We start from the raw sequence: 139,826 nt of genomic DNA, 5'->3' as shown, positions 1-139,826 counted from the left end.
GGCAATCACTTACAGCTGCTCCACTACCAGTTGGGTCAGGAGAGGCTGAGGCAGCCTCTGGGTCTAGTAACCCACTGACATCTCCCGAGCTGCAGAGAGTAAGGTCTGAGAGAAGGAGAGACCTGAGTACTCGCAGGAGGAGTGCTCGCCTTCAGGCGAGACAGGGAGGTGAGTCACCGGGGGATCAGGACCAGCAGTTACCCCGACAAAGATAAAAGGCTGTCGGACCTCGCCCCAGGTTGTGGGAGCAACATTGCTGTTTGCTAGAACCTGCATGACCTTGCCTGGTTTCCTACCTCGTGTCCTGCCTTGTCCCTGTCGGACTGACTCCTCGTGGAACCCTTGGATTTGGGACCAGACCTGGACCGTGTGGCTTGGACCCCTGGGCCCAGCACATCTCAGAAGAGGTCTGTGTGATCTTGCCAGAACCTGGAAGCCGCTTCTCTTTGTTTCTCTGGTGGTGGCAGTAGGAGGTGAGGTGGGCAGGGTGCCCCCTGCCACAGGAGAAGTGAAGAGAAGTGGCGGCAGCAAGATCTTGCACAAGCTCTGTGAGATCTCACGAGAGTTCCATGAATTCTCACCAGAAGCTACCATCGCTTCTCTGGGGGCAGCAGCACGCATGGGGAGCCATGGGATTCTGCCATCTGAGGCGGCTGCCTCAGTCCACCTCATGGATGAGGCAGTCCTCATGTTACCCCCTCTTTCAAACTCAATTCAGGAGCAGGGCAACTGTCAGCTGAGCTGACCCAAGCCTGGCAGAGGCTAAACAAACCATTAAAATAGAGTTTGATTTACACCATCATTTATTTATTTTTGGCCAATGTTAAGTTCTCCTGGGAACAGGTGTAAGTCTCTCGTTGCTCTGTTCTGGTTCCACTACATTCCCAGAATGCTTCTTTTGGGAGACCTAAATCAGTCGGTTTTTATTCCTCCTATTGCTTCCAAATGCACAATTTTAATAACCACAATAGAAACTGCTTTTCATATGGTTGTACTGGGTCGTTTGTGCTCTTCGTGCCCTCCATTTTATGCATGTATTCACACATGAGACTTAAAGCCTCAATCTGGTTTGTAACTCAAAGCCTACAAGGATTAGAATGCTCCTTCGCATTACAAGCCATCACTCCCCAGCTTTCTTTTCTGCAGTAAATAGTTTTAAGAGAGGGTCAAGGGCAATTTAAGCTTCACATTAAAATCTCTTAAGTTCTAAGATTCTTAAAAATGCCATGGAGGTGAAGTGTGTTTGCAAGAAATTAAGAGAATGTCATTAGTATAATGCTATTTCCCTGTAAGCACGAAAGAATACCGTATTTTTTGCTCTATAAGACTCACTTTTTCCCTACTAAAAAGTAAAGGGAAATGTGTGTGCGTCTTATGGAGTGAATGAAGGCTGCGCAGCTATCCCAGAAGCCAGAACAGCAAGAGGGATTGCTGCTTTCACTGCACAGCGATCCCTCTTGCTGTTCTGGCTTGAGATTCAGAATATTTTTTTTCTTGTTTTCCTCCTCCAAAAACTAGGTGCGTCTTGTGGTCTGGTGCGTCTTATAGAGCGAAAAATACGGTAATAAAAAATAAGTGAGCAGGAATAAAAACCATATGAAATACATATTCAGCTTTGCTAATGAAGGCGTTCCCCAGCCCCCTGAATATATGAGAATTCACTGTGAATTTGTCAATGGTACAGGGACAGTATATAACTAGAAGGAAAAAATATTCTCAGCCACTGATGATATCTGGAAATAGGACAAGAACAGAACGTTAAGCAGAGACGCTAGAGGGCATGGTGTTGCTGGTAAGCAGCTATTTAAATATCAGATGCAGTACGTTTTATGAATGGCAAGTAGAAGACAACTGTACAAAATAAACATTATATAAGATTCAGAGCAGCCTTTGTAAATGGGCTTGGTTTTGTTTTTGTTTTTAAAAAGGGCACAATCGCATTAAGGATCCAGCATCAGCATCATGTGTTTAAATAGCAGGGGGAAAAGGGGCCTAAAAAACTCTGTACTGCCCAAGACAAAGGTGGCTTATGTCCTACATGAAAATATATATATGGATCAGTTCACACTTGAGAATATAATAAGGTGGGTCAGAGAAAATACCTTGTTAGTAGAGCATCCAGTTCCTCTTAATGAATAACAAGATGCTTCTGGGAAGTCCAGAAGAAGAATATGAGTGTAGAAGCTCTCTCATGCTGCACGCTGCCTCTGGTGGTATTTATAGTAGTAGTAGTAGTATTTTAATGTAATGCTTACACTTTGCCATCAGATCCAGGACATGCAACAACAATATAAAAATACAAGATTAAAATCCATTAAAAGAACTGACAATCGGAAAAAGATGAGTCTTAAAAATACACATCTCAGGTGTTTAAGGTTAGGGTAAAGAATTGCATCTTCATCTTATAACAAAAGCTATGCAATGAAGGTACCAGACACACCTCTGTAGGGAAGGAATTCTATGACTTAGGGGCTGCCACAAAGATTGCCATCTTCTGGGCCCCCACAACCCCTTGGACCTCTGAAGGTAGTGGAGCTATCTCAGCTGAGGTCAGCCTGTAGGGAGGGTCGGTAGGGAAGGAGGCAGCCTTTCAGATATTTGGGACCCAAGTTATTTAGGGCTTTAAATGCTAACACGAGCACTTTGCACTGGGCCCAGAAATGAGATGGTAACCAGTTTGGCTGTTTTAAAATGAGGGATATGTGAGGGATATGAAGGATAAATGCATTTTGGTTAGTTGACATTTCAGAGTAGTCTTCAAGGGCAGATCTAAGTACAGCAGGTTGCAATGATTCAATCCGGAAGTTATCAGAGCAAGAAGCAGTGATCAATTTATCTGTATCCGAAAGTGGTGTGCATGACCTCCAAGATGTTTCTTTTAAATGGCTAATGTAGGCATACCTTGAATAGTGCAGTCTTATGCTTGCCTACAGAGAAGACAACCCTGTTGAACTCAATGGGATTTATTTCCAAGTATAGTGAGGATTATAGTCTATATACTGTAAATATGAATGTGAAGAATACAGTTTTTAAGCAACTGATTACATCATCTGATATGTAAATGCTGATGACCCAGCCAACCATCATATATCTGATGTAAGAATGCAGCAATAGGTAATCACTGTTACAATTTCAAAACATCAACCTATTTCCCACCTTTCATTACTAACTGATTTCTTTTAGAATGAAGTCATCACCTTACTGGATGCATCATAACATAATCCAGAAAGCTGTTTCATCAGGTCCTGTTGTCATACCATGCAACAGGACCAAACAGCTCTGATCCTAATGAATAAATAAACTTAGACTTGCGGACAAACACTGTCCTATTTATTCACATATATATCTTTTTGGCGACAGGGGTGGTAGTGGTGACCAGTTCGTTTCACAGCTTTCATATGTACCATTAGTGCCCTCTGCAGTATTTTACAAGAAAACACAAATCCAGAGCCATCATAAAGCTTTACTTCTCATTGCAACCCGATTCACATTATCTTAAATCCTTGCACATAAGCAGGTCTTTTGAAAGTTGTTGCTCTGTTGGCTTTCCTATGAAACACAGGTATGTTCTCTTTCATGCAGGCTATCTACGTGTGTGATCAGCTATGCCAATTGTACAGGATTTCTAATTGCATGGAGATACTGTATTACATACAGACAGACATATGAATATTGATTCCCCTTTTGGACATTGTACCAAATGCAAAGACATCAGGTGCGGTGCGGGACTACAGTCACAGTCCTTGGTTGGCTGCTGTTTACCATAGCAATGATGTACCTGAACAGGATGTGTGGCCAGTAGCCTGGGCCTTCTTTCCTGTCTTGACAAATGCAAGGTGGTTCTTTTAAAATTAGATTCAGGGGCAATACAAAACACAAGTGAGTGAGAGGATCAAAGATTTTATTCTAAACAGCAAGCAATATATACATACCATGCCAACACACTTCAACCTGCCACTTGGAAACTCTCAATAAGCGGTGAAGCGACTCCCCAGGTAGCCTCAGTTTGCATGGCCCTGCAGCCATCAGTCCATGCACGAGCTTCAAAAACTCTCCCAACACCATCTGATTTCTAGATAGCTAGCTGTTAGCCTGCATGACTTGCTCGACTGGCTACGTGCAGATTATTCATAAGCCACCCTCTCCCAATGCCGCACTTCCTCCATCATTGATGTCCAACATCAAAAGAAGGTCAGAAGGTACCCAGCACTATCACTTCCTTCCAACAGATTAGGACATTAAAGGCTGTTCTCAGCCATCAAAGAGCTTAACAAGAGATAGGGAGATGGATGGAAGAGGAGCAGGAAGGTTAACCATTTTAGATCACTAACTGCTCAAAATACAGTTATCTTCCAGATAGATTGCCCTGAGTTGTGATGCCTTATAGGCTCCTTTGCTGGGCTGGTAACATGGCTGCTGCAGCATGGCTTCTTTCAGGTTGGCATGAGCAGACTTTGACCACGTGGAGAAATCCCTACTGTAGGTCATCCCCACGCCTGCATGATCAGTTTCTAGGAGGGTGCAACATGGGCACAGGGAGGAGCTGCCACATAAATTCTTGCCATGTGGTCTGGGGCGTCTCACATTATGCCAAAAAGCACAGGAAGAAGCCATGCTGCTTCCACACTGGCAGAGTATGGGATCCCATGCATAGTCTCAAGACTGCTGCTCATGGACCACAATTTAATATAACATGGACAGGGTTTAAAATATGGTTATGAGAGATTCAACCCCTTTATTCACTTCCAGGCCAGTTCTGTTACAAGTCAGATTTTATTTTCCTCAAACAATGGGAAGGCAGCCATCACTTATTTATCCCAGAAGCCTAGGATTGTATTTCTTTACACCTCTAAATATGTGTAAATAAAATCATGCATCACAAAAATGTCCCTCCAGAACAAACCCCTCCCAAAGCTTACACCAGGATCATAGTGAACAATATATGCAAAAGCTCTCCCAAGGTGGCTTACATCAAAGGTGATATTTTGAGTCTTTACACGGAGTAGTAATTAATGAACATGATTAATATGGTTCCATTAATTTCAATAGTTTGTAAACCTTAGTTGAACACCACCCCAAATCTGTAGAGTACTCCAATATATAAATTAAACCCAAATATGAAAGTAGGGCATTATGACATTAACAGCATCATGCAGTATGCACAGGTCTTGTGGAAGAGAAAGTGCGCTTTGGTCAACATGGAGAGGAGCCTGGTTCTACGACTGCCCTGATGTGCAGCCTATGCATTACAGAAGTCAACCTGCATTGCCAAATTACAATGCGCTGGTGCCATGGGGTAAGTTTTACTCACTTATTTATTTATACAACCCTCCATCAGAGAATCATGGGGATGTTTACGGAAACACAAAAATACAAGGCCATAGTAACAAAGGAAAACAATACCCCTTCAGTTTAAAAGGTGATAGATTGTTTAATTAGCCGAAGGCCTAGGAGAAGAGAAAGTTTTGGCCACATGCCTGAAGCTCTGTTTCAAAATTTCGTGCTCTGTCACATATTGAAAGTAGCGAGCAGGTATAATATGAATTGTTGTCCTTGGGCAGGGGAAGCCCATATTCATATCCCGCGTAGCCATGAATGCCTGGCTTTTGGCAAACCTGACATACATCCAGGGCTGTCTTACCCAGAGGCACTAGGGGTGCGGGGAACCCAGGCATGGGGCTCTCAGGGGAGCCACCCCAAGAGTCCGGAGCCCGAGAGTTGAGTCCGAGGAAGAGCCCGCCCGTCGGTCAGAGCGCCATGGCAGGCTCTTCTGCTGCGGACGGCTCTGTGCCGCGAGTTCGGGGGCAACCAAGCCAGTGAGACGCTGAGGTGGCCGGCTGGCTCGGGCCTCCTGTGCGCCTGGGGCTGGGCAACCTGGGGGGAAGGTGCATGCAGATCTTTGCACCCCGGTGCTGCATATGCTTAAGACAGCCCTGCATATATCGCATTGTTCCTATAAGGAGAAAATGAGATAAGACCTAAACTCCAACTCCATGGTGGAAGGCTTGGTATGGAAGCAGAATGTATAAGCTGGGCTGGAGCTTTCACTTCCTGCTATTTGTTGTTTGGTTGCTAGGTGAGCTGATTGATGGTTGCTTAGTCTTACCCAAAACAATGAAGTCTCAGCTTACATCTTCTGGAAGGTCTATTCCTTTGGAGGATTCATGTCAGATCTAGGATCTTAATTTTCTGAATAAGACTTCCATAATTTTAACCCAGTGCAGAATTGTTGTTCTAAATTATGTATCATCATGAAATAGTGCATTAATATGGAGCTCAGAGTCTTATTTATGGCACCTCAGCAAGAATGCCATAATTCAGCATTAATTAGGCAACAAGGCATGGCAGGATGTGAACTGTGGTGTAATTATTCACGTTTACTGAAGCTCAGCCTCACGCCATCTTCTGCAACTAAGCATGAGTAATTAAACTATAAATCAAGTCTTATTTCAATAACATATTTTTAATGGAAACATGGAGAGGGAAATATGTGCTGGGTTGCTATGACCTCTGCAACGCTACCCAAATGCAAATTTTTGATGTTTGAGTGTCTGTGGTATCTGACCCTCAGATCTAGAACAGAAGCAGAGACTTTGAATGAAAAATGTGCACATCCTAGATTTCATTCAGACTTGAATATGGAACAGCATTACTTGAAACAAGGGTTGCCAATATTTGATGATGATGATGATGTTGGTGGTGATGATAATTGTTGTGTATTGAGTCAAAGGATTTTATATCTGTATTATTATTGTCTGTATTTGCATTAGGGTAAAGTAACTGCCTTTTGGTTCCAGAGGGTACAGCTACTATTGGTTCATTTAAGCTGCTGTATTTGGATCCTCTGTCTTATTGGTTTCCTCCAAAAGGCAGGACTGTGATTGCCTGATATTGTTCCCTCCAAAATGTATCCTTTCTAGCTAGTTCCCTGTCCCTATAAATGTAGCTCTCCCCTCCTCAGGTCTTAGTCTTGTTGCTTTAATAAAGAAGTGTTACTAGAGAACTGTCTCCAGCATATTATGTCAAGAGAGCTGAAATCACAAACCCCACATCACAACAATAATTTTCTAATTTATAAACCCGCCGCCCCATCTAGCTGGGTTTCCCTAGCCGCTCTGGGCAGCTTACATCATATATCAAACATAATAAAGCATCAAACATTAAAAACTTTTGGAGCCTAGGAACTTCAAGAGATTAATTTTTGTCCTAAAGTTTTTGCGCTCTCACTTAAGCATTCATATGAATCAACCTGGAACCTGCAGTAATCATGTGCTTCCTCTGTGAGAGGTCAGGAAGGTGGCAACATGAGAACGGGCCTTTTCTGTGGTGGCTCCCCCTTTGTGGAATGCTCTCCCTAGGAAGGCTCACCTGGCACTGTTGTCACATATTTTTAGGTGCTGGGAAAAAACATTCCTTTTCTCCCAGGCCTTTGGCTAATTAAATAACCTATGGTCTTTTAAACTTGTGTGTGTGTGTGTGTGTGTGTGTGTGTGTGTGTGTGTGTTATTTATGGCATCTTGCTTGTTTCTGAGCTTTGTCATACTCTTGCTGCCTAGTCATATAATAATAATAATAATAATAATAATAATAATAATAATAATAGTAGTAGTAGTAGAAGATTATTTGTACCACACCCATCTGGCTGGGTTTCCCCAGCTACTCTGAGTGGCTTCAACAAAGATTAAAAATACATAAAAATGTCACACATTAAAAACTTCCCTGAACAGGGCTGCCTTCAGATGTCTTCTAAATGTCAGATAGTTGTTTATCTCTTTGATATCTGATGGGAGGGTGTTCCACAGGGTGGGCGCCACTACTGAGAAGGCCCTCTGTCTGGTTCCCTGTAGCTTTGCTTCTCACAGTGAGGGAACTGCCAGAAGGCCCTCTGTGCTGGACCTCAGCGTCCGGGCAGAATGATGGGGGTGGAGACGCTTCTTCAGGTATAGTGGGCTGCCTGTCTTCGTAGTATAATATCCTGAAGTCCAAAAAGGTGGGATAAATTTACTGCCATTTTATGATCTATTCGATTTCACGATTTCCATCTTTGCCCTTTTCATCCCGCCCCCCCCCCCCCGCTAAGTCAGTACAAGAACTTTTGTACATTTGCACCTGTAGTACATTCCTGAACTGGGGTGGGGTGGGGAGATGACATGTCTCCCATAAGCAATTCTAAAGCAGCCTAGGTGATTAGCTAGTGCAGCATTGTTAGTATTGAGCACTAGTGAAGATACTGCTTTTATTGGGATTTCTTACCTGCCCCTAACCATAAGGTCCCAAGGAAAGTTGCAACAATATTAAAACACAACACTGACATCAGTTAAAACTCAGCATGAGGGAGGGTGTATGCAGTGACAGACCTTGGGGTCTCAAATTTCAGTGGTGTCCTTTGTGACGCCAAATTTCTGCACCCCAGCCTCTGGTGCTCCAGTCTAAATAATTGTTGTGGCGCCCCTGAGGCTCTGCACTCTGGGCAACCGAACCAGTCCTACTCCTCTAAATCAGCCTGTGGTGTATGGGTATGTGCTGAAACATGTGTACAGCAGAGCAGTAAACTCTATACAGTCATACCTCATGTTATGTCCGCTTCAAGTTCTTTCAGGATACGTTCCATGGCGACCCGGAAGTACCAGAAAGGGTTACTTCCGGGTTTCGCTGCTTGCACATGTGCAGACACGCAAAATGATTTCACGCGCATGCATGCGCAGAAGCAGCAAATCTCAACCCACACATGCGCAGACGCGCCACTGCGGGTTGTGCTCTTTTCATGTTGCGAACGGGCCTCCGGAACGGATCCCGTTCGCAACCAGAGGTACCACTGTATTTCCTGTTCTGTGCAGTTTTGCTCCCAGCCTCACCTGACACTCTAACATGGCCCTTGGGAGGTTGCAAAATAGCGAATGTGGCCTCTGGACTGAAAGAAGTTCCCCACTGCTCATGTAACTTGTGAAGCTGAATACTGAAATATTCAAGACCGATAAAAGAAACTACTTCTTCTTGCAGCACATAGTTAAACTATGGAACTTCTCCTCACAGATGGCAGTGATGGCTGCCAACCTAAATGGCTTTAAAAAAGAATTAAGACAAATTGATGGAGTGGGCTATCAAGGGCTTCCAGCCATGATGGCTTTGCTTTGTCTTCACAGATGGAGACAGTAATGTTTCTGAATGCCAGTTACGGGAAGCCTCAGGACGAGAGAATGCTCTTGTGCTCAGGTCCTGCTTGCAGGTTTTCCACAGGCATTTGGCCTGCCAGGATGCTGAACTAGATGGGCCATTGGTTTGATCCATCTGGCTCTTCTCATATTCTTAATACTGAACATTGTGGACCAGTGGTCTCACATAGTGACATTATCCTAGGCCTAATACCCTAACTTTTAGGCTGGTGGAGTGGTTTTTGAGTGTTATGGTTCAAGACAAAGTTTGTCGTTGAGGAAGAAGCCTTTCAGAAATATTTGTTTTATCAATTGCCCTGTTTATCAAATAATTTACCTGAAGGTAGACAACCCATAGGGATGCGGGTGGCGCTGTGGGTTAAACCACAGAGTCTAGGTCTTGCCGATCAGAAGGTCAGTGGTTTGAACCCCTGCGACGGGGTGAGCTCCCGTTGCTTGGTCCCTGCTCCTGCCAACCTAGCAGTTCGAAAGCACATCAAAGTGCAAGTAGATAAATAGGTACCACTCTGGCGGGAAGGTAAACGGCATTTCTGTGCACTGCTCTGGTTCGCCAGATGCTGGCCACATGACCTGGAAGCTGTATGCTGGCTTCCTTGGCCAATAAAGTGAGATGAGCGCCGCAACCCCAGAGTCGGCCACGACTGGACCTAATGGTCAGGGTCCCTTTACCTTTACCTTTAGACAACCCATACATTTATTTACCAACATAGTAATATTAGGATTGAGCTATATATAGTGTATATTTTCTCCTCTACATTTTTATTTTCCTCTAGATATCTTTCATAAATAGATAGTGCCACTATTTCCTCCTCCCTTGCATGTCTTGGTGCAAAACAATGGAATTATTTCGTGGAATGTTCATGTTTTGAGGGGTGTTAATTTCACTCCATTTCAGCCCACAGGTCCACAACTTCTGAGTGTGATGCAGCATACATACACAAGAGGACAGTATTTCACAGGGAAAACAGGGCCTGCTTGATTTATATAAAGCATCAATGGAGGATGCTGGCACAAGCTTTCCCAGAGAATGTTGTACTGATTACATCAGCCCAAATATTCTAAATCCAGCCATTCGGTCAATTTAATGAGTCTAGGGAACTGAGCAAATTAAAAACAAGTTTTGCTGGGTTTCCAGCCTTCTTTGTGTTCTGCAACTTTTGTAGTCAGCACTGCAGGCTAAAAGCAAAGAGTGAATTCTGCCAGCGATGACAATAGTCTTAACACTGCTCCAAGCAGCAGCCAATATTTGATAATGGCAACAATTGACTCAGCAGCATGCAGTGGCTTTTCTACTTGAAGGTCACCTTCAGGCATCAGTAGCAGAATTTCCAGCTACACTCAAAGGAGTGGAACAGGGCTTCTTTCCCTGTACGATGCAAACAAGATATGCTAGTCAAAGAAATGGTACCCAAGCCATGAAATATGATTCTGAAACTTTACTGATGGTGAAATATTTTCATAGTGTTTGACAACACAGCTTCTACTGTGTGATTAGCCCAACTTGCAGACAAAACTCTATAATTGCAATCACATTGCCAATGTGGCACAGTATTTGAAAATATTGTCTTACTTTGTCTATAGGAAATGAAATGTTTATTTAAAAGACAGACAGGTAATGTTGGATGAGGACTTTGTGTGGAGGAGAGATGGTAACGAGGTTCATTGTTTTACCCTCAAAAGCCAAGTTCTAATATTTTATTAGATCATAATTTAAAAGGAGTGTAGATTACAGAGGAATGTAAAAGCTTGGCAAACCCTCACAGTGATCAACTCCCACCCGGAAACCTATGTCCCCACAATGGAATGATGTGTGGATCAAAATTGGCCTCCACAGTCACTTACAGACCCACTGTTAAGATCGTGTTCATGGAAGGCAATCTTTCTCGGCTCCAAGTGATTGCTAAAGAAGAAGACTGTCACCCATCACAAGAGCCCAGGCCCACATGACCAAACACTCTGGAACTGGCCAAATAATGTGATCAGGGCCTACTGTTGCACATGCATCTCAGTTGTCATTGAAAGTTATACATATAGCTGTGAGTGGTGTGCAGAATCTATATGCCCATACTACGGCTGCCATACGCCTGGAATTTCCTGGACATAGCATCCAGGATGAATTTTCAGAAATTGGTTGAAGTATCCAGGAAAATCCCGGCGTATGGAAGCTCATATTGGAAGTGTTGATATTTTGGTCAATTTTCCCCAAAATAGCTCATCAACTTTGGCCAAATATAGCTTATAGCTCAACAACTTTTGTGTCCAGATTTTCACTTTTTGAAATATGGCAACCCTTGCCCATAACCTCCGTGTCCCTATTTTTAAGGACAGTCCCAGAATTGAATATTTTAATATATAACTTGTATTTCAATTGCTATTAATTTTAAATTTTTTGTAAACCGCTTTGTGGTTTGTTTGTTTGTTTGTTTGTTTGTTTGTTTGTTTTTTACAATCTAGCGGTGCATAAAATTTATGAAATAAAAAAAAATAGATTTCTCTTTTGTATTTTATTTTCTTCTGTGCAGTGCATTGCCTTGTTTGTCTTTTTCCTTCTGTGGCCGAAAGAAAGATAACTTTAAACATATGCAACTACTTTTATTTATCTTTCCCCCCTGCTTTACCTTACTTAATAATGGCCCACAGGGTCCTTGCCAAAATGTATTAAGTCAGATTTCAAAATGTACCCTGAAAGAATATGAAAGCTATGCAGAAAGGCTCTCTGGATAATTCAAGAGATTCTGCAGGTAGGGACTATGCAATATATCTGCAAAGTGAAATAATGAACTACAGTCAAGACTCAATCTCCTAGAATTTGGAACTGCTGTTTAGTTCTCAGTGTGATGAATATCAAAATTGCCTGTGAATACTACAAAATGATCAATACGTGGCAGGTCATGTTTGCCCCACGATGATCTTGGCAGCTTTTAAGAAAAACTGATTGCTTTGAAACCACATAAATGATGTGCGCCAGAAACTTGTGACTGCTTATTATCAATGAAGTGCCCTCTAGTTAGCACGGGTTTATTTGGAAGGAACAATATCACACAGTGAAAGCAGCCACAGTGAAAGCAGAGAGGATATATGCCACGTGTCCTGCAAGAAGATCATTATTCCACTCCACAGCTGTGTCCACAGCTGGCTTTTTCTCCCAGCTTCCACTTCAGCAACTTTCTCCTTCAAATCACCAGGCCGCTCTTTAACTTCAACACACATTCAGAGTGTAAAAGGTAGTTTGGCAGGAGGAACTCCAATGAGCAGAGCTATCTTTCCTATTGGGCTTAGTGGTGCATTGCGCCAGGGCGCTGCCCTCTCAGGGGCGCCCCAGTGAGTGGGGGAGCTGCGCGCCTTTGCCGGCTGCCTCTCCTTTTGCTGCACACCCGCCAGCTGTGCCCCGTCAACCATATGGCTGGCGGACATGCAGCTTGCCTCCCAAGCCTTCGCGGGAGGAGAGCGATCCCTGTAGAGGCTTAGGATAGAAGCTGCGCCCTGCCAACTATATGGCTGGTGGGCATGCAGCTTCCTTCCCAAGCCTTCACGGGAGGAGAGTGATCTCCACAGAGGCTTTGGAAAAGGTCGACAACTCTGGGAAAGGGGGGGCATCAGAGGGATGTTTGCACCACAGTGCCGGATATGCTTAAGACGGCCCTGCCAGTGAGAAAGACATTGATGGCCACGGAGGCATTAAACTTTGAGGCTGAGCTGTAGCTAATGGGGTTGGGGACTCATAATAGCTCATAATATGCTACAGGAGAAGCCACAGCTTGACATGCTCTACATGTAGAAGGCCTTTCCTCTTTCAATAGGTCCTCAACAAGAGGAGATTTTCATCCCAGTTCGTATCTGTATTGGATTTGGAATGTTTTTTTAATAATAATAATAATAATAATAATAATAATAATAATAATAATACAGATTCATAGAACTGTAGAGTTGGAAGGGAGCCAAAGGGTCGTCTAGTTCTGCCGCCTTCATTGCAGGAATCACAGCTAAGGATATATATGTGTAATTTGTCTTTAACTGCTTTAATATACGTAATGTTTTTACATTGTTTTTATGTGAGTCCTGAAAGACCTGCTCCCTGCCTTGCAGGCCATTTCGGCCTTTTCCCACCTGGCCTGGGAAGGCAGGACTGACTCCAGCTACAAAAGCTGAGGTGGCTGAGCAGAATCTTGGGTTGGTGTATTGTTTGGGGTTTTTGTCAGGGGAGGAGTTGTTGCTGTAATTTTTTTGCATCTTTATTTTGTATCTTATTATTTATGTGGAAATTGTACATTGGTTATGTACTTTTTGATGTTTTGTTTATTACTCCCTTTGTCATGCTCATAGTTATGTAATTTTTTATATGTTGTATGCCACCTTGAGCATGGCTTTAACTTTGGAAAAGCGGCACACAAATGACAATGTTTTTTACATCGTTTTTATATGCGCAATTGTGTTAACTGTATCATCGTCATGATAAATAGCTTTTTACATAGGTCTCAAGGAATTTTACAAAAACCAGTTCAAATAGGTTTTTTTTCACAGCACAGCCCCCATCCCAAATATGTGTTTTAAAAACAGTACAAAATGGACACCAAAGACGGATAAATTTTCCTCTAGCTGAGAAAGCTGGTTGAAACAAAAATGTCTTCAATTGCTTCTGCAAACTACAGATTGTGGGCACCTGTCATATCTCAACAGAGATGCTGTTCCACATAACTGGGGCACCCCACTGAAATCCCCACTCTGCTGTTGTGGAATGGGCTTCTGATATATCCAATTATTTTAGGCATATTTTTATTGTATTGCGAAATCACTTTGAGATTCTTCATAGGAAGTGATTCATAAATGAAAATAACAAGAACAATACAGTGGTACCTCAGCTTAAGTACTTAATTCGTTCTGGAAATCTGTTCTTAACCTGAAATTGTTCTTAACCTGAAGCACCACCTTAGCTAATGGAAGCAAAGTTCTTAACCTGAAGCACTATTTCTGGGTTAGAGGAGTGTGTAACCTGAAGCGTATGTAACCTGAAGTGTATCGAGGTACTACTGTAGTATTCAGTTCAATGGATTGGGTTGAAGAACACAGCCTCGTACGGAGTCAGACCATTGGGTCCATATAGCTCAGTATTGTCTTCACTGACTGGCAGTTGCCCTCCAGAGTTTCAGACAGGGAATCTTTTGCAGCCCCACCTGAAGCTGCTAGGAGTCAAACCTGAGACCTTCTGCATTCAAAACAGATGCTCTGCCACTAAGCTATGTCCCTTCCCCACAAAGGTGATGGGGAAGCCCAGCTGCTGTCAGTCAGAAACGGCAATATGGAGCTAGGCAGATCTGAAATTCATGTTCCATGCCTTAGCTGTTTTTCTAGTTGGAACTCCACACTTCTGTCTGCAAACTGCATGCCATTATAGGTCAAGCATTGGGATGCCATTCATTTTAATTTTAACTCTGCCCTCCATGAACACTGAAGATGCTGCCAATTTGAAAGGGATTTCAGAATTCGCTCCTCAGGCCATCTCATTTCTTCCGTGTTAAATTCAGCTCACGGTGCAGGGGCACAGGAGCAAGACTTTGGAGGCAATCCCACATGATTAAATGGCCTAGCCGTTGACCTCTAAGGCAGAAGATTGGCCCTTTCTGGGTGGATGCACACAAAGTTTGCCAAGAGAAAGACTACTTTTTTTTAATGCTGTGAACAGCATCTTGAATTTGCTTGTGGGCTTTTCCTCCAAGTTTCCAGCGTTCCAGACTTTTTTCTGGATTCCGTAATATTTTTCGATTGGTGACCGAGAAATACAATGTTGTCCTGTGATCTTTCCATAGCCTAACCTGCTTCTGCTGGTTGCACATCCTCATGTCAACAGAAAGGGACAAATTATGGGAAAGAGTAAAGCAAACTCCCTGTGAACAATAGAGAAAAAGACGGGAAGAGGAAGGAAAATCTTGTACTTGTCCACCAAAGTTACTTTAACATAGGCATGGGGTAGCTCAGGCCTGTCACTGTATAGGGCATGGCCAGCACACTTGGCCCCCTCTCAATGTGTTTGGGGGGATGGGACTGTACACCTCCCCCCCCAAAAAAAATCTCATAAAAATATGCCCCCCTCCCTGTTCCAATTCAGGTTACGCAAGGGCTGTGACTCAGTGCTAGATCAACTGCCTTGCTCTTTGAAGAAGGCAGTGGGTTCAAGTGCTGGCATCTCCAGTAACCCATCTGACAAAAACCTTTGTCTGGAACCCTAGAGAGCCAGTTGTTATGTATTCAGTGGTCTGTGTTTGCCTGAGCTTGAGTCTGAAGTAAGGATTTTGAGCCCCTGTGTTCTGATTCGATACATGATGTCCAATCACAGAACATTTCAGGATTTGGGCCTCTGCCATTGGCCCTTGAACTCTGAGTCGTGATTTGCAGCTTGGGAGTTTAGACAGCCAATCACGTTGGGAGTGGGAGTGGCCCAGGCTTTCAGGAATGTTTATAAGCAGTTGCTTTGCCCCTGTTTCACAGTCATGTAGTTCAATAAAGGATCTTGGTGTTATCACTGTGTCTTGCCTCGCGCCATTCAGTGTAGACAATACTGCATTAGATGGACCAGTGGGTCTGACTCGTTATAAGGCAGCTTCCCCATATTGCCTGCGATTGACAACAGGAAATGGAACTAGTTTGCAAAGGGCAGCCTTAAAGAAACAGACAGCCTCTGCTAACAGAGGGGGGAGCTGGCAGATGTTTTATGCATGGACTTAGCTTCAGCAAGAGGCACAGACAATGCGTAGGAGGAGAAAACAAAGGAAGTAGGAAGCACATTGAATGCACCCATTCTTGTTTGTTCCTAACCTTGGGTTAGGAAGAGAGGAAACTACAATGGAATCTTCTGAATCCACTTTTGCAGGAAACAAAATAAAAAGTCAGGGCGGAGGGTGGCTCATGAATTTCAAAGAGGAGCTCATGAATGTGCAAATGTGCCTGTCAAGCTCAGATAGCAGATATGCCTCCTCAGCCACCAGTCTGTATAATGCACTTCGACATGGTAGCTCGAGAAGTAGTAAATAAACTGCAGTCCTTGTCTGGAATGTTTGATGGTAAAAAAACAGGCATGGCCGTGCCAAGTTTAATTCATAAAAAAAAGGTCTTGAGGAAATTAGGGAAAGTGCATCTGCTCTCTGATAGGATTTTCTGAATCACAGCAAAAGCACAATCCTTTGCAGGGTAAATAAGCCAAAGAGAAACCCAATTTAGGGGCAGCGGGGGAATAACCAGGAGAATATGTATTGTTTCAAAAACTTGACTGTTATTTACAATGTTTTGCACAGAGCACTCCACACACACCCCAGACACAGAAATAGCTTGTGCTTATGACCTCTTTTAATAGAAGCACAGTAATTGAAAGCATTATTCATCTTGCAGATTGCTGTTTTCAGGAAATCTACTGTATGTCTTAAAGAAGCATGAAAAAATAGTTTTGCTATTAACACCCAGAGGTGGAAACAGCAAGAAATTCCAACAGTGGAAGAGTGGGGATCCAAATTGTCGGAATATGCAGAGCTTGATAAATTAACGGGGAAAATTAGATATAGGAAAGACCAAGTGTTTATCAAAGATTGGGGAAAGTATGTAGATTATCTGGAATGTATTAGTGAAGGTCAAATAACGCTAAAGGGCTTCAAAGATGCACTGTGAAAGAATATGGGTTATTGTTTAAAGTAAATAGAAAACAAAATTAGAAACAATGACAATATAAATGACGGAACGTGTAACCTTTTTTTTATTGCCTCGAATGATTTGCGGCCAAGCTGAAGGAAGTCCTGAAAGAAATGGCTATGTTATAGAAGTATTGTAAGAACAGTGGTTTTGTGTACTTTGTTTTTTGTGTGTTGGCGTTGGGTGTAGGTTTTCTTTGTCTATGTTTTGTTTGTGCTTTTCATCCTTTTTGTCTGTCAATAAAATAAAAATAATAATGAAAAAAAAAAAAAAGAAAAAATAGTTTTGCATGGTATTCCTCTGCAGTATGTTAACTTTAATGTGGAGACATCAGCTGCTATGCTCTTGAATGGGAAATGCGAAGGGATGATTAAAAGCTCTGTTTTTTAAAGATGGATTTAACACTGAGCTTCCTTTAAGTGAAATGTTACCTGTAATCTATATCGCAGTGTGCTGGATGATTTTTGAGTGAGTGGTGGTGGTTAAATTTCTGACACTGATTGGTGTAGCTGCCTGCCCATCACAGAGGGCCAGGTAGTCAGATTGCTATTGGCGGATATACTCTGATTCTTAGGGTTTCTGAAAGCCATTATTAGAGCTATTCAGCCCAAGAGCATCTGAAGAGAGGAGGAAAGAAGGGAGGGAAGTAAACTAGAAATGAGAAGGGGCAGAGAGAAGATGCACACACAATCTAGAGCCACAGAGGAGACAGAGGCTGAAGTGTCAATATTTATTTGAAATAGCTATTAACCAACCACACCTTTGGCTGTATAGCTGTAGTAAAATAAAATAAAAAGCCCAATTAAGCCCCAGATTCTCCTTCTGTAGCTACAGTTATGTGCTTCAAACTGTGTCCTGCAAATGGGAACACACTGCCTAAAATCAAATTGAAGTATTTGGATTTAAATTGCTTTGTGTTACTTACTTCAATGAGATTAGATCACCTTAAATCCAGATACTTTGCTTGTCAGAGTTGTAACCTGGTTGATGGTGGTTGATGCTGCAACTTAAAGCCAGACTCAAGCTTCCATCTTACACAGAATTTAACTTATTTAAGGCCATTGATTTCTGTGGCATTTAATCTTATTTAATTCAATTTTGAACTGGCTAATGAAATGACTGGCTTTGGGTTTCCAGTGTATACCAAAGTTAAATTATTCCAATCTCCAGAACGAAATGCCTCAGAAATAGGTTTCTGTGGATTTGCTTGAAATGCAAGTGTTTAAGATGGGGGTGTTCTTCCCTATGAAAGGAAAACCTGTGATAAATGCCCACAGAATGTGATAGTTACATGCTTGTTGGATTCAGGATGCTTGTAAGCCTTTGGTCTGGCCCAGCAGGACTCTTCCTATGTTCTTACAGAAATAAGTTCAAGTAAATCCATAGTTCTGAACAGCTTTACCAACTCAGTGAAAACAACACCATTAATTAGGCAGCATCTAGTTTCAAAATGGAAGCCCTATCCTTTGTGATTACCTGTGGGCTGCAGAGCGGAGAGATTCAGAGCACAGCAGAGGTTTTTGAGCAATATTGTCATTTGCAATAATAAACCAAAGTTAATTTAGCAGAAGACACTGCCTGGTTAGACGCAAGGAGGGAGATGGAGTAAGCTTGGGGTGGGGTGGGGGTACAGGCACAGCAGCAAAAGGATAATTAGTGCTAAATTTTGACAGAATTGGCCCAGGCCATGCTCCTAGAACCACAATGACCCACATTTTCAAATTAATTTCAAGGCAATTTGACGTGCATTTGCGCTTAGCAGAAGCAGAGCAGAGGTCAACTCCATCACTTCAATTCTTCCCTGCCAAGCACAAATATATACCATGGTTTCTTTCACTAAGTAGGTCACCATTGGGTTGCTGTGAAAATTAAATACTGTATGTATGTATATATATCTCACATAAGTAATATAGATAATACAAAATGGAACAGGTGATTGTCAGTGACAATTCTGAAATAAAGCAACTGCAATAACAAAATGAACTCAAAAACAGAACCCAAAAGTTGCCATTCTTCAACAAAAGGAGGAGACTCCAGCATGAAATTAACTCAGCATGCTGAATTAGAATTTATTAAGAAGTTGTTTCTGTTGTTTAGTTTTAATCAAGAAAACGTTTTCCATTTCTGCTGCAAGTCTGTGGTGAAAGCATATGTCTGTTGTTGGCATCCGCCTTGTCTCGGGAGACAATGAAGGAGTGTGCCTTCGAGGGTGAAGTCAAACTCTTGGAGTGTCACGGCATCTGCTGTGGCTGTAGAGACCATTAGGGGAGGGGAGAGACATGTTTTGTTGCAGTTGGTGCAGACGAAGGTGTCCAGTTGTGTTGATGCAGAGGCACAAGAAAACAGAAGGCTCAATTTGTGCCTATAGTTATCTATTTCCCTTGGCAAATAAAGACTACACGCACGCACGCGCACACACACACACACACACACACACACAAGCTTTAAAATTACTGGTGTTTTTTAAAATCTTTACTAGCCTGCCTTCACTGATGCTTTCAAATTGTACCTTTATTGTTTGCATTGAAAGTCACTCAGAAAATGTTCTTTTTTACTGAAAGGAGGTACATAAATCTTTTAAATAAATTTTAAAATACAATACACTAGGCAAAGAACAACCCAAATTTTTGATCCAATGCACAACATTTTAATCTGCAGTGCAGCTTATTTGCTTTATTATTTATACTTCTATCCCCATATCCTTCCTTCAAAAACCTCAGGACAGCATTTAGGAAGCAGGAAAGGCTGTAGGTTGAAGCACATTCAGTCACCAGGGACATATTATTTGAGCCAAGGAAATTAACAGGTCATGTGCAGCATAAAGATGTATGCAAAAGGTGAGTCTTCCATTGAAATGAATGACAAGAAAGTTCATGTCCATTCATTTATTCATTTCCTTGATAAAAATAATGTGCTTTGATGTGCTTCAAAGATGTAGACTGTACAACTTTATATTGGTTTTAAATCAGTCCTTTCTCCAAACTCAGATATGATTTTTTAAAATTAAAACCCAGATTTATCCATGGAAACAGATGAGCATAAGATGGCTGTTTTGTGGGGCATTATTGCAGTCAAGTGAACAATTCAGGCTTTGCCAGATGGGCACATGAAGTGGCTGAGGCTCAGAGAGCTTCCCTGTAAAATTTCCTAGAGAGAACTCTGTGAGATCGCTTCCTTTGTCTGCCTTGGCAGGAAGCTGTAACACTGCATATTTCTTTCCCGTCTGGGCATCTCTTTCTTTCTTTCTTTCTTTCTTTCTTTCTTTCTTTCTTTCTTTCTTTGTCATGATTTCAACACATGCATGTCTGAGCTCTGCTTTTGTAATTTAGATAGTAGTTATAAATCTGCCTTCATTTTGCTACTGTAATTGCCGCTTCGAGACCTGAGCTGGATCTATACTGACCTATTTAACGTTATTAGAACAATATTAGATATATTGTTCTAAAACATTTCTTACCTGTTTTCTTTGTTTTTGTACCGCTGGCTCCTGGTTTCTCTACAGCACCCTCTGGTGTCACATTTTAATAATACATTATGAACATTAAAAGTAGAACATCATGTGTCCATGGGTAGGCAAACTAAGGCCCGAGGGCCGGATGTGGCCCAGTCGCCTTCTCAGTCCGGCCTGTGGACGGTCCGGGAATCAGAGTGTTTTTACATGAGTAGAATGTGTGCTTTTATTTAAAATGCATCTTTGGGTTATTTGTGGGGCATAGGAATATATATATATATATATATATATATATATGCTTTCGTAGATTTTCACGGGTACAGGAATGCAGGTTTTGGTGTCCTCGGGTGTCTTCCCGTGTAAAAGTTGGGGTGTCTAGGCGACGTTTCGACGAGGTCTCACTCGTCATCTTCAGGCTGGTGCTTTTGGCTTCTTGTTACTGGAACAGAGCAGGATCTCAGTGTTTGAGTTCCTATAAATACTGTAGAGGGGGTGTGGTGTATAGCCTCCAATGTTCTGGGCAGAGAGGAAGTTCCCAGGCTAGTGTGCCTTTTCTTCTTTTGTTCCTTAATTACTTGAGAGATATCTTGAGTGATTTCTTGAGTGATATCCTGAGTACCACTTAGGTGGGTCATTAGGTGTGGATTAGTTGTTAAAGTCTTTGTGTCTTGACCTCTTGAACTTTGTGAAGAGTTTTCCTGAGAAGATGGCTGTACTGTACTTAGTTGTGCTCTGGCTTGGCTTCGTGTATAGGGGCGAGCTGTGGTTTTGTGGCTTGTGTCAGCCAGATCTGTGTAGGGATTGCAGGGGGGTGCAGCATCCGGAGGTGCCACCATGGAAATTAGCCCTCCCCACAAAAACTGACACCAGATCCAGAGGCACACAGAACGCCAACACCAATCAACCACACCAGACCCAAACCCAGACCCTCTCCACAGATGAATTACAGACACCATCCAGTAGCCAATCCATGGTGGCACCTCCGGATGCTGCACCCCCCTGCAATCCCTACACAGATCTGGCTGACACAAGCCACAAAACCACAGCTCGCCCCTATACACGAAGCCAAGCCAGAGCACAACTAAGTACAGTACAGCCATCTTCTCAGGAAAACTCTTCACAAAGTTCAAGAGGTCAAGACACAAAGACTTTAACAACTAATCCACACCTAATGACCCACCTAAGTGGTACTCAGGATATCACTCAAGAAATCACTCAAGATATCTCTCAAGTAATTAAGGAACAAAAGAAGAAAAGGCACACTAGCCTGGGAACTTCCTCTCTGCCCAGAACATTGGAGGCTATACACCACACCCCCTCTACAGTATTTATAGGAACTCAAACACTGAGATCCTGCTCTGTTCCAGTAACAAGAAGCCGAAAGCACCAGCCTGAAGATGACGAGTGAGACCTCGTCGAAACGTCGCCTAGACACCCCAACTTTTACACGGGAAGACACCCGAGGACACCAAAACCTGCATATATATATATATATATATATATATATATATATATGTATGTATATCTACGAAAGCAAATATATATATATATATATATATATATATATATATATATATATATATGTAGTCCGACCCCCCACAAGGTCTGAGGGACAGTGGACTGGCCCCCTGCTGAAAAAGTTTGCTGACCCCTTACATTATGAAAACCATTCCTTAACTCAACCCTTTCTTAACATTATAAACCATGAGTGTAGGTTCACTCCTAGACTGTGTAAGCAAATACTACTTTTACATCTTTACCAAACAGTGTGCGTGTGATAGTTGTTTTTAAGGGGGAGAAATGGGTTAAAAATAGAAGAAATAAGAAATGGGTTGTCTTAGAAGAAGAAGAAGAGAAGAGTTTGGATTTGATATCCCGCCTTTCACTCCCTTTCAGGAGTCTCAAAGCGGCTAACATTCTCCTTTCCCTTCCTCCCCCACAACAAACACTCTGTGAGGTGAGTGGGGCTGAGAGACTTCAAATAAGTGTGACTAGCCCAAGGTCACCCAGCAGCTGCATGTGGAGGAGCGGAGACGCGAACCCGGTTCCCCAGATTACGAGACTACCGCTCTTAACCACTACACCACACTTAGCTTCCAAGTTTAAGCTGCAAAGGATAACACTCTGCTGATCTCACTAATATGAGCAAGGACGGATAATAACTAAACAATATATCCATTCCTACATGTTTTGGTAAGGATTTGGCAAGAACCAATTACAATTCCCTCCATGTTTTCCAGAAAACCAGCTTGCGGTTCATAAACCTCAGCTGAACACTACAGCCCGAATGCGGATGATTTTTCCATGCCAGAAACTTCTCTTGCTTTTCATTGCTAGCAGCAAAACAGAAAACAGACAACCTCACCAGCTACTAGGTTATCTTTCCTTGCCAGGGAATCTGCAGTCATGCAAGCATTTTTCTTGGCTCAAGAAGATATCATTGCAACCATTTCTCTGCTTCTGAGCATTAACCTCGGAGTGTTCACCAAATTGCTACACTTTTTTTGTGTGTGCTGACACAGAAAAATAACACTTCCCAGCAGCACAACACCAGATGGTAATTGCATTCTAATAATAGAACAAAACCATGAGATTGCCTGCTATTTTGTTGTGCTTTTAACTGACGTGACACCAGAAAGTCAGCCACCTGGTAAATACAGTAAGAGAGCTGGGTTTTTTTTGGGGGGGGGCATCTAGGCCTGCCAGTTTCGAAACAAGCAAGCAAGAGGCAGGGTGGAATTAAACACAGGAGCTGAAAGTGCTATTATCAGGGATATCGGGTCCGCCCTTAAAGAGGGCACGTATTGCAGTGAGATCTGGAAAACCAACACCCTGTGTTGTGGGTTGGTACGATTGGTCAGCCACAACACCCGATTGGCGGGTCCCTCGTAGCTGGGTGCAATCTGGCCAATGGGACGCAGTCCAAATGGTTTGCGGGACCTATTTATGCCCATGCACGTGACCCAGAGCTTCCTCTTTTGGCGTGTGCATTCGGAACACCCGCCCACCTCTCCCTACTTTTAGGGCTTTGCGCTTGACCTTGCTATGCCGTCGTGTGTCATATGTCGTTGGGACAGGGGCACGGCAGTTTTCCCCACCTGGCTGATTGGCTGTTGCTATTTGGGTTTCGCCTGCCGCGTAGCAAATCGCCATAATTTGTAAGGTTGTGGATAGGCACTGGTTCAGGTGATAGGGATGGGAGAACGCTCTTGCCACCCCTATGTGAAGGGTATTCCGTTAAAGGAATCCAGGGACTCGATGGTTTGGTCAACCCCTGAGAGGGGTTGTGCCCGTGCCTGAGTCCAGGGGGACATTTGGGTGGCGGAGATAGCCTGTTCCCGGCTTTCCGCTTATCCAGGTGATCACCCTTGGCTGACCTATGCTGGTGCCCTGGGTCAGCGCTATCTGCATGGCAGGGAGCTAGTTGAACCAAAGCCAATGCAACCAGTCACTTTCTATAATCAATAAAATTGTGGCCTAAATTCTGCCAAAAACCGAAACCAAAATTTGAGTCAATTGTGAATTTATTTAGGGGGGAGGTTTCTGGGTCTGAACACACAAATTGAGGAGCTCTGGAAGATGCATGCATGCCCATTCCTTGTTCACGATGCATGTGTCAGGTGGCCATGAGTTCTGCTTTAGAGGGTACAATCCTCTATGCGAAAGGCTTTTGGACTGAATCTTGTTTTCATAGACTCATAGAGCTGGAAGGGACCCTGAGGATCATCTTGTCCAACCCCCTGCAATGCAGGAATGTGCAAATGTCCCATACGGGGATCAAACCCGCAACCATGGCATTACCAGCACCATGCTCTAACCAACTGAGCTACCCAGGTAAGGGAGTTCAGGAGCTCTGAGCTTGCCCACTAGCTCCTTAACACCCAGACAGCAGACTGAGCAAGCACACAGACCATCTGGTCATAGGAACACAAGGAGTTGCCTTGTATGGTGTCAGTCCTTTGGTCCATCTAGCCAAAATATTGTTCACACAGATTCGCTGCTGCTCTCCAGGATTTTAGGCTAGGGTGGCTCTTTGCTCTACCTGGAGATGCTGGGGATTGAACCCAGACCCTTCTGTGTATGCAAACCTCCACTACTGAGCTTTGGTGATGAGGCTTCCTCACTATGTATGATATTTCAATTCACATTATGGTAATTATTTCTAAATTTGCACCTATATATATAACTTAGCACTTTCAAATTCCATGCAAAGTTGTCTCCTCTGCATCCTCCCATTTGATGATTCACCCCTTCACATATTTTGGGTGATGCAGAGTGGCAGTTGTGCATTGCTGGTGGGGTGGGGGTGTCAAAACGGGTCCTGTAGGGGGAGGCTGAAGCACTGCATGATTCTAAGCCAGCCGTCCTCCACACACCCAGAATGGTTCTTAAACTACAACAGCCCTGGAGCTGGCATAGTTAAGTCCCTCCCCACTGTGATCAGTGGTAGGGGGGAAAAGTGATAGGATAACTCATTCCCACCTCCTGCCTTAGCCACAGCTTAGGAAGTGGTAGCAGAATCCTGTACGAATGCTCAACTTGGCTACAATCCTGCACATACTTACTCAAGAGTATATCTCAATTTAATTCAACTGGACTTCCTTCTAAGTTAACAAGCACTGCTATACTTGTTACAGGTATACCTGCAGACAGTGCTATTTTTCTAGAAAAATAGGTACCAGAACTCACCACGAATGTCTCCCTTGTTTTCTTAGAATGGCAATGGCGTCCACCTGAGCGATATCGGAACTGAGGTCCACCGAGTTCTGGCTAGAAAAAAAGGCTTGCCTGTATTTTTTTAAAAAATGCCATGAAGATGGTATATGCCATGGGATGTTTATTCAATCTTGTTCATCTGTTTTAGTTTTCCTCTCCCTGTGTTTTCATAGCAGTGGCTCATCTGGGCTTTTTGGACATTACAGGGAAGTGTCGGCCAACGATTCTGAGTTCTAGTGTAGCAAAATAATGATGTGTGGTGGGAATCTTCAGAGCATAAGGAAAAGGGAAATGTGTATGAGGGGGAGATTGATCTACTCTGCCTAGTGCACATCAAAAACAGCTGCTGCAATTAAAAAGTAATTAAGAGTGTGCTAAAATAAATGGAAAGGCTTCCACTTTTTTTTTTTGAGAAAACATATGGGGTCCACTGAATGACACAGAGCAGCAGGGATCTTGAGTTACCCCATTTTTGAAAGTGCATCTGTACATTTGTAAGACAAACAAGCTCCATTCATAATGTGCAGTCCTGCGTTAACTGCTGCTAATTTAAACATGAATCCTTGTCTGTGTGCATTACCACGACACCAAAGATAAACCCAACGTTGTACCATATTTTATTCCCGAGGCCTGTCTGTAACTGAGAAGCCTAGTTTGCACAATAAGATTGGTCCATGAAGAAAGTGGATTTTAACCAGATATGAGGCGTCATTTCTCTGGCACTGACAGATTGGAGCTTACATGTTCTTCTCAGTGAATTGGGGGGACAGGGGGAGATGATCTTAAGAGTTTTGATGGCCTCAGTCAAGATGGGAGTAAGCAAGGTGAGGTGTAGTTAAATCAGGAAGCTATAATGTTAAAAGGGCCTAGAGTTTGCTCAGGAAAATGAAGAAGCCTGATTGGGAAGCCTTACTAGAAACCCAGGAATATTGCATGCCTCACTCTAGTCTGCTTGCTGCACTTTGGCCAGCTCTGGCTCCAAGAGTTTGAGAATCCTCAGGCATAGAACGGTGGGTGGGCCCACCAAAACTGGAAGGTGCAGGAACTGCAAGCTGAGAATTATCTCTGGCTGCATCTGATCTTCATGCCAAGTGGGGATGGTAGCACCATTAGGGCAGTGGTTTAGGGCTTTGGCAAATGCCCAGTCATGTCAGGCTCTGGATCTGTCCCTGGATCTGGTTGAGCTCCCTGCGGTTTGTTCCTTTGAACAGACCTGAACGGTGGTGCTCAGGCTGAATCACCTGGCCAGTTCATCATTTCAGTTGTCTAGACGTTGTCTTGAAGAGGAATCAGGAGGAAATGGGTTCTGGAGAGAATGTAGGAAGAGGAAAGTAGGCAGAAACAGAGAAATAAGGGATGGTCGGAGTTACTTCTTAACAAAGTCTATAGAACTACACCAGCTCTCTTGTAATTGTAAGGACAACAAGACTGTGTACACACTATACGTTTCATGCACATTCCCTCCCCATCCCCAAATAATAATATAGTGGTACCTTGGTTGTCGAACGTAATCCGTTCTGGAAGACCTTTCGACTTCCGAAACGTTTGACAACCAAGGCGCAAAGGGCAGTCAGCAAAGTCAATTGAGAAAATTGAAAGAAATGCAGCGGAAGCCATTTGACTTCTGAAAAGTGTTTGAAAATGAAATCAATTACCGTACTTCTGGGTTTTTGGTGTTCAAAAACTGAAACGTTCTGCTTCCGAGACGCTTGAAAACCGAGGTACCACTGTAATTGGAACTATAATTTGTTAAGCATGCTGGGAATTCTAGTTCTGTGAGTGGTAAGCTGCAGTTCCCAGGATTCTTCGGGGTCTGCTCTTTAAATTGTGGTGTACATGCTTGCTCAGGACTCCAGTTCACAAGGACATTTCAGCATACATACCCTCCAAGTGTCCCTATTTTCCAGGGATGTTCCTGATTTAGATAAGTCGTCCCAGTTTCTGATTTGATCCCTGAATGTCCCACTTTTCCTTAGGATATCCCTATTTTCATTGGAGAAATGTTGGAGGGTATGGAGTTATCTGACCCCCAAGCCGTCTGAAGGCAATTCTGCTTAGGGAAGTTTTTAAAAGATGTTTAATGTTTTATTATGTTTTAATATATGTTGGAAGCTGCCCAGAGTGGCTGGGGCAACCCAGTAAGATGTTTGGGGTATAAATAGTAAAATTATCATTATGGAATGGGTCATCCTTATTTTCATTGGAGAAATGTTGGAGAGTATGAGCCTTACATGCATTAAGCAGCCTGGAAATAAATTAAACAAAGGAACATTCCTGATCACAGTTTCCTTTCATATTTACATATTTGTGTCAGTTGAAATAGCCCATGTCCCACAGAGCTTTTTGTAAACACTCTGTCTCATAAGGTTGTGTATAACAGATGTATTAGAGTTAAATCTTTCTTTGTATTTTGACATTTTGTATTTCATTTTTTAAAAAACACATATGTATATTCTGGGACGTGGGTGGTGCTGTGGGTTAAACCACGGAGCCTAGGACTTGCCGATCAGAAGGTCAGCGGTTCACATCCCCACGACGGGGTGAGCTCCCATTGCTCAGTCCTTGCTCCTGCCAACCTAGCAGTTCAAAAGCACGTCAAAGTGCAAGTAGATAAATAGGTACCACTCCCGTGGGAAGGTAAACGGCGTTTCCGTGCACTTCTCTGGTTCGCCAGAAGTGGCTTAGTCATGCTGGCCACATAACCCGGAAGCTGTACGCTGGCTCCCTCAGCCAATAAAGCGAGATGAGCGCCGCAACCCCAGAGTCGGCCACGACTGGACCTAATGGTCAGAGGTCCCTTTACCTTTACCTATGTATATTCTACTCCTGTTCACAGAACTCCAGTTACCAGGGTTTTCTGCGGAAAGGAAATAATAGTAATAATTTATTTATACATACATACATACATACCCTGCCCATCTGGTTGGGTTTCCCCAGCCACTCTGGGTGGCTCCCAACAGAATTAAATGCACAATAAAACATCAAACATTAAAAACTTCCCTAGGGCGGATGCCACTACCGAGAAGGCCCTCTGCCTGGTTCCCTGTAACTTCACTTCACACAGTGAGAGAACTGCCAGAAGGCCCTCAGAGCCAGATCTCAGTGTCCGGGCTGAATGATGGGGATGAAGACATTCCTTCAGGTATACTGGGTCGAGGCTGTTTAGGGCTTTAAAGGTCAGCACCAACACTTTGAATTGTGCTTGGAAATGTACTGGGAGCCAAACAGCGGTCAAACCAATTTAAGCCAGCAGTGCAGAAACAACAAAAGTATGTCTACTATTTTTGTTTTGTTTTGTTATGTTACCCAACAAAATGTTGGTAGGAGGAAAAATCCCTTTCAGATTTATTGGCTTATGAACTTATTGTGTCCCTAATAGAGTGTTTTGCTGGCGAACAGATGGTTTGTTAGAGCCATTTTAGAGCAAGTGACTCTCAGGAGGCCAGGCAATTAGTCAGCAGATCATTAATTTTTTTGGCTCCTAAACTGCAGGAGGGAGCTGAAATCAAAGTAGCCATAACCAGAAACAAGAGCCAGTTAGTCTCTTGGTGTCAATAAAATAGCTTAAAGGGCAGGCATTTGCTCAGGAGAGCATCTTAAAAAGTGAAGAGAGGAATTGTTTAGATATATTCTGGAAGCAATGGGGAGAGAGAGAGAGAACCATTGGAAGGGAAATTGCTTTGCCTTAAGTTCTCTCTCAAGTTTTTTTTTTTAGAAGGGAAATAGTCTTGCACAGTGGACTGCCTTCTCAATCTTCTCCATGTCAGGATCTTTAACTAAGTCAGATGAAGAACCTGACTTAGTTAACGTTTTATTCCAGTCTGAGGAATAAACTCATTTCCTCAACAGTCCAATACAAATGTAGAAGATTTTTCTGACTTTCAAATTAGCTTTATTTATTCTTCTTCCACAATTGTAAATGTAACCTTTTGTTCTTTTAAACATTGTGGATAAACCTATAAAGCCTTAGTGGGTGGTCGTTTATCAACTGTAGGTATATTAGATTTAAAAAATGGAAGTCATCTGGTTGATGTTGAAATTTCCATTTATCCAAGCGGGAACATTTTGTTTCTAGAGATAAACATTAACATCTTTTCAGCCACTTGATTTCTTTGTTAGGTTTTCCTTCTGTAAAGGATTTGAGATAATACAGTTTCAGTGAGGTGCACTGATTCTCATCTTGTGACCATGCTTGCTGACAGACATCTCCAGAGGATACAAACGTTTGGCGTACTCTGACTATCTGAGTAAGACCAAATTGTGTTTCTATGGCACAGGACGAGAAAAGCTGGTGAGAGCAGGCACTCATGACATGTTTAAAAGCTTAAAGCTAATTAAGAAGGCTTAGGATCTGTTTTGATGGCATTAAAAATTATATCCAGGAAAATCCTCACTCTGTGTCTCTTGGAAAACATGAACTTTACATTACTTAAGCAGGTTAGTGCCTGATGAAAGGCTTAACAGCACACAAGGAGCTTATTTCAGGGTGGGAGGGGGGCATTGGAAAGACATGGGAAGGCTCCATGGAAAACAGATCAATATGGAAGTATATTCTCAGATAAGTGGAGCTCACTGGAGTAAAAAAATAAAAAATCTTGTAAGACTACTACATTCCTCAAGAGTTTGGATGAGTTTGTTGAACTGAGCATTAAGGCTGGCTTGCCTCCCTTGACGGAGAGGCACCCTAGCAATTTAACATCATTATTGCATTGCACTGCTCTGAAGACCTTCTAAGAAGTGTAAGGAGTGTGTTGAGGGACTGGACATACGGGGCACAACTGCTTTCTTTTAAAGGTTAATAACAACACTTAGAAAGACTGTACACCTCGAAGATAGGAGGCATTCCCACCTCTTCCCTCTCAGAGAGGGGCGAACTCCCACCTCCACCCCTTCACTTGCTTAAGGCCTGTTTGGGGTTATACCTGCAGCCACCTCCATCTCTAATGTTGCCACAGGTCCAACCATGTTCCTCCATACAACACCCATAGGAGAGTAGCTGGGTGTGGCTGTATGGGAGAACGCTTACCAGGTCAGTTTGAAAGCCCCCTGTCTCCACTGGATTATAAAACCAGAAGTGAACCTGGATAGGTGGGAGGGAATTGCCTCAGGTATGTTTGGGTGGGGTGGGGGGAGGCCGAAGTGGTAGGAGCAGGAGGGATGAAAGTACCCTTCAGTTCTGCCAGACTTCATGTTATCATGGCAATATGTGGTGGGTGTTAGGGAGTGCATTTGCTTAGATGACATGCATCATCCCTGAACAACTCCCTCATCCCTGAACAATGGTCCTGCTAGCTAGGGATGATGGGATTTGCAGTCCAAAACAGTTGGGACCCAGGTTTGAGAAACTCTATCATAGATGTTTGAGGGGGAGGGGGCTTTAGCCTTTTCTCCACTTTGGAAAATGAGAATATCTTTCACTTATTTTGTTCTTATGCAAACTTTTGCCCCTATACACAATGGGTGGTATTGAGCTACATTTTTCTCACAGTTGACCCATTAAAATGATTGGATGTAACTTAAGACATATTCATTAATTTCAATGGGCCTACTCTTGCGTAGGGACACGGGTGGCTCTGTGGGTTAGGACTTGCCGATCAGAAGGTCGGCGGTTCGAATCCCCGCGATGGGGTGGGCTCCCGTTGCTCGGTCCCTGCTCCTGCCAACCTAGCAGTTTGAAAGCACGTCAAAGTGCAAGTAGATAATTAGGTACTGCTCCGGCGGGAAGGTAAATAGTGTTTCCATGCGCTGCTCTGGTTTGCCAGAAGTGGCTTAGTCATGCTGACCACATGACCTGGAAGCTGTACGCCGGCTCCCTCGGCCAATAAAGCGAGATGAGCGTCGCAACCCCAGAGTCGGTCACGACTGGACCTAATGGTCGGGGTCCCTTTACCTTTACTCTTGCGTAAAATGGAATACCACCCAATATGTCTGAGAAAAGAAACTATTGGCTTAACTATGGGTCATTGAAAAGAACATCTCTACAAAGCTGAATGGGCTAAAAAAAGATGCTCTTTAGATCATCCTCTAGAGAATGACATTTTATTCCTAGAAGCATCCGTCAACAGCAAATTTTGCATGCCTGGTAATCAGGATCCCACCCACACTGTGAAACATGAAGGGCTCAGAGGGTTGGGCATCTTGGAAGGACAAGAGTCTGGACACCGGGAGAAGCTTTAAACCATCTCAGCCAATTGCACTGCCTTGTCAAGAAGGGACAACAAAAAGCTCAAAGAGAGGAATTAATTTGACATGCAAAAGTAAAACCAAACATGTTCCCAGCTGTAGCTGTCTGTCCATCCCTCCTCCTCATCCAGCATTTATGGACTCTGCAGATGCCTAACCTAGGAAGATGGAACGTTGATGAATCCTTGCTAATGCTACGTGGTAATTAGTGAGGTTGAATATTTCTGCAACACTTTCCTCCTGCAGGGAAGGGCTTGGAGTGATGAAGGTGCCGTTGGCAGATAAATTGTACCTGCCTGAGCCATCTGTCTTACAAATGATCCTGTATGTACAGCTATTATTTCAGTCAGACACCGACAGCTCCACAATTGTTCACAGCCTCAGTGAAGAATAGTAGCTGTCAAGAGGGTTGAGAGTGCTGCGGCTTTTAACAGACCTGTTTGCAGCTCGTCTCAGAGGCTGAGGGATGGCATGTGGGAAACAAATCAGATCTGCACGCAAGGCTGCAGACGGCGTATTTATTATGTTCTGCTTTGCTATGCAACAGTGTCACAGGAAAGGTTGCTGCGTCCTTTGGAATGAAAATGTTATGGAATGCAGCGGGGGAAAGTAATTTGCCCCCTCAAGGGTGTAGATGCTCACCGTTCCCAGACCCAGATCGTGCTAGGAAAAAAAAGAACCCAGGGATCCCAAACCATTAATCTTGTATTGGTTGATGTTCAGTGGAAATATTTGGTACTAAAACCCTGTCAAACGGTGATGGGGAACCTGTGACCCTCATAATGTTGTTGGACTCCAATTCCCATCAGCTTCCATCAGCATGGCCAATGTTCAGGAATGATGGGAGTTGGATGCCAACAGTGATGGCTAGAGGCAGCTCATCCAGGCAGTAGTTGGGAGTGTTCATTTCACCAGACAGACAGACCGACCAAATGGACCAATCATGTTCTTAGGAGGAATTCAACGGTGACTCTGTCTTAATGAAGTGTGTTTCCACTTGCACAAATGGGAGACCCTTTTTTTTGCTGATCCCCTCTGCCCACAAAGACCTCCCTTACCCAAAAAGCTGCTCCCAAGAGTTGTTGTTGAATTAATTAAATTTGTATACCACCCTATACCTGGAGTTGGGGGACCCTCTGGGACATGATGCTTTTGCCGATGGAACAATAATAGGAGTGTGACATTGAATTCCTCCCTGTGTCTTTAATTCTCAAATTTAGCAGTACAATAGAAATGTGAGAATAATCGCAAGCTATTTGGGGAAGATGAAATGTAAATACTTGGGAGTAACACAATGTTTAGAAAAGGGGTACAAAAATTCAAAGCATGGAGGGGGGAATTTGCCACATGCTTTTTGATAAATCTCTCACACCAGACAAAATTATTTCATACATATACCATTTTGGGAGTTCTTAAAGGCACCCCGCTAGCCAATTGGGGGGGGTGCAGGGGGAGGTGGTAGTTGCCCTGGCGGGACGCATTTTACTGGCTCCCACTAGCTCAACTGTTTTGTTGAATCTGGCCCAAATGATTAATAATGTGGAGAAAAGACTGGAGTTGCTATTGATACTTCCTTAATACACACAGGAACAAGGAAATGTTGGATAAAGTGAACAGTTACTGAACCTAATGTTAAGAGGAAGCATTTTTCATGCACAATTAGCTTGTACAATTCATTGTCACGAATTTTGCAAGAGCTAAAGATAGAAGAGCCCTAAAAGCTTAGCTATGTTCGTAAGAACAGACCCATGAAAACTGCAGGAATAGTGCAAAATATCTTCTGGTTGACAGAAACTGGAAATACATTTGCTTTGCATAGGGCCCAGCTTTGTAGATTTCACATGTGATGGGCAACAGCAGGTGTGGAATACCTTTGGCTCTCTTTGTGTTGCTGAACTACAATTCCTGTCATCTTTGTAGATTCAGGTAGGTAGGCCGTGTTGGTCTGATGCAGTCAAAATAAATAAAAAAATTAAAAAATTGTCCAGTAGCACCTTAGAGGCCGACTAAGTTTGTTTTGGGTATAAGCTTTCGTGTCCACATGAAAGCTTATACTCAGAACAAACTTAGTTGGTCTCTAAGGTGCTACTGGACAATTTTTTAACCCTGTCATCTTTGGTTATTGGCCACACTTGCTGGGGCTAATGGGAGCTGTAGTTAAGCAATATCTGGAAGGCCAAAGCTCCTCCACACCTGGACTAAAAGAGAAAACATTGGTTGTCAAAGAGAACCACAAGCCAATCCCTGTATAAGCCATACTGAGTATGTGCCACATGTCTAAAGGGCATTCTTAGCCCACTCTATGAAACAAGGGATGAACTAATTCCACCTACTAAAAAGTTGGCAACTTTGTTTCTGTGATATACTGTAAGTGAGGTAAAATCGTTTCTGGGGGCAAGAACTGGAATGGCCTCCATTTTGTGTTCCTCAGAAAGCCCTCTTCCGAGACACTTCTTGGATTTGTGGGTGGGGACTGGCTGCAACCATAAAAATTGACTGCCTTCTTTTTCACCATTACAGCTGACAGCAGTTGGATGTCCACAAAGAAACACACACTTCTAGACAATGGCTGGATCGATCCTTCAGTAACTGCCATTATTTGACAGGTGCAGTGTTCAATGTACACAATACTCCTCACCAACAGAAGGTAGTGACTGAAACAGCCTTGCTTAAAGTTGCTTAAAATAAGGTTAGTGGGTTGCATGCAATGCTATTTTTAATCCCGTACTACTAGGAAACACATTTTTTAACACAATGGATTTTTTTGAAGTACAATGTCTTCTAAAAAATCCCAAAGGTGCCCCATTTGGGGGGGGGGGAGAGGCAAGGGCAGGAATCATGAGATTAACACTGATGTCCTGTGTGTGTCAAATTTATGACTGCTGATGTAAATTTGACTTGGGTCAAATATTTGCACCAGCTCTAGGCTGGAACAGCAATCTTCCTCCCTCCAGTTCACTTCAACCAACATGCTAAGCAGGACTGAAGATGCACAGGGAGGCACACTGCTTTGTAAAACCATGCTGGGAAGCAGCTGTTAGGATTGCACCCTTAGCAAGCTAACTTTAGCACCTATTTTATACATCGACACAACCATCCTGGGTCTAGTGTTACTGTACTTATGCTTCTCTTTTCTAGTTAGGACTGTATTACTGACTAGAACCCAAATCATCTCTCTGGAACAAGGCAACAATAGCAAGAAAAATGCTCAACATAGCGCACCATAGATCACCACCTTAGGGAGAAAGAAGACCAAGCACAGGAGAGTTAGTTTCTTAGCACACTCAGCTCTGTACGTTCCTCAGAGCAGCTTGAGGGGCTCTTTCTGCAATCCAATTAAAAGCAGCTCACATCTAGACGGTGAAGAAACACGTACAGCACACACACCTGATAGATATTTATAAGACACAACAGTATTCAATTAGTTCAGGATCAGTTTCATTGGTCCCCTTCCATCTTGCCATATGGCCCACGATCAATAGGTGTCTGAATTAGCAAGCAAGATCACAAAGCAGCCAACGATATGGTTGGGAGTCAGCAAAAAGCAAGCTTGCTCTGTGTATCTCTAGAGACCACAAAAGCACAGCAATATTGAATAGTCTCTGCCTCTCTGCCCATTGAGTTTCTATCATGGAAGTTTGCAGCAATGCTAAAAATAGAGTGTTTCTGTGCGTGGAGCTGTTCCCCTCGATACATATATTTCAGTCTAATAAAAAGTGCTGGCCGTTTCATTGCTCCTTTTCCTCAGAATGAGATACTCTGATAACAGCCATTAAAATCAACCCTTGCAAATGAGCAGGTACAGGGGGTTCTTTTAAATGCAGCCTCCATTCTAGCAGGTGGCCAGAACCACTCTGAACCAAGTGATTACCTGTGAATAGAAGAGGTAATGCTGACAACTGCTCGCTGCAGGCAGTTATTCAAAAAGGAGAAACAGAAGCGAATGGAATGGAAATGCAGCATTTAAAGTGCTTCGTAATAAATACCTTAGGAGCCCCGCTGCTGGCCTATTCTCCAAAAGCCTTCCTTTGAGCTTTGGGGTGGGCTCGGTCACAATGAATGCTAATGGGCAATCAGTGAAGCCCATCCTCCTTCACATTCCATGGTGAAAGGTGGCCTTGAAGCTGCTTTTCCAGGTCTGCAAGGCACAAGAGCAAGAAAGCCTGGGAAAAGTTTGTACGAAGCCAGTGGAAGAGTTACGAGCTGCTGCTGCTGTAGAACTTACGTTCCTATGAATCTAGCACTACCTGCCTGCTCAGGTCTGGTTACCTGTGCACCTACATAAAAACCTGCTTGTTTGGGCCAATGGCTCATCCAGTCCAGCATGCTGTTCTCACAACAGCCAACTGGATGCCTGTGGGAAGCCTGGAAGCAGCGCCCAAACCTTCTCCACCTCCAGAAGTTTCCCACCACTGTGGCCATTTCCAGCAATTCCTCCCCTGGCCCGAGCTCCCCATGCACCCAAAATCTGTTCAAGAGGGTCCCCCAATTCTCTAGAGATTTTGAGAAGCGGTAGGGTGGAGGATGTGGGAGAGGAATAGCCAAAAACTGCTCCCATTTCTCCATTCAGCTGATGGCTGCTTTCCGGCAGACAAACATCAGCTGGATTCTACCCTCTATTCCTAGGCATACAGCAAAAGCCAGCATTTTCACAATACTTTTGTAATAGCTGGGGCGTCCCAAAATATAAAAGCAGAAAGTCATGTTCATATACTTATTAAAACTTTTATTATGAAAACAAAATTGTCATTTTACAGTTATGTGAATCACACACAGAACAATACATACAATGAATTCTATTTTGCCAGATTATAGTTTTGTACAAGGCCAACATCTCATTCCAAGGGCCTAGACATTCCTATGCCCTGACGAAGAGAGAAGTCGCTATTTATTGAAGGGACAAACTGCAACTTGCATTCACAACATTCAGCAATGTAGTTGAGCACCGTAACCATTTAGAGCCATGGTGCTTTTTATTCTTCAAGAGGATGGATCGGTCCAGTAGCACTTCGTAATGTGCATGTAGCACATTGGTAAATATACCTTTTAGTAATGTGAATATTTACAGTACAGGTGTGACAAGAAGCCAAAACAATTCTGAATGATGTGATGCAAAAGATGACGGTCTTCAGAGATCAGCTTCTGCACACATTTCAGGCCACAAAACAAGTGTCACATTCTTTGCAGGCAATCTTATCTTTCTGGAATACATATGAAAATCAGTGGCCAACTTTGTGTAAATCATTTAGTTAAGGCATATATACAACAAGTATGCGCCATGAAATCTTTATTTTGAATGGCTGATTCCTTATGGATCTCTAGTATGCAGTATTTTATTAGGCACTTCTGCCAGCAACAAAAGAAGGAAATAAGGGGTGGGGGGAGAACATGGCTAAGTGTTCCAGTAACCACCATAAAGTAGTTGTGTAAATAAGCCCTTGCTGGTGTGGCCGAGGGGTGGAGGGAGGCGCCGCTGAGCTCCCAGTTCAAAATGTGCTTCCCACAGAGCTTTTAAGACTTTGGGCACCTTGAGACAGTCACTATTTTGGGGTGATAGTCGTCCACATACCAGCAAATTCCAGTTGCGCAATTAAAGTTGATTTAGAGATATTGCACATCAAACCTGCTTCCCAAAAGATAATTTTCTTCTTTTTTTTAGCAAAAAGGAAAAAGTAGCAGAAAGTGTGGGATGCTACATCATCTAGCCTCCTTATAAACAAAAGCAAATGCTCAGTAAAACAGCTAACCAAGTCGAATCTGCCTGCAAATAAATCAGGATGAATGCTCAAAATGCAGGTCTACTGGAAGCGCCCTTAAGTGTCACCTAAAAGGATTAAGAGCAAAAGAGGAGGTATGGAATAATAACAAAAATCCTTCTACAAGGCTAAATTTACAGCCATGCCTTCTCTCACCAAATAATCTAGGAGAACAGCATATTTTATTGAATGACAAAAACCAGGATTAGAAAAGAACCCATTTATTGCAGAATGGTGTGGTGTCTTTTTCCCTATATCCCTAGGACTTTTGAGAAAGAATATCATATCAACAAGAATTTACAATTTTGGCATGTTAAAGCACAACAAACTTAAGATCACTTATTTAGTGAGCAAGTTCTGTTAACATTTTCACATTAATGCACATTTTGCTAGCCACAAAAATAGGCTGTTAAGACTGATCTCACTGATATAACAGTTTGAAGTTCAGTAACACATGGTTTTTATTCTTCGCAGACCTTTTAAAAAGTTGATAAAGAAACTATGGTTCTTGTTACTTTTTACAAATACATTCTTGAATATGAAACATTAACCTGAATTACGGTATACTTTGTGTACTCAAATATCTAATACTAGAATCGTATACTACCACTATTCTCAGGAGGACGTTTTTAACACTATAATGTTTATTACCTTCAGTATTAGATGTCAGCACATTTGCTTCTAGTTCTCAAAAAAAAAAAAAAAAAAAAAAAAGGCACCATGAAATTTAACTTTACTCAATAGCAAAAGTACAAATTAAGATCTAATTTTTGATACATCAAAGTGATAAAATCACCAGGGGTTGCTTGGCAGTTTGAAAATTTGACAAGAAGCCAAAAGTATCATTGAGCTGAAATGCAAAAAATGTGCAAAATAAATATAACATACAGAATAATGGTTCACAGTACAAGCAATGGAAAATCTGGAATTTAGCAGTAGTCCTCCGATCAGATATGGCCAACTGCAAGTAGTATCCTCATTCACACTGTGTTACCTAACACTTCATTCATGTTCATTGTAAATTAATCTAATCTGCAACTGAAGTCCTTTTCAGCTATGGCCACATATTGGTGCTGGCTTTGCATGATGCAGTTTAGAGAGCTGGAACTGCCTATGAATGATGTGACTACTTGTCCGGGGCACTCGGTGGTATGTGGGAAAGATCCCTACGATGAGTCCTGCCTACATAGCTGCACTATTCACACATAGCCCATTGCATGGGGCAGCATTACAGAAAGGTGGTACCCACATTGCTGTGTGTGAAGGGTGCCACAGGCTGCCTTTGTGACGATCTCCAGTTTCATCCACTAACTTCAGCAAAACTGACATTGCAGCTGTATTTTAGCTTGTATTTCTCATTACTTATTATTATTATTTTAATCCTGACACCCCTGCCTCGCCCAAGCCTATTAAAAACAGTAATGAAAAACTGGTAACAAAATTGCTTTGGAAAATGCTGTATACTTTAGTCTAATTCAAAAGGGCAAAGTTCTACTGGATATTTCGCTGGCCCATTTAATTCCTGAGCAGTAGGTGCGTCAGGTGGAGCCAAGGGTTCAAAATGCACCTTGGACGAACAGTGATGGCATTACATTTAACCACCTTATTCTGATTTGGAACATGTCTAACTGGCAGGCTTGTAACTCCTAAGGGGTGCGGGGTCCACAAAGCCACTTTTCTCTTACAATTTCAAACAAATCTAATGGGCAGTTAAGTCTAATTAAATGAATGTTATCTCTGTGTTGATTTAAAGGTTCATCTGCATTAAAAGCTGCTTGTTTTGTTTTGCTGGTGTCTGTGCAAACAAAAATAAAAATGCAGAAATTTCGCTCTCCTATATCTACAAACCTTTTTTCTCATCTCTTGGGCTGCCTTATTTGAAAACTATTAGGTGTGTTCCAATCAGCATCAATAATGTGATAGCAGTGAAATAACATGAAATTCTGCTCACATATCACTTTGGATCTAAAAATTCAAAGCAGGGAGGAAAATCAGAGAAGAAAATGCAAAATATATCAGAAATCCTGAAACATTTGCTGTAACTTATGGAGGAGGCGGGGTTGTTCTGGAGAGTCATGGAAAGACCCTCACATTTTCTGCGCACTTATCTTCCTATGCCTAGCAAATATTCAGTGCTATCAGAGGAAAGGGTGTGGTTGGATCCATACGACTCAATCATCTCTTGAAGGGAAGTTAGGTAAGAATGGTCTGGTACTGATGCTGACAAAGCAGACAGAACTGACTTCATGTGCAATGGATGTGCTTATAGAGCAAGTGTTGCAAGCTAACTGAGCAAACCCTAAGTACTGGATGCTGAGCTCTAGAGCCAAGAACTCCATGCACAGCTCAACCAAGAGGCTTTTGTGCATGTTGTTAGGTCTAACGGCAAAAGCTTCAAAACCAACAAAATTTGTATGTGTGCAAGTGAGTATTCTACAAAATGCAAGGTTAATTTTAGTTACTCAAAAATTATGAGTCTCCTTGGGAACCACTCAAGGCAAGGGCAGTTCAACCTTAGCTTCTCCTAGCCAAGGATGGCGAGGCTGCAGTGTTGGGAATAAATGTACCAAAGTTACTCAAAGCACTAAAATTGACGCATGCTTAACATTAAGCAGAACTGCAGCTTCAGCAAGTGTAGTAAGTGTTCGTGGACACATTAAAATGCTGGAATGATTCCTGTATAATGTGGATTCGGAATGTTCTCTCTCTCTTTTTAAAAAATCTCATTTACAAAGGGAAAATTCTATTTTATAATTTGACTGCTAAATTCCAGACTAAATGCAGAGACATTTAGAAATTTAATCATCAGTTTCCTTAGCCTTAACATCTCAAGTGTGAATTCTCGGTGGTATTATACAGTCCAAAGAATAAATCAGAAGAGTAAAAAAGAAGAAGTTATTTTGAAAATGTAGTGTTGACCACAAGTTGACCTCTCGAATCCAGATTTGCACTGTGGTGCTGGTGATGGCACATGCAAAATATGAGTATTAATACTGGCAGAAATGAGAAGGCTGCTTTTTCATAGCAAATAATTCATTTCGTTTTGCTCAGTGATCGAAGGCATAAACTATGTAGCTCTAAAAATTGTTCAAAGAGATCATTGTAAACCAAATTCCTTGGATTTTATTTTCATTTGGTAATCTTCCCCGTAGGCAGTTTTATTTCTTCTTTCTTAATACTGGGAAAAGTGTGATGTTGAAGATCAATGCAGTTCAGTATGTCCTTTGGTCCAATTTCCAGGTTAACACCATCTTTTATTTTAAATAATAAAAAATATATATGGTAAAAGTGCAGAATGGCTTAGCAATACAAAAAGATAGGAATACAACTTATTTCCTACATAGTAACTGGAATAACTGGGCTTCAATGAACTGTAGAAAAAAGCAGACATGTGGTTGTATCTCCAGTAAAAAAATGATGAATCTAGCTTTTCAGTTCCTCTTGGAAAGATCTTTACAGTAGGCATTTTCAGCACTTGTGCTTCATGGCAAGCTGGAGGGAAAATGTGTGAGAGAGTGAGAGATGCATTAAGACTTATTTACAATTATGGCTGGACATTTATGAACTAGGCTTAGTTCCTGTGCTGCAGACAAAAAGGAAGCATGTATATATTGGCTGCAAATCCCAATAAAACTTTCTCCTGTTGAGTTTATATTGCTTGCTGCATTCACAGACCATATAATCAATACAGAAGGAAGATACTTAGCTGTTTTCGCTCACTTCAAGGTGAAGATGCTGAAACCCAACCAAGATAAAAAGAAATACCTTAAAATTACTTTATTTAGAGTAAATTACAAATATCACATGCAATGTTAATGAGATTATCTAACTTCTAAAGAAAGCTTTGAAAGGAAATATAAGCATATTAAACCCTTCCCCTCATCATTGCAAATACAGAACTAACGGTAGCTTGAGTGATCCCTCCAAAGCAGAATCAAACCATGGTTTACAATCTTAGTTTGGAGGGATAGCTCAAACCACTGTTCAGGGGACCTGATGTCACAACAAAGTGCGGCTTGATTTATACAAAAATGTAAGGAACTAAGACCCATCTACAAGGGAGGTGGAAACACACAGAGACTCTTGATTATGATCCTCTATATAGAGCATATAGTTTGCATAAGCTAGGGGGGTGTTCTTAAATATGAACACCTTAAGTTGACAAAAAAATAAAAATCAGCCAAAACCCTCCCCCAATGAAAAACCCTAACCAGTACCCCAGCCCAAGAATCTGTTCAGCAGCCTCACCTTTTGTAGCTGGAGTCGGTTGGGACTAAATCAGATTAAAATCACCTTAACTTTCAAAGCATCTGGGTAGGCTTGTCTAAAGAAAATGTTTTTAGCAGATGCCAAAAAAGAGGTCAGTGAATTCACCTGCTCAATCTCAGTAGACAGGGAGTTCCAAAGTGTAGGCTCTGCCACACAAAACAATCAAGTTCTTACAAATTAGGTACAGGTCTTATATGGCACCTGTAATAGTGCCAATTCCACCGACTGAAGCGGTCGAGTGGATGCATGTCAGGTAAGGCTGGTCCCAAGTTGTTAAGGGCTTTATATGCTGATAGTAATACCTTGAACTTGGCCCAGTAGCAAATTGGTAACCAGTGCAGACCTCTTGAGTTATCCTTATGAATACTGAACAAACCTGTGTCATAGGAAGCTAACAGAGCACCAGTCCATCTAGTTTATTGTTGGCAACAGTGACTGGCAACAAATCTCTTGGGTTTCAATAAATGATTCCCCCCCCCCCACCAAATACTCAAGACATTTTAAAGTAGGTAACAAGAACACAGCTGCATCTTTCAATATCAGCTCTCATACTGGCACTTATATCTGGTTATTTTGGGATACACACAGAAAAGCCTTTTCATGTGATGTGCTAGCAAGCATCTCTCCCCACATCTTACCACTTAATACTGAAATTAACTTGACATGTAGTCACTTCCTGGACACCACCTCAGCCATCTAATGACAACATTTTAATAGTGATATCAGGAGCTGACGAAATGTCACAGCATTGTGCTACATCTTTTAAGTGAGATCCTTGACTTGATTCTAAAATGTTCCTTAAAAATGAAGATGCTGAAAGGCACACAGATATTTACTTAAATCTTCTTTCTTTCTTTCTTTCTTTCTTTCTTTCTTTCTTTCTTTCTTTCTTTCTTTACATTAATAGACGTCATCATTAGGATTTTTGCCAGTGCAGGATTATTTTACATTTCAGGCACGGCACAGATTAGTATTGGGAACAAAGCACATAAACCAGCCACTTGTATAAATAATTGACTTTGCAACAATGACTCTGTGAAGTCACTTCAAAGAGTTTAAAAGTAAACACAAACCAGATTAATTAGTTTGTTTCACTACAAAGTGGGAGAAAGCAACACAGGAATTCAGTATTGCTCATTAGTATTCAGTTCCGAATGTTGCAGAAAAACATAAATGCAGGATAAATAAATGAGGATTAAAGGAATAAGTTTCAAGATTTTCCTGTAGTTTCTAGGGGTGTGATACGATGCTTGAAATATTCATATATATCTTTTTAAAGAAAAGGAAGAAGAGTCATATTCCAGGTTGTCTAGAGTTCTTGAATGTTGCATCACACACACGTCCTACAATTCCATATTTATTATGAAACTAAAAGGTGATGGTCAGTCCTTGTAGCATATAATAATAGAGGAGTGTGAGAGAAAGGCTGTGAATACAGGAGATACCAAGTCTTGAGAACATTATGAAGTGCGTTTAAGGGAAAGCAGAAGGCTTAGCAAAGAAGCCAATTATGTGAGGAAAGACAGAGGTTGCTAGTCTAGATCACAGGCAAGGTTAACAGATCAGGCTTGTTTGAAAAGAGATTTGCCCCAAGGACAGGAGGTGCTTGGGCTGAATGGATGCAGTGCAACAAAAGTCTGGGAAGACAAGCTGTTGGGGTAGTCAGGGATGGTCTATATTTGCTTCCAACTCCATTTACAGAAGCATGTATGTATAGTCCAGATAGTCCTTGTTAGTGGAAGTTGCCGAGTGATAGCCAGACTGATAAAGATTCAAAGACCAAGATAGCCACTTTAAGAGAAGGCTTTCAGCCTTCACAGACGTGGTGTCTGGGGGCAATGGGAGCAGTTCAAAATTAACTTAAACATAAAAACATGCAGTGAAGTGAGCACCCATCTTCTACGGGTAAAAAGTAAGAGTATTTGTCGGCACAGTTAGAAATATAAGCTCCTTTTTATGATGGGAGATGTAAGGAATAGCCACAGTAATACCAAGGGCAGCACAAGACTTAAGTGTAAATGTATAATAGGGAAAATGCTACAATGCAATCCAAAGGATGTATTTTGCACTGCTGGTGGAAACATTCCTCTCCTGGTCCTGACTGTATCACAAAGCAAAATGGGAGATGGAAAATGCAAATCCTCATATCCTTTTTGTCAGGTCTTGCTGCATAGTTTGATGCAACACTTTGCTTGCAATCTGTGGGACTTTTTTCCCCTTGTTAGATATGTGTTACTCTGCTCAGCTTTTCAAACCATGCCAACAGAATATTTAACCAGTACATTCTTTAAAAGGCCAACAAAAGACCATTTTTGTGTAAGTGGATGAGGTCAGACGGAGATACTGTGTACTATGTTCTTTATTGCCCTTCATAGGAGCAGATCCTTCTATTCATTCCAGAATTTTTTAGAAGGTCAAACAGGTGATTTCAAAATTAGATGGTTGATAAAGATAAGTTTGTTATTTATGAGGTTGCTTTGTATGTGCTAGCAGTGAGAAGCTTGTCAGATGAAAACTGTTGGCTGTCATGGCTATTTTTAAATCTAAAATATTTGGGGAACTTTGTAAGTGTATGATTTGTTAATTTGCAGCTCTGAAAACTAGTATTTTTTAACTTACACTTGGATTGTTTGTGTTTGTTATTTATAATGAAAAATCTCACTGGCATTGACTTCTCTGGGTCTATTCAGAGTATGACATGGTAACCCCACTTACCCGGGAGTAAACCATATTGAATTAAATAGTCATGGTTAGGACTGCAGCCTTAGTTGGATACCACCCATAGGGTGGGTGCCACTACTGAGAAGGCCCTACCTCAGATTTAGTTAATGCACATAGTAGAACATTAGCCTTCACACCATATTCTCAGTTTCCTCAGAATCTTCCAAGAGAATGTAAAAACTTTTTTGTATTCCAGCAAACATGTGTTTTATTGGGGCATATAATTTTTTATCTGATATTTTTGTATCTGTTGAACCCATCTCTGTTGTATTACATCATTTTATGGAATGTTGTGCTTTATTTGATTTACTTAATTGCTGTAAAACACCCCTGCCCCACCTCAATATGCAGGCACTAGAAGTGTGCACTGCATATTTTTCAAACAAACAAATGCCAGCGCTAACTTACCAGGTCAGAATGTGCCCCTTTGCCAGCATTTATCAACAAGGGTTTGGTACCTTTTGATGAGATTAAACAGTTGACAGCAATATGTGAAAACAATCTTGCATATTAATATTAGGGGTTTCCTAGCAACCTGCTTCTCATAGAAGTTATTACCATATTAAGGATTTCTTGTCCTTTTCCTTAAGCTGTATTTTATTAATTTCATACCTTGTGTGCAGTTTCTGCAAACTGCTGAGCACTGTTCTTCATATCCTCTGTCTTTTCCTCTGCTCGACCTAACCTTTCACCACGCTCATTCAAAGCTTGACTTGCCTTCTGTACTGCACTGGTTACACTGTCTGCAGCCGAATGTAATATGCTATTTCCTAAAATAAAAATAAAAATAATAAATTGTTAGAAACAAAAATGGAAAACTTACGTGAGGACTGCGAATGACATGATCAAATGTATCACAACATTTTCTAATATCAGAACTCTGATATAAAACTAACAAGGTTGGATCATAGGAAGACAGGAATTTATCTTCTATTAGGCCATTGCTCCAATTGGCTCAATATTGCCTGCATTAGGAGACCCATACTTGTTGGGCCCATGGACACATTTGGAAATGATAGGCACCACAGAATACCCAGCTGATGATGCTCAAAATCCTCTCCAAAATGGGCAAAACACTTACACCTACACCAACACAAAATAAAAGACACACATGTACACAAATGAAAGCAAGCCACCCCCCCCCAAAACAGGTAAATTGTCCCAAACCAAAACACACACTTTCTCCTTTTCTCCCTGCCCACACAACATGTTAGGAGGGTTGTCTAATGTCAGGGACTACAGGTCTACAATGACTAGCAATGACTCTCCTGTGCTTCATCCAGCACCATTTTTTAGCTCTACCTGGAAATGCCATGGATTGAAACAGAGACTTTCTGCATTAACCACCACTGAGTTAATGTTCTTCAACCTATGAGACTCATGAGTGGAGTTCTACTCACAGAACAGAGCTTTGCCATCTTTTCCTGGAATAAATAGAGAAATCCTATACATGTCTGGATGAGAAGTCCAACTGAGTTGGATGGGACTTACTCCCAGGTACTTGGTATAGGATTCTAGCCTAAGTCTCAAAAGAAAAAAATAAAACAAATGCTCATGTTCCCAAATACCTTTTTGATTTTTTTTAAAGCTGAAACAAACCTGATGAAAAATATCACTTTATGAAGCTGAGAACGGTACATGTTCTTTTTCTTCTCAGCTTACATCTTCCCCAAACCTGATGCCCTCCAAGTTTGTTTGGACTTCAACTTCCACAGCCTCTGCCCATTATATCCCATGGTGGAGAATGATTGGGGGTTGTGGCCTAAAATGTCTGGAGGTGTGATTGTTGCATGTGTGGTTTTCTGCCAGTGTTTGAGCTGTAGATTAGATACAGTGGTACCTCGGGTTACATACGCTTCAGGTTACATACGCCTCAGGTTACAGACTCCGCTAACCCAGAAATATTACCTCGGGTTAAGAACTTTGCTTCAGGATGAGAACAGAAATCGTGCAGCGGCGGCACAGCGGCAGCAGGAGGCCCCATTATCTAAAGTGGTGCTTCAGGTTAAGAACAGTTTCAGGTTAAGAACAGACCTCCAGAATGAATTAAGTTCTTAACCCGAGGTACCACTGTACTTGACTTTCTGCTCTCAGGTCTGATATACATTTGATGTGGATATTGACTGCTTTGCTTCAGCTGACAACTGGATAACTAAGTCAATTTTCAAAATGTGAGAGCTCTATATATACTTTGGTAAACAATTGAATTTCTGATGTAATTTTGAATGCACCAGTGGCATAAAATATAGAATTCATACATAGGAATCAATGGCTGGATGTTCATACATTCCATACCTGTAGTGTTATAAAGTATTTGGTATTGAAAATATATTATTAAGTGTTTGCATTGCTTGTGGTCTAACAATGCAATGAATTTAGAAATTGTCCACACTTTTCTGAGAAAGGTCATGGTCTTGCAATGGAATTGATCAGCAAATCTCTCTCTCTCTCTCTTTGTAGTTTTAAAAGAAGAATCAACTGATTTTGTCAGCAGGAAACAATCATTATTATTATTATTTGCCCCCATCCCACTGCTTGTGTATGACTGTCTCAGCAAGTTGGTTCTGGATGACTGTTTCATTTGTAAATCAAACGCGTATGATCAGGAGTTTGGCACTACTATAAAAACAGGTTTGAGAACTGGTGTCTCATTTCAAAATGAGTACAATCTGCTATTAAACCAAAAGTCCACTCATTAGCAAATCTGTTTATTGCCTTGCAACTGATTCTTGAACATTTCAGCTCACACCCTATCAATTTATTTCCAAAGAGTAGGGAGGAAGTGTCCATTTCTTTGCTCCTACAGTGTCCCAGATTGGAATTCTTATGGTTGTATTGTGAATAAAGTGGGCTATCAATCATTAAATTTATGTAGCAGAAATGGTATTTCAAAATGAAGTGTGGGAAGGGATGTTTCTTAGGGACTTTGAATTTTATAAGCATTTTTAGAGTTGCAAAAAATATGGTCTCGGCAATGATTTCAGCAACCAAGAACTCCAAGTTTTTCAGTGCACAAAGCAGGAACAGAGTTTACCTGTGTAAAGACAGAACTGACCTGTCTCTTTGATTTCTGTGTTTTTAACAGCTGCATAGCAAGCAAAAATTCAAGAGATAGAGCTTTCTACCAAACAGCAAAGTGATGATGGATGATGGTCTCTCTCCTGATTAAGCGGTTTAATCAATATTTGAAATCTTAGCTTACAGCTCTAATAAATACCTAATTAACTGTAAGAGGGCTCACATATTCAGCTGGTCTCAAAATTCTGCCCATCTTTTATCAACTGATTGCATAACATGAATGATAGAATAAGCTTCACTTAAGGAAGTATAAGCCAGAGTAAAAGCCTGAGTTTCTGGTTTTATACTTCCTAAATACAACACACTGGCAACTAAACGTAACAGACCACCACCACCACCTAATTAAAAGGAAAGGAAAGTATTACAGTTATGAGGAGATACACATGGCTCTCCTGTGAGTTGTGTTGCTGGGGAGATAAGAGTTAGAGAAATTTTTAATATTTCTGGACTGAAAATGCAACTATTCAGGAAAGCAATCATAACATGAGCATAAAAAAATAGGATTAAATGCTGCAGCTCTTGTTGTACTATTATTATGAATGGAAGTAGAGATGCCATATGCTCCACCATATAAATAGTACAAGTAGGTCAAATAAGGGTTTGTTCTAGCTATAGGGGCTTAAATTATTTTCAATAGTCTTGCATAGCTCAAATCACAATATTAAGACATTGCAGTTACTCTCCTAATGGCTTAAGGCAGATAAGCAATCACATTTTAGGGGAAATGGTGTCAAATTCATAGGCAGTGTAGCATGTACTGATATGACATAGCTTACTTTGATGTAATGAAGTTTCGATCCAGCACAGATGATCAGGACAGATAGAGACATTTACATATAATCGAATTCAAATTTAGTCCTAAAAACATGGTGTTAGATTAAGAATGTACATTATATTGCTATGCATTTGGTAAAGCAGAAGGGGTGGAAAGAGACCCACAGAGTTGTACAAATCAATCTTCTGTGCTGTGGTTATACTTAATGATGGGCCAAACTGTAACTTCAAACCATAGTTCTTAACTAAGAAGAAGATAAGTAGTTTTTTAAACAAAGATAAGCACTATAGATAAGAAAAAGCTGATCTGCATGAATCTACACAAGCATAATTAAAACTTCCTGTATTTGGCAAAGTCATTTTAATGTTTATGCATCATCAGATGTAACAGTCTATCACAGTAGGTTATTTGCTTTAAAATGCAAATTGGATTAATCATTTCCTTGTGTACATATTTTTAAGTTCTTATACATGAATTTTAAAACTCTCACATTCTACTAGTACTAGGATATTACGAAACCTTCTGTTTTGTTTAATAAACAGCAATGCTGACCATGTTCACACATTACAATAAGCTACAGCTTATAAGCCATGGTTTATTTAACTAAAGTTAAAGTTGATCATCTAACATTAAGCCACGGTTTATAAACTTTTCTTAACATTAACCATGGCTTAGTATTATGTGTGAACTTGGACCTCTATCCTTAACTATGGTTAAGGATCTGTCACTGCTCCAAAGCTACTAGTGTAGAACAGGTTAAAATTCAACAGTGGAGGAGAAAGAATCTGTTCTGTGATGTACAAACCATGCTTTGAGTGACTGTGTGTGAGATACCTTGGTTTTAATGATGGTTTATTAACTATAACTTAGCATTAACTATTGCTTAATGTTACATGCAAACGAGAACAATAAGGCACACAATCCATCAAGAGAATAGTTAAGCTCAGAAAGAGATATAAGACTTGGTGAAACAAGTGTACACTCTTCTGAAATGTGTTTTTTCAGGAAAATAAAGTGCTTGCTATATGCTATGGGCTCTTTTGCACATATGGTAAGCCTTAACAGCTTAATATTATAAAGGTGAAAGCGGCAACCCAGTGTACAGTTAGGCTGATTGATTCCCATTGACTTAAGAGGGATTTAAGCAGTATAGCTGTGTACAGGAGAGCAGCCAATGAGACATACACGAATTGAGAGATAAATGCTAACTGAGCTAAGTGGAACGGGGGAATTGTATGGCGTATTACATGAAATGTGAAATTAGCTTGACAGACACAAACCATACACTGCTTTTTAGCTGTTACATAGAATCATAGAATCATAGAGTTGGAAGAGACCACAAGGGCCATCGAGTCCAACCCCCTGCCAAGCAGGAAACACCATCAGAGCACTCCTGACATATGGTTGTCAAGCCTCTGCTTAAAGACCTCCAAAGAAGGAGACTCCACCACACTCCTTGGCAGCAAATTCCACTGTCGAACAGCTCTTACTGTCAGGAAGTTCTTCCTAATGTTTAGGTGGAATCTTCTTTCTTGTAGTTTGGAACCATTGCTCCGTGTCCGCTTCTCTGGAGCAGCAGAAAACAACCTTTCTCCCTCCTCTATGTGACATCCTTTGATATATTTGAACATGGCTATCATATCACCCCTTAACCTCCTCTTCTCCAGGCTAAACATGCCCAGCTCCCTTAGCCGTTCCTCATAAGGCATCGTTTCCAGGCCTTTGACCATTTTGGTTGCCCTCCTCTGGACATGTTCCAGTTTGTCAGTGTCCTTCTTGAACTGTGGTGCCCAGAACTGGACACAGTACTCCAGGTGAGGTCTGACCAGAGCAGAATACAGTGGCACTATTACTTCCCTTGTTCTAGATGCTATACTCCTATTGATGCAGCCCAGAATTGCATTGGCTTTTTTAGCTGCCGCGTCACACTCTTGGCTGTGGTCAACCAAGACTCCAAGAGTCTTGGTTGACCACCAAGTTTGTGGTCAACCAAGACTCCTAGATCCTTTTCACATGTACTGCTCTCAAGCCAGGTGTCACCCATCTTGTATTTGTGCCTCTCATTTTTTTTTGCCCAAGTGCAATACTTTACATTTCTCCCTGTTAAAATTCATCTTGTTTGTTTTGGCCAAGTTCTCTAATCTGTCAAGGTCGTTTTGAAGTGTGATCCTGTCCTCTGGGGTGTTAGCCATCCCTCCCAGTTTGGTGTCATCTGCAAATTTGATCAGGATGCCCTTGAGTCCATCATCCAAATTTGATCCAGGATGCCCTTGAGTCCATCATCCATAAAGATGTTGAATAAGACCGGGCCCAGGACAGAACCCTGTGGCACCCCACTAGTCACTCTTCTCCAGGATGAAGAGGAACCATTGATGAGCACCCTTTGGGTTCGGTCAGTCAGCCAGTTACAAATCCACTGAGTGGTAGCATAGTCAAGACCGCATTTTACCAGCTTCTTTACAAGAATATCATGGGGCACCTTGTCAAATGCCTTGCTGAAATCAAGGTAGGCTACATCCACTGTGTTCCCTTCATCTACCAGGCTTGTAATTCTGTCAAAAAACGAGATCAGGTTAGTCTGACATGACTTATTTTTCAGAAATCCATGCTGACTATTGGTGATCACAGTATTCCTTTCTAGGTGCTCACAGACTGTTTGCTTAATGATCTGCTCCAGAATCTTCCCTGGTATTGATGTCAGACTGACTGGGCGGTAATTATTTGGGTCCTCTCTTTTCCCCTTTTTGAAAATAGGGACAACATTTGCCCTCCTCCAGTCTGCCGGGACTTCACCTGTTCTCCAAGAATTCTCAAAGATGACTGCCAGTGGTTCTGAGATCACATCTGCCAGTTCTTTTAATACTCCTGGATGCAGTTCATCTGGCCCTGGAGACTTGAATACATCTAGACTAGCCAAGTATTCTTGTACTATCTCCTTAGTTATTCTGGGCTGTGTTTCCTCTGCTGAATCATTTGCTCCAAATTCTTCAGGTCGGGCATTGTTTTCTTTATCGGAGAAGACTGAGGCAAAGAAGGCATTGAGGAGTTCAGCCCTTTCTGTGTCCCCTGTTTGCATTTCACCATCTTCTCCTCTGAGTGACAATTAACTAAACTTAAATGCTCGCTATAGATTTTATTTTCATCCTAGCTATTCATTTATATATCTGGTAACATGCATCTAATAGTCGCTAACAGTCAGATAATGTCCTTAACAGACAGAACTGTGAGTACAGACTGAAAGACAGCAAGGAGAAACATGAAAGGGTGTCATTAAATCTTAACTTATTTAATCAATGCGCCAAGTGTGTTTATGGTTTTTAAAGAAAAGTTTTTTGTTATTTACCCGATGCTGATTTTACCACATGCCTGTACCTTGTGTGTGGATCATATAAGACTAAGCTATCCTGAAGTAGTTTGGTTATCCCGAGGCTCCTATACAGGACATCATTCCACAAAATCACATCCGTTAATATGGCAGGTGTAGAATTAGAACTGTTGACCAACTAGTGGTGATAAAACCAGACAGACTTAATCTATGTATACTGAAATGCATTATCTGGCAAGATAGGAAGGGCTAAGGTCTAACTAACAGCCAGGGTATATCCAGAAAAATGCCAAGCCATGTACCCACACTATGCCAAGCCATGTACCCACACGCAAAACGGTCACTGCGTCTATTAATTTTGTTAAATAAAGGTTACATAAATTTTGTTAAATAAGTAAGCAAATAATTTATGCATTTATAGGGACATATAATATGGCCTAATATGCAGCCCTATTATTTGATTAGTGATGCTCAAGTAGAGCCATTTAAACACACATTGGCTGTATTCCTAATTCATTCTCCCTCCATAATGTGGAATCAACTGACAGGTCTTCCACAGTGCCGCCATTCTCTCATTAATTCTGCACTAGGTATCAAATAGCCCAAGCCAAGTAGTACAAACAAGAAAGGCTACAGGGAGGTTTCTCTTTTTCTCCACTGCACACATTTCAGAGACGATTTAAGAGCAGAGGTGCTTCAGTATTGCCTGCACTGAACAGTCATGTAGCACAGCAGCAATTCCCACAAAATTATGCACAACTGAAACCACACTGTAGCTGTCTCACCTTTCTGTCTTTGTTGCAGTGGAACTCAGGAGGGACTATGTCGCAGGCAGTAACTCTTGGAAAGAGCTGCTACAATGCTGCGTCACGACATTTAGAGTATTAAACCATTAATTTAATTAACATTACCCCTCAATAATGCAAAGAGAACATAGGACTTTCATTTATAAGCTTGTTTACCTTTGCAACAAACTTGTAAGGAAGGTAGATCATGGAAGGCAGGTTAATTCCCATTTTTTAGATTGGAGGTAGAAGCTGAATGACAAGTGATAGTGGCCACTTAACAGATCTGTACTTGAGCAGGCATTTAAACTCAGGTCTGAGTCCTACATGAGTCAACCAGACAACAAAGGCTCACTCATCTGATCAGGCAGTTTAGAGAGGACCTGCAAAAAGTGCACACCTGCCTCTCACAATGAGCCTAAGCCTTGGAGACTGGGCTGGAGAGGATGAGAGCAACACACCCAACACATATGCCCAAGATGGCATTTCACTAGCTATGCCATGTTTCTCTCATCAACAGGGACTGAAATAATGAAACAGATTTACAAACCATGTTTTCATAGTAATAATAATCACTAAAGGTTTCTTACGTTTATAAGTGGACATCTCAGTGGTGTCCATTTCCAGAAAGTAATTACTAATATTCTAAGCACCAAAGGTATTGCCTGGGCATTTTCGTGATGTGGTTAACAATTCAAATATTAGAATTCTGACTCCTAGATTATTTATTGTCAAAATAAAGACCTGGTCAACAAATAATCAGAATAAACTAATAGAAACCAATTATTCAGGACAGCTTTATCAGTAATAGCTCTGAAAAATTTGCAGTGTATGTGTCTTTCCCCCCTTTCTCTTTCGTATGCTATGCATTTTTGTGTTTTTATATTGTAAACAGTCCTATGGTCTTCAAAAGGACACAGCAAGAATGGTTCTGAGTTCAGGCTATTGCCAATAGCTATCTAAACTACAGTGAAAAAGATACTAAAGAGGACTGAATCAATGAAGGACAGAGACAATAATAATAAGAGCTTTAAAACCTTTACTGAAGAAATCTGAATAAGGTTAAAGAAAGATGCAGCAATAGCATTGAAGGAACAAAATATGATAAAACACAAGGTTGAATGTATTCCTCACAGATGAAAGTTTTACAAGACTAGGTTGAATAAAAATTGAATGAAGTCCATATGAATAAATCCTAACAGATAGCTCCTTAATCAGAGAAATGGGTGTTTGTACCCACTTATGAAGGCAAACAAAGGACTGCACTCTGCATAGACCTGTGGCCATTAGATAAATGAAGACATTACTTCAACATTTCAATATTTTCTAAGTTTGTCTCCTCACCTTCCTGGAGAAAGAACATGTAACTTTTCTTATGAATAAAAACACACAAATTCCCCATATCCAAAACCAATTCGGCAAAATAAACAAAGGAGGCCAACAAGTTGAAATGACAGACTGAACAGATGGGCCAACAACAACAACCACCATATCATGAACCCAAATAATACCATCATCCAACCAAGACCTGCACTCTCATTTCATGCCAGTGCTTTAATATTTGCCCCGGTGATAAACTTCACAGAGCATTCCTGGTCAAAAATTCACGAGAGGTTGAAACACTATTTATTTTCTAACCTCTCACTTCGTGCTCGTAGCATTTACACAGTAGAAACATTCATTCCAATATCCCTATTCAGACATCTACTGATGGGATGGATACTGATGGAGCCCACCTGGGAGGTGTGGGGAACTAAGTTCTGTTTAGTTCCGGCTTAAAAAAAGGTCCTGCTCAGAATTCTGGAAAATCAGAGTTCATGGAAAATCACATGAGAAATCTCCATGAGTACAAAAGGCTTTCCCCATTGCAGACAGACGTCTTTGAAAACATGGAGGGCAACAGAGCCAGGACTAAGCCAGCATGCTTCTATCTGCTCTCCTGCCCACAGGTATTTGTTTAACCAGGAAAGGCAATGCCTGAATTGAGATAATGAAGGCACAGGTTACCAGATTAGCATGTACCGTATGTGCAGTCCTAAGCCCCATATTGTTTCTGAGATTTGGGGGTGTGGCCCTGCTCCTGTCTCCACCTGTTTTGGTTTCCAACGACTCCACACAAACATGTCCACAATATGGCAACTGATAGCACTTCTTAGCTCTAACAATGAGGCAACAGCTATATTTAGATTATTTGTTTTGGTTAAGTTAGTACGTGGAAGAAAACCAAAAACATGGTAAACTGCCTAACCACTTTCTAACAAGGTGCTTTTCTGTGCTACTGAGAAGAGCAATGAAGCTTATGAACTCTGACATGCAAAAATTTCAACTTCTGACAAGGAAACTTCAGTGGGATGCGTTGCTTAGCATCTGCCAGAGCAAGCTAAGTTGAAAATAACATACCCATTCCTTTGGGGAAATCGCCTTGACCCTCATCAGCTAAGCTTATTAAATGTCTGAATTAAAGTAGCAGTGCTATATGAACACTTTAACCTCCTTGAATATCAGAGGATAGGGTAGTTTTACAATGAACATGAAAGCAAATTGTGCTGAGAAACTGTTTCTGTATAGACAGCTCTCCTGTGAGATATTTTGCCCCTTTTGGCCAACAGTGGGGGATGACTCAGAACTTACAAAAACAAGGGATGTTAACACGGACATGAATATCTATATCTATATGTTTTAATGTATTTGTAGCCCTGCAGTGAAGCAGTGCAAAACAGGCTGTTTCAGGCAATACTTTGTAAAGGTCAGCAGATAATGAATTCGTCAGTTTGGGGAATGCCTCTTCTACAAGTGATGTGGCAATTCAAGCAAGTGTCCAAAGCAGGAGATGTTTCCTCTAAAGACGGTATCCACTGTGACACATGCAGGCATTTATCATGCTGCACCAATATTGCACTGCCTTATTGGTACAGCAAGCTAGTGTAGATGAATACCAGCCAGGAAAACTGCCAATAATAATAATAATAATAATAATAATAATAATAATAATAATAAATTTTATTTATATCCTGCCCTCCCCAGCCAAAGCCGGGCTCAGGGCGGCTAACAACAATAAAACAGTACAAAAGTACAGCACAAACAACACTCTAAAATCATTCATTATAAAATTAATAATGCTGAATGCATAGGCAAAAATCCCTTTAAATAAGATGCCAGGCTACATTGAATCCTAGATGGCATTATATGCCTACTGAAACATTCAACCTCCTCATTTTTAACATGGTAGTTATCACTATCAAACACAAACATACTGTATTAGGTTACTTACAGTGGAAACAGCATGTTCCAGTGGAAGTAAACGTTAGGGAAGATTTTACGGGTCTTTATACCACTTCTCACCCAGTAAACCAATCCTAAGAGAGTGAATTCCCATGGCTTCATGTCACATTAAACTAGAACAAATTGGGAGGAGCTGTAGTAAGTCTCACTCTGCTTCTATCACATGAATGGAATGAGAACTTCAAGATCTGCTTTCAGTTTCTTTGCATGTTGGTCTGCCTGGATCAGAACACACCAAGACTCATGTAAGATTAGCAGAATAAAATTTCTGCTCTTTTTTAAAAATTAAAAAAACAAACAAACGTGTGTGTATGCACTTTTGAAAGTTCGAATGAATCTAAAATCCAAATGGAAAATTAGATAACAAGAATGGAACTAAGGTGATAATTTGCTGGTTAGATATTTATAAACTAGGAACGCAGGAGCGGGAGATGCGAGGGAGTCCAAAGAAGTTAAGAAAATATGTTATGATATGTGTTATTTTGTTTCTTTATTTGTATTGTAATTAAAAAAAAAACTTTCAATAAATATTTATAAAATAAATAAATAAATAAATAAATAAAATCCAAATGTATTTTTTTAAAAATGTGTTTTATGAAACTATCAGCATCACCCTGTGGGCTATTTATAGGATGCTTTGCTAATCTATGCCAATACTTGGCTGGTGAAAAGCAAATGACTCATTAACTATCACAGTGGCAAAATATCCTCCAAGGAAATAGAATTGGATAATCCATTAGTAACTCCAGCCAGCTGTCCAGGATAAAAAGGTTAGAGGAAGCAAAGGTAGGTGTGCTTTTTCAATTCTCAGAGTCTGAGCCAGTGAGTTCTTGCAATTTAGTAGGAAAACTGATGTTCTCCTGGGAGCAGGAAGCAGAGTGAGCAGCCCACTGCTGAATCCCAATTACCACCTCCCAGTTCTTTGCTCTCTTACTTTTCTACACGCCTTCCATTAAAAAACTTTGCAGTCCTAGTCTTTGCCTGCAGATGTCAGCAACTGTGTTCTTCAGGAGCTCACATGCTAGCTACCTTTACTGAAACAATCCAAGTGTAAATAGGAAATTGGGTCAAACTCCATGCAACTTCTGATTGGGATTTCTCTCTCTTTTTAATGAACAGCAGTCACAGGGTCCCTGATCTGAATCAAGGTCATGAAGCTGGAAGGTGGGTGTTAATCCACATTCTGTTTTCCACCCCCAAAACCACCTGTATTCAACAAGCAATTTGTTGCAACGTATGCTGAAGGAGAGAAAAAAAGAACCAGTTCAGGGAAATAAATTTGCACTCCAGAACTGCCCAATGTGATTTACGTTGATCTGGCAACAGCTGTAAGTTATTCTGGAAAGGGACCTTCACTTATATCAAACGTTAGCTATTCTCAGAGTAGACCTACTGAAATTAATAGACATGGATAAGGTGCATTGATTTCAATGGGTCTACTTTGAGTAGAGCTTTGTGGGATACAACACCCTGGGAATAAGCTTCATTGAACTAAATGGGATTTACATCTGCCTATAAACACTTAGGATTGTTGCTTTGGGTGCTTTCTAGGGAAATGTACATTTTGGAAACATCGGGGGATTTGTTATGTTCAGAAACTGGGGGCCCAAAGTAATAATTAAAAGTAGATATTTTACTGCAGAACAAGGACATCAGTTCAGAAAGAATTAAAGGCTCTTGACTTTCATTACAGACTGTAACAGTGGCATTTCCAAATTTGAGGGATTCATCGCAGAATATGCTGATAGTGTATTTTGGATATAAAACCCTCTTCTACGAGAGGAAAATTACTAGCGATGCTGTGCCAGTTTTAATATCAGCTACAGTTCTTGGACCTTAGGGAAAGCTATGCAAAATAATGCTGAAATAGCAGCGCATAAAACTTTAAGTTACTGGCGAAAATATTGTTGAATGAGAACCTTTCTTACCATCTACGATTTAATGGCAGTCTCCTCAAATGAGCTATAACATCCTTCCACAATAAATCAGCTTCTAAGAATATAGCACAGATATCAGCTTTCTTAGAACAGAAGTAATGTAAAATGATTGATTACACCATTTGACCTAAAGTTAGCCAGAACGTTACAAAAATAACAATCAAGTAATCAACACTAGTGTCATGCTTTTAGCTTAAATAACCATGACTATAATAGTCCATAACTGCATTTTTTTCTTCAAAGACATGAAAAAGCTTAATGATTTGCTCATTTCTGAGTTAAAAATGATGGCAGGAATGTACTCAGATAGGAATAAGTAACCTGAAACTACTATGGGATGAAATACTGCAAATAATGAAAAAGCAGTACAGTGGTGCCTCGCGGGACGAAATTAATTCGTTCCACGAGTCTCTTCGTCTTGCGGTATTTTCGTCTTGCGAAGCACGGCTATTAGCGGCTTAGCGGATTAGCGCTATTAGCGGCTTAGCGACTATTAGCAGCTTAGAAAAAGGGGGGGGAGGGGAAAAAACTCGCAAGAACTCGGAAGACGTTTTGTCTTGCGAAGCAAGCCCATAGGGAAATTCGTCTTGCGAAGCACCTCAAAAGACGGAAAACTCTTTCGTCTAGTGAGTTTTTCGTCTTGCGAGGCACCACTGTACTTCAGTTTAGAGTCTGGTGTGATATATGTGGGCCTTGCTGCTAACTTTCCTGTCTTGCTGTATTCTCACCAACTACTTATATGGTAGATGTGCCAAGAGAAAAATATCTTGAACAGCAACCAGCAAAGGTATTGCTTTAACAGCAATCCATATCCACCTTGGGAATAATCACCAATGTTATCCAGTTTCACAGTGCCCTAAAATGTAAGCAGCAAGAGGGAAGCCACAATGTTGGTGTCAGAAATCCATGATGAGAGATATCCAACTACATCGTACTCAGGCTAGACCCACTGGAATCAATACTTAAGTGGATCTACTGGATAGCACCATTATTTGACATACTTCAAATAAGTTTTAATTTCTATTTTGCAGCAACTCCCTTAGCACAATTTCCAACATTTTATGCAAAGTTCAAAACTAGGATGATTTTTTTTTCTTGACAGCTAAGCAACCATCTACAACAATATGGGCAGATAACAATTTTGCTCTTTTATTTAATAATCAATGCTCCGTTGCAGAGGAAAAGTCACATTTTTAAAGGCTACTGCATTTCAAGCAGATATGCACCTTCTTCAACACCAAGCCTCAAGTCAAAAGGAGGAAGAAAATAGCTGCTTTACTACAGAAATTTCCTAAACCAGAAAATGTTGCTATTGAGCACCAAACAATTGTAAGCAAAGTCTGTGAAATCTTATCTTGTTGGTGCCATGAGAGATGCCTTGGCAGGGCCTCCTGAGCCTGCAATACTCACAACTTAATGGTCTATCTATTTAGGGATTTATATAGCACTTCAATTTGTCAAGTACTTTATATCATAAGTCATAACATCCCTATTGCAGATAGTGAGTAGAGGCTGACAAACTGTGGCTTTGCCAGGGCCACTCAGTAAATCAATATGTGCACTGGGATGGTTTCCAAAGGTCTACACACCAGGTAATGGCTGATTAAATAAGAAGACTGCCTTCTCATTTCCTAATTTAAAAACAATCTAACTGCACATGCATACCATTTCTAGGCAAAATATGTGCAATCATACAATAAGGGACACTAAAAAAGCATTTGAGGAGCACATTGCTAAAATCAAGAAGGCTAACTGTGGCAAGCTCCCTTAGTAAAGGAGGGAACGAGGTTACATTACTGGATGGTTTAAATTTAAGACAATCCCTATCAGAAACAAATCTAAATTAAGAGATTCTGTGCCTGTGGAACTGTTTACTACAATTCAGCAACAAGGACTCTTATTGTTGTGGGTGTCCTATGACCATTTATTTCCTGAACTGGGGTAAAAATAAAGATGAGGGCATGATGGGAACAAAACTGTAAAGTACTCACTCTATGAGGGATAAAGCTTAGTGGTTTCGCTAGTACAGTACTTAGTTATACAGATGCAATTAAGAACTTTACTTATTTCCAATAAATCAAATCCTTTCTAAAAAACCCTATCTCTAGCCCCATTCAAGGATCTCTTCCTTTCCCAAGTTAAATCTAACAAACCTCTAACCTCCCAGCTGCTTCTCTAGCCAGGCACCATTGGCCCTTTAAACTGTCAAATTCTACCTTTTTACTCTCTACCCATTCCTGATTTGTTGTTTTACCACTCTGCCATGATTGGCTACAGGGTCTCCAGGAGGATGACCCCCAGGTCTGTCCATCACATCACCTACTGGCTAGGGAAGCAGCTGGAACTCTGGATGATAAGGGACTCAGCTATGTGCTAGAGGAGGATACTAGAGAGAGCAGAAAAACTGAATGAATTCTGTCTTCTCAGTACAAGTTAAAGGGCAAATCCCTGTGCCTCAGCTTTCAACATAATTTCTGAAATCAAAATACAAAAATAAAGTCAAAACCTCCCTACACATTCTACCACCCCTTTTATCACCCATTTATTACCATTCCCTCCCATTTCTTTATCAACTTTCCACTTAATCTAATGTAGTATTATGGAAAAGAACAAAAGACCATGTTTAAGAAGTATGCATCGCAGTTCTGGAACTGATATTGCCCATATTATGCTACATGCCAAAAGCATTGTTAAGAGGAAATGAGGAGGCACAAAAGATCCTGCTCCAGAATGATGTCACTAAAGGCTAATTTCTCAACGTAGATGCCAATGCTACTTCCACGTGTTTGAAGCTCCAGCGTGTATTTGTGCCCATGGCCTTTCACTTGAGCAAGGAAGAAGGCATGAAGGGCACTAGACCTCTGGTGGATCTAGTACTTGCTCTGGATAGTTGGCCTCAAGTGAAACCCAGGAAGCCAATTATTTAGTATTATTCAATCCAATCATCCTTTCCCTTTGCTTCCCACAATTCTAGAGATAAGCATTAAGAAGTTCTTTAACAGAGAACTTGAGTACAAAAATGACCATGAATAATAGGCTAACCATAGCAGTACCACCAAATATTCCTAATTTTTCTGGTCACATGGATTTAAAGAAGCATTTCCTATTGATAATACAGTGGTACCTCGGTTCTTGAATGTAATCCGTTCAAGTACTGAAACGTTCGAAAACTGAACACTGAAAGTGGAAGCCTCAAAACGGAAGCCACGTTTCCTGTTCGACTTTGGAGGCACGTTCAAAAGCCGAGACATTTACTTCCGGGTTTTCGTTGTTCAAGTTCCAAAATGTTCGGCTATGGAGGCATTTGAAAACCAAGGTACCACTGTACCTTTCCCCCCCATTTTTTTTAATTAGTTTTCCAATTTATAACAAACAAAAAACATCAAAAGCAAGCAAACAAACATTTACCCTTGCTATAATGATTCCACTTTTGTTAACATTGTTAAATGACTTCCTCGAATCCCCCTAGCTGAGTTTCCATATACTCCATTATAGCAGTTTTCCAAAACTATTTTCACATAAAATTTACTTAGTCAATTTACATCTTTCTTTACCACCATACCTTTAACAAGAAAAATTAAACTATATAATGCATTACCAAAGTACAGTGGTACCTCTGGATGCGAACGGGATCTGTTCCGGAGCCCCATTTGCATCTTGAGCAGAACGCAACCCGCGTCTGTGCGTCTGCGCATGTCGCCGCTTCTGCGCATGCACGTGACATCATTTTGAGCGTCTGCGCATGCGGTGAAACCCCGAAGTAACCCGTTCTGTTACTTCCAGGTTGCCGGAACGCAACCTGAAAACGCTCAACCTGAAGCTACTTCAACCCGAGGTATGACTGTATGTCATTTTGGATCTCTGAAGTTCAGTTGATCTTAAATGACAAGCAGCTCTGGAGCAGTTTTCAATTGTGCTGCCAGATTCTCTTTGGTGACCAGGATATAGCAAATAAAAAGTAAACTTGGTGCAGAAGTTTATGGGTGGCATGTTTTTCTCCAGCTGCTTTAAAGACTTCAATGGCCAATTCAATCAGTTAACAGCTAGCAAATCTGACTACAAGGGATTTCATTGGAAACAACCAGAAGATATTGGAACACATCTATCACAAACCCTGGGAGAGTAACACACAGATTTCTGTTATCTGAAGCAACAACATGCACGGCTGCACTTGCGTGCTCTGCTGACATCAATAAGGCTGGTACATAAACGAAGATGTTTTGGCATAATAAAGCAGTGCATAAATGAAAGTGGCTATTGTTCGACAACACGTATTCTAATTTAGCTCTTTAAGAAACACTGGCAAAATCAATGTTTGCTAAATGGGAAAGAACAAAATCAGCAGAGAAAGGAATTAAATTTTCAGCCTTTTAAATCAATACCTGGAAGAAGTAAGACACGAACTGGAGGCAGTATCCTCATGCACTAAAGCACCACAGATTAAAGCCAGGAAAGAAATAATTATATAGGAAATATTTCTTCCAAGGTAAATTGCAGTTTTGAAACAAGAGGTACTACATGCAAGTAGCTAGAAATCTGGGAAATCTAGGCTTAAGACCCATCAGATCAATTTATAAAAGCTTTTATTTGGTTCAGATTTTGATAATTTCATGTAAACGGCTATATTTACAACTATCACTGAAACCCAGATGGATTGCCTCAGCCACTGCAGATTTTTAGGCATAACACATTAGAAGAATTCATTAGTATAATGATCTGAAATGAGCTGAGCCACCCATTCAAATCAAAACACAAAGACTTACCTCCAATAATTTTAGACTGGCAATTAATAAATTCTGGCTTTTTGTCTGTAAGGTACCGCTGACAGGTATGATGGAGAATTTGAAAGAATGTACATTTTTCAGAGGCTGTGCTTGCTACCCATTGGTCAAAAGCATTTTCAAATAGTAAATCAAATTCTGGGGAATCCTAGAAGGAATAATATTAGAATTACAGGAGAAATGATATTTTTTAAAAAAAACAAAACCCAAAGCAAATGTTAAAGAAAATGATGTACGCTAATTTTATATAGCCCAACTTCTTGCAACTTTTGAAAATGTATGTCATGTATGCAATTCCATATTACAGTATAATGTAGAATATCATGACTAGAACTACTACAAAAGTCATCAAAATTGCTAAAGGAAATTCAGCAACAGATGTCATGAGGTTGTTTAACCTGGCTAACTCCACTCCCATTTAATACGAAGAGTCAAACACCAGTTCACACCTACAGTTAAGCCATTTTTTGGAAAAACAAACAAACCCCTGATTAAACCACAGTTTAACAATAAAATGGTATATAAATCGTATGGAATAAAAATAATGCTCACAAGTGCTTTGCTCTTTCCCTACTCCTGATTGTGATGTACAGTGGAACCTTGGGTTGCAAACGTTATCCATGCGGGAGGCACGTTCTCAACTCGCAGTGTCACGTCTGCGCATACGCGGGTCACGATTTGGCGCTCCTGCGCATGCACCGAAACCCAGAAGTAACCCGTTCCGGTACTTCCGGGTTCGGCGCGGTGCGCAACCCGAAAACACGTAACCTGAAGTGTCTGTAACCCGAAGTACCACTGTACAGGGGATGAAATGAGCCAGAGTCTGATTTAGAGTGTAAACCTGACTTGTCGTTTGTTTTCTCCAAACAAGTCATGAATGCTAAAGCCAAGAACGAACCTTAGCCAGAAGCAAACCAGGATTCCAGGATCACACATCAAGGCAAATAAAACTGTTGTTTCTTTCCTCCTTCCCTCACATGGCACTGTCAGCCATGGAGGAAAGAAAAACAATTAATTCTAAATCAGAGGTACCCAATGTGGTGCCTTCTAGATGTTATTAGAGTACAATTCCTATCAGCCCCAGTGAGTATGGCCAATGGCAAGGGATGATGGGGACTGAAATCCGACAACACCTGGAGGGTACAACATTGACTATTCCTGTTTTGAACTGTGGTTGAATGCTGCATGCAATCTAGGTCACTGAATCAATCTGGTTCTGAGATGGCCATTTGTCAAGCTACAGTAGCGTGATCCATCATCAGGTGACACATTGGGCCAGTGCTGCTTTGAAGCAGCATGTAGATGGTCCTATCTGTGCCTCTAGCATGCTATCAGCAGGATCATCACTCTCTAGTACGCATGGAGTCAGACATCATTTTGTCTCCCATGTACAGTGGTACCTTGGTTTGCATACGTCTTGGTTTTCATACGTTTTGGATTACAAACACGTCAAACCCGGAAGTGCGTGTCCCGGTTTTAATAATAATAATAATAATAATAATAATAATAATAATAATAAAATATCTTTATGGTCATTGCCCCCTCTTGGGGACAACGAAATTACCTTTTTTGGGATTACAAACAAAAAAATTTTGGAGGCCCCATTGGCGAAAGTGCACCTTGGGTTACAACCTTTTTTGGTTTACAAAAGGACCTCTGGAACGGATTATGGTTGTAAACCAAGGTACTACTGTACAAAGAAAAGAGACAGCAGGAAGAATGAGGGTTAAAAATGGTACACCTTGCTGAAATCTATAGTTTTTAATTATTTTGGACTGCTTCTAGCATTATTTACCATAAAGATATATGTTTAGTTAAGAGGACAAGTTTTCTTGCCTGGATATATGAATTAAATTTCCAATGCAACACTGGGGCAAAATAGTGATTCAGATTATTACAAGAGGAAGTTAGCAGCAGCAGAGAACATGAAAGCCTACAAGGTAAGGATAAGTTCATTCACACACACTGGGATTCCAAACACTTCTTTTTCCTAAAATAGCAGAGGTGAACAAACAGAAAAGTGATGAAATCTAGAAAGGTTTACGAAGGAAATCAAAGCATTTGGAATCGATACCTAAGGTCCTAAACGGCTGCACTTAAAAAACATCCAGGACAAGACTTGGTTTTCTTTTTTTAAAAAAATATCAAATGGGTGAATTTTTCTTTTGGAAAACAGGAAGAATAAAAGATATGAAGCATCACACAAACAGAATATCACTAAATGGGAACAAGTCACTACTCACCTTATGAGGGTCTATTCCGTTAACCTGGCGAAGTTGTTCAAGCGTCCACTGCGACCTTCGGACAAAAGATGTGGAACCTCCAAACTGTTTGACTTTTGTAATAGATGCCTGTGCAGGTTTCTTGTTCGTCACTGTACACATAACACAAAGAAATCCATGTTTAAGCATACAGAAGGGTTTCTATCACTGCAAACAGGCTTGTTTACAGACCTGACAGTTTCCAATAAATCATGACAAGCGTGCCTCAACATATTTAAACCTAGATTCCTGTTCCTCACACCCCTGTTGCAAGAATGACCTCAACCTATTTTAGGCAACTTCAAAATAAAGTAACCAGAGTCCTGGCCGCTGAACAGCAAGCAGTGTGGTTATTCTCCTACAAAAAACCTAATCCTACTTCCAGCAGAGACTTCTTCAACCTGGTGCCCTCCTGATGTTTGGACTATAATTCCCATCAAAGGCTCACAATTTTAATGACAATGAATATACTGCTGCAGTTTCTTCAAAATAATTTTGAATGTTCTTGTCCCATGTGATGTTTTATTTTGCAATTGCTGGCTAATTCAATTCATCTTTGACCTTGAGATATACATGGGCCTGAGGTTCCCACATCCCTCCTTTAGAGGTTGGATTTATTGCATGTCTCCCTAGCTATGTAGTCTGATTTTTAATTCTGATTTATGGTGCAGTTTTTTTAAAAAGAAAAAAATAAAACATTTGTGGCTGGCTTTTATTGGTTGGTTTCCAATGAGTAATTCTGTTATTGCAAGGATTTCCATTTGTGTAAAGGAGTTTGCATTCTCTCTCCTCTCCCCATGGGTCTCCCAGGCCTTCTCTAAATCTGCTCCAGAGGGTTGGCGGGAACCCCAGAATGCATTTAGGGGACATGCAGGGAGAGGAAAGAGGGGATTGTTCTGTTGCACAGCTAGAAATCCTTTTGCTAATGGAACTACTTTGATGGATACTGCCCATTGCTTGACCTTTTCTGCATGAAGCTGTAGTTTTTTTAAGCTGCCTTGTATAAATGAGGAAAGGCAGTGCAGAAAACTGAGTCTACTTCATTATGACTCAATGATCATCATGATCTGTTTTCTTCAGGAAAATCATGTATATTTTGAAGAACCCTTTACAAGCCATTTGCTTAATAAACATAAAACAAAACAATATGATAGTGACCTGGTCTATCAACATATTATGCTCCAGAAGAGTACTTGGGTGTAATTTGATTTACATACACTTTCCTCACTGAATCTAAAATATTATGCACCAATTTAATTTGTCTGTAGGGTGGATTAGTACTTGATTAAATCCTTTATTATCTATCCTACTAAATGCCATTAAATTGCTGGACTGTTTGAATGGCTATGCTTTTAGTACTGATATGAAACAGCTTGATTATTTAATGTTGCTGGACTTTCACTATACTCGTTTTCTCGATATACAAGGTACTCGTTTTCTTGATATACAAATATTTCCCCCGTGCATGTAATAGCAACAGAAATATTGCAATTGACTTACTGTGCTTTTTGTTTTCATATGTTATGTTTCAAAGCAGCACATGAACATCTTTGCATGCAAATCGATTTTAATTATTATTTTTAGAACAACCCTGTAAGAATACCAGTAGCATACTAAAATAATAGTCATACTTTAAAGTATGCTAGTTTTTAAATACACTCAAAATCCCAAGTCTCTATTCTTTGATCAAAGTATGCTTATCAAAGCAATTTAAATGCAGGTCAGTAATAAGGCACTGAGTAATCACCATTTTACTGCTCCAACATCAATCAGATAAGAGGGATTAGGTCTATATTAATTATTTGGTAGAACAAAAAAGTTTATGCACATTAGAAGCAGGCTTCAGATTGGTATCAGGTTATTAAAAAAAATGTCTTTGCTTGTGCAGCTGAGTAGGAACTGAAGATTGCAATCTCACTAGACATTTTGTCCTTCTGATATGGTTATCAGATTACTTTGTTCCATTTAACAGATAGCTATCTTTGTCAGTTGTATTGCTTTCTATTTATCAAGAATAATTTATACAAAACTATATTGCTGGATATCTATTTCTGGAAGTAGATAGCCAGCAGTGAACAGCCAAGCGTAACTCCATATTTGGGATTATCTTCTAAATGAATTAATAAAGAAAAATGAAAACATGCTCAAGATTGAAATCAATCAGTAGGGGTGATCATATTCATTATTCAGTGGGTAGGACATGCCTGCAAGAAATCAGGGTCCTACATGTTTGCATGTATTAAGAGAGAATATAATCTGCTTGAAGTGTACAATTCTGAAAGTTTCTTCCCAGAATACATCATCAGCGGTTTAAACACAAGGTTAGGTTTTACTAACACACAAGTAATTGGATCTTCATATTGAGCAGAAGAAATATATTTTAGACTGATTTAACACTGCCTGATTTGGGCAAGAAATGAGAAAAGACGCTTTCCCAAAGGCACTGGAGGAGCTTTTCACCGTTCTTAAGAAGTTCAATATATTGTCATGTTCAGAAACCATATCCCTAAAATCAGGATGAAAGAAAGTGTGCTTTGGGAATGACTTGGATTATCTTCTCTGATGCTTAGTTGCTGCCCCAATGTATCTCAGGTGCGTAGCAAGCCTTGCTCAACTTATGAATCTGTCATGAGATGGGCAGAAACTACACAGATGGGATTCAACTAATAATACCCATCAGCAAAAGCCCTGTGCAAGGACTTCTGCTTGTGCAACAGAGATTTCCCTCCCTCTTCTCTGCCCTGCACCTCCCACAAATTGGCTCAGGTGACGGGGACAGGTTCAGGAGAAGCCTTCCAGAATAGCAAGATTGGGGGGGGGGGGGAGTAAGAGGAGAGATCATTCGACCTGGCAAATCAAAAAGCTTGCGCTGACAGAACAATCGCCTGACAGACTTTATTCCCACAGTGAAGCGAATTAAAATAAACACACCTGGAAGTGCTTCATATTTTTATTTTTATCTATAGGTTTCTTAATATATTTATAAAGCTTTAGCAATGTATCATATACCAAATTTGACATTCTCACTTTTAAAATGAAGCAGAAATTGTGGCTGATATCCAAATATACTTTCATTAAATTTATATAATTTTAATAAAATTAATACTAAATCTTACCTTGACAAAAGGTAAAGCGCTACTTTTGATGCCATCCAACAACTTGAATTTTTGACTTTTATTAGCAGCCTCCCTGTTACATATCACAAACTATTTTTCAGTTTGCGGAGTAGCTTGGGGCCTGCTCTCTGAGGCACACAAGTCAAAAGGCTTCATTGCGAGTGGCAAACTAGCCCATGTGTTCTTTGGATTCAAGCCAATGCCGAGAAGTTCAAATACAAAGATGGTTGAAAATTAAACAGCCAGCAAAGTCGAACTGTAAAATTCTTTTGGTAATCAGAAATCTTTTGACAAACAGCTTGATTGCTTCTCTGGAAAAGCCATCTATATATTTATAAACTGCTGAAGGCATCAAAATGTGAACTGATGCATAGAATTAAGTGTTTGATGTCTCAGAACTCTTATAAGAAGGAAATAATTACTACACAATTGTTTACATTTTAGCTGCCAAAGGACTTTTCGGCTGAACTGTGAAATGAGGGAAACTTCCCCACTGCGAGTGAAACATCAAGACTGCAGTTATGTCTGTATTCCATTTTCCATTTTACAAAGAAATCAGCCCACTACTTGGTTGCTTAAAGATAAAAGAAAGCTTTTACATCAGTTCATGCAAGTCATACACAGAAAGATTTAAAGTAGATTGTGCAACTTCTAAATTGTATTATAATGCATTACTGTGACTAGGCCACCTGTATCTTGGAATGTCAGTAGCTGTAGTAAGAAATAGACACAGCAACTCCCTGTTGTCAGTTTCAGATTCATTTTCTAGACAATGCAATCATAAGGATGGAGTCATGTGGTGAAGTAAGGCCTCTGATTAATGACTTCATTTATAAGCAAGTTCAAACAGAATATCCCCAAATATCTGTTAGATTAAAAAAAGCACGAAACCTTCTTTTTCATAGTTTATGTAAAAGGCACTGCTTGCAAATGCGATATTCACTGATCACTAGAGGGGGCACTTTCTGTAGTTCTACATCAGTTTCAGAAAAATACCATGCTATACAGTGGTACCTCGCTTTACAAACTTAATCTTTTCTTAAACCGAAACCATTCTTAAACCAAAGCACGCTTTCCCTAATGAGGCCTCCCACCGCTGGTGCCCATCTACCATTCGGCTTCTGTTCTGAGACTGAGGTAAAGTTCACAAACCAGGACACTACTTCCGGTTTTGCAAACTGAATCGTTCGTAAACAGGGCTGTTCTTAAACCGAGGTACCACTGTAATAGGGAATCCTTTCTCTGAGCCTTTGATCTTGATGTGGCCAAACAGCACTATTCACAGACAAGGCAGGTACTGGCAGGTACGCCTGCATTTGCAGAAGCAACAAACAAACAAAAACTAATGGGGGGGGGAACCTAACTCCAGAAACAGTCAAACGAGGACTGCGCATGCTTAGTGGCCATGGCCACCACTGGAGTGTGCGTGAGAGTACGAAACCATTGGGCAGGGGGAATAGAATGGAGCCTGGGACCAGAGTACTGCATGCTGCAACATTTTGCTGCAGGTTCCACTTGTTCTGTCTGACAAAACTTGGAGCCAAATTAATCTTGATATTAGAATTTAATGATTCATGTCCCCAAATGTAGTGGGGCACAGATTATGAAGAGGCCATCTTATTTGGGATGGGGTGGGAAGAAACTGAACTTTATCCATATGCCAAGTCCCCAAAGCAATTTGGCTTAGGAAACTGAATTGCACAGGGTGGAAGGATTAACTTCCTTCCATCAGTCCAAATTAGCATCCTTCACTGGTGTTTTTTGGACATTACTAGCTTGGCCCTTTAAATGTATTACTATAAGTTCATGGAATAGGTATCATATCTGTACATGAATGTTGCTTTGCCTCTGAAGACACCTCCCTGTGGTACTCATGAACAACCCAACCTGCTTTTGTCATCTGACCACATTACTTGCATACTATGATGTGCAGCATAAATATGACTCTTTGCTTTCCCCTTGCACACTTTGTTTTTGCCACAGAAACTCAGAGGAGGATCAGTGGCAACTGCAACCACCTGTTAGTTTAACAAACTAGTCAAAATTTGTTAATCGATGTCTGTGCCTGTTAGCAAATTTCAGAAACCATATGACAAATCTGTCATGCAGGGATGACAGAGGAGGATATTCAGCTAAGTTTTACTCAAGAGTAGATCAACTGAAATTAATGAACATGGCAAAGTTAGAAACATTAATTTAAATAAGTCTGTTCTTACCCCAACAGTGGTACCTCGGGTTAAGAACTTAATTTGTTCTGTTCTCATCCTGAAGCAAAGTTCTTAACCTGAGGTACTATTTCTGGGTTAGCAGAGTCTGGAACCTGAAGCGTCTGTAACCTGAAGTGTCTGTAACCCGAGGTACCACTGTACCACCCAGAGACTTGACTTCTCTCTCTCTCTCTCTCTCTCTCTCTCTCTCTCTCTCTCTTTCTCTCTCTCAGTGTTGGTAATTTTAAAACTTCAATTTTCTAAATGATAGTTACAATACTCCATTTTGCACCAGTACTTAAAAGCAACATAATTCCTCTTTGTTTGTTGTGCTGAGAAAAGAGGTTTACTTGTTTTTAACTAACTTCAGTCAGTTTCAAAACAAGCCAACTTCAAATCACGTCATAACATGATCCCTGGCCCAGAGAAGACGATGTTTCTGAGAAAGCAAAATGAGAAGTTGTTGAAGTTCTCCACCCAGAGAGGGGAAGAGCACACAAGTCCAGGGCGCACTGCCAGTCCTTGCTGTTTGTGCATGTTCTGCTAACCCATGGTTTAAACATGATGCCAAAAATTGAGCCAATATGCAACAGAAATCTTTAAAACAAAAATATGAGAACTAGCATGCCTTATGTATAGGTGAAACTCCCTGCAACAAAATGGGGCGACATTTTGAAATCTCAAAATTCTATTAGCTGTTTGATGCCAGTATTGACTATATCTGCTGAATTCAGATAATCTACCAACCTCAAAGAAGCGCTTCTGTTATATTGTTGCTGACAGCAGTATCAAGGGATGATAAATCATGTGAATGGATGAGGAAGAGACAAATGCAATTGACCATTCAGATTTACCCGCAGAGATTAGGAATATATTTTTGCTAGACAGTAGTTGAAAAGTAGATGAGTGGGGTTCTTCTGCTCCAGTGGAGGAGAGACACAACTTTCCGAATATTCTGAATTGTTCCCTCCCTGACAGATATATGATTGGAAAATCGGGGTATATTGCCCTATTTGCAGTGTAAAATTGGGAGGCTCCACAATCTAAAGACTACAGAGTGAGCAATACCACAGCCTGGGTTCACCTCAAGCAAGAATCCTATAATGTATCTCAATTTCATTTATGTGTGCTTTGAAAGGGCCTACATCTAAGGGACCCGGGACCCGGGTGGCGCTGTGGGTAAAACCTCAGCGCCTAGGACTTGCCGATCGCATGGTCGGCGGTTCGAATCCCCGCGGCGGGGTGCGCTCCCGTTGTTCGGTCCCAGCGCCTGCCAACCTAGCAGTTCGAAAGCACCCCCGGGTGCAAGTAGATAAATAGGGACCGCTTACCAGCGGGAAGGTAAACGGTGTTCCGTGTGCTGCGCTGGCTCGCCAGATGCAGCTTGTCACGCTGGCCATGTCACCCGGAAGTGTCTGCGGACAGTGCTGGCTCCCGGCCTCTAGAGTGAGATGAGCGCACAACCCTAGAGTCTGTCAAGACTGGCCCGTACGGGCAGGGGTAACTTTACCTTTACCTCTACCTTTACATCTAAGAAAACAGGTTGTGCTAATAATATCAGCCACATAATTAATAGCTGAACTGCCCCAATTCCATTTCCCCCCCGGGCCAACTGAAGTTTAAGGTTTGAATATCAGTTCCTAAATCTATATTAATTTTCTGTGTGATGATATTTATTAGAAACTGTCAAACCTATAAACTCAGTATCTTTCTTTTACAGATTTTGAACAGCCAGTAAAATTGTGAAGGGTTGGCGGGGGGGGGGGGCTGTCTCTTCGCCCACCCTGGTTTTCTGAGGTCTTAATAATGTGGAAAAACCATAATTTGCACGGACTTGAGGTAGAAGAGAAATGTTTGTGAACAATGCTGAAGATTTTCTTGCTGTAGCTGATTGGAGTAGGCAAAAAAAAAAACTTTTTTAAATGGGGAGGGAGTGCTTCACTAGTGTAATATCTTCAAATAAGAGATGGAAAGTCAGGGGAAGGAATTGAAATATCATAGGGAGGTGGGCTCTGGCTCTTTCAGACTCCCTACTTTAAAGGTTATTTACCTAGCATCTTGGTAGGTGTGGTTTAAGATCAGGATGCCATTCTGTTGCAGAGGTAGGACTAGACATCATGAAAAATGTCAAACAGAAGATGTGGCAAATATTTTTACTCATCATGCTTCATGAGGAGAAAATGCTGTTTTACGCTGTGCTAATGAGGGTGGAAATGACAGCCAAGTGCTTGCATAAGGAAGAAATAAATAATGAAGCCACCTTGTAACCAGTAACTTCCGAGTCCCACCCCAAAATTCCACACATTCCTAAAGTTCAACTCAGGCAAAACATTTCAGCCATGCAAAAGAAGCAATGGATTTAAAATCCAACACATCCTCAGTCCCACAGCGAATGATAAAACCTACCCAAACTCTAGCACATACTGCAAAATGACTGAATTTAGCATCCACAAACGCCAGCCATGCCACACACAGAGCAGTGGCTGATATTTATTTAGGAGCAGAGTGAGAAGTGGTAAAGAAGAAAGAATGCAATGCAGTTCCATGGAGTAGGTTGGAGAATAGAGAAAATTCCAGTCACAGATGTGACAACATATATAGAGAGCATTTGCCAAAACACCTTAGTATTTTTCTTTCCACATCCCTTCTCTACGGTACAGCTGAAAACAAACATCCCTGTTAATCTTTCTATGCCCTGACACTGCACATGTAGCTTTTCTGGTATCTATGTGTCACATTTTAATTCCCACATTCACAGCCTTCCAGATAAACGACATTAGAACAAATCTGTAATCTCCAAGACATGTTTCCATGCTGCATTCTCTGCAGCTGTTGCTCTGTTTTGGTGTCTGCGCCAGAGCTCTTTGCTTGTTTCAGTGTTAGAAACTGAGAAACTAAAGCTAGGAGCTAAATGGCACCATACACCTAGGTTGTGGGCGCAACAACGGAATGTCTAGGCGCACCTTTTTTATAACAAGAATACAAAGCTGAAAATGAATGAGCTGCAGCTAAAATATTATGTTCATTTAGTCCTTCCCTTGCCCACCCCCCCCTAATATTCTTAAGAGGGTCTCTTTTCCAGTCTTCAGAGAGTAGCTGGAAGTGGGGAGGCAGAAATAGGTTGTCCTTTCCTTCCACTCTGCAGCTTTAATCAGAAATCTTAGGTGCACTATTGCGCCCAGAAACTGCTTGCACCAATGAAATTCCCTGTCACAAAATGCGTCTAAAACAATGGGAGTTTTGAACACTGGCTTGTTTCCATCAACTAAACACATGGCATTTGGGTGTTTTCAAATGTAAAGGGCAAAACCAACATTCTCTCTAGTACCATAGTGGGGAACCAATAGTCCTTAAGAAGTCTCTTACCACTGGCCATACTGGGCTGGGATGGATAGTACTTGGAATCCAATAACATTTGGAGGACCACAAGTTCCTCACCCCTGTTGTGCTGTGTTTGTGAATTTAAACATAACCACGTTCCCTAAAAGGAATATATATATATATATATATATAATGCAATGCAGCCACCAATGCAAGACATGTCAGCACTGGCCAAACACTTTAGTCACGTTCTCCAAATTATAATCAGAACTTCTCATTACAAGAACAGGAGTAATGAATTGGGAGATGTCACTGCACACAGATTAAAACAATTTAAAAGCCCTGCTGGATCAGACTACCTAACCCAGAAACCTACTTCCCACAGAAGCCAATCAGATGCCTCAGGGAAGCCAAGGAGGAGGGTTGAAACATGTTTTGTGGTAAACTGGTATTTTGTGGTATGCTGCTTCTTTATATGGAGATTTCACATAACCATCATGATCAATAGCCAATTAGATACCCATCTCTCCATGATTCCCCTTCCCCCCTTAAAGCTTTTTAAAGCTATCATCATTCAGATTAGTGACTTCCATAAGTTAATTATGTACTGAGTGAGGTATTACTTTCTCTCTCTCTCCCTCTCTCTCTTTCTTATCCAAAGTCTACAGAATTTGCCATTCTGAGAAATGTCAGCTTTTTAAAAAAAAAAAAAAAAAAGAAGAAGAAGACAAAACATTTCCTCTCACAGCTGTGGAAAAGTTTGAGCAATGGTGGGCTGTACTATAGCACAGGTGTGGGAAGACCTAAGAGCTGGAAATTAATTTATTATATCTGGATCTACCAGTAGATTTCTGGGCAATCTGGAACAAGATGACAAACACACGTGCCCAGGAATGGGCTTTTGTGTGGAAGGACTGTGAGCTCAGTTGGTACTCAAAACAAACCCATGAATTCATAATTCTTCCTTCTAATTGAATGTTTTTTTCCATGAGGCTCTGGTTCCCTCAGGATCATGGGGCAGGAGTCTCTTTCACAAGCCTGGGATATGCCCACCCCTGGTGTAGCAGACAGTGTCTCTTGAGCTGGACGAGGGAAACAATTGTTGACATGTCCTCCCACACACCCTTCAATAATAAAGCTCACTCCTGTGACTTGGCCTAATCACTCTCTTTCAGGGTGGATGGAGAGAGTAAAATAACCCACAGAACACAGGTAGTTGTCTTGTACCAATACAGATCATTGGTCCATCTAGCTCAATTTTGTCAATAATGATTGGCAGCAGTTCTCTGGGGGTTTTGGGGAGGTCTTTCCCAGCCCTACTTGGAGACAGCAATGATTTAATCTGAGACTTCTTGCTTGCAAAGCTCAACCCTCTCCTCCCCCCCCCCCCCGTACTTTGCCACCATCCGTTTGGAGAAAGGACGAAACTGAATGTATAACAAAGTGAAGATCAGAAATCAGAAAGTAACCTTCATATAGTCAGGAAGTGAGCATTCTGTCTCCTTCCCTTCATCCATGCCACAGCTCTCCTATTCACCTTCCTATATTACTTCAATCCAAGCTACTGAAATAGGTTTCTGCATCTGTGTGTTTTCAGATTCTGGGATCGTTTTTATTTTACACAAAGAATCCTCAGCTGTGCTTACACTCATTAGACAACATGAGGTGATACCATATCATAATTATATTTAAATGCAACAACTCCTGGGCAATATATTCAGCTCAATTTTAGAGTTTTTGTTGTTGTTGTTCAATCCTGAGATAAGCATGCTCAGGTTTGAGATATAAGGCTAGCCTGAGGTTATAAACACTAGGGGAGCTGGGAGGTATAAGGGAGTTTTGCTTCCAAACCAGCAATTAAACCAGATTCAAAAGTGTCATTAAATTTAAAAGAGCAAAAAACAGATGAAACAGCTGGAGCCTGGAGGGATTCTTCTTTCTTGGCAAACCAATGTTCTCTTCCTGAAGCACACAAAATGTCAGAGTAGGTATTTATCGCAGCAAATTATAAAATGGTAGTTACTTGTGGCACAGAGATACAATTCTCCAACAAGGTTAGCTCTTAGCTGCTATACAACAGTGGCAGCTCCTAATTTAAATTCAAGCTTTTACAATCCCTGGTCACGATTGTTACTGTATGTCTCCAAGTTTCACCAATCCCAGTAAGTATAGCCAAAGATCAGGGTAAATGGGAGCTATAGTCCAAAAACATCTGGACAACCACAGATTAGCCACACTTGCTATAATTAATAATTGCACATGTTTTGCACTACGAATTATTGTGGTGTACTACAAATCAAGTGTACTACAAATCAAATCCAAGTATGAGACAGCATTATTCTAAAGTTGTACACATGCAGACCTTCATGCCTTAATATGGTGCCCTAGTGAGTTAGAGGACAGAACTGTTGGTATTCAGATGTGCCACAAAGACCTGTGACAAAGGTTGAACACCAGTAATGTTGGCAATTGTAGTGTCATACAATATGCACCATAAAGTCACTGTCTTTTGATCATTTCCTCAATAATAGTTCTTCCCTACTTGTAAGGTTACAGACATGCTACTTTAATTCTTAGTGCCTGATGTCTCCATCAACAGCACAAATTTGCTTCCTTACTATTTTTCCCCTGCTGCTCCAATTGTACGAAGTAATATTATTTAATTGCTTGTCAAAATGTTTGGCATTATGTGCTGTTCAATCTTTTCCGCTACTAATTTACCACAGTTCCAAGACAATGACCTTGTTTTACCTTTCAGGCATAGCTGTCAGCTTACAGATTTGAAAATAAGGGACCAGCAGCCAAAATAAGGGACCTGCAGCCTCACCTGTTCCAGGCACTCCAGTCTTCCTGTCCTCCTGCAGTCTGGTCAAACTCATGCTGGTAGCTTCGAGAACACTGTCCAACCAACTTTGTAACCAGAGGTTCAACTGAATAGAATCTGAATCACATGCACCACAAGGCCTATGCAGCCTCAACTTAAGATGGCTCCCCAGCCTAGCTTTGCACTGCAAAGTTTGCAGCAGCACGTGCAAGAAAATGGCGTCCAGCATTCAAAAAACCCATCAGCTTGCATTAACTAGCCACACACAAGGCATGCAAGCTCCACCCCCCAGTCATTCTAAGAATGACTTCTTATTGGGTGAGCAACACAGCCAAGCAACACAGTTGGAGCCTCCCTCATCCCTGGCCGGCAGGGAGTGAGGGAGAGGAGCAGCTTCCTTTGAAATTTAAGGACCATCATTTAAGGGACATCCATCAATAAGGGACAGCAGCGGGACATGGCGCTGGAATGAGGGACTGTCCCTTCAAATAAGGGACACTTGACAGCTATGCCTTTTAGGAAAAGAAGCTCATAAATTAGAGAGAGCAACTAGAAAGTCGTCTTCTACTCGATAACATATGAAAATATACTAGGAGTGTAGCCCCCTCCATTACATGTTATTTGTGTGAAGAAGAACACTGCTAGCAGAGGGACTCAGAAGCGGTGGCAGTTTCACCAATGATATACTGCTGAGTGAAACAGACATCGCGGTCTGCTCCTCATACTGGTCTTAGGCGATATACTGATATATCGCCCAGGCATACTCTACATTTGCCCTGCATCACAGAATCCAATTCCATAATAGTCTCATACTTAGGTATCAGCTAGTCCATGGGTAGGCAAACTAAGGCCTGGGGGCCAGATCCGGCCCAATCGCCTTCTAAATCTGGCCTGCAGACAGTCCGGGAATCAGCATGTTTTTACATGAGTAGAATGTGTGCTTTTATTTAAAATGCATCTCTGGGTTATTTGTGGGGCCTGCCTGGTGTTTTTACATGAGTAGAATATGTCCTTTTATTTAAAATGCATCTCTGGGTTATTTGTGGGGCCTGCCTGGTGTTTTTACATGAGTAGAATGTGTCCTTTTATTTAAAATGCATCTCTGGGCTATTTGTGGTGCATAGGAATTCGTTCATTCCCCCCCCCAAAAAAAATATAGTCCAGCCCCCAACAAGGTATGAGGGACAGTGGACCAACCACCTGCTGAAAAATTGTGCTGACCCCTGGTGGTCCCTCTTTCTAATACTTGAGTTAATGAAGAAAAATGTGGAGCTTTGTGCTTTTTCTTTTACTGGACATGGTGTGTATGCTCAAGAAGTGTTACTTCAGGTCAGTGCTTTTTTCCTAGAAAAACAGGTGCCGGTACTCACCATGAAGTTGTTACAGTAAGTGCCACACTTTTTAACAACAATAAAAAAAGAGGTGCCAGTACTGTGTACCCATGAGTACCCCCTGGAAAAAAGCACTTATTAGGGTGAAATTTGTTTTTTTAATGTCACAAATAGGATAGGTAAAGCTTAGTTATATTAACGCAGAAGCAAGAGATGGGCAATATGAAGCTGAAACTCAACATTTAAAATTCTGGTTTTGTTTTTTTAAATGAAATGCTTTAGAGCTGCATGGTATACATTTTACACAACAATAAAAACAAAATATAGCAATAAAAACCCCAAATATACTACTAAAGAATGCTATCAGCACCTTGACCATAAGGACACCTCAACCAGATTGAGCACAAAAAACATAGCCTACAACTGCAGAATAAAGTCAAACAACACTTGAGACCTAATGTATCAGTAATAATTTAAGAGCTTCCTTTCAAAAAGGGAGAAGATTCATCTTTAACCAAAACTGAACCATACCCTACTATTCACTGTAGTTTTAGCATGCAGTTGCTTGAAATGTTAGATTTTCAAGCTATTAAGTTTTTTTGTCCCCTGTTCTGCAACACACAGTTATTATACCTTTGCTTTAGGCTGTTTACATGAAAATGGATAATCATAAAAAATTGCTGATGCGGAAACATTTCCTTAAGGAAATGGTTTTAAATTTGCTTCTTTTTTAATGACCGGGGAGGGGGGGAGTATTAACGATACGGATAAAATCTAAATTAAAAGAAAAAGGTTTCTGGCAAATCAAAACCCTGTGGGTCATGGTTAAACACTAAAATCATGTGCATTGGTGCTAAGCCATTGTTTGGTTTAGCATTACATTAATGGTTCAAGATGTAGGAAATATTTTAAAGGTGAGACTGAATGCTATGCTGTAGAAACGCTGGTTAGGATTTATAGCTGAGGGTTTTTGCTAACTTGCATACGACAGATTTGTTAGAAAGCTGCCAAGAGCCCAAGATACTGTAGTTTTATTGTCAGCAAAATCTTATGGACAGATATCTATCTTTTGTTAAAGGGAAGTTGCCAGGAAAACATCACCAGCTGAGGGGTGGGGAGTCATTCAAGATGTTCCCACACTGACACACACTTCAGAGACAGTGAGGCTGATATGTTAACTAATCTGCCCAAGGCACCACAGAACTTGATAATATCACTTTTTATGGCAATGCATGCATCACAGGCATAGTTTGCAAAGAGAAGGCAAGAAAACAGCTACATGTATGCACCAAGTTAGGTATTGTGGGTTAGTACAAAAGAAAGCCTTCAGCCCTACTTGCTGCCTGCTTAATATTAATCTGCTCAACACACTGCCTAAAATCCTGGTGAGCTACTGCCAGCCACTGTGTAGACAATACTGAATTAGATGGACTGTCAGTTGAATTCTGTATAAGGCAGCTTCCTAAGTGCCTATGACAGTGAGGGAGGTAGCAGAAAGAGAGAAGGAAAAAGAAGGCATCTGGGTATCAGGCCTGTATGTTAAATGACAAATAAAATCAAGTCTCCCATACAAAACTATCACTAGAGGTTATTAACAGGCACTAAAAATTTACAAAAGGAAAAATGAGATAGTGAAGATAGATAGACATCAATAATTCATTTCACAGGCTATATTATTATTATTTTTTCCACGATACATGCCGGAATAATAACAAGGTGCTTGTTTAAAATGAAATGTTTTGACATTACGCAACACTGATTGCAGAAGACACCAATTCAGTGAAAAGGTATGAAGAGTTCAGTGGTATAACAGGATTGAAAAGAATGTAGGCAAGGCAAAGAGTGTTGAATATATTCATGCCAGTATACAAGCTATGGGATAACTTTATGGCAGAGCGCATTGCATTACTGGGAATGTCTAGGAGCACTATATCGCATGTAGCCTGTTACAAGCAGGGTAAGGGAGATTGCAGGGAAAGGTCTCAGAAGAAACTTATGTAACTTCCTTTTGTGTGCGTGTACACACACACACACACACACACACACACACACACACGGAGGGGGGGAGGGAAACAGCAGCAGCAGCATCTCTATAGAAAGTTGGGCCACTTGCCTGTCTAGCACAGTGTAATGGCGTTATATTATAAATTCAGATTGCATCACATATTTTGACACACATCTTTTTTAGAGAGAGAATTTATTTAGATATGAAATCTCCAAGGATGTAAATGAGACAGGTAAACAACTGCATTCCTTGAGCAACATAAGAAATCTCATGGGAGGCCCTTCTCCTTGACATCTTGCTTCTCATTTTGTTAACTTCCAAATGTGTTGGAATTTCAACACATATACGTCTGGAAAGATTTATCATGAAGAGGTTCCAAAACTTAAAATTTCACCATAACGAAGCATATGTAACCTGAGGTACCACTGCACTAAGACACCACAGTAGTTAAAAACTCTATGCAAGAGTAACCACAACCAGTGATTCCTAACACCACCTCCACATTTATTCAGCAGAGGATTCTGTGTATTGTGGCAGTAAGAAGAATTAAATAGAAAGGAAAATATTAGTAAGTATGTGCTCCAGGTGGAAGCAGTTACTGCAGCTGGAAAAAAGCAAAATGGGGGGAGGGAGAGAATGATTTGGACAAACTAATAATTAACAACCATGAATAGTCAAAAATTGAGTAATTCCAGTTAGGCACTATCTCCAATGAACATTGTCTTATGCAACTGAAGTTGTGTTGCTTGGGTAGAGACAAGTTTTAAAGAGGGGTTAAAAATGTCTGTATAATACGGACATAATTTTTGTACATTGCCATTTCATTTCAGTGTTAGGCATTATTCTCTTTTAGTTTTTGTGGGAATGTTCAGGGGTGCAGGAGAGGATATATTGTGAGATTATATCCTAATCCAACTTGTGCTAACAAGTTCCCAAAATATCAGCAGAGTTTATGACATTCCCCTTTTGGTTCGCAACGGTAACGTCTGCACAGGTTCGCTAGAACCACTATAATAATTACTCTGGTAATTTCCCCTTTGTTCCCTCAAAATACAAGACACGACACAGTCTTTATAAAAGTATAAAAGAGTTTACTTACGTTCTGTTCACAATATGATCCCAGAAGGCAGACAGCTTAAAAAGGTTACATACATTCAGAATCTATCTTGTAGCAAGATAGTCCTTATCTCCTCTCTTGGCTGGGAGCCAAGAGAGCATCCTTAGATGTTTCCTCATCGAAGGAAGATGGCAGAGAGAGAGGCAAGAGAGAGAATGGCTGCCTGCCCTGTGCTTTTATCATTACCTGCACAGGTGAGGCCACACCCACCTCTGGTCACATGTGGAGGAAGTCTGTCTCCAGGAAGTTTACCTGCTTGCTGGACAGACATCCCTCCCCATGTTCTAACATGTACACTCTAGGAATGTTGTCATTGACTGCTCCTGTGTTTTACATCCCACAGTTTTAAGCCGTTGAAATAGGTTAGTTTACTCTACATGCAATGTTAATCTATATCTATTGCTGCATGGATCCAGTTTCTCTATTTACTGACGTCATGATTATTTTAAACTGTTCTTAATGTGGCTTTGATTAGTCATGTTTATTGTTCATTTGATAATTCTATGGAAAAGAGGCATGCAAATAAGAAGATAATGATTACTGTTGGCAGCACATGCTTTCATTTTATAATCTCTGACAAAATATATTTTGCAGGTTTTTGATGCACTATGGAAGTATTATGACCAGATGCAACCATGTGATGAATGGTGCCTGTTAGGCAAGAATGGTTCTCCCTGTCACCTTTAATTCTCTGAAAGGGCTATCTTTTCCTCTATCGCCTCTGCACTTTAGCTGTTTCTGTAAAATGGAAGACACCATAACGTTACCATAAAAAACCCATACACATACAAAGCTAATTTGGGAGCAGTGGGGAGGCAGTATAAATGAAAAAGAAAGTGAAATAAATGATGATTAAATGTCTTAGATAGTTACTGTTTTAGCTATGGCTTTATTGTCATTGATTTGCAACAAAAGCTCTAAAAACGTTTGTTTGCATCAAACATCCAGTTACCTAAATCCTTTAAACTTATTATCTTTTGCTAAACATTTGTTTCCCATAACCAACCTTTTGGTCCATTTGGAGAGAAACAAACCATGTAACTCTGTTAACACTATGTTGGACTGTCAGGGAACTGCCATCAGAGCCAGAGGAGGAGGGAGGGCTCCAGAGGGATTCCGGAGAGCGTCCCAGGAGGGAGAGAGGCAGCCCATCTTCTGGGGAAGGAAATCAGCATAGCACCAGTGGAGAAGGGGGGCAAATGGGGGAATCGGCGAGGAGGCTCCATGACTCCTCGCCGGAGACCAGCAGGGAGAGCACGGGTCCTCCGCTGCCCACACCCTCCCTGCGCAGAAGGCTTCCGCGCAGGGAGAATAGGCGGAGACTAGGCGTCAAAGAGCTTCTTTGCTGGAAGAAGTTCAAGAAACGCCCACTGACGGATTCTGCCAGCGATTGAGACAGCCACGGATGAGTGGCTGTCCGGACAGAAAGGGTTCACCCAGGTAACCCAGCCAAGCGTGGCGCCGATTTACGCACAAGCAACCCCTAGAACCATTACATGGACAATGGCTTGTTTTCTGGCAGTGCAACAGCATCAGGAGCACAGGAAGAGAAAAGTGCCCATGATTAGTGATACCGATTTCAAAAACATGTCGTGTGTCAACTTAAGCCTAACACGTTTTATTATGGCATAAGCTTTCATGGACTGGAGCCCAATTCCTGGCATGGCAACCCCTCTGAAAGCTGACTTCAGTGTGAAGAACAGCACAATCCATATCCATTATGCACTTGGTGTTTGTTGGTTTGATTCCAATAGCCCCAATGACACAATTTTAATTACAGGAGACTAATCCACATAAACTTAGCTGAACCGCTGTGTGCATTGGCTCAAAGCAACCATAGCCAATGCTTGAGAACTTCATTTGGGAATGAGGAAGCATGGGTGGTTTTCAACAAAGTTTTACTCATAAAACTGCCACTGAAATTAATGAGCTTAGATCCATTGATTTAAATGGGTCTACACCGAGTAAAACTTTGCTGGATTCTCTCCCTTTGTGGCTAATCTACACCAGGCACTAGCTGTGCGACTGAATATGAACGTCTACTTTGTGTAACTACCGTATTTTTCCTTCTATAACACGCAGATTTTTTCTTCTAAAAAGGAAGGGGAAATGTCTGTGCGTGTTATAGAGCGAATGTGTGGTCCCTGGAGCCGAAAAATCATGCAAAAATCAAATCGCGGCGCTGCACGCTGCACGGAGAAGCGAAACCTGAAAAGAGGAAGCGGCTGCTTTCCTGCATTCTGCCTCAGGGTCTTACTGCCCACCCCCTCTGTTTCGTTGCTGTGTTTGCTGAAACGGAACAAAGAGCAGGGAAAGCCCCTTCCCTCCAGGCAAGCTCCGGTGCTGCTGGGGGAGAGGGAGAGAGAGGGGGGAAGGGAGAGAGAGGGGGGAGGGGGAGGGAGAGAGGGGGGGAGGGCGAGAGAGGGGGAGGGAGGGAGGGGAGAGAGAGAGAGAGAGAGAGAGAGAGAGAGAGAGAGAGAGAGAGATGGATGGCTGGCTTGGGTGGGGGGAAACTTTTGCCTTTCTTTCCTCCCTCCCGTTAAATCCCTCTCCTGCATTCTTAGCCAGCTGCTTCTCTGCACACCCCTCTAATGTCCCTTCTTTGTTTTTCCTTCGCTCCCCACTTAAAATGTGGTTACAAAGCATGGATCCACAGGGATCCTCGGGATCTTTGCATTGGGTCACCCCAAATTCACCATCAGATCACATAGCATGTCCATGGCTACAGCCTGCACCAAAAAAATCAGGCACCCACTGTTGCTTGGGGCTGCAGTGGTGCAAAAATGTGGTTTAAAAGCATGGATCCACAGGGATTCTCAGGATCCTTGCATTGGGTCACCCCAAATTCACCATCAGATCACATAGCATGTCCATGGCTACAGCCTGCACCAAAAAAATCACGCACCCACTGTTGCCTGGGGCTGCAATGGTGCAAAAATGTGGTTACAAAGCATGGATCCCCAGGGATTCTCAGGATCCTTGCATTGGGTCACCCCAAATTCACCATCAGATCACATAGCATGTCCATGGCTACAGCCTGCCCCCCCAAAATCACGCACCCACTGTTGCCTGGGGCTGCAATGGTGCAAAAATGTGGTTAAAAAGCATGGATCCACAGGAATTCTCAGGATTTTGGCATTGGGTCACCCCAAATTCACCATCAGATCACATAGCATGTCCATGGCTACAGCCTGCCCCCCCCAAATCACATACCCACTGTTGCCTGGGGCTGCAATGGTGCAAAAACGTGGTTACAAACCATGGATCCACATGGATCCTCAGGATCTTTGCATTGGGTCAGCCCAAATTCACCATCAGAGCACATAGCATGTCCATGGCTACAGCCTGCCCCCAAAAAATCACGCACCCACTGTTGCCTGGGGCTGCAATGGTGCAAAAACGTGGTTACAAACCATGGATGCACAGGGATTCTCAGGATTTTTGCATTGGGTCAGCCCAAATTCACCATCAGATCACATGTCTGTGGCCACAGCATGAAGCACAAAAATGATACATCCACTGTTTCATTCAGAATGTTTTTTCCCTTGTTTTCCTCCTCTAAAAACGATGTGCGTGTTATGGTCAGGTGCGTGTTATAGAGTGAAAAATACGGTAAATACCAGGTTGGCCCTCAGACTTACCCTTCTGTGAACAGAAGGGCTCCTTGTGCTTAGAGAGAACTTGGATCCAGCAGAGGGCAGAGGGCCAATTTTCACTTCCTCCTGCAGCTTCCCACACTGTTCTGGAGGGTTCCCCAATCTTCCTGAGCAACTTTTCAGGGGGCACAGTGGAATGGAAAGAGGAAGCAGCAGAAAACTGCAGCCCAACCTGTTGCATTTATTTATTACCCTTCTGGCTTGATGATACGCCAGGCATGATCATATTCAATCAAGAGAGCAAACCCCAAGACATATGTTCTTTTTAGAATCTGTAATAAAAAAGACACCACAAGACAAATGTAGTCATGTTTATTTTCCCTTCCAACTACCAGGGGTTTCAATTTTGCTCATGCAAAAAATACACCAATTTGCTTAATTACTTTGATTAACAAGGGATTCTTTTGTAGTGTGGATCCTTGATTAAGGTAAGCAGTCGTGAACATTTTAATTGAATAAATTCCCAAACACATGCGGCCTAGCAAACCATGCACGGTGATTTAATTATCAGGTAAGGAAAATCATTTCCCAACCTTATGGAAATTTGAAAGAGAGTTTATCCAAATGAGAAAATGCTTCAGTTTTTATAGGCAAGGACTCCTGGCCATAACAAAAGTACAGACATATTATGTAATACAGACATATTAGGCTGTCAGTGAGGAGTGGGGAACCTTTGGCTCTCCAGATGTTGCTGAACTACAACGCCCATCATCCTTGGCCATTGTCCATGCTTCCTGAGGTAGAATGAGTTGTAGTTCAGCGGCATCTAGAGCAGTCTTTCTCAACCTTGGGTCACCAGATGTTGTTGGACTACAAACTCCCATTATCCTTAACTAGCAGGACCAGTGGTTGGGGATGATGCGAGTTGTAGTCCAACAACATCTGCGGAGTAAAGGTTGAGAAACGCTGATCGAGATGGATAAAATTTCCCCACCACTGCTGTAAGTAATGAATGAGTATCTCAGAATATCACATCAATGGGAATGAATTCTTCCATTAGCAGGAACCAAGTAATACTAAACCATAACAAAAAGTCGCTTAAGAATTTCTTGTATATTTCAAGTGTTCAAAGAACTTTACTTTTGTGCCGATTAGGCACAAATGATACAAAGGGGCTGCAGGGCTGTGCGTTTAGCTCTGCCCCCAATGTGCACTGTATCTCCTTTCACATCAAGGATATTCAGGGGGAAATGTCTGAAGTGGGGAACCTTTTCTGTCCTGGGTTTCTCCCCCCACCCCACCCCACCCCACGTAGTATATTCCTAGAGCAGTATTTTAAATCATATAGAAAGCCCATATCACTGGCTCTTCATAAGTTATCCCTCAACTTTTGAGGTGGAGAGATGATGTGGGGTACTCAAGGGCACAGCTAAACATTAGTGGTCCCACAGCCACTTAGTACAGCTGTTGCTCCTTTAGACTGAGGAACACCTGGATAGCATTGCAAATACTCTACGTTATCACTACTGCTGCTACTAAAACTTATATACTACTCTGCAGAAAAACTGCTGAAAGCAGTCGTTAAAGTAAACCCAATGTATGGTTCAAAGGCACCTGAAGCCACCATTTTGCTGAAGCGAATCAAGTCTGGGAAACACATGTATGTTGCCTTCCTCACAGAAGAAAGGTAGGAGACTGATGTAAGAAAACAATGAAAACTAGTCCCCTACTCCCTCACACAGTAAACAATTTTGTGACAGAGTGAGCAGGGCTTTGCAGTCCCTTCACTGCCATTAATCACGTGAGTGGAGGAAAGCCTGAGGAGTACTACAGTACTATGAAGCGTTAATTGATCTCAAAAGAAACAAATGGTCCCAAACACCACAGGCCAGGAAACTCCAACAGCAATCCAGTAAAATGCAGGACTAAAAACACAGCAATAAGGCTTAAAATTCAGTCAAGGTATATGCCCTCTGGAAAAGAGAAGCTTTTGCCTGCCTGCAAAAAAGCAGAAAGTGAGAGAAGAGAGTGGAAAAAATATCCTTTCATACAGCAGGTGGAAGGGGGGGGGCTGAGGAATCAGCAGGACCATCTATAAAGATTTGAACCAAGAACTTCCTCGGTCACAGCTCAATATTCTTTGCCACTTAAGCTATGTAACCTCTTGACTTGTGGAACATACCGTATTTTTCGTTCTATAAAATGCACCAGACCACAAGACGCACCTGGTTTTTGGAGGAGTAAAACAAGAAAAAAAAAATATTCTGAATCTCAGAAGCCAGAACAGCAAGACGGATTGCTGCGCAGTGAAAGTAGCAATCCCTCTTGCTGTTCTGGCTTCTGGGATAGCCGCACAGCCTGCATTCGTTCCATAAGACGCACACGCATTTTCCCTTACTTTGGAGGAGGGAAAAAGTGAGTCTTATAGAGCAAAAAATTCGGTAATTCTTTAATTCAAGCTTGTTTGTTTGTTTGTTCTGCTAATTTTAGCAAAGTGACAGTCATAGTTTAAAAGGGGTGGGATTTATCCCTTTCGTACCTTATGTGCTGCATATTTTCTAACATGCATTTCAGCACATTTTCTAAGATGGTGTCAAACAGCATTTTTATTTCCTTTGAAGCAGGAGGGTGGGAGTAGCTCCAATTCTTCTAGAGGACATTGCCCACTGAGTGAAGCATCCGTCTCCTCTGCCTCAGCTTTCTCTATTAGTAGCCTTCCTTATTTATCACCTAACTGGGGCTAGGAGAGGCCAATCTGAGCAGGTGGGGAAGGGAAGCGCAGGATTAGAGCAATTTATCACTGTTTGTCAGGGTTTGGCTGAACTGCACATTTGTATTACATGCCACGACTGTCTGCAGGGGTCAGACTCGGAACTCTTTCCTTTCCTATCTGAGCCCTGCAGCAATGGCATGACAATCTTCCAAGTCAAGATAAGAAGAATACAAGACAAGGAGCTTTGGCACAATTCCTTCCCCCCTCTAAATAGCCTCTCCCCCACCCACTGCACTATTTCAAAAGCCAGGCAACATCAATAACTAGTTGATACCCGAATGTTACAGTTTTCAGAACGCACTGTTTAAAAGGATAAGTACGATTTCAAGAGGTGCTATTAAATTCCTGTCCTAAAAACATTTGCCCCCAGGAGTTAAGACACTGCAGTACTGATGTAATGCCAGGTTTAAGGGAATAATAGAGAGTGCTGCATCCCATTCTAAGCACTTAAATGCTGGCGCAGCAAATAAGTTTCCAGGGGCTTCGAAACCTTTTAAGAACTCAACCCACTGTCAATATACAAAAGACGCTAAGTAGAAGGGTCTCTGTGTTGGGACAATGCATGGCATGCTTAGGCTCCCAGCAAAAGTGGCCATGAAGCCAGGGATCCATCTTGTCTGAATAACTGAATGACTGGGGGGAGGGGAAGGAATCACTGGCAGCACTTCAACACACCAAAAAGGATGTGGGTTTAAGGTGGGTGATCACATGGGGTGGGGATCACTGCCAGCTGGCGGGCCAGATGCCCTGCAAGCCATTTTGACAGGCCACACCCCTCCCTGTCAATCACAGTTTTGCTAGTACAGTACTGTACCTACAATCAGGCACTGGTGATCAGCTGCATCTTTAACTGCCCAGCACAGATGAGATATAAAAGTCCACAAAATCAGTTCCAAAATTAGGATGGCTGACATGAAAGCCAGGACTCCACATATTTGCAGCCACCCAAGCCAAAGAAAAATACAGTGCCATGTCATTCCCTTTGTGCTCAGAAATGGAAACTGCTTTTGCTCCTGAACTGAGAAAACAGTCACAGCTGCCCTGAACCAGGAAGAGTAAAAAGCCAGGGCATTTCTTCACCATTTTTTATTTATTTATATTCTGCTTTCCCTCCAAGGAGCACAAGGCGGCATGTATGGGGCTTCCTCTTTTATCTTCACAACAACTGTGAGGTAGGCTAGGCTAAGACACAGTGGTTTGAATCATTTGGCATCACTGAGTTTTCCCTGTAGCTGAACTTTCCCTGTATTATTGCTGAAGTGACTAACCTGTGGCCCTCCAGATATTGCTGAACTACAATCCTATCAGCCCCAACTAGCATGACCAGATGGCCAGGGATTGTGGGAATTGTAGTTCTGCAACATCTGGATGGTACTGGTTGGCTATTTCAGGCAGGGCTCAATCACACACTCCCTGAGCAATGGCAAGATAGTTAACACAAACACATTTTTCATTAAATAGAATCAGATCAGTCAAGCTCTCCTTATTTCTCTCGTCCCACTACCACGGGTTATTAAGAGAACTATGGTTTTAAAACTACATTGTCAGACGTAGCCTTTTTGGGCCTTATAATTTGTCAAGTTTTGTCTAGATTTAAGACATTTGAATGGTTTTTTTGTTTTTAAGGAACAGTCTTCCACCAACCCCCAACCCCCAGTGGTGGTTTTAGCATCCTCCGAGAGATAATGATCACCTTCAAGCTTTGGTGCTATTATTAACATTCACATAGCAGGACACACATTAGGAAGAAAGGGAAGTCATTTGAGTTGACACTTTCACCCAGAGATGCAATAAATCTCTCTTAAATACTGTTGGGGATTTTACAAGAATGCCATAAAAAACCCCAGCAGCAGCAATTTCCAAACAATTCTGTTCTCTCCTGCTGTCCAATTCTAAAACATAATTTAAAGGCTTTTTTTTCCAGCAAGAGGTGCGGATATGCTTTCTTTCCTTTCCTTTTTCCAAGCAAATTATCAGGCAGAGCTATTTTTTAAAGTTTAAATAATGAATAATTATACGGCACTGGTTTTCACAGGATTTCAAACAGAAATAATGGCAATAATTGTTATGGTTTAACTAATGGGCACTTTAAATTTCCACTACATGAATTATAAACAGAAGTTTTTTATATTTATAATTCATTCCATTTAGAAAATGGGCAGATAAGCTGCAGGTCCTCAGGTGTTCAAAATCCTTTCCCCAGCCATAACATCAGCCATTAAACAAGCATGTCAGTGCTATGATTCAAACATGTTTGCCTGGATTTTCCTGGTGCCTGGTTATTCCACATTTGAGTAAATTATGCAACTTCTCATCTTCCCATTGTAGTCAATGCTTTCCATTTCACATGCATGGTACAACTCACTAGTACCACCACTTAGCACTTTTTCTTGCACTCTGTTCTATCATGCAATTAAACTAATGGTGAGAAGATACAAACAGACAGAAGGAAGTACTACTTTTCACAGCATATAATTTATTGTACACACAGGTCTTGTTATCCAAACAGAATGCTTTCTCAGGAAATTGTTTGTTAGGCGAGTGTTCACATAATGACTTTATGATTTACACTGATTCCTATGGTGAAATTTCTAATGTGGTCCTGACCATAGAATTTTGACCCCAAAATTACAGAAAACCCTGGGAAACCCTCTGAAACCTTGCAAAAGGCATGATTTCTGGTGAAATACATGCCATGGATCTGTGAAGCACAAAAAATTAAGGGTTGTTTAAGGCTGCTTAATTGTTTACAGTCCTACATGCTGGTACAGCTGTTTGGATATCTGAATCTGTGGTGTGTGTAGTGAGGTTTGAGTACTAGTTCCTCATGTTTCAATAAGCAAATTTTTGTATGAGCATTTGGATAGCAGGACCTGCATGCATTTGCTACCCCAAGATGTAATGACAATACTAAGATACAAGGATAACTTTAAAAAAGGAATTGGACAAGCTTATGGTGGATACGGCTATCAAGTGCTACCAGTCACAAGGGCTATACACTACCACCAAGATCAAGGACTAAATGCCTCTGAATACCAGCTACAAGGAAACATACACCCCTGGCTATCAGAGGTGCTGCTGGTAATCAATAGGATGGGTTGGTTAATTTATGGTTCTCCAGGTGCTGGTGAACTACAACTCCCTTCAACCCAGACCATTGGCCTTGCCGGCTGAAACTGATAGGAGTTAGGGTCCATCAACATTTGGATGGCCACAGGTTAGCCAACCCTGCTGTAGGATATCAAAATTGCATTACTCTGAATTAAGAAGTATTAAGAACATATTGGCATTCATTAATGTCTTCAGTTGGTTTGTTTAAATATAAGGTGCCATGCAACATCCAACCTGGATAGGAAGCTCACCACTGGGAGAGAAGTCCAAAACTCAAACAAAATAAATATGTAGGAGAAAAATAATAAAGAAAGCTAGGCAGCAATGGAAGCAAGTAACTTGACATTTTTAAAAATGTGCATAACCGTAAGAATTATAGACATTTATTTGACAAGAGTATTATTATTTTTACTTGCATATTGGAATTATCACAATAATTACTTCTGCTGTTCATAAACATGTATTGTCTATGAACAGAGAAAGGTGTTACAAACAGTTCTTTCTTAAAAATCAAGAAAACCTAAAACAAAATGTGATTTATTACCACTGGATGCAGAAATATTGAGAGGGGTGCAATATAATCAGTGGTCTGGTTATGTCACAATAGTGTGTTCAAGCTAGAAAAGAGGATCACCTTCTGAAGTAACGAAAATCCAATGATCATTATGCTATAATCAGGTTTACTTTAGGCATTTGTTTCTCCAGTCAGGATATTCACCCATGTGTTGTCCTGTTTACTATGATGAAATTCATTTCTGTTAAGTCCTGTCATCTTTTTGATGGCTTAATGTGGTGTAATTATCAGAAAGGGTAGATATGAGGCATCAATAATACAGTCCTGAAAGCATTTGCAATGAATACATGGGAAATGCTCTCCTTGCCTTCTTCCATTTAGGGGGATAAAAAACAGCAATGCATACAAGCTCTATCTACATCTTCCCGCACTCTCCATTTATTTTCAATGGTCTGCTCATTAGAGTCCTTACAGCGAAAGAAATCACACTGACTATGCACAGAACTAGTCAGAGATAAGTATTCAGTGTTCTTGCAGGATCTAGTTTAGAGTCTTAGCAGGTTTGGGGCTTAAGCAGAAGGCTTCACAAGATCTAGGGTACGTCAGATGCAGGGAGACAGGTCTGAGAAAGGAGTCCGTAGCGAATGAAGTGTGTTTTACTTCCAAGTCTATAATTCTCAGTTAATATATTGACAGAAGCCAAATAAGAATTCCACTGACTTCACCATTAACTCTTCTGGAATAAATCATTTGAGGGATTGAAGCGTGTTTCTCATACAGTCTAGAAAGGATACATAAAGACGCACAGTTTCTTAAAATGAGATGCAATGGTGTCCTGGAACTGGATATCCTCAGAATAATAAAGTACCAGAAAGCAGAAGCACAGTTTCTATATTTAAACTATGCTTTCTTTTACTCTCCATTTCTCTGTAGTGCTCTTTTAATGGCTCTGTGTGGAGCTGGAGGGCAACCATTTCAGAGATGGCCCTGAGGGAAGGCCACTTGCAAACTGTCCTTCGCCTTGTTACCACTCATTCCTAGTTAGTCTAAACTGGGTAGACAGTGAACTTCCAAATGATTATGACTTACCTATCCAGGAACAGGACACCTTCCAGTTCAGCTCCACAGTCAAGCCATCTCCCCCACCTTACCAACCATTACTTAAACAAGGGATAGATAGCATGTGATCCTTCGGTTTTTACTCAACTCCTAGCTCCCAATAGCCCCAGTCAACATGGCCAATAGTCAAGGATGATGGGAGCTATGGTCCTGTAGCATCTGTAGGATAAGGTTAGCTACCCTAAACACTATATGGATGTGGGGTCAAAATTGATATGGAGGCAGGCAATCCTACCGTCAAAGTGGCTGGCAAACAAGTCACAGTGGGCTTCCTAAAATTCTAAATCTCCATTCCCCGAATCAGTCCACCACCCCTGCAAGGGGGTGGGGATGGGGATTGGAGCCATAAGTTCAAAGTTCACCAGGAACTTGACTGACCATGACAACGGGGTGATATCCCGTCCCCCAGCTCATCATGAAGTCCTGAGCCAGAATACTAGAGGCAGACTCATCATGCAAGTTGAATTACTCCAACACTACCCTCCAAAACTTTCTCCACCAGTTTGGTAAGAGAAGCTGCTGACAGCAGCATTGACAGTACATCACAGGAACCCTAGTTTCCTGTCTCCTGGGCCTGATACCAGGTGCAGGTCCTCAAAGTCAGCTCCAAGACAGAGAAGTTTCCTGTTAATGGAGATGGAAGTCCTGTGGAACACAGTCACGCCCCACCCCACACCCTATGAGTATCTGGATGGGCACAGGGGGGTCAAATATGTCTCAGTAATAAACCCCAGATCTTTCCTTCCAACTATGATTCTATGAATCTATGATATGCCAATTTGGCATTAAACACCAAGACACATAGGCTGGTGGTCACAGCAGGCAAGCAACTAGTAACCCAACCACGGAAGGGGTGGGAGCAAGGAACAATGTATAAATAAGCCTTGCTCTCTCCTTCCATGGTGACTTATCACATCCGTGTGTATCCCCTACACATGTTCACTGAAACTGAGGTGGCATCACCAATGTCCAACCCTTGCCAAACAGCTGCTCCCATGCACATAATGTAAACAACAGACCCTCCCCCCGACAAAAAATATTTACTGCAATCAGCCAATTATCCCAGAAGATATCTGACAGGTTAGAACAGTTTTGCTAAAAGCACACGATCCACACAGTCCCGACCACACAAAAGCACATGTGCTCCAACCTTGGCTCACACCCAGGAAAGGCCAACCTTCTGCCAATTAGACTCCCACTCTGAGGACATCTGGCAACTTTCTTCTGTCAGACAATTCACTGCAAAGGCTCCCACCCTGTGTAGGAGAAACACATGCTTTATACCTACCCAACCATCATGGTTGAAACTGAAAGGGGATTCACAAGTCTGCTTTCCCCTTCCCACAGACTCCCTTTGGTGTCACCCGTGCCAAGGCAAGCCTGCTGCCCAAGGGTGCAGGCTTTTTATGCCCCCTGATGCAAGAGACTCTGCCAAGGGCAGCATATAAGAAGAGCCTGCTGGATCAGGCCAATGGCCCATCTAATCAAGACTTCTGTTCTCACAGTAGCCAACCAGATGCTTGTGTCCACAAGCAAGACCCATGAGCAGGAGCTGTCTTCCCTTCTGTGGCTTCCAGCAACTGATAAAAGTTGTTATCTTAGGCAGAGAAGAAGGAAGTGTCTCAGTTCTTCCAGCATTTACAGGGAACCTTAGATATCTCAGGTAACTGTGATTCCTGCACAGTAGGAGGTTGGACTACATGACTCTCTGGGTTACTTCCAGCTTTAGAATTCCATTATTCTAGGATCAGCAGCCCAGGGAATGAACAAAAGCACTCATATGGCCAAGTCCTCACTCCCTGGGCAGATCTTCTCTAGTCCCACCATGTTATAGCTATTCTTAAAATGACAGGCCTTCTATGTGGAAGTTCATGTCACAGTCTGTTAACAAGAATTCTGAGTAACACTGAAGTTGTACACCGGCTGTAAGAACAGTGTTGTGAAACTGCAAATCCCTCCAGAATGAACTTGGTCTATATTACCTGACACGAGGGCTGGCAAGGAGGATAATTTTAGCTCAGAATCCACATTTCAAACAAAAAGAACGTGTTCTCGGCTAGAATGGGATAACATACTTTTATGCAACAGAATATTTAACCTTTTACACCATACCAGATTTATAATCTATGACACTCACCATCCTAAGTGTTTTGGATGACAGAATTTGGATGCAATGGTAAACCATGGTTTTAGCAGTACATCAATGAGCCTTAGGCTTGTGTGCTCCCATTTACCTCTCTTCTGGTGAAGTCAGAACAAGGGGTATCAGAAATTCCTGTTTCTATTTTATATTATAGCTAAAGGTGGTCCAGAACAGGACTGGTAAGCTTGTGGCCCTCCAGATGTTGATGGACTACAACTCCCATCATCCCTGACCATCGGCCATGGTGGCTGGGGTTCATTAAGGACGTGAAGTCCAACAACATCTAGATGGCTACAGGTTCTCCATTCCTAGTTTAGCAAGTCAGCCTAACGCAGAAGTGTGATTAATCTTAACTTTGGTTAGCTAAAACAAGCCCCATATCTATTCAGACTGGCAGCAGCTCTTCAAAGTCTCAGACAGAAGTATTTCTCATCACCTGAGTCCCTGATGATGACAGGGATTGAAAAAGGTAAAGCAACAGGAAAACGAGTGAGCAAATACACTGGGTGGAATCCAACTGGTGCCTTTCTGTTCAGAAAGGGACTTTTGATCCAATGGACACCAGTGCTAATAAAAGGAGGATATGAGGTTTTTTGTTAATTCACCTTCTTCCTGTGGCCCCCACACAACACCACCTTTCTTCTTGAGGGCTCCCAATTTTGTGGGGTCCATTTGGGGGTTGCAAAGGAGAACGAGAATAATCTGGAAGGTACCAGTTTGGGGAAGGTAAAAAGGTGCTTGTCATCTTTTCTACTATCCCTATTGAATAGGGAGCAATACAGCAGTTCTATGATACAACATAAAAATTTTCAGTGACTAGATATGAGAGGTTGTTGAGAACTGGGTTAAGAAACACTTGAAAAGGTTGAAGAGTTAAAAAAATATATAAAATAGCCACAAGAATTCAGTGTCCTTTTTCAGTACAAATCAGCCAGATGTTGGTCCCAATACATGGAATCACAGCAAAATAGACCCATTTGATTTTCAGTTGCTTGGATGATACTCCTCTCCCTCTTAACAGCATGGATGTTGAAATATATATTAAATGATATCCTGGTTCACTCTTATACTGCTTGTTACAAATTCAGTTGTTTTTTCTCTCTCTCTTAGCTGGGTTCTAATGCTCCCTCTCCTACATGACACTAAAAGATCTTTCTTTATTCCTAGTAGTAAATATTTATCAGACATCTGGAGAGCAGAGCATGTTGAGGTTGAAATTAGCCAGATAATAGGTCACATTTTGGCATTTTTATCTTCATTTGCAAATAACTATTTTCTTTGATTTTGCCACAGACGCACACAACCACTGCACAGTTCTATATGCAAACATCTAATCTATTCCTTCCTTTTTAACTTTATGCAGTTTCCATATGGGATGGAACACACCCACACCCACACACCATATAGTAAGTCTAAGTTAATGTGTAAAAAACGGTTCACTGATCATGAGAAAATGAAGAATATATATTTTAAACACTCAAAGCACTCAGTATTATTATTTTTACAGGACAAGGTCAAACACACAAACAAAAGCTATTACGGATGTTAATACAAGATGCATATAGAACCTAGATTCTGTTTACGTAACAAGAATTTCAACGTTCTAGAGCCCTTTCAGAACAAAGCAAGTTGGTTCAATGTAACACAACATGAAAGTCCCAAAAGCCATAAAGGTGGGATTCGAGACAGTTTTACTCAGAATAGGCCCATTTAAATTCATGAACATGACTAAGTTAGGGCCATTCATTTCAATAGGTCTACTCGAAATAAAACTTATGCTGAATACCACCCTTTGCAGCTACTCTTAAGTTACCTAGTCCCAATCCATCAGCAGGCTATCCTGCTCTCTGCACAGCAGAACTGTGCTGAAGTGTGGGTTAACAATCTTTCAACAGCCTAGCCTGCTCAGCATTGTTTAAAAAAGATTATGTACACCCTGGTGCTGGAATGCGGGAAATGCTCTGTGTAGAATTAAGCTGAACAAAACAAAGGAACGGAAAGGCAATTGCAAAACAAGAGAGCATTGCAGAAGCAGAGGGAGTGTATTTATGCTGGAATACTATGTGAGTGCTTTTACACTGAATTGATACAGCAGGAACATTCAGCTACTAAACCTTTTCTTCTTGCAAGGAAATGATGGGGAAGAGGATGAGACATAACACTGACAGCCCTCTGACACTGTTTGGGTCCTTGGAGGGGGGAAAATGCAAGTTTCCCATATCTTCTGCTACATTTGTGAGAAAGATGCCTGAGTCCCTTGAGAAGTAAAACTGCTTATTTACCAGACAATAAAGAGTTCGGCTAGGAAAAGGCTTGGAATTTACACTCTGCTCTTTTGGAATATTCAGCCTTTGAAAATTCACTCATCAATATGTTTAACGTTTCCTCAATGTTAGCCTTTAGGAGGAATTATAGGCATTGTTCCGCCTTTCTTGAAGGAGCGTCTTCACCCCCATTGTTCTACCCGGACACTGAGGCCAGCGCCGAGGGCCTCCTAGCAGTTCCCTCACTGCAAGAAGCCAAGTTAGAGGGAACCAGGCAGAGGGCCTTCTCGGCAGTGGCACCCACCCTGTGGAATGCCCTCCCACCAGATGTCATGGAAATAAACAACTATCTGACTTTTAGAAGACATCTGAAGGCAGTCCTGTTTAGGGAAGCTTTTAATGTTTGATGGACTACTGTATTTTAATATTTTGATGGAAGCCGCCCAGAGTGGTTGGGCAAGCCCAGCCAGATGGGCAGGGTATGTATGTATGTATGTATGTATGTATGTATGTATGTATAAATAAATAAATAAATAAATAAATAAATAAATATTATTAATTTCCTGTTAAGCCTGGAGTCCAACTCCTGCTAATGTGGAAGGAGATGTGCACATCACTTGCACCTTTTTTTAGCTTCCATTGTAACATGGGGAAGGAGGGCTGAAAAGTTTCTCTTGCAGGCTGGCCTGTAAACCTACAAACTGGGGACAAACAGCTGAACCAAAGGCAAACTGCATACCGTATTTTTCGCTCTATAAGGCGCACCTAGTTTTTAGAGGAAAACAAGAAAGCAACGCAAAGCCTCCTGAGCGAAGAGGGAGGAGCGCTCCGGCTGCGCTCAAGAGGCTTTGCGTGGCTATCCCTGAAGCCAGAAGAGCAAGAGGGTGTGCACTGATCCCTCTTGCTCTTCTGGCTTCAGCGATAGCTGCGCAGCCTGCATTCACTTCATAAGACGCACACACATTTCCCCTTACTTTTTAGGAGGGGAAAAGTGAGTCTTATAAAGCGAAACAAACGGTAATTGGCTCAGTAGTACCATTTTAGGTGAAACCTATGAGTGCTGGCTACATTTTTAATGGAGGACCCAGACATCTTCAACTCCATGGGTATTCAAATAAGCAAAAAATAAAATATATCTACGTTTTCAGCTATTTTTAATTAAAGTCTTTTATGTGGTTTTATAATTGTGATCTTTTTTAAAAAAAAATCAAAATAGAAATATTAGCATAACAACTCAAGTCCATACACATAGGCTATATGGAAGTAAACCATAAATTAGACATATTTTATAGTCAAAGTTACCAGAAGTCATATTTTCAATCCAATTTTCCACTTTCTCATATTGAGGAATAAATATTTTTGTAAAATCCAAACTCTTTGTTTAAGTTTAGTTGGCAATATTTCCTAGATCCACAGCCCTTATTTATGATCAAGGAAATGGTGTTCTATTTTAAAGTATGGTTTACTTATCTCAACAGTGTTTACATTTGCTTATCACCATCATATTAAGTCACTCTGAATGGACCATACCAATACCTAATCTTAAGATTCTTTGCATTCTTGTAATGCAGCTCGTCTGTGATTCTGGAATGGGCTTGCTCTCTGAAGTCTTAAGTGGTGCCTCTCTCCTGAACTGACTTGACTAATAATTTTTTAAAAATTATGACTAGCAGAATGCAATACCTGGGGACGGTGCGAGATCAGTTTGAATACACCCCCCCCTCCACACACGCAACCTTCTACTAAAGAGGTCAGGGTGAGTCCCAGCACTATCTTAAACATGGCTACATCAGAAGCAAGTCCCACTGAATTCAGCTTGACATACTTTCAGGTAAGAAACTACAGGACTGCAACCTATAAGTACTTTACTGGTCAGGTACCCATTCTTTTAAAGAAAGGGAAAAACAACAAGCTCCCTTCACATTCTCTAGCTGCAAAATTGGGGCTGGCAAGGGAAACTGGGCATTGTTCCTGTCTTCACAATAGGGTGCAATGTGTGGCAACAATCTAATGGATCAGATTGTTCTTCCATTCACACCTACATGCGAACCTGTCACCCATGCTCAAAGAAGTACAACTTTTGGCAGAGGTTACTGCACTATGGTTATGTTCCTGCCAATTTGGAAAGGTTTGGGGGAATGAGCAAGAACAGCAAATGTCACTATATTTATAATACTTATATTTACACAAAATGGCGGAAAGTGGTTTTGTGGCTTGAAGTCCTAACGCACAAATATAAAACGGCAAGATGGCTGGTTGTTACAAGTTACACGGGTTACTCAAATCCACATTGCTTAAATGGGCCAGATGGGTGGGGTATTATTACTACTGCTACTACTATAATACTTAAGCAAAACAGTCCCTCCACAAAGATAGATGGAGACTGAGAAACTGCCTAGGGAACCAGCAGAGTTGCAACCGAAGTCCATATGCAATGTGTGGAGGAGGAAAGAGTGCTCAGATGCAAATGACTGAAGTTTGGATATTGAAAGGTTGAAAGCCTTTGACACCCAGGAAATAAGGAATAAGGGAAATAAGGAAAGGTAGAGATAGGAGGGAGAAACAAGATTTGTCCAGAGAAAGGAAGGACAGAGTGGTTTCCTGACTTTCACTGTAGGTTGCCATGGCCGAGTCTGGGGTTCAATTGATTTTGGTACTCTGTCCTCAGCAAACTACATTGACAGCTTATAAATCACCTCCACTTTCTGAAAGGGCACCCAATGGTGTCAAGTGGGAACAGGAAGTGCCTTCAAATGAAGTTCAAAAATAGAAAAAGGTTTCCTTTTTGGATAACACTGACATGCATTTCCTACAAGGATCCTGACTAACCTGAAGAAATTACAAAACACTGCTTAAGAGGCAGAGAGAGGAGATAAGGAATCCATTCACAGGATCAGGGCTGTTTTGAAAAACAGAGGAGCATGGAGCATCCTCCTGGAGGAATAAAAGTATTTCACATGTGTAATCCATGGGGCAAAAGCTGCTGGAGGAGATACCCAGTTATAGGAATGAAGCATCCTGGCAAGGATTTAGCTCTAAGACACAAAGCGTGATTAATGTTAGTTCTGGACTGAAGGTATATTGAATTGCAATTAACATAAGCACTGAATTACTATCAGACATATCAATACAAACTTCCCACAAGGGGATCACAAGAGCTCTCTGGCAATTCAGAATTCACAGCCAGGTGACTGAGTTGTCTCTTGTGGGAAAAGATGTCGAAGCTTCCCAGGACGTGAACATTTTTAGACTAAATCCAATTATCAGTGGGAAAGGCTTGTTGAAGGAGTAAAGATGTATGTTTGCATTAGATTCTTTGAGGGAAGCTATGACTGTTTAAAGTGGTATTATACTACTTTAAACGTATGGTGCAGTTGGGGCCTTAGGCTGCCATCTGCCCAGTGTGTCAAGAGACTTTCTTAAGGGTAATATCTATTTAAGCATTTTGCAAATAACTAATTTCATACAAATTGTGGTACTCCTAAACTGCACAGGTCTTGAAACACTCACTACAGCTTATCTTGAGATTTCTGTCAACTTCAACACCTTTCTAAAAGCAGAACAGCATACACTCAGGCCACACAGAACTGGGAGAAGAGGAACATGAATTCCACATTTTTGCATATTCTAACTTAGTTCAGAGAGAAGGGTCTGAACCTTACACATCCTACTGGTGACTGGGGCTGGGTGTGCTTTTAACAGTGTGTGCATGTGTGTGCGCGCACACGCACGCACACACACACGTATGTGCAAATTCTTTGGTTGCATCAGAACAAAATCGCACACAACTGCCACGTCAATAGGATCTTCATACTGATGTGATTCATTTGCAAGGTTTCTAATTCTCTAACATTCTTTCTGCAGAACCTACAATTCTTGCTTTCGCCTACTGGAAATACATGCAACTGGGAAACCACTTATTTGTGTTATGGGGGCATGAAATCACAGAGTAGTCTCTCCCCCTCCCCTTACTTCTACTGGATGCCTGGAGATTCTGGATTTCTGGAGAGAAACACTCTCTCAAGAGGCATGTATAGGGAACGGCATCAGACTCTCTTCCCTATTCCTTCCATGGCTGGTCTAAGGGGAGTTCTGTTCTTGAAAAAGCAGTGCCAAAGCGCAAATGTTTAAACCTTTCCCCCAAGCATGCCTCCTGATCCTAGCTGCTCAACCGAGGAAACTGTATTTTTGGAGGGAACGATTTAGATCAGAAAATGAGCATTGTGGGGTGGGGGTGGGGAGAATGATTTAACAATTCCACTACTGTACTACCTCAGTGATTGAATTAGCACCCCACCCTCCAAATAAAATTTTCCATTTAGTAGAGAAAGGTTAGAAACCTAGGATTACCACCTGCTTCTAATTTCACATAAGCCACAAACTCTCTTGCCTTAGGCAAACCACTTTCACCTTCCCTATAATATAGGAATGAGATTTGCCTATCCCTACAAAGATATTGTTAAGGATTGGTGAGATAATATACAGAAAGCACTCTGAACAATTCAAAAGCTCTATATAAAATGTAAACCTTTGTTATTATGATAATTTAAAGCCCTAAATGTGTAGTCCTGTCTTCCACAGATGGTCCTAACAAAATTGGCTATCTATGATAAACCTACCATGGAGTCCGAATAAGAGATTTTTCTTCCCTGTGTTTCTCAAGTTCAACTATTTTTCATGAAGGAACAAAACTATGAGCATGCTTAAAAGGAGAATGGTGACAGCAGGACAAGGAGAGTTAATAATAATATTCCAAACTGTCATGCCTATCGCTGTGTCATTACATAAGACTATGTCCTATATACCTAGACCTTTCTTTCTAAAAATAAAATAATATATTTCAACCAACTCATTAGGAACAGGTAATAATAGAGAACTTCTGTTCATTATCTGCTAGACATTTCTCATTCTGAGCAATAATTACATGGTTTGGTTAAAAGAAAAATGCAACTGTTTTAGACAGAGCACAAAGGAAATTAGGCATTTTAAAAGTATATTACAGGCAGGGGTGAGGTGGTGTCAAATCAAGATGTCAAATTATGGGAACTGGAGCTTAGCCTTCCCTCAGAAAATGGCTCAAAAACCTGTTCTGTGTTCAGTGCTCATGGAAAGAGACAGAGGCAACCATAAAGGGAGTCTGCAAACATAGGTGTATGATGCAGAAGAATGGTCTTTATTAGCAAGTGGTCTTCAAGAGATTTGAGAGATTCCAAAATAGTTCAAAATGTTGTATTTAAGCCTCAGCAGATGGTCATGATGTGATGAGTAGGGATGGGTGATATATTGCAATATATCACCGGCTAAACATTGTGATATATTGATATGAGGATGGAACTATGTAGAGGTGAAGATGCGCATGACTACTTTGCTTTGCATAGCAAATGTCAGAAAGAATGGCTTCATAGGCTGTCAGGGACTGGACTGAACAGGAGGAATGGGAAATGAGCCCTTGGTCTGATCGGCCCCTCTCAGAAGAGGAGGAGGAATGGGAAGTTTCGCTCCCCCCTCCATGCCCAGTCTCCAGCAGCTTCAGCAGAGAGGGAGACAGGAATGATGTACAGCTGAATGAGGAAATCCCGAGTTACAAGATAGTGATGGTGGTGGAGAAGGAGGAAGTTAGAGAGCAGACAGCAAAGACCTCCCTGGAGAGTATGGGAGACCCTCCTAGTCCAAAGACGCATCCCTTTCAAGGACAGAGAAGACAGAAGGATGTGACTTCCTGTAGGTTTCCAGGACGGAAAGAGGAGGGACACAGAGTAGCCAACGTCTCCTATGCGTGGAGACAAGGATCTTTTGTTTTGCAACCAGATGACTGAATAAAAAGCCATAAAATACGAACTCTTTTTCTTCTTGCCTCTGAGGCTACCGGGGGGGGGGGGGTAGGAGGATAATCCATACCTGACATAGGCAGTTAGTTCTCTTTAGCAAGATGCAGGCCTTTTCCCTTCTTCTCAAGTGGCCCGTGCTTTGGTACACAAGAGCTGTATGAACAACTCAAGATCAGCCTGAAATTTGTATATTTCATAATGGTATAATGTTAACTGAAAATATGCATTTCTGCAAGATTTAGAACTTTTTTTTGTTAATGTAGTAGTTAATGTTTCTCAATGATTGAGGTTCGGAGCCTTTTTAGTTCTACCATCACAGTAGTCAATGTGACAGTAACTCCATTCCATACTTAACATACTCAAAAATAAAAATAAATTGAAATCTGCTCTGTTGAGCTTGAATATCCAGCCCCTAACCTCTATCGTCTATATCTCTATGGTTTTGCCAATGCATGCCATGCTGCTATGTTTTGGTTTGGTCTCAAATAATAATTTTATTAAATCTTTTTGTTTAAAGGATACAAGAAGGTAAATTTGAAGGGCACATTCAGTAAGATTGTGTAATACTTTTGCTACCAATCCCTTGTCACTATTTATTGCCAGTCTTTCACATACTTTTTGTGAATAAGATTATCTGGGGGGTTTTAGAAGTACATGGCAGGTACTGAAATACCTATTCACAATCTCCTGGAAAACCCCTGAGGTGTTAACACACAGAGCTGACAATGAAAACACTGGAAAGACTAATCACTTAATTAGCATAGCATGCTGTGCAGTGCATGTCTACTCAGAAGTAAGTCCCATTCCCAAGTAAGTGTGCACAGGACTGCATTGTAAATCTTATTTGTGGAATAGGGGTAGTATCTTAACAGAAGACGAATTTTGTATGAATCAGAATATACCATCTGCTTTATTCAAAGCATTCTTACAACTTACAAAGTTCTTGTGTAATATGGAGAATTATTATGTTCTTCCACAATATTGCATCTTTACAATAAATGGGTTCAATTCTACAGCCCTCTGAAGGATTAGCTACAAAAATGAATGGAAGGTAGGCAGGCAATTCTGTATGAAACTTGTACTGTACAACTATTTGTCATATTCTGAAATTATTACAAAGTGGGGAAGAAAGAAGAGGGCATGCTGAGAGGAGGACACAGGAGCCTGAGGCTTGTTTACATCTGAAGAAGGCCATTACACAGTTTGTCAGTTCACTATATATATATATATATATATATATATATGCTTTCGTAGATTTTCACGGGTACAGGAATGCAGGTTTTGGTGTCCTCGGGTGTCTTCCCGTGTAAAAGTTGGGGTGTCTAGGTGACGTTTCGACGAGGTCTCACTCGTCATCTTCATGAAGATGACGAGTGAGACCTCGTCGAAACGTCGCCTAGACACCCCAACTTTTACACGGGAAGACACCCGAGGACACCAAAACCTGCATTCCTGTACCCGTGAAAATCTACGAAAGCAAATATCTTACCTCTACGGGGAGGAAACCTTCCAGCTGACATGAAGATGACGAGTGAGACCTCGTCGAAACGTCGCCTAGACACCCCAACTTTTACACGGGAAGACACCCGAGGACACCAAAACCTGCATATATATATATATATATATATATAATTGACCACGTTAATAGACAACTATTACCCTGTAGATCTAATCTTACTGGAAATGAATTCTGTAAGACTTGGGTTTTGTAAGCTTTTCTTCATTTTCAAGGACAGTGAAGCCATCTGGTCGACAGCTGCTTGGCTTTAAAAAGTTGTCATGTACATTACACTATCCTCAAAAATCATCAGGAGACAGTTATTTTCACACTTTGGGTCCTCTCAGATATTACAACACCACCCATAAAGTATTAGTCAGGCAAACTACAGAGAAAGCAGTCAGCCGCATCCTACATATAAGGAATTTTAGCCAGAAGATAAAGGGCACCATGTGGGGTTCTGTTCTCACATAACAGGACCTTGGAGAGTGTGTGTCTCCCCCCTGCCCACTGTGGCCTACCAAAAAAGCTATTTCAGAGACCATTACCTGTATTAGAACAATTACACACACACACGGTATTCACTAGTACAGAGTATCATCAAGGCGTTGCTGTTCATGGCAGCCATTTTGTGCTGGCACCCTCAGCACCTTTTTTTAAAATATGATGATGATGATGATGATGATGATGATGATGAAGAAGAAGAAGAGGAGGAGGAGGAGGAGGAGGAGGAGGAGGAGTTTGGATTTGATATCCGTCTTTATCACTACCCGAAGGAGTCTCAAAGTGGCTAACAATCTCCTTTCCCTTCCTCCCTCACAACAAACACTCTGTGAGGTGAGGCTGAGAGACTTCAGAGAGAAGTGTGACTAGCCCAAGGTCACCCAGCAGCTGCATGTGGAGGAGCAGAGACACGAACCCGGTTCACCAAATTGGGAGTCCACTGCTCTTAACCACTACACCACACTGGCTCTCCAGTGAGTGCTAGCACCCCACTTTTTAACAAAAAGAGCAGTCTGTGTGTGTGTGCACGCACGCGCGCGCGTGCACACACACACACACACACACACACTTAAATCACCAACTGTACATATGCTAACTACAAAAGAGCTGAAATACAGTGGAGCTGCATCATACTTGCATTTAACTCATACAAATTCAACCACGCATGCTTGGCAAAAAGGAAAAAAAAAACGTGCTCCACAGCAGGTCATGTGCAGCTGCCACCCCTGGAAAAAGCAGCAAGGAACCTTGTTGTTGTTTTTTGTTCCTCCTTCCCTCTCTTAGGATCCCATCCACCAGTTTAAGGAACTGTTCCAGCCTTTTTTCCTGCCTCCCTTTTCTCTTTCTCTCCCTCTCTGCCTCCTCCTCTGCTTTTCATCCCTGCCCTCCAGGCTCACACATGGAGGAGTGGGCAGGAAAGCTCCTCTGACTGGACTACCAATACATACAGCTCCAGCTCAGAAACAAGCTGTGCCTCACAGCCTGACAGGGGAGGGAAAGTGTGTCAAAAGATTTTGATTGTAATTTTGATTATAAGCAATTTTTTTGCCTGACATGCTGACTCCAGAACCTAACCCTTGCATAAGACGTGATTCCACTATAATGAAATTAATTTCTTGATGGAAATTATAATTACTTTTAATGATGATAGGTTAGTGTGAACAATTTACTGAACGGTTTCTGCTTGGCTCTTATACTGGAGCACCAGCTGGCCTGCAGTTTTTTGTATGCATTTTAAATGATTTTTCTAAAAAGAAAGAAAGAAAGAAGGCAATTAATAGTACAAATCAAATTTTTAAAAGTAGTTGTGAAAGTAAGTTGCCAGCTACAAGTAATAATCTTGGGATAATGGAATATTTGAAAGTGTTCAAGCAGATGGTCAATCGACAATAGTTGACTGGTCAACTGACTGGCATGCTGTCCCAGAAGAAACCCTCCACAGTGGAAGACAGCGAGAGTTGCTGTAATGGAAAGGAAAATGGATACATATACTCGTATGTACAAAAAAGCACTTAAGCTCACATATGGGCTTATCTGGATCAGAGCACTCCATTTCAACCATTTTACTTGTGCAAATCACATTCGTGTAAAATAAATGACTTTCCCCCATGCAATCCACCATGATGACGTCATGCTTTTAGAAGCAATAATTTTAAAATAGCTAAAGTTAACTTTAGCTGATATACACATTAGAGGGTTCATTAGCTACAAAACCACCACCACCATCTCCTCATTTCAAATGGACACAAGAGCTTATATACAATGCAATTTTATCTTTACCGATGCTGCCTTTTATGATTTCACTTAAGGGCTAATTGGCAATACATATTGTATAATCTAGTTGCACATCTAAAATGGCTTTCATCATGATCAAACATTTACCACAAATTGTGAACTCGTGGGTGAGGTCCTCCTGAAACAAAAGCAGTAATAGGCTAAGAGTATGCAACACCTTTTCTTTAATTAGAACACAATTTCGTATTTTAATGCTTTGAAAGAAAATCACACCATCAAGTGCCACACAGGTCATCAGCCAAACCACAAGGAAATTACTATTATGGTTATCCATTCCACATAAAGCTTTATAGTATGGCAATAAATGAAGTCTAAAAGTCATCAGGAATTCTGAAAGTTTGCTAGTGTCAACACAGCTGCCTTCTCTGAGTGCATCCACTGAGAAAAACTGGAAATAAATAAAGAGTGTATGTGTGTGAACCACTTTCTATTATTTAGAAACCCATGGCAATTGGGGAGTAGGAGACTACATTTCACAGTAAGAATGAAAAAAATTAAGGATTCTTTTAATTTCCAAAACTGTTTTCTGAGAAAATTAAAAATAGGCATACCAGAGCAGTGAGCAAACACCCTGCTGCTAATCAGCTGCTAGAATGGAGACAGCGATGACAGAAGCTATTTTGGCACCCGATATCAAGTTTGACTGACATGCCTCCAAGCAGCAGTCAGTCTCTTCCAGCTGTTCCTGAATCTGCAAGTACTGGACGAAAGACTACTCACAGCTATTGCTACGCTACCCATGACAAGACTGGAATCAATTAACAGGCTAGAACACAGCCCACTGGGTTTCTTACCTGTAAGTTATCCCACAGTGGCTTAACTTTTTTAAAAGTTCTCTGATGATATTTATGAGTAATGCCCCCCACTCAGGGTAGGAAGGCAGATTTAAAGAAATTAAAAGACTGCCCACACTGTGCTCGACTCCTCCCTGTAAGTCCCCAAGCTGAAAAGTTGAGGAGAACTCTGGAAATAGATCTATAAGAATCTCAGAACAAGAAATAAATGGCTAAGTAAAGAAGAAACTGTTAGTTCTCTCTGACATTCCAGGTTATTCAGGGTCAAATGATAAGAGACTGATGGAGATCCATGATCAAATTTCCTGTGTCTTTAATGTTTATCACATAGAGATCATGGTGAACCCTGATATGGATGTCTGGGCAAGATTCAAAGGGCTTCTGATAGTGCAGCAGGGCTTTTCAACCCCCCACTCCCCCCACCAGTACCTCCAAAAAATGGTTTGTAAGGTCAGGAGACTTCCATCTAAAAAAACCAAAGAGAAGTACAAAAATACTATATTAACAACAACAACAACAAAAACCCAATAAAATCAGGTGCAAGGGTGGAGTTGCATTTTGACATATCAACAAGTATTGGTGCAATCTGCATCACATCCCACAAGCCAACACCTCTTTACTGATGAACCTCTTTGCTTTCTCCAAAAGGAGGTTCTGACATTTGAAACAGAAGCATAGAATTTACAAGCTACATGAATTCACAGGTAGGAGCCCCAGCCTGCCATTCTTTCAAATACGATACGATACGATAATCTTTATTGTCACTGTCCCATACAGAACAATGAAATTGAAAAATATACATCAGACATTCAAAAACCAAGCCTGCTATCCCAACTATCCCAGCCTGGTTAGCCCCTAAAAACTCTAATACCCCATAATTAAATACCCCATAATTAAATACTCACATAGAGACTATCTTACGCTGCATTTCTCAGGCGGCTAGTCCTAGTCTTTATAACCCTGTACCTTCTTCCAGAAGGCAGAAGCTGAAAGAGATCATTTCCGGGGTGCGCACTATCCAAATAGCTGGCTGGGACGCCTCTCTTCTAGAAGGAGGGTCAAGGGAAGCATTCTACTCTGCATTTTCATAGGGGAACTCATCCACTCCCAGTATCTTTTACATGTAGTCAATTCCACTGGGAGTGAAGAGGGGAATCTTTTTGTTTTTAATTGTTCGAACCAGAAGACAACAGATTGTAAAGAAGGTTTTCCAGAAGCCCTGAGCTTTTGAAAGGTGAAATATAAAATTTATTAAATAAGAGCAATGGATTTAAACCAGTGGATCAACTAGCAAGTTAAGACCCAGTCTGACACAGCAGGTTGAGGTGTGCACTCGCCAATAATTCCTGTCCTTTGCACCTGTGGACTGCAAATACACAACATGACATTTGGACCTAAATGTCAGCTCAGCTTTACACTCTAAATTATCAATACTGCTAGCCTACAATTACAGGACTATATTCTTGAGTTCTTTGCAGTCTAACAAGCGTTGCCTGTTCTCTGCAGTATGCTTTTCAACAGCAGAATAAGGATGGGAGAAAAATAGATCCCACAAGCTAAAGGAGTGCAATAATCAACTGAACAAACTTCCAAAGCTCCTTCATAGCTCAATATATAGTTATCTCTAAGGACTGTTAAAATTGGCTTTGACCTGGAAAAACAGCCTTCCTTTTCTATCTTCTCTTTTAAAAGTTATTATTGCATCTGTGTTACCCAATTATATCATAGCTAAATTTGAATTATTAGTATTGGCCTACTACGAGACAGCATATGTGCTGTGACCCTACCTTTGCAAAGAAAATGTCTGAAACGGTAGGTAAGCCAAGTTTTGAGCAAAGCTTATAATTTAAAGTTGCAAATTAAAGCTAATTTGTGGCTCGTTAACAAATCTACCTCATTTTTAGACATACAGCCATTTTAATTACCCTTAGACTTCTATTTGACTACTAAAGGAAGCAGGACATAGCTATTCAAAGATGTGAATTTAGAAGACCTCTGTGAGAGCTCCTCTCCAGAGAACTTCAAGTCTGGAGTAAAAGGTCCTCAAAAGACATAACAAGGTGACCCAATAGCAGAAGAGAGGACAAGGAGCTGTTTTTCAGATGATCTCATGCCAATGATCTACCTCCAGGGATGAGTAGGGTGGATTAACGGGGACCACCTTTGCTGTGAGTCCAGGAATACCAGTTCCTTGCTCTGAAACCCCTTTTCTACTTGGCCCTGACTCCAACTACAAAAGTTGAAGCTCTTGAACAGACTATTGGGCTGAGGTATTGTTAGGGGTGTGTTTTTGTTGGGGGTTGTTGCTGTTATTATTATTTATTTATTTTAGAACTTATAATTTATGTAGAAATTGTTCAATATGTACTTCTTGATGTTTTATTATTTTACTACTTTTGTTATGTCTGTCATTATGTAATTTTTTACATGTTGTAAGCTGCCTTGAACATGGTTTTAACTTTGGAAAGGCGGTATGCAAATAAAACGATTTAATGATTCTCATAATAGGAAACCTGATTTGACAGATGGATGAACGGCAGAATGCACTGCTTACTTAGTAAAAAAGCTAATGACATTGTGAGATGTCTAGATTATGTCAACAAACAGGCTGCCTTGCTACCCTATTGGACAATGTGGAATGAATGAGGCCAGTCACTCTTGGTACATATAGAAACCTTTTGGTACATGTTGTAAAATAGAGTTATAACTGGAACAAAGCACTGCTTCACATAAATCAAAATCTACCAGTGGAGTTTATTTCCTCTAAAATTTGGAAAATCAGGTATGGCTTTGAAAATAATTAGACAAATTTCATGGGAGAACAGCATAGCAGGACAAAGTTAAGGATAGCCTCCATCACACCCTGCTTGTGAGCTTTCCAGAGACAACCAATGGACCACTAATGGTGGCAGAATGGAACTTTGATCTCATACAGCAAGTGAATCTCTAGGCCCAGGGAAGCTCAGTGGATATTTGGAAGCAAATTAAATCTGCATAAAACATGTGCCAAATAAATAAATCCCTGAATGCCAAAACCAGAAACCCACATACATTCCCTCCAAGCACATGAATGGCAAAGTGAATTCATCTTTCTATAATTTCCTGTCAAACACTAGAAAGATCACTGAAATTACAAGGACAGTTCAACATTGCCACTTACAGCATATAATTGCCATAGACATCCATACCTTTGCCTTATGTAGTCAAACCTATGAATATCAAATGACAAAGCATACTGTTGATCTACTTGTTTGATTAAAATTCATGGTACTACATTATTTTTAGCAATCACAACATCTAATCAGTTAATCAAACTACAAAGAGAAACTGAAAGGACAGTTAGATGTCAAAATCATTTTTCTTACCTGACAAACAGATGTAAGTTAAATATTCGCCCTGACCCCCCGTTGCCAAAAAAGGAATCTTTTTCTTCGTTCTCCTTTTTACTTGGACTGCTCCCAACATTCTTTCATCATGCGGAGCGAAAATCTCTTTGCTGATAGCGGATTTGGCACTCATTGTAGATCAGAGATGGAGGAGACGGATTGCGTTCCTAGAATAAAATTCATATGGTACATTTTAATTTCACTTATACAGCATACTGATTCCCATTACCCTTCACATATAGTATACTGATTTCCATTACTCTTCAGTAGAAAGTACATGCAAAAACATATACAAGATAAAAAATGCAAAAGTAGTTATATGGTCAAGGATTAAACCCGAACAGTATAACAAGATCCTTGCTACTGTCATCATGGCAACTGCCCTCAAGTTTATGCCCTCTCAGAATCCATTATCTGTCATACTGAGAGGATGAGACAACAGAAACTCTTTCCATGGACTAAGTATTATTTTTTTCACCAAACCACTATACCCTCTCAGAGCAGAAAAAACTGCAGCTTGTAGGAAGAAGGTTTGCGGGGAGGGGGGAGCACAACATATAAGCCCCAAGCTTATTTATGCATATAAGGCTCAAGGTTCCTTCATCTATATCTCAGGTCTTCCTAAAACATTTGAGTGATTCTGTTATTCAGGCTCACCAGCAATGTGGCAAATACATGTCCTATGGATCTCACTCCAAACATAAGGATCAATTATTGGCACTTCACTTTTATGTAAACCAGCTTAACTCAGATCTTTCCATTTAAAGACTCCTATAAAGACTCCTGTTTGCAGTCAGAGTAAAGAGTCAAGCTGCACCTTAAAAATATTAACTAATTTGTTCGTGTGTGGGTTTTTTAATTGCCTCAAGACTCTTTGTTTTTACAGCAACCAACAAACTATTCTTTCTTAAATAACAGACAAATTAGTTACTTCAACATACAACAGTGTTGATTGGAAGCAATAAAAATATATATAAATCATTGCTTCCTGGTTACTTCCCACTGCAAATTCCCCCCCTCCCAAACTTCACTGCTTTGCTGTAACTCCTCTTGTCCTGCAGTATTATGTGATTACATCATACACTGGTAACATCAACAGACATAGCCCTTCCCATTTATAGTAGCAAGCTACATCTGCATGGACACTGGTTATTGTTCACTGACAAACGTTCTTCTGTGCAAGATGGAAAGCTGCACTTCCAGCAGCCTTCTAAAAGATCGGTATTGTACTGCTTTCAGCTATACTGATCTTTGAATGATTTGTCATCTTTTGGTGTATTTCCAGGCAGACGTGCCTTTCTTCATGTGATGCCAAATGCTCTGAATACAAGACAACTTTAGTATGTTTACATCCAACTATCCTAAGCTCTTTGAAGTATTGTATAGCCATTTAAGTTTAAGACATGATCTCAAGTATCTGATTTAGCATGTCTGATATATTTAGTAAGCAAAACTAAAAACAAACGAACACCATGTTAATTTTACATGTTGTAAAAGACAGCAAACTGATATACAACTACCTGGGAGAGAGTCCCATTGAACTCAATAAATCTTGCTTCTGGATATACATGCACAGGATTACACCCTGTAAATGACTCAAAGGTTTCAACTACTGTACTCAAAAGGTTCAAATACTTTTGTAGCAAAATACTTGACTTGGGATGCATGTGTGCAAGTTACAGCATACACTTAATGTCATTAAAATTTTACATTTGAAACCAGAGTCAAAAGCTTTACTTGGAAATTATTGTTTTTAAAATTAGTTTTATAGGAATACAAAACTCTAAATCAAAATGAAACTACTGCAAAATTAGTACAGGAAATTTGTTTTCAAAAATCTTACACATGTTATCAATTGTCTGGCTATGAGGTTTCAAGCATCTTAAATATTCAAACCGGCATTCTGAGCACCATGCAAACATTTCTCTTGCCTCACTCAAATTCTCAGATCTCTAACTGAAACAAGAGTTCTAATCTATGACCACCCTCAGCAGAAATCTGCCCTCAGTAGGACTATCCAAACTAGGCCACAGACGAATGCAGCCGTAAAAATATAGGTAAGGAAAACAGCACTCCTTCAGTCTAAGCCTCCAGAATTGCATGTTACTGCTTCAAAAACTTGTGCTTCTGCACCTACTTTCCATCTCTAATTTCTTTGAATGATAGTTAACAACATTTACATATTCCACTTGATTGCAGTAAAACCTCCAAGTGGTTTATGAAACAAAATCTGCTTCGATTTCCTGGTTAGAGAGCTGATGGCTTTCTCAGGCGTTACATGGAAATCCCATGGATCCACCAACATCTACATCACATGAGTTATGCACATGTAGCTTCAAATGCCTACAATGTTCATGCTGCCGCCTAGGATTCTGAGAATCTTTTCTGACACAACAGTATATCACATAGTCTTCCTATATGCCATGTAGAAGATCAGTTTTCCCCAATATGGTCCCTCCAGCTGTTGCTGGACTACAGTTCCCACCATCCATGACCACTGGCCATGCTGGCTGGGGCTGATGGGCATTTTACTTTTCTGTAGTTATTTGTACTTTTTTATTATCTGAAGCAGTGCTTTGAAAGTGACTTGTGTTCCACTGACTAATATGCACCCTTAAAATAATTGTTGATCAAGTATCAAATTATATATATGCAAGAGAGAAAACTAATTTTCCTTTTTAATAATGTTATTGTTTTTTGGGTCTTCAGTAACTCCTTTGCTTCTGTTCAGTTGCTGCTTGGTCGACTTCAGACCTGCCTCAGGCTGTGAAGATTTATCTGGCATCAGGTGTTGTTCCTTTGTTCCTGTATCAACACCCCTTTCCAAACAATTTAATGGATTACCTTCAAAGTCTTGGCAGTTAAGACAATTTCACTCCCAATTATATAGTATGTATGTTTGTTTGTTTTCTCTGAAAGGGTTTCATTGTGTCCAGATAAAGATTGCAGAGGAGGAGGAGGAGAGAAGTAAATATAAGAGTCTTGATCTTCTTCACGAAATGCTAGTACCTTTCATTTTGAAAAGAAGCAGGATGAAAATGCAAATCTCGTCTTACAGATGAGCATTGACTATCCGAGGCTGCATCAACAGAAGTATAGTGTCTAGATAATGGGAATTAAGAGCAGGACTTTCTTTCATCTGGAACTCGCCAGAATTCAGTTCTGGCACCACTCAGGGTGATGCCATTGCCATTTTAAGAGAACAAGGGAGGCATTCAAGGTGAGTTGTGGCACCTCTTTTTCTAGAAAAATAGCACTGAGTAAGAATGCCACTGTATTCTGATTTGATCAGACCACACCAGTTTGGGTGCCACAATTTAAGAAGGATATTGACAAGCTGGAACGTGTGGAAAGGAGAGCAACCACGATGATCACCGGTTTGGAAACCAAGCCTTATGAGGAATGGTTGAGGGAGTTGGGTATGTTTAGCCTGGATATGAGAAGACTGAGAGGAGATATGATAGCCATCTTCAAATATCTCAAGGGTTATCACGTGGAAGAGGAAACAAGCTTGTTTTCTCTTGCTCTGGAGGGCAGGACTCAAACCAATGTCTTCAAGTTACAAGAAAGGAGATTCCACCTAAACATCAGGAAGAACTTTTTCACAGTAAGAGTCGTTCAGCAGTGGAACAGACTCCCATGAGAGGTGGTGGACTCTCCAACTATTTTAAAAAGTCAAGAGGCTGTATATATAAGATTACCCCCAAATTAAATGTCCCATACTGTTTGCTTAATATTTACATTCAAAAGTCTAAAACGTTAAAAAGCATTCTTTTAAAAAAAGTCATATATGCAAGATTTCATTGTTGCAAACAATGAAAACATTTAACCGTTTCCTTTGGCCTTGAGGCTCAAGGAACAGTTTGTTTTCAAGTGGGTTAAGTAGTGAATGTTTCTAGGCAACATCTTGGGAAGCAAACTATCAGATACACTTTCCCCACCCTGCTCGAATAATCAAGGCACGTTTTAAGCTCATAGGTTAACAAAAAAAAAATGCCTTCCATGTAGGAGATCAGAAAATACTAGATCAGAAAGGATTGTAATAATTTATTGATCTGGTCTATCCATAATAGATAAACTTTGATGTCACCTGAATGTGAAGGTTCTGAACATTATTCTCCAGCATTTCAATGTGTTATAGCTATAAAGGAATGGTATACTTTGATGAATTCCAACCTGGGATACCCAATCTAATTACTGAATTATCTTTTTTCTGAAATAGAGGAGTCATGGAGTGCCAATATTATGGCATTTGGAGATTTAAACATTCACTGAGTTAGAACAAAAATGATCTTACAAGAATACTGTCTTGAACAGGCTGTCCTGAATGTGTCCTGAGAATTTTAATAATGTTGTTAGAATTTAGGAGTCTAAGGGAATCAATGACTGAAATCTTTTTTAAAAAAATAGTTGTGGAATTTACATATTACAGATAGACCAAAAAAACCAACAACCCATTAATATGACTGGCATACTGCAGAACTATGATGTCAGTTATCCTTTCAGTACATTTTATACAATGAGATCACATGCTAATTGCCAGTCAAATACATGAGAAAGTTACTCTGAAAAAAAGTCTAATGTTTCAGTCTCATATACACACTTAACTGGGAGTAAGTTCTATTGAACCCAATGGGACTTGTTTCTGGCTAAATATGAATAGGACTGCACTGTAATACATTTGGCATTATCATTATTTATAATAAAGAATTGCAGGAAGTTGAAAGCAATTTTTGATTAGATACATAATGCCCTGTCTTACAAAAAAAAAAAAAAATACAGTGTGGAAGGCTGTTATCATCCTTGCAGCATTATTCAAGAAATGCAGTTAAAGTCTGGACAAAACCACTTAAAGCTCTCAAACTGAAACATGAAATGCAAGAAACGTTATGTTGTCCATTGTGTGAGGTTAACCACTATAAGCTTGCGAAGAGTTTCATAAGCAGCCACATCAACAGTTTGCACACATGAGGTTGCATCCAACTAAATTTTACTCTGAAGAAACTCACTGAAATTAATGGACACGACTAACTTAGGTCCATTCCTTTCAATGCATCTACTCTTGAGTAAAACTTTTTTTGGAGCAGAAGCCATAGTTCTCAATGTTGTGAGTGAACATGTGCAATACAGGGGAACTGCATCTTGTGTGAGGGTTAGATTCCCAAGGTTACACGTATACATGAAAACTGCATATAGCCCAAATAACTCTTGGAGATGCCCATGCAGTTAGCCAGCCTGCTTGCCTTCTATAAGGCAGTAAGTGAGGAGCAAAGTCCCACACAGCACGCCTGCACCTTTGGCCAGCAGTGCAGTGGCTCTGAGAGTTGTGTGAATGTTCTCACAAGAGCACTCGTTTTGTGCTGGGTCTTGGCCTTTTTCCCCAGGCAAAGCCACTGTGGCGCACCCTGAGAGCAGGGTGCCTTTAGCTCTCAAGAGATCTCATGGGAAATCCCCACCACTCCCAGAGCCACGGAGCTGCTGGCCAAAGGTGCCCTGCTCAAAGGGTATGCCAAGCAGGCCTTGCCCAGGACCTCTGATCCTTTCCCTCCCCAGACCGCCTTCAACCACGTATGGTTGAAATCACAGAGTTGGAAGGAATCCTGAGGATCTTCTAGTCCGACCCCCTGTAATATAGGAATATGCAGCTGTCCCTTAATGGGAATCAAAGCTGCAACCTTGGTGTTATCAGCACCATGTTCTAACCAACTGAGAGATGCCATTTCAAGTCAAATGCACATTGAGATGCAGATTTGCTGTATATTAAATGTACTAAATCTCCGCTTCCTTATTTCTTTTGTATACATAGAGTAACAAGAACAGACCTAAAAAAAAAAAAGAACAAAATACACCACTACAATAAAATCAGCTTTAGCACAATAAGACACACTTTAAAAAACCAAAAAGAAATCCTACTTTTACAGGCGACTGGACTATATTACAGCCCATAAAATCACTTCCATGGCATGCACCATGCCAATTTTAGTTTAAGTATCAGAAGCCACTCACGAACTTGGCCCTTGGCTGTAGGATGTAACACCTGCCCTCCAAATGGAGTGCAATTCATAGTACCAAATGTGGGATAGGGAGTGGAGAATTGACAGTGGATAATTTGGCGTATTCTTCCCCACTTCAAACAGCAATGCCTGTCTCTCTTCCACAATCACAGCAGAGAATGGTCAACAAAAGGAATCCAGCTTTCAAGCTCCAGTAATCTCTATATTATGGCTCTCTGAATGAAGTGCTATTTCCTTATAGCTCATAATTTTTTATTCATAGCTTGCAAGTAGCAAATGTTAGGGGTTTGTTGTTGTTGCTACCACTTCTGAAAAGGGTCGATACAATCAATCAAGTAACAAATACAGAATAGAAGCCAGTAAACAATACTATTGAGGGAATGCAATTTCTTAGGTTTTTTTTAAAGAAGTTTTCCCCCCTTCTTTTTAATGCAGTTAAAACCTTGGTACACAAAAGGCATCCTATGAAAATTCAACACAGAAAAAGGACACGTTAAAATCGCACAAGAAAAACAAAATTCTTAGGCATTCAACTGCAGACAGGTCTCAAATAGGTGCTCCAAACTATCCATTTTAGTTGGCTTTCCTAGCCATTGGAATATGTCTGTCCATTCCCAACTATAGCACAGCTGGGGAACCCATGGCCCACAACCTCATTTTGTGTGGCCCCCCAGGACACCTGAAGCTGCTTGTTTCTTCTATCCAACCTGACTTCCTTCCTCATTTTACACAAGAAAATACCACAATAAAGTGGCAACCCTACTTGTCTGAGTTTCTCAATGCATCATTGTGAAGCTGAGGCATTGTTTCCCTTTTTTAAAAGAGTACTTCCTTGCAAATCCAAACCACTAACCAACCAAGGTTGGGAAAGAGGCATTTCTAAATACATCCCTGCCAGCGTACAAAAGTTACAAAAAACAAATAGTATATGGGATAGTGGTGGTTACAGGATAAGATGGTATGGATCTAATAGCCAGCACTGCTATGAGTCATCTGTTGCAGTAACATGGACTCCTCAGTTTCCAGTAGGTGATGCCTTGTATTCAGTATGTAATACCACATTTCAAATTGCATTCCTTAAGGATTGTTTAAGAAGGAACAGGATCCCTCTGCCCTAATCATTCAATTCTTTGGTCAAAGTATGTTAATGCATTTTTCTATTCTATTAGAAAGAAATGTGTATTTTTATTTCTATAATGATCAAGTCTGGAAAACTGGCAAAAATAATTATAAAAGACAGAATTAATAATAATAATTTTATTATTTATACCCTGCCCATCTTGCCCTATATACCAGATTTTATTATTTATACCCCGCCCTATATACCACATATAGAACAATTATTGCTGAAGCAGAACCAGCATAGCTTCCACAAGGGTTAAGTCTTGCCTACCTAACATTTTAAGAATTCTTTGAGTGTGACAGTAAGCATAAGATGTGATCCAGTCGCCACTGCGTATACTTAAAGACTTTTAAAACGTTTTTTGACCAGTTACAAAGACCCCCAGCAATTACTGCAGAGTAAACTTAACGGTCAAGAGATAATAGGCCAGGTTCTCTTATGGAACAGTAACTGGATAAAGAAAAGGAGACGGGTAGGAATAAATGGCAAGTTCCATGCTAGTGATCCTTAGGCAAGGAATTGAAAATTATAATACTGTTAATGCAAAGCTATGGTGCAAAGATGCTTGGAATAATAGTGTGTACAGCTGTGATATCCTCGCCTCAAAAAGAGTGTTGTAGAGCTGGAAAAGATTCAGGGAAGGCCAACCAAATGATCAAGGGACTGGAGAAGCTTCCTTAGGAGGCAAGGTTACAACATTAGAGGCTTTCTAATTTAGAGAAAAGATGTGTAAGAAATGTGTTAAAGTATGCACGTTGTGGAGACATCAGATAGAGAGAAGCTGCCATTCACAGCACTAGAACTCATACACCTCCACAAGTGGGGAGAGCAGTGGCAAACTAGTATCCCGCTTGCAGGTTACCCAAAGGCATCTGGTTGGCCACTGTGAGAAAAGGATGCTGGACCAGATGGCTGGTCTTATTTAAGTGGGGATTCTCAACAAAACGCTGCTATTATCCCTATCAGGAGTACTTGTGTCCAGGGGTCTAGGTAACAGAACAGGAAATGCTTTGCATTTTCTGGGGATAAACAGAGGGCTCTCCCATTTTTTATCCTCTGAAACCAACTTCATACATACTGTGGGAAGGGACTTTTAAAAACTCACGTGCATGGCACACATTCCAAATCTCCATTTCCTATTTACTGTTAGGAGCTTAGCAGGTCAATTCCTCCTTATTTAGCTCTTCACCCCTCTCAACATTTCATAGCTTTAGTAATCTAACAGAGCATACTTGGTTATCACGCTTTTTGGTGATGGTAGTTTTTCTTCTCTTTTAATTTACAAATGAATATACATCTGAACTTCTCACATGTATTCATTCATAAGCCTGTGCTGTCCCATTTCTGCATTCATCTGTGATTTTAAATTATATATATTTATGCACATTTTGACACAAGGCAGGCTACACTAGTAATGGTTTCTAAACCACTTTTTGGAGAACTGTATCACACAAAAAATCCAAAGAATAATTACTGTCAGAGTCACCCGTGGTCCCAGCTCACAAGAGACCAAAGTCCAGTCCGGCTTATTTACAAAAGCTTTTATTGAAGAACATTCTTAGTTTCGGATCCGAGCTCCGTGACTCTACGTCTGTTACGCTAGACCGCTGAAGTCCCCTCTGAGTCAGTCCCGCCTCTACACCAGTTTAAGAGGCTTGTACTGGTCCACCTCTTCCTCTCTTTCCTTTTCCGCAGGGTCTTTCTGCCCCCCTGTGTTCTCTCCCTTCGGGACTCCCCAGAGGCTGAATCCTCTGACGCCTGCTCCCCCCTCCTTCGGGCTTTGGGACCAGGCTCCTCCCCAGGACTCTCTTCACTTCCGCGCGCCCCCCATTTTGAACTTGGCGCGCGTACGTTGCTCCTGACCTTCCCTTCGACAGTTACACTGCTCTCGATACTACTTTCCGCCCCTTCCGGCAGGACGTCTTGCCCTGATCTCCTTCCCCTCTCTGCTTCCTGTTCTGCTCCTTCTGACACATTGGTCACTCCACCCCCTTCACTCCGTTCCGGCGGAGCAGCCAGTCCCGATCTCCAACTCCCACTGGGGGTTCCCCCTTCGTTCCCCTGCTCCTGACTGCTTCCCCCTCTAGCTCCCCTTGGCTTGACCAGAGGGGCTCCCTTTTGGGAGTCCTCCGATTCACTGGACGGACTCATGGACAATCTTGGGTCATTGTCGTCCTCTTCCTCGTCACTCTGGAATCCTTCCCCCTCGCTCTCTGTCTCCTCCCTCATCTGCGCCTCTCTCCCTGAACCCCTGACAATTACGTTCTGATACATATACTAATCCAGGGTGTGCAAATCACATCAGTTCAATTTTTAAAATGCTGATTGAATAAAATTCTGTATTTCTACTACTGTGTATCTGGGGGCCCTCTTGAGAATATAGAAACCACCACCTTGTTTGTAGGTGGCTCTGCTTGCGGGCAAACCAGTAGTCATGGGACCAGTAAGGCCAGTACACTGGTACCTTGCTTCTCAAACTTAATCTGTTCCGGAAGTCCGTTCCAAAACCAAAGTGCACTTTCCCATAGAAAGTAATGCAAAACGGATTAATCCATTCCAGACTTTTAAAAACAACCTATAAAACAGCAATTTAACATGAATTTTTACTATCTAACAAGACCATTGATCCATAAAATGAAAGCAATAATCAATGTACTGTACTACAAAATAAATAAAACAGTATTGTAAATGATAAAAAATAAAATTAACTTTTTTTCTTACCTGCACTGATGATAGTCATTTTATCCATTTCTGCAGTCACACAATCAACCAGTCAATCAATCAATCAATCAATCAATCAGTAGCTGAACTGAGTTACACACAGTCACAAAAACAAATTTACCGAAAAAGCCTCAAAAACAAAAATGCAAAGTAAATAGCAAAAAACAAAAGTGCCAAACTTAATCCCTTCCAGAAGTCGGTTTGACTTGAGAAATGTTCGAAAACCAAAGCGCAGCTTCTGATTGGGGCAAGTGCTCCAGAAACAATAGGTGACAACTGCATTGGATGTTTGGCTTCTGAAAAACGTTTGAAAACCGCAACACTTACTTCTGGGTTTTCAGTGTTTGAGAACCAAGGCGTTTGAGAACCAAGGTACCACTGTATTAGAAAGAATGATTCAGGGGAAACTAAATGGACATTTTAGGAGGCAAGTCATGAGACTTTGGAAATACATCTCTAAACCCACTGAAAGGATGACTTAAAATAATATATTATGAACATTCAAATACTGAAAGGTGTTGTGGACAGAGAAGTAATTGTTGATCATATCCGGCTATTTTACCCATTGAAAATAAATATTACAGGAATGAAGGAGTTTCCATTACTGAGTCTACAAGAGAGGAGTACTTTTGTGGCATTGCTACGCACACTTCTTCTGAAGTTTCAGAACTCTGGAATGTTACTTTGCTTCCCACCAGTCTCCTGAGCACAACACAGAGATACTGTAGAAAGCTAATGCCCGATTTTCCAGGAGTGGCAGGAAGCCAAATTCAGAGGAGACAAGATTATAGCATGGAGTTATGAGTGCTTCTCTTGACTGTCAAAGGAGTTTCCGCTGAGGGTAACCCACTGGACAGGAGAGAACTCCCTACAGTAGCCCCTTTGTTCCAAAGTAAAGGTAATAAACAGTCCTTCCATTCCTTTTGCTATGGAGATGGGAGAAAAGTCAGCATTTTTAAATAAAGGGATGGAAGTGTCTTTCCTCTACAACCCTGCTAGTACAATGGTACCTTGGGTTACATATGCTTCAGGTTACATACGCTTCAGGTTACAGACTCCGCTAACCCAGAAATAGTACCTCAGGTTAAGAACTTTGCTTCAGGATGAGAACAGAAATCGTGTTCTGGCAGCGTGGCGGCAGCAGGAGGCCCCATTAGCTAAAATGGTGCTTCAGGTTAAGAACAGTTTCAAGCTAAGAACGGACCTCCGGAACGAATTAAGTACTTAACCTGAGGTACCACTGTAGATGGTTCTAAGTGAGTGGAACGCACCAATGCCAATTCTCTATGCTATGAACAGAGAATGTTGTGCTGTGCACAGATGTGGGTCACTGGGATAAACTGTCAGCCATCAGATCTAGTGTCATGTTTACTGCAGTCTTAGTCATGGTGTTGCATCAATCATGGCACAAACACGTTTGCTGTGATGAGGAAAGCGAGGTGACCTCATGAAAACAGAATGTATCCAGCTATTTCACAAGTCACATGACAATGCAGGCAAACGGCTCAGCAGGAAGTATGTAATGCTGTCATTTGAATGATGGCAAATCAGGGAGACTAACAGGTTACAATGACAGAATCAGCATGGATTCACATGTGCCTGTTACCTAACATACTTAAAGCATGAGACCATCAATTTAGTTAAGTTACAGAATATGAGTTGCATTCAACTAAATCCTACTCAGAGCAGACCCACTGAAATTAATGAACCCAAGTCAGTTGTGTCCAATATCTTCAATGGGTCTACTTTGAATAGGACTATTGCTGAATACCACTCTTTTTTCCTCCCCCCCCCCAAAAAAATTTGGTTATTAAGAATGTTTACGATCTGTCCTTCACTCAAAGGTCCCAGGGCAGAGCCTACATATACATTAAAACAAAATTTAACCAAAAGCTAAAAACAAAATACGACAACATCAATATAGTTGATCACAGCATTTCAACAAAGTAAAACTACAAAGTGGCAGTTATGCACTATGATGCTGAAAGCTTGCAACATTTTTTAAAAATAAAAAGAGCTGAGTAGTCCATTCAAATACCTTTTCATCTTCTGAAAACAGTGAAAAGTAACACTTAGCAATAGCAACGGGTGTAAAAAAACCATTCATGATGATGCACAAAAGCTGATTAACATTAAGCTAAGATGGCAATAACTTTTTAATGTTGCCATTAGCAATTGATCTGTAACACAAGTATAAATTGTACCAAGCAACATAATTTTCTCCTTCGAAGCTGTTGCTCAAAACACTCAGAAAAAGCTGCAGTAATAAATTAACATGGTTCAGTAATGGTTTACTTTTTTTGTCCAGCTTCTGTCTCAGTCACTTTCTCATACACAGCGTTTATAAGAAAAAGATTCATGAATCTCAGTTGAGAATAATTCCTTTTTCCAATAAGCCCCAGTTTGTGACTATCTAAAAATAGGTAAACCTTTTAGGACGATGGATCCTTTTCACAAACCTTCGCATGCATTAAAAGCCATGCCAAACATGGGAAGGCTTCCAACTAGTTTCTAGTTCTGCCGGTTTTTTGTGTGGAACTCTGTACGAAATAGCTGCCGTGAAGACGAAAAGATGAAATTAAAGTATCCCTGAGGCGAGAATCGACATTAACACCCACTGGATCCAAGTGAGCTTTTATTACCTTTCCACTTTGTAGCTCAATTACTTAAAAAGTGAAGGCAGTAAACAATTCCACATAGTCTATAGTTCTGTGGTACATTCACAAGCAATAGAACTTGGAGGCATTTGTCCTTCCTGCTGACTCGTCTTCTATCTCTCCCAACACCCACCATACCAATTTCTCCCACCAAACGTACAAAAAAAGCTTCCTCAAGTCTCTCGCCACCTCTTCCTACCTTACTTCCCCTGACTCTTGTTCAGAGACATCAAGCAAAGTTATAGTTCGGGCTTATATCCGAACTTGCACTGTTTTGTGAGGCACTGTTTGAAGCTGCTCTGCAAAACACAGTTTGTGCCACATGTGACCTGAGGTTATGGCTGTATTTACAGCAAATGACAAATCAGAGTTAGAGCTACTGTTCTGCCTCAAGAGGCTGTTGCAAGCTTCATTCTAAAGGGACAGAAAAGAAAGGCAGACAAAAGTGTCTCTAAACCAGAGTTGCCTGCTATATGTCTATAAGCTCAAACTATGGAGGGGGTACTTACACCACAGCTATCAGAATCCAAGGTTTGGCATGATGTGTGAAACAGTGCATGCTTGCGCACCCAAACATACTTGGAAAGCTGTTTCTGCGTGGTAAAAGTAGCACAAGCAACTTCCTGCATTATGCAGGATTTGCATCTCTCCCCTGTTGGGAAATCAATGAGATTATTGTTAAGATTTCTGGAGCTTAAACTGCTAATGGCTCCTACTGCTTATTTTTTTGCTCCTTCTCATGCATGAACCAGTTCCAAGGTAAAGCATCTCAACGACCAATTTCTTGGCAATCCTAAAAAATGAGTGCAGGCTGTAAGAGAATATGGTGCTAGTACTTATAAAACTGAAATATTTTCCATCCTCAGCACAAAATTTTAAAATCATTTTATCCTACCTTCTCACTATGCTCAAAGCAGCTACCGTATTTTTCGCTCTATAACACGCACCTGACCATAACACGCACATCGTTTTTAGAGGAGGAAAACAAGGGAAAAAACATTCTGAATGAAACAGTGGATGTATCATTTTTGGGCTTCATGCTGTGGCCACAGACATGTGATCTGATGGTGAATTTGGGGTGACCCAATGCAAAAATCCTGAGAATTCCTGTGGATCCATGCTTTGTAACCACGTTTTTCCACCATTGCAGCCCCAGGCAACAGTGGGTGCGTGATTTTTTTGGTGCAGGCTGTAGCCATGGACATGCTATGTGATCTGATGGTGAATTTGGGGTGACCCAATGCAAAGATCCTGAGAATCCCTGTGGATCCATGCTTTGTAACCATGTTTTTGCACCATTGCAGCCCCAGGCAACAGTGGGTGCGTGATTTTTTTGGTGCAGGCTGTAGCCATGGACATGCTATGTGATCTGATGGTGAATTTGGGGTGACCCAATGCAAAGATCCTGAGAATCCCTGTGGATCCATGCTTTGTAACCACGTTTTTGCACCATTGCAGCCCCAGGCAACAGTGGGTGCGTGATTTTTTTGTTGCAGGCTGTAGCCATGGACATGCTATGTGATCTGATGGTGAATTTGGGGTGACCGAATGCAAAGATCCTGAGGATCCATGTGGATCTATGCTTTGTAACCACATTTTAAGTGGGGAGCGAAGGAAAAACAAAGAAGGGACATGAGAGGGGTGTGCAGAGAAGCAGCTGGCTAAGAATGCAGGAGAGGGATTTAACGGGAGGGAGGAAAGAAAGGCAAAAGTTTCCCCCCACCCAAGCCAGCCATCTCTCTCTCTCTCTCTCTCTCTCTCCCTCCCTCCCTTCCCTCCCTCCCTCCCTCCCCCTCTCTCTCTCCCTCCCCCTCTCTTTCTCCCTCCCCCCTCTCTCTCCCTCCCCCTCCCCCCCTCTCTCCCTTCCCCCCTCTCTCTCCCTCTCCCCCAGCAGCACAGAGAGGAATTCCCCTCTGCTTGCCTGGAGGGGAGGGGCTTTCCCTGCTCTTTGTTCCGTTTCAGCAAACACAGCAACGAAACAGAGGAGGGTGGGCAGTAAGACCCTGAGGCAGAATGCAGGAAAGCAGCCACTTCCTCTTTTCAGGTTTCGCTTCTCCGTGCAGCGCAGCGATTTGATTTTTTGCCTGATTTTTGCCTGATTTTTCGGCTCCAGGGACCACACATTCGCTCTATAACACGCACAGACATTTCCCCTTCCTTTTTAGGAGAAAAAATCTGCGTGTTATAGAGGGAAAAATACGGTAATTAATCATTGTAACAGTCTTCTGAATTGCCCTTGAGATAGACTGTCCTCAAGACGGAAAGAAAAGCTCCCAAGTTTCTAAATTTCTGTTAGTACCAAAACCATACAAAGACAGGAATGAGCGTAGGTCAGAGATTTTCAACCTTTTTGAGTCCACGGCTCCCTTGACCGACTATATTCTTTCTGCAGCAGCCCTGTGAGGCTCAGAGGCCCAGTTATGTCACCCCTTGCCTGCAGAGCTGGCAGCCTCTCACCCTTTATCAAACACCCTCCCTTGTGGAGGATTCACTCAGCCTCCTCTCTCCCCTGTCCTTGGGCATCCTCTGGGCGGCTGCAGCTGCCACCCCTGGTCTCTGAGCTGCCTCCCTTGCCCCAAAGAGAGGTGCCTCCTCACAGGGGCCTGGGAAGCAACCCCTGACCAGACCTAGAGGCACCATTTGCCTGGGGAGCTTGTAGCTAGGGCTTTGGGAGGTAGAGATGCAAGAGGGCATCCAAAGAAGGAGGGAAGAAAAGAGGGACAGAGGCCAGTGTTACCCACAGCACCTCTGAACATCATTCAAGACACCACTGGCATAGGTGATTTCTTTCCTGAACAAACACTTAAGAAAGAGTGGATAACCAGGTCACTAGTGCTTCTTTCTCGTCAGTGTTTATTTCTCTTCTAACGGAACTACAATGCATATAGAGATAAGTCGTGTCACAAAAGGTGGATTTGAACAACTTGACCCTCTGTTGCTGCTGCTGCTGCTGCTGCTGCTGCTTCCTCTTCTTCTTCTTCTTCTTCTTCTTCTTCTTCTTCTTTACAATAGGATTGAGGCTTCAAGCAAGTGAGATATGTGTAGATACCTATGAGATAACCTCAAATTAATTTTTAAAGATATTTTGGTCTAAAATTGGGCCCAGGATTTTTTTTTTGAAAATTTCGATTTTTGCACGATTTAAGCTAATGCAATTTCTGCGTCAGTTTAGAAAAAATCTTGTTTCGCTTATTTTTCAACCAATTGGGGTTATTTTGGTATCAAAATAAAGCTAATTGTGGTCTCTTTCAAAATAAGGTATAAAAATGGTATTAAGTGCCATAGTAAAGGGTCATCGACCATTCAAAGTGAACTTTTGTCATTCCCCCCCCCCCCGGTAGGTTCCATAAGCCATAGCGCACAAACCACGACTAACACATGTATCATACTTTTGTTGTAGAATGGGCTAACCATGTACTTGTTGTGTTTTAAAAATAAGGACGGTGTTTTTTGTGGTTATAAAATAATTTGATTTTGAAGTAAATTTTTGACAAAAATAATTATTACTTTTTTGTCAGCTTTTTTGGACCTGGGCCCAATTTTGAACCAAAAAAATCTTAAAAGAATTAATTTGAGGTTATCTCATAGGTATCTACACATTAAAAAAAAAAACCTGGAAGAAAATCTGAGTCGTGAGAGCATGGTCGAATATTAAAATCAGGTGATTTGGCGTGGAATGACCCAGAGGTTTTTAGCAAAGAACTGTGTCTTAAATCATCAGCAAAGGGAAATCTGAGCTTAATCCAATCAGTTATTATTAAAAAAACGAGTCCTTACAAAAACAGACACATACCACTACACCACAACGTTTATTTATTCCAGAATCAACATATAAGCCAAGGATGTAGGCGGCTTATATCATTTATCCCACCTGTCGCACTTCAAATGCAAATACGTAAGTGCTAGGAACAGCTCTGGCTACATTATATTCATGTACATAAAAATGTTAGGGGGGAAAAGGAAAATAACTTCTGCAGAAAAAGAACTCCCCAGACAGCCAAGGCAGTGCCATTCAACTTCCCTCTTCTTCCTCCCTCTCTCAAGAATTTGCTGCAGCTGTATCAGGATTTTTTTATTTTCATTTTTTTAATAATAGAGTGAAGCAGTAATAGGGTCAGAAAATTTGCCCAAAGAGAAAATTTTCCAGAGTTTTGTTTTTTTTAAATCCCACAGAAAACTTTCCATTTTGTAAGTTCATTAGCAACAAAAAATTGATGCCAACTACACAAGTTGCGCTGTGCTAAACTCCATTGCTCTCTAGGGCATCAGGAAAATCCACTTTGCATGCACACAAGGTCCCAGAGTCAACCCCTGGCATCTTCAGGTAGGGCTGGGAGAGAACCACATCTGGAACTCTGGAGAGTCTCCACCAGTCACCATGGACAATACTGAGCTAGATGTACCAAAGGCCTGACTCGTATAAGGCAGCTTCCTATGCTCCTAGTACAGGAAAGCTTTCTTTAAAAGCCACACCACTGGAATGCGGATATGTTGAGTTAAAGGATGAGGGTGGGAGAGGGGATGCTTAAGCTTTTCAACTATTCCCCGTCTCTGGTTTTCCCACCTGTGCAGGGGAAAGCATACGGGGTCCACAACTTTGTATATTTTCCCACAATACTTGGGAATCCACAGGGAAATTTTGAGTGAACAAATAAATGTCTAGTAGGAAAAGGGTTAAGCAGGTCCTTCTCCACCTCTGCCATCTGTGACTGCCCTGTATTTATTTCTTGGGGGGGGGGGGAGGAGAATCATGAGAAATACATGGGCCTAAGCAGCACTAAAAACCAACTACAGTGGTACTTCAGGTTAAGTACTTAATTCGTTCTAGAGGTCCGTACTAAAGCTGAAACTGTTCTTAACCGGAAGCACCACTTTAGCTAATGGGGCCTCCTGCTGCTGCCGCTGCGGCACCGCAGCACGATTTCTATTCTCATCCTGAAGCAAAGTTCTTAATCTGAAGCACTATTTCTGGGTTAGCAGAGTCTGTAACCTGAAGTGTATGTAACCTGAGGTACCACTGTAGAGCCTTTATCAGTTTTGTAGGAAAGGTATGGTTATGTCTGAGTGGCTGTAGTGCATCACAACCGACAGCACAATCCTATGCATGTTTTATTGGAAATAAACCTCACAGTGTTCAGGGGACTTGCTGCCTAGCAATGTTAAGTAAGATTGCAGCTTTAGTTTAACTCCAGGAAGCATGAGGGAGGGCGTGGAGGGAAATTTTTAGACAGATGGGTTTTTACTTGACTTTAATTTACTTGTAACAATTAATTTAACACAGCTTGACCCTGGAGACGAATGGGCAAGTGTGCAGTGTACATGTGGTAAACACCATTCAATCTAGCCCCATCACTCTCGACAGGTTACTGCGGTCTTCACACTCATGCTGTACTTTTAGGCAGACCCAACAGCATTGTGAAGAAGAGGTCAATGGCAAAACAATGTGAAAATATTTCCTGTAACTTTTTCTCCTACCCTTCCTCAGACTAAAGAAAAGGGGGATTGAAGGGTGAGCCAAAAGGACAACACTCCAAAACCTAGTAAAAAAACAAATATGTAATGGAGTCCAAAGTTTTAAATCCCAACAACTTCTAGCAGATTTGACAATATGCACTTTTGGATCAACAAAAGATGAATGTAAAATTCACTTTATAGTATTTCAATCAAATATTTTTAAAAGCCTTAATCTCAATAATAATTTTGATCTTCAAAGGTAGGTGTGTGCATATGTTTCTATAATCAATTTCCACATCTTCCAGCTACAAGCAATATCAATTTTAAATGCTCAAAACATTCAATCAGCCCAGGCAAGGAAGACTAAAGAGCCTATTCACTGCTTAACTCTTAAATCAAACAGAACTTTGCGAACAATTATATGTAAAAGAAATTCACATATTATGTGGAGCAGCAAGTACAAAACTAAAGTACACCATCTGAGAAAACATGCATCAACCTCCCCCAGGTTTTTATCTCTCCTTCTTTCTCACTGCAGTGGAACAATAAAAGAGACTTAGTTTATTTGATGATGTTGTAAAGCCAAGCTTTTTTGTTTACATGTGCTAAGGGGATAATGGAAAGACCGATCCAATATTTCCTGAGAGCATTTTGGCAGCAAATATTTCCTGGATTTATTGGAGCTTTTTCAAATTAGTGTTGGGTTTTGTCCTTCTACGAAAATAAGTTATTACTGCCCGCCAAAGCAAGACTCTGTATCCTTTATAAACACTGCTCCTACGTCATACTGTTCATCCCCAAATACTCCGAACATCGGGGGGGGGGCACATTCCATTTTCTGTACCAGGTGCTCTTTTTTTTTTACTTTCTGCTGCTACCAAACATGGCTGACTACAGAGACAGTGGGAAAATAATCCTTATGAAGTACTGTATCTGGAAGGCGAGCAGAAAAATCTCCTGGCCTGAGCCAGCCAGCCTTCCCCATAGTCCCATATTATCTAAAGTTGAGGAAAACATCTCTAGAATAATATTTATGGGCATATAATAAGGGTGATAGAGGTGATTATGGGAGAAACTTCCATAGATTAACTATGCATTAAATGAAGGAGAACTTCCCTTTATCTATTCTGAACGTTTCCACAATTAGCTCCATTGGATGTCTACCAGTTCTAGAGTCCTTGGTGGACTCCACTTTCTATACCTCTCCATTCAGAGAATAGTCCATTTATTCCCACTCACTGCTTACTATTTAACCAAGTCCTGATCCACAAGAGCACATCTCCTCTTTTTCCATGATTGATAAGCTTACTCAGGAGCCTTTTGTGAGATACTTTGTCAACTATGTCAACTGGATCACCTCTGTCTTGACATTCTCAAATGTCTTGACATTCTCAAAGATTCATGACAGAGGACTTGCCCTTACAGAAGCCATGCTAGCTCTGCTTCAACAAGGCTTGTTCTTCTATACGCTTGCTTATTTTATCCATAACAATGCTTTCCATCAGTTTACTCAGGGCAGATGATAAGCTAACTAGTCTGTGATTTCCAGGGTCTTCCACCCCAGATCCATTTTTTAAAAAATGGTAATACATTGACTATCTTCCAGTCCTCAGGTATGGAGGCTCACCTGAGGGACAAGTTACATATTTTTGGTAGAAGATAATCAATTTCATATTTGAGTTCTTTCAGAACTCTTAGGTAGATGATATCTAGACCTGGTGATCTGAAATACTGTATTTTGTCTTATTTGGCTGAGATGATCAGATCATCTCTTCTACCACTATCTGCCTCAGTCCCTCAAATTACCCTCTTTCAAAACTTCAGGGATGTGCTCTATATCTTCCACTGTGAGGACAGATGCAAAGATTGCATTCAGCTTCTCTGCAACCTCCTTAAGCACACTAATGACTCCTTTGTCATTCAAGGGTCCAAAGCCTCCCTAAAGAGTCCTTTGCTACTATTATATTTAAATATCTTGTTGGTGGTGGTCTTCATGTTTTTAGAAATGTGTTTCTCTTATTCTTTTAGTATACCTTATTGTCTGGCTTGAACTTTATTTTTGTTCTCTTCATTTGGACAAGATTCCCCCTGCCTTACTTTTCAAAGAAGCCCTATTGCCTCCAATAGCTTCTTTAACTCTGCTTGTGAACAACACTCTCACCCTCTTGGCCTTTGTGGTGCCTCTCCTTATCTGCCACATACACTCCCGTTTAACTAATATTGCAGAATGGTAAAGTTGGAAGGGACCACGAGAGTCAAACAGTCCAACCCCCTGCAATGAAGCAATCTTTTGTCCAATGTGGACTTGAGCCAACGACCCTGGGATTAAGAGCCTCATGTTTACCAACTGAGCTATCCCAGCTATTTGTGTTTTCAAACAACTTTCAAGACATTTTGGAATGATCTGACCCTCTTGAGTTTGCTTTTCAACTTCCTTTTTACCAATCTCCTCATTAGGGGGATGTTTCTCCTTTTGAAAACAAATGTGACTGTTGACTGACTGTGTAAGTTACACTGTAGAAATTGTACCTTCGTGTACTGTGATTTGTGCTCTTCATTTTAACCTGAAGGAGCTAAAGGTATTGCGGATGGTGAGTTAAGGTCATCATCACATCCCATGTAACAGAAAATTGGTCAGTTAGCATACACAGAATCAGTAAGAAAAATGGAAAACTTTTGCCTTCAGCTAGTATTATGTAGGACTATAAATGTATGAAGGGAAGGCCCTTATCAGTGGCTCCAAAAACATTTCAGTAATGGCAAGATTGGAAGAAGGGGGGCAGATTTGGCAGGGGTATGTGAATGACTGCAGAAATCAAGTGGTACAACAGAAAACAAAGTGATGAGGAAATGGGGGAGAAAGCTATTTGGAATACTAGGTGGAAGCCTGGTGAAAATCTATGCAAAAATTTAATTAAAAACATGTTCATTATACTTTTGACCTTCTTAACTGTCCACTTTAAAGTCCCTCTTGCAAACCAAAAGGCTTCATCATTAGCTCTTGGTATCATCATGTAAGAACCATACAATCCAGTGACATAACAAAAAGTTCTAGCAACCAATCATTTGGTTTAAATATAGGGAGACCAGTTATCTATCCAGCTCCTAACACAGCTGCTGCTCTCAAGGACGTTGACCTTACTTTAGGCATCAGACACTTTCTACCAGCCTTTTGTCTGTGCTTCAGAATGAGAGGCAAGGTGACTGTTAAAGAGAGCATGCCAAGCTTTCCTTCCGTTGCTGTCATGCAGGAACAGATTACAGAGAATGCCTTGCCTGTGTCTCAGCTCAGAGAAAGGGGTAATCAATGCTCTTGGACCTTCAACTCTTGCACAATTCAAAAATACAAGCCTATTGCTGGCCAGAAATATACGTGAACACTGGAGAATGTCACACTAAAATCACGCTGCTCAAACAAGGATGTTTGCTCAGTACATTATAGTAAGGAAGCAAGCCCCTCAAGTTGAGCATTTGCAGTCAATGTGCTTTTGTTATATCAATAGTTAGACTGGTGAGGATTCAGAGACTGCACTGCATGAGACATTCCCAAAGAAATTAAAGCTAATTAACATTCCTCGCAAACTTCAGAGGACAGGAAATCACAAGGGCATCCACCCTACTGGAGTATAAATCATGCTAGAGACTATGGCATCACAGGAAGATACATATGCCTGATCCTGTTTCATATTGTAACTGGTATAGTAGGTTTGCTTAATGTGCAAACATTTGTGCCTTTTTCTGTTTACTTTCCATGGGCCTAGAGATTTATTTGGAACATGACAGTTTACTGTCAACTATATTTGAGCTAACTTAATCTACTTTTTTACTTCTTTTATTCAGGAGGCAGTAGGTGACAATTGTGAGTAGTGCTAAGATACTAACTGATCCCAAAGGCTACGGCATACATGAATTGCAGTCATTTCTATAATCAAGAGCACAAAGAAAGCTACTTGAAATGTGTGACTTATAAATAAGGTTATGAATTTGGGGTAGTGGCTGCGAAGCTAAAACTCAGTGAGTAAGTGACCTTAGGACTCTCTCAGATTCAGTGCTCTCCACCTGCAATATGGGGATAACACTGGCCTGGGGATAACACTGGCCTATGTTACAGGGTTGTCATAAGGATTGCACAAAGATGACATATGTGAAACACTTTAAACACCCAAAAGCAAATGCCAAGTATCATAGTGGGTGGTCCCAAGTCTAGCACTTTGGAAGTGAAACATGCCCACCCAGAAACAAAGCAGTGGTTTCTGCATATCTAGATGCCTTAGTGACACAGAAGCATCATTGGTAAGTTAAAATAAAATTTTAATGGCCCATTAGCATCTTAACAAGAATGTACAGTAAGATATGACCCTATAGAAGGCATAGGCAAACTCAGCTCTCCAGATTATTTTAGGACTACAACTCCCATGATCCCTAGCTAACAGGACCAGTGGTCAGGGATGATGGGAACTGTAGTCCCAAAAACATCTAGAGGGCCGAGTTTGCCTACGCCTGCCCTATAGATAGACTGCTTCTCAGCTACATTTAGCAAAAACTTCAAGCACTTCTAGCAACCTGTCATAATCCTACTCCTTTGGTTCAGTAAACAGGGTGAATACAGCAATATCTAGGCAATATGGCTGGAAACACACAGGAGACTAGTTAGCTATGCTTTAGAAAGCTAGGACAACTAACAAATAAAGCCATTAAAAATTGGGTGAGTCTGTGTGTGTATTTTTTAAAACGGCAACGAAAGATGCACTGCAATGAACCCTGGGCTGAGAGGAGCAGAGGTGAAAGGCAACGGAAGCCACAAAACCAACAGGGGGTTATGATGCAAGTTTCCTTGCATTTTAATTGCCATTTTCCACAATGATATTTCAAACAAACAACACACCCCAAAGTTCAGAGTATATTGGTTAATCAAAGAACACCGAGATGGTTAAGTGGAGAAGAAAATGCACAAACTAAAAATATGCACCTCAGTCACACCAATGTGTATTGCCCTCATCACACAAACCAAGAGTTTCTGAAAATCTGGGAAACCAAAAATCACGTTCTACCAATCTTCTGCATTAACAGAAAAATAGTTTACGTAGAAAATATCAAGTTCGCATCATGAGATCTTGTTCCTTAATAACTTCTCTTACTGAAATTAATGTGCCATGCCACAGTACAAAGTGAAAATAAAAGGAATTCCCAATCCAATAATTTCCTTTTTATATTTAAGTCCACATGTTGTGAGAGGTGCAGCCAGCTAATATAAATAATGCTTCCCTGCCAAAAGTTTTGCTCAGTTTAGGCTAAGCTCCAATTATGTCAACAATTCAGTTAATTGAAAAGGGGCTTTTTCCTGAGCTTTTAGTGGATCTCCTTTGAACTCCAAGATACAACTTCCCAACTCTTCAAAACACTTCCCTTTTACTCCAAACAGCCAATGAACCAAAGAGAAGGGGAAAGGTCACCTTCCTTTTAGAAAATAGTTTCATAGCTGTGTTTCTGTCAGGGGGGCAATTATATCACAAAAAGGGAATAAAAGGAGGTTAGAGATGCAAGACAGCTTTAAACCTCTAAAGCAGCACAAAACAGAAGACAATATAGGAAAATGGAAGAGACCATGAAAATGAAAGCTCCTGGGTGTTCTGAAGGTCCAACATAGTTCTTACACTTCTATTCTTAATGCTACTCTTCCTACTTACAAGTACCTAAAAGGTGACTACTGTAAGAAATGCTTCTATGCCTTATTTGAAGAAAATCAGGATGGTGCACTAGAGGCCCATTCTTCACAATGAAGCAGAACAATATTTCAGAATACATGCCGGAATCATTCTTGTCACCAACCAGAACTCCAATGAGAGTCTTAAGTATTTACTTGAATGGCAAAGGTACATTGGTTTTGCTGCTATATGAGCTAAAAAAATATGACAGCAACTTGCTTGGGTCTCAAAAATAAACAGATGGTATAAGAAGTCAGAGAGATACACATGAAGAAAATTTTGTTTTTAATGGAACAGGGCAAGAGATAAATGAAGGTTTGTATGTTTTAATTAAATGTATGTTTAGCTAAAGCATAGACTTTTGCTCCACTTTAAGCATACTCTTTAGCTCTTAAAAAATATCCATGCTGGATTTGTAGCTGTGTTATTCAAAGCACATGCAATGAAAAAATATTAAGTGTGGTAACATTATCAGGTTCAGTCAATATATCCTACAGAGCTACAATCCTAAACACAAAATTAAATGAACTCTGTGGGATTTAAGATGACCAGCATCAGGCTATCTGTATATTTAGACCCCAGCATATCTACCTGATTACTTACAAACGTCCTCAGTATCTTTGGCTTGACAGCAAGGAGCAAAACATCGAATAATCTAAGCACTGGGGGAGAGCATCCATTTCTAGACTGCATAAGAATTTCTTGGACCAATTCCCAACTGTCTTCTAAGCTGCAAGTCCAGCATCTGACTAATGCATTCGACTGTGGAGGGACAAAACACATGCGGGGGAAGTCGACCAAAACGAAATGCAACTTCTTCCAAGAGTTGAGTAACGCTCCCACGGGCAAGCTCCCCAACGCCAGCAACTTTCTGCTTAACTGAGCAAGGATTAGGAAAGGGTTAAGAAGCCTGCTCTGTGCACCTTTGGCTTCAGCGGCACACCCCCTCCGGCCAGGAATGAACAGAGTGGCCGGATTCCAGACGAAAGCCTCGCCGATTTGGCCCCAGGAAAATGGAGCCAGGCCAGCCCCGATCTCCCGGGTTCGAGTTCCCTCCCGCCCTTCCAACCCCCCCCCACACACACGTTTTACGCGCCAGGAAGCGAAGCTCTTTCCCTAGAAGTCGGTGGGAAACTCGGCCAGCCCGCCGAACTTTTCCTTTCATTTTCTGACAGCAGATGCACACACCCAACAACAACTACAGCCTGAAAAGCTATGGAATGCGTGTCTCGATCCTGATCCAAACCTCGCCCACGAAATCGCGCCAGCGGGACCATTTTAGGCGCGCGCACCCCACCCGCAAAGCACGCTTCCAGCTGTATACAAAGCCGAACCATCCCAAGCAAGTCTTCTCTCTCTCGCCTCATGGCGCAAAGAGAGGAGGCTGGACGGGGCGAGCCTCCTCCAGCACCACCCGAGCCGGACGCAAGGCGCTCCTTCTCGGCAGCGCCAAATGGAGAGTCCACCTCCTCTTTCGCCTCCTCCTGCTCTTCGGGCTTATGGTTAACTGGGCGAAGGGAGAAGCGGCGGGAAGGGGCGCGGCGCCTCTCCCCGGCGGCCAGCTCCTCTCAGACGCCGCAGTTCTTCCGAAGCGACCCACAACTTCGGCGCGGGAAAAGCGCGAGGGGCGCTCCGAAGAACTACTGCGGCAGGGCGGCCCCTGCTGCGCCTGAGGAGAAGGAGGAGAAGGAGGCGGCAGCTGGAAGTTGCAGCTCCCTGCCCTGACTGGGACCTACCTTCCCGCCGCTGCCCGGTCCTTCAAGCCGCCTTCTTCCCCGGCTTGGCTTTTCTAAGCGCGGGGTGGGAACGCGAAAGGGCTCCCGCGCTGACTGGGAGCTGCCGGGCGAAGCTACAGGCGAGGCGCCCCGCTGCCGCGCACTCAGGCTCCTCGCGGGGAACGACGGCGCGCCGGCAACACAAACTCTCCGGCTGCCCCGTCAGGCTCTTCACTGGAGCGGCTCTCCGGCTGCTTTGCTTCGCCGCCAGGACCAGCGCGGCGGCGGCGGCGGCGAGGCCACCCAGCTGTGAGCCAGAGGCGGGAGGGGAGCGCCACCACGTGCCCGGGCAGGGGCCAATGGCGAGACGGCGGCTCGGAGCTTTGCCGCTCCTAAATGCAACGCACCCGCCCGCCTTCTCGGCCGGGCGCATGTGACCACGTCGCCGGCTGGAGTTCAGGTGAGGGAAGCGCCCTGCAAAAGGAGTCGGCAGGTAGGTAGGTAGGTAGGCGGACTTCCTGCCCAGGCAGGAACACTTGGGAGTTCAGCTCTGGGAGCAAAAATTTTGGAGAGGGGAAAGGATTATACAAGGGGATGGCGGGGGGGGGGGCAATAACAACAAGGAATAGAAGAAGAGAAAGGGTTAAGAGAAGTAGGTACAGGAAGAGGAGGAAGGAAATAGGAGCACAGAGGAATGTCACCCAAAACAATGCTTCTGGTTTTTGGTTCTGGTCAGGGGCGGCCCAACACATTCTGCCACCTGAGGCAAAACAGGAATCATAGTATCTTAGAGTTGGAAGGGACTCCAAGGGTCATCTAGTCCAACCCCCAACAATGCAGGAATCTCAGCTGAAGCATCTATGACAGGTGGCCATCCAACTTCTACTTAAAAACCTCCAAGGAAGGAGAGTCCACCAACTCTGGTGGGTGTTCCACTACTGAACAGCTCTTACTGTCAGAAAGTTTTTTTGAATGTTTAGTTGGAATCTCCTTTCTTGCAGTTCGAAGCCATTGGTTCGAGTCCTACCCTCCAGAGCAGGAGAAAAAAAGCTGCTTCTCTCTTCCATGTGACAGTCCTTAAGATATTTGAAGACGGCTTACATACCTTCTTCTCTTTTCCAGGCTAAACATACCCAGTTCCTTCAAGTGCTCCTCATAATTCTTAGTTTCCAGACCACCGGTCCTGTCAAAGGCAGCTTCTTCTCGCTTCTCTGGTGGCAGGAGGCACCCACAGTGGTGCCAGAAAACTGTGGGTGCCCCCTCCCACATCACTGGAGAAGCAAGGTGAAGCAGTGACAGCGAGATCTCACAAGAGCTCTCCAACAGGTGCCTCGTGGGCTAGCCAGCCCTCCACATCGCCCCAGTGGCTTAGCATGGAGGGTACCAGGGAGGCTGTTGCCCCAGGTGCACCCCCCCCAAGATGCCCATTGAGCAGCCTCTGGGCCCCTCCACCGCCATGCATGTGTGTAACATACCATGCGTGGCACTGAGCTCCCCCCTTGATGTGTGTCGGGCACAACCTGCCGCCACTGCCACCCCCGTCCTTAACTAAAACAAAACAGAGTGGCATCATTACTTCTTAAGACCTTGAACTGAGGCTGGGAAGTTGCTGGGAAGAGACCGATGGGAAGCCACCTATATATATATAAAAGACTGTACCACCTCCCCTGGGCTCTGCTAGGTGGGAATGGGAGCCATGCAAGTAAGAGATGGCAATGCTGCTCCTATTTCCATATCTTTGTCACACTTCCATATCTTTGTCACACAGGCTCTCAGAGAAGGCAGAGTTGCAGGCAGCTGCCTTAGCCCTCTCACTGCCTCATCACTCACACTTTGGGTAGTGGAGGGTAGCGTTGGGCATAGAAGGAACATCTGATGAGAGCATTCTGCAGTCAGGGCACCACCACAGAGTAGGCCCTTTCCTGCTGAACTTCAAATGGCATCAGTGCATCCTGTGCCTACGCTTACTCAGAAATACAGTATGCCTCATTGAATTCTGTGATGCTTACTGTTCTCACATGGGTTTGCAGTCCAAATTCTTAAGTGTGCCAAACTCTGCTGCTTGGGATCAGGCACCTTGTTTCATGTTAAAAGATCAGATTTAAAAAAGCAAAAATTTCAGGTTAATGTTTTGATTTTGGAAGGTAGTCTGATATTTCACACCACATAGTGGTTTAATGTGCTTCCTATACAATAAGGTTTAAAATATGGCTATTACACAATATGATGGTAGCTAAATAGTTGATCTTTCAGAGGCTGATGACACTTCACTTTCCGCATCCCAGTTGTTTTCAATGTGGCTCATGTATATGTAGGGAATTAGCCTGTCCATTTGATAAAAAGTTGACCAGTGAAAACACTGCAGATGAACATATGTAATCTATTCTGTAGTTTCCCTGCTACAGTTTAGCCCATGCCCATGGCCTGCTCTTGCATATTTAGTTGTATGAATATCTTTGCTCTTTCATGGTGAAATCTAGACTCTGCTGAAGTTAATGGAATTCAGTTGTAGTGTACAGGTCTTTACAAACCAGCCCTATACATAAATTTTTGGAAGCTCCATAGAGCTATCCACTCTTATCCAAAGTGCTATATTCTGTGTACACTGCTCTCTTCTAAAAGGACTGTTCTAAAGCTGCTTTTAGAATAAAAGGGGAAAGTGTTTATCTCTTAACACTCCTGTATGGTAAGGAAGCAGTAATTTACAGATAAGGACGTAAGTACAAGGTAAGGCAGGTTGTTCACTCTCAGGGTTACAAACACACACATTAAACTGACTAATCTGGCTACTGAATTTCGTAACTGAGGTTAGTATTTGATATTTTGGACTGTGGCTTTTTCAGGACAGTTAACCTCAAAATGTACGTAATTGGTTTTGATGGTGCAATAAAGGGAAGAGGAGGCATTTTTTTTTTAGCATAGTCTTATTAAAATACTGAAATTGCATTCAAAAAGCAACCATTCAGAACTTAGTATAGAAAAATTGCTGCAGTGATAAGAAGTACCTAAAAGTGTTAGAGTTGCAAACGGCAGCATTAAAAAGCATTCAAAGTGATTATATTTTTGTAAACTGTTTTGAGGTTTTCTTACAGACAAGCACTATATAAATTTTGTTAAAATGGAAAAAAAATGCCTGTACTAATTTTTTCACATTGCACCCTTAAGATGTCAGAACAACTACCAAGTTGTGAAGGGCTATATCACTTTGTAGTTTGCTCTTTGTCCACCAAAGTTTCTTCATTGGTAGATCACCTGACAAAGCAAGTTTAAGCAATGAATGTTTCTTGCTTTGGATTTTTAAAAAGATCACACTAAAAATGTCACAACACAATCTGATTCAAACACTTAATTTAAACTTCCCTCTATTACTGTGTAATACTTTAAAAATTCTTAGGATTTTCTACTTTTCATAATAATATATATTTTTAGGCATGATCCACCCAAATTTAGGCATGGAAATGGGAAGCACATATCTAAAGCTGCAATTCTATACTTAACCTAGGATTAAGTGCCACTGAACTCAGTAGCATATACTTTCAAATAGATGTGGGTCACCAAACTGTATTGTAAACACGCTTAACTTGGGCTGTTTCACATATCCCCACAAATGGTAATAAATTTATTGAATAAAGGGCAACGCCCATAATGAAAATGATGTTTGCTGTGCAAATTTACTTCAGCTCTTCCATCATTCTTTCAGGTTCACAGGCGTTTCTTTTTCTTTTCTTTTTTTCACAGTGGGCTTGTGACTTTTCAGAGAAGGCATATCCACAAACAAATGATAGTGCTGCAGAGAGCATAGCATGTTCTTTGTTGTGCAATTTTATATCAGAGTCAGTAGCAAATAAGCAGCCATGTAAAACAAGACTGCTATTCAGTCAAGGGAATCTGGTCTGACAGCATCATAAAATAGAAGACAGACACTTCAGTAGATTCCAGTATCAGCAAGAATCTTAATATACCAAGGACACAGTTTTTATACTTGATTGCATTCCTTGGAACTACCCACAGAGTATAAAAGGAAGAACTTTTCAAGAAAATTCTCCACCTATTTATTGTGTCTTGGTTTTTCCCTGTCATGTCTCTTGGGCCTTTGGCAGCTGTGGTGGGGTACCTAATCCAGTATGTTCAGTGTTTTTCTAGATGAAGGCTTAATGCTGGGAAAAGCTGCATTCTTGGTATTTCTACATGCATCAGACAAAATATGGCTAGAGAAGCATGACAGCCAGGAGTCTACTTGTAAGAGGGGGTAACACCCATACACAGGTACCGGTAATCTTAAATGCCCAAGCCAAGATGGCAGTGCCTTCCAAAACCTTTATGTTAGATCTGAAATGTGTGGGGGGGGGAACATGCCTTTTCCCCCTTTTGGTGTAATAATGCACAACTGTTACCAAAGATACACTTCAGGACAAGCTTGGGTTTGGGGTGCTTTTTTTAACTGGCGTGTGCATCAATGCCCTCGCACAAGGCTGCAGCCTTGATCCTCCAGTGTGGAACTATTTGGGTGAACAGGACAAGTGTGCTCTTTCCGGGTTCAGAGAGTGAATGTTTAAAGGTATGTTCAAAAGGAAGGAGAGTAGATTGATGGGAGCTCTATACAGAATCCTGCGTAGGGAATCACTTGCTGGTCCCACCCTCTGTCACATTCCTGCTGGCCTCCACAGTGAAGGCTTCCTGCATGGTTTAGACTCCTGACAAGTACAGTATGCTGCCTGTCAGAGGCCTTCACCCTCTGGAGAACAAAACAGGGAAGCAATGGAGGGACGAGGCCAGCAAGTGCATGCACCCGTTCTTACCCTTCATTATGTGCAGATAATAAAGACTAAAATGGGATACCATTGGAGGTCATCAAGTCCAACTGCCTGATCAGAATGGGATCAGTACAAATGCAGCATGCAACTACAGCATTTCAGAGATCAGGAACAAGACCAAATATTTATTTTATTTGTTTGTTTATTTATTTATCACCCCACCCCACCCATCTGGCTGGGTTTCCCCAGCCACTTTGGGCAGCTCCCAACA

At 41.4% G+C, this 139,826-nt stretch overlaps 1 protein-coding gene across 1 annotated transcript; it reads right to left on the bottom strand.

Annotated features, from left to right (window-relative positions):
• Positions 1-35,906: 35,906 nt before the first annotated feature.
• On the bottom strand, positions 35,907-135,011 carry STXBP6 (syntaxin binding protein 6). Its single transcript, XM_081866471.1, has 6 exons — positions 134,823-135,011; positions 109,392-109,579; positions 64,150-64,280; positions 61,889-62,054; positions 44,556-44,713; positions 35,907-40,445 (listed from the first exon to the last, which is right to left on the bottom strand). The coding sequence occupies exons 2-6, from the start codon at positions 109,543-109,545 to the stop codon at positions 40,422-40,424; spliced, it is 633 nt and encodes a 210-aa protein (XP_081722597.1). The 5' UTR covers positions 109,546-109,579; positions 134,823-135,011; the 3' UTR covers positions 35,907-40,421.
• Between the last annotated feature and the right edge of the window lie 4,815 nt (positions 135,012-139,826).

The sequence above is a fragment of the Podarcis erhardii genome (assembly GCF_964252035.2).
Source record: "Podarcis erhardii genome assembly, chromosome: 1".
NCBI lineage: Eukaryota > Metazoa > Chordata > Lepidosauria > Squamata > Lacertidae > Podarcis > Podarcis erhardii.
The sequence above is the reverse complement of the archived record's forward strand: the minus strand, read 5'-3'. Positions and strand labels throughout refer to the sequence as shown.

Excerpts from the sequence above, each read along its gene's own strand:
- STXBP6 (XM_081866471.1), bottom strand. The coding sequence starts at position 109,545 with ATGAGTGCCAAATCCGCTATCAGCAAAGAGATTTTCGCTCCGCATGAT. Across the intron at positions 64,281-109,391 it reads AACTTACATCTGTTTGTCAG|TGACGAACAAGAAACCTGCA; the intron begins GTAAGAAAAATG and ends TTATGTGTACAG. Across the intron at positions 44,714-61,888 it reads CCAGTCTAAAATTATTGGAG|GAAATAGCATATTACATTCG; the intron begins GTAAGTCTTTGT and ends TTTTTATTTTAG.